Source organism: Punica granatum, chromosome 4 (genome assembly GCF_007655135.1).
Source record: "Punica granatum isolate Tunisia-2019 chromosome 4, ASM765513v2, whole genome shotgun sequence".
Classification (NCBI taxonomy): Eukaryota; Viridiplantae; Streptophyta; class Magnoliopsida; order Myrtales; family Lythraceae; genus Punica; species Punica granatum.
In genome coordinates this window covers 18,401,702-18,545,880 of record NC_045130.1, presented here as the reverse complement: position 1 = coordinate 18,545,880, position 144,179 = coordinate 18,401,702, and the positions used below count along the sequence as shown (strand labels likewise).

Sequence of the window (144,179 nt, the reverse complement as noted above, 5' to 3'; positions counted from 1 at the left end):
ATACTTTTAGTTTCAGAAAAGATTAAAAATAATTTTGAAAATTCCAAAAAAAGAAAAAGAAAAAGAGGAAGACATGTGAGGTTTCCCTCGATGTAGAGAAAGGAGCCGTCCTAACTAGCCGGCCGTCGTCCCCACCGAGAAGGTCCCCAACGCGTTAGAGGTAGTCGGCAATCTCTCTGGTTGGGGGTTGTGGTCGGTTGAGATGCCCCAGACCCCAAGAATGAGAGGGATCTCGAAACAGGGATGTCATTCCTTGGGTGTAGGGCTTGCCCGTTGGCCACCACTAGCGTCAACAAACGAGCACATTTGTATCCTTTTCTTTAATTTCAATAAAATTTATTTATCGTGTAATTTATTTATATATTACATAGTTTCATTTACCACATTAATTCTGGTTTAACAGTTTTCCCTTGACAAAAAAATCTGGCTTTGTCCCTTGCCTTAAACCTCTTGCTTCTGATCAAACATGATCTTACTGGACATTTTTTTGTAAAATTTTTATTGATTTCCTAGAATACATGTCTAGTTAGTACTTGATTGTTTTCTATTACCCGCGAGTATTTTATTGTATAATTTAGATACAGTTGTTACCTATAGCAGTCTTTTTCAAATTATTTTAAGTCTATAAATGTGTGGAGAAGGATTTTTAGTGGATATCCGCTAGATTAGTTGGAAGTATTTATGAATTTTCCCTCAAAATCTTAATTGATTTGAGACGTGTTTGGAGGCTTGTTACACAGTTTGCATCTAGGAGAAATCGAGCCATTCCAGATCCATCCCATGATCATATATCACGTATGATATACCTGAATGAAATAAAATGAATATCCCCTCCTTCGGCTCTATCATCATATGTGGTGTCACTTCTATCAATTTGGAAGAGCATTCCATCATGTGGAAATTTTGTCTTCAATCTGATGGTTTGAACTTTCCTTCAAGAAACTTTAATTCATCTTCATCATTCCATTTCAACTAATTTTTATGTAAATATAATATATACATATATATATATATATAAAAGGAAATTTATATTTCAAAATATATATAGATTGATGTCATGGTAAATAAACACATCTTTTAATTATGCTCATTCATTTTGCAAATTCGACCAAAAATCACTAATTTTCTCTCCATGTAATTACATTTCATTATATGAAATTTATTCAATTTTATTCAACTTTCTTGTCAAAATTTTATGAAGATTTTACTTGAATTCACTTTGTTCACTATAGTTGACCCAGAATATCCCTCGGAAACATGCAAAACCACGTCAATCAAGCCCATTTAATGGAATTATGAGAGCCATTCGGTAAAGAGCTTCAACTTTGTAAATTGGTGGAGACGATACAACGTCTTTCTAGATAAGTGCTGAGGACGGTGCAGTGGACACACCCTCCCCATCACGCCATTCCAGCCCAGCATCTTCCTCCCTTCGGTGGTGGCTTCTGGTCTTCGGTAACTCCGCCGCCCATCTCAGCGATAGCTTCCCCGCATCACTAATATGATTGAATTTTCTATCGGCCTGATCTTCATCCCACCATTTCAAATCAACTTTTTGTAGTTTGCTTTTTGTTGTTCATCTAAACTGGTTTGTTTCCCTGTTGATGATCGCTGGTTTAAACTGATCGAAGGAACTCTAGCTCGCTCACTCCTCTAGTTACTTAGGTTTGATTGTCTTGGGATTGGATAATTAGGGTTTTGTTGATTAAGATCGATTGACTGTCGCTGGTTTGAACAGATCTAGGTGCTCTAGCTGCTTAGTTGCTCTTAGCTCCTTAGGTTTGATTGTCTATGAATCGTGATTTGTGGTGAGATCTTGCGCTCGGATACCGGAAGACACCCTATCTGTTCCACTTTTCTGTGAAAGTGGAATTTAATTATGGATGATGGGCAGGGCTGAGGATCCCCATCCTGGTGTACACTAGTGTTTATGGTAAAATGCTACAGACACGCCTTAATCGGAATTAACGGTTTCAAGATGGCAATCTTCAATTGTACTTGTATTCATCTTTGTTGTGTTTTTCCATAATATTTTTCCTTTGTAGATTGCTTGGTGGATAAACCGTTCTATCCCCCTCCTGTAATTTCGGTTGGACATTTTCCCCTTGTACCCATTTTTGTAGTGAATATATGATGGATCCTCATGATAGTTTCAATAAAAAACTTTGTAAATCCATAAAATAATTTTCAGTAACTACTTTCTACTTCCTTTCCTCTCTCCATTTTTTCTTCTCCTTCTTGTGAAAAGAGGAAGCTTGTAAGCTTACTTTGATTGATCACTAATAACCGATACATATAGTGGAATGTCATGAAAGAAAAATAGGAAAAACTGCTAAGATTTCTAATTGCCTATTATACATGAATCTAATTAGGCTAGCTACGATAATATACAAAAATGATTATGCTAATCTTGGAGTATGAGGATCTCATAATTATTCCCGTAATAGTCCCCCTCAAGTTGGAGCATGAGGATCTCGAATGCCCAACTTGCCCAAGAGAAAGCAGAACCGGTCTCGCCCTAAAGCTTTCGTAAAGATATCTGCAAGTTGCAGCCTTGTCGGAACGTGAGAAGTCTTGATCACGCGAGATCGAATATGTTCACGAACGAAGTGGCAATCTATCTCTATGTGCTTCGTTCGCTCGTGAAACATTGGATTAGCTGCGATATGTAAAGCAGCCTGATTGTCACAAAATAGTCGAGTAGGCGCAGAATGATTGATTCCAAGAGAATGAAGTAAACTCCGGAGCCATAAGACTTCGCTAACTGCCCCAGCCATAGCTCGATATTCCGCTTCTGCCGAAGAACGAGACACTGTTGGTTGTTTCTTTGTCTTCCAGGAGATGGGGCATCCTCCTAATGTTACAAAATATCCCGTGACTGAACGACGTGTCATAGGACAACTGGCCCAATCCGAATCACAATATACTTCAAGTTCCTATGAGCTTGGCTGAAGAAAGATTCCCTGCCCTGGCGATTGTTTCAAATAACGAAGTACCCGCATCGCGGCATCCCAATGGTCCTGACGTGGATCCTGCATGAACTGTGACAGAATATGAACCGGGTAACAGAGTTTCGGTTGTGTAATCGTCAAATAAATCAAACGACCAACTAGTCGTCTATACCTACTGGGATCATTAAAGGGAGTTCCCGAATCCGCTGTCAACCGATGATGTTGTTCCATCGGAAACATGGATGGTCGCGCACCAAGCATCCCGCATTCTTGGAGTATATCAAGCACATACTTCCTCTGATTAAGGAATAACCCAAACTCCATTCTGGTCACCTCAATCCCAAGGAAATAACTGACTGGTCCCAGATCTTTTATGCGGAAACACCGATTGAGATATCGCTTGAAACATGTACACTGCTCTCGATTATTCCCAACCACAAGAATGTCATCAACATATACTAAGGCTGCAAGGAAGACATTGCCGCGATTAAATATGAATAGAGAATGATCCGCTCCTGACTGCCGGAACCCATAATGTCGCATCGCATCTGCAAGCTTGGCATACCAGTTACGTGAAGCCTGTCTTAACCCATAAAGGGACTTCCTGAGACGACAAACCACACCTGATCTCTGAGAAGAATATCCAGGTGGTAGGCGCATGTAAACTTCTTCGTCAAGATCTCCATGCAAAAATGCATTATTAACATCCATCTGGTGTATCTCCCACCCCTTTACGACAGCCACAGCTAGAAGACATCTTACCGTGACTAATTTTGCTACAGGTGCAAATGTCTCATTAAAATCCACTCCTTCTACCTGAGTGAACCCCTTCGCAACAAGTCGCGCCTTGTATCTTTCTACGCTCCCATCTGCCCATCGTTTAATCTTGTACACCATTTGCAATCGATCGGTCGTTTTCCCAGAGGCAAATATTCAATAGTCCACGTCTCATTGGACTCCAGTGCTGCAATCTCTTTTGCCATAGCTTGCCTCCATCGTGAATTGGCTGCTGCATCATGATAAGACGAGGGCTCTACCTCCGAATCCAAAGCATTTACATACGCAAGATACTTATTAGAGGCAGCAGAATAAGATAAATATTGCTTTATAGAATGTCCTGTACCTGAGGATTTCGATGGAGCAGATGAGCTGAGGGGGGTGTGTAAAGTGGTGTGAATATGCACTTCAAAATCCTCCAAATATTTCGGTGCAGATTTATGTCCATCGGAACGCCGTAATACTCGTTCATCATTCTCCATCTCAATATGAGGTGCCTCAGGCTCACCTATGTCTACTGCGTCTCGTTCATCAGGAGAATCCTCTCTCAGAGCATTATTAGATTCTGTCTGATCTAATCCTCTTCCTATTCCCTCTTGATTTCCCATCGAACTGTCAAATCTCAACTCCCCCTGACTCCTCGCCCGATGAGTAGGTCTTTCAGTATCAAAAAAACGAATGCAACTGGTATCCTTTCTGCCCGAATCATCCATCTGCTCAGAAAATGGAAATTCCCTCTCGCAAAATCGTACATCTCGAGACACAAATATTTCATTTTTCTCGAGATCATAAACTCTTCAAGCCTTCTTACCATAGGGATAACCAATGAATATACATCGGCATGATCGAGGCTTGAACTTATCTTTATCTCTCGGCCTATCATGAGCATAGCACAAGCACCCAAAAACTCTCAAATTCGAATAATTCGGCGGTCTGTCAAATAATACCTCATATGGACTCTTACCTCCCAGAATTGGTGTGGGAGTTATGTTAATCAGATGCGCCACTGTAGTATGACATTCTCCCCAAAATTCAGTTGAAAGCCCTGCCTGAAACATTAAAGCTCGCGCTACGTTTAATATGTGCCTGTGCTTCCGCTTGACACACCCATTTTGTTGAGGCGTGTCTATGAAAGAGGTTTTGGTGAATGATTCCTTCAGTAGAAAAGTAATTCTGCAAATCCCGAGAAACAAACTCCTTTCCGTTATCGCTTCGCACTATTTTTACTGTGTGATTAAATTGATTCCTCACCAACTTGCAAAAATTGGTGAGATGGCGCTGTGTCTCCGATTTTTCCCGCATCAAATATAACCATATAGCTCGACTATAATCATCAATAATCGTCAAGAAATAACGAGCCCCAGAGATAGACGTCACCTTATAAGGCCCCCACAAATCACAGTGAATCAATTGGAAAGGAAAAGCAGCTTTATTCATACTTAGATCAAAACTTGATCGAGTTTGTTTAGCTCGAAGACAGATATCACACTCTTTATTTATAGCTGCATGTGATTCCAGGCTAGTACCATTGAGCGTAATCCGTCGTGATGGATGTCCAAGTCGCATGTGCCACAAATCATCTGTCTCGTCACTGATGACTCTATTAGCCTGCTCCCGAATAGCCACACGCCGTAGATGGTACACATCCCCTTGGAGCTCACCCACTCCAATCGTCTTCCTCGTGGTGCGGTCCTGTATCAAGCAAAAATCCGTGTAAAATATCACGCAACAATCCAAATCCTTAGATAATTGGGACGCGGAAATGAGATTGCAATTAAATTCTGGGACCAATAAAACATCCGAGAGAGTAAGAGAGCCTATATGAACTCGTCCACTTCTGCAGGCATTAAGAATTCCTCCATCAGGTATATGTATCTTCGGCTTCTTGACAAATACTTGTGCTTCAAGAAGAAAATCCGCACGCTCGGTCATGTGTCTCGAAGCTCCACTATCAATTATCCAGTCATGCGCATAATTCAGTGAAATAAAATTTTTACCGCTATTAGGAGGCATGTTGTCATCATCGGGACCGAGGAAATCGAGTAATTTCTGAAATGCTGACTCCCAAAGGCATGACAGCCTGTTCAGTCCGCTGCTGGATGGCCCAATTTGGGCCTGGTGGGCATGTAAGCCTGCATATTTGGACGGCCCAATCTGGGCCTGGTGGGCCTGTAAGCCTGTATATCTGTGTTGTTCGTCACTGGACTGTCCCAGTTGGGCTTGGTGGGCCTGCAACCCATTATACTGACCTAGCCCATTATATTGGCCCGAATTTTGGCCCGGCCCGCGGTGTCCCCCTGCTAGTCCCGTTCCTCCTCTTCTTCTTCCCGATGCCAAACCCTTCCCGGTTCCTCCTCCTCTCTCAATCACCGGCTTCGATTCCAGATTCGCCGGAAAGCCGTGCAGCAGCCAGCACGAGCTCTTGATGTGACCAGCGCGGCCACAGTGGAAGCAGGTTTTGCTCGTCACTCTCGAGCCTCTTCCGCCTCCCTGTCCACTGTAAGTCTATCCGCCGCCGCTCCCCTGTTTCCCTGTTAACCTGCTTAAGAATACCGCTCCATCTGGTGCAGCGGTCTCGTGAGATTGAGTCACGATATTCTGTCTTTCTTCGTGCAGAATTAGGGCATAAACTTTGTTCAGGGAGTGCGGCGGCTCATGGCTGAGGATATTAGACCTCACAGTCGCGAATTCCGACCCTAGACCCATCAGAAATTGGTGGGTCTTCTCCCTTTCTCTTTGTGCTGTGTACAACTTGGTGGCAGAGCAAGTGCACACCGGTATCTCCAGGTAATTATCCAATTCGTCCCAAAGTGTTTTGAGTCGTGAGTAATACTTCGTCACAGACATCCCTTCTTGCTTCAAATTGCCAATTTCTGCTTTCAATTGGTAAATCCTTGTTTCAAATTGCATACATCCCATTTCGCCTTGTTTGGATCATTCTCCGGTGGCCTTGGCACCGTGCCATCAATCATCCCAACTTTGTTCTTTGCCGTCAATGCAGTGACCATAGCCCTCGACCAGGTAAGATAATTTGAGCCATTTAGCTTGTAATTGATCAAGCTCGTACCTGTGTAGTCTGATGGATTGACAGTATACACTGAAAATGAATCCTGTTCGACACCCTTTCCTGACATCTCTACTCCTTTTTGGATAGTTGCTGTCTCTCACAACCCTAAAGCATATTAGGTTTCACGGTCCCAATTCAGCTTTGATACCATGTGAAAAGAGGAAGCTTGTAAGCTTACTTTGATTGATCACTAATAACCGATACATATAGTGGAATGTCATGAAAGAAAAATAGGAAAGACTGCTAAGATTTCTAATTGCCTATTATACATGAATCTAATTAGGCTAGCTATGATAATATACAAAAATGATTATGCTAATCTTGGAGTATGAGGATCTCATAATTATTCCCGTAATACTTCTCCATAACTCCTCTCTCACACCTCAATGTGTTTTTGATAAAATTGTATCTTAATTGGTACAAGCAATTATGAAATGAATCTACATAAATCACTTGAAAAACAAGTAACGCCATACGCAGTGCGAGAACAACTCTAGTTTTACACGAATTAATTGTGCAATGCGTATAGAAAACCTAGTATGCAGATTTCATTTGACCAAAAATGGAGTTGGCACATATTCTCATTTGGAATCCTGAATTTCAAGATTTGATTATTATTGGTTGGAGTTTTCTTAATTTTATTTAGTTTTCCATTTTCCTTTACCAGACTATGAATCTCGTTTGTAACCGAGAAAAAAAATGCATTTCATGGATAAATTAATGCAATTGATGACTAATGATTTCATAAGACATGGTCTTAGTCGAACTTTCATTTAATATGATTATAAAGTTAGTTTGAGGAATATTGAACCAGAAGAGTATATTATTGTTATCAGTAGTATTTTTATCATTATATTATTGATAGAAATTTCAGTCAATAGAATTGAAAGTTCTTTTAAATAACAACTGAAAATAAGGCATTATCTGGTATAGAGCAAAATTACCTTTCGAAGTGGGTTACTTTAAATCCTTTGACCAAGGAAAAAAAATCAAATTTCAGAAGAATCAATTTGATAGCGTTTTCTAGCAAATAATAAGCCCAAATAAATTATATAAAACAATTAACGTGATTAAAATCTCTAGTTTTATGATACCTACAGAGGTGGTGGGGAGGCAGGAAATGGGGCCAATGTTCTAACAGGAGTACCGGTCTTGGGTAAATTTAACAGACTCGTCTTTGGTTCTAATTCAAGTGTCAACGTTTCTAATTATGTAAAAAGGAAAAAAGTCAAACTTTCTATTCTACTCCTCTTGGATAGGATCTCATTCATTTATCGACCATATGTTGCAATTCGTCCCCTCTATATATAATTGTTGAGAAAAGTTTTCCAGGCACTCCTGTACATCATTTTGTTATACATATAGTATTGGTTTGATCTGATTCAAGGGGAAAAAAGATTAACAAAAATTTTAAGAAAAGAAAATATGCAGGCTATCAAGGACAAGATCAATGACATGACCTCCATGCGGAAGGCGAAGTCTGATGCAAGGGCCGAAGAGAAGGTACATCAATCAATCTATTAGAGCAACATTGACATATACATATATATATATATCATTTGGGTAGCATAGCAAGAAAAAAAAATTCTATGTTATATTAATTGATACATACATGCCTTTTCAACTACATATAATTCTTCACAAGGTAGATTATTGCACATAATACTCTATTAATATAGTACTTTATTAATATACATATGCAGTTGAATCAGTCGATGCTGCCATATATATTTTGATTTTCATTACTAGGAAATTCCAAATCTAAGTTAGTTAATCGTTTTCGACATATATATAAAAAAAAAAAGAGCATCGTTCAGTTTCAATTTGCGAACTGTTTCTTTTGTGCCAACCAAATGATATTTTGAAAACTTTATCCTTTTTCTTTTGTCTGTGGAAAAGATTTCTCTTCAAGGATTAAGAAAATCGCAAATCACAAGCTTTAGCTCAAATAGCAAGGAAATGAACCTATTACCTTGCAGTCTCGAGTTCTAATAGTTTTGGATTGTCACATGAATTAATTTTCATGATCCCGGGTTCACACGGATCTACGTATAGATAGCATGATATTCTTACAAATTTTTTATGTATTTGCATACAACTAATAAGTTGGGGGTACTTTTTGTACTTATGAAGAATTGAAGATTCACTTATTAAAAAAGAAAAAAAAAAGAATTGAAGATTCAAATTGGAAATCTAAAGGCAACTCATTGTTTTAATTACTTATGTTAAATGGGTATTTGATAATATTTGATAATGAGATGATTCATATACAACGATTTCAAAATATGAAACGACATAAAGTAATATTAAAAATATTTTAATATTTTCAATTGTTATTGATATTTCAAATTGTTAAGTTATCATTTTGATTTTTAATATTGTAATCTATTAATATTGAAATAATTATCATTTCAATTTTATGTGTTAATATGAAATTAGCTAGGCGCATTATTTAAATAATATGTTAATAAGCTCATAAAAGAATATCATATGCATTTACTAACCACTGGATATAAGATCTGCTACTGCCTAGATTAGATAACTTGGACGGTTAATGTTGGGGGGATGGAATTGGAGTTCTCGGCTTAAACTTCCTATTACACTAGAAACTAAAGTAGGATTTACGAAAGCAAGCTAAACTAAAGTATGTAAGCTTAGCTTCGACACTTTTCTTTTAGTGCTTTTGTATTCCCTAATAATCAAAAGGTGATATATATTTGTGTGTGTGTGAATTCCTTCAATATGAATGTGTGTATGTGTGTTTGTGCAGGCAGAGAAGGATCTAGCAAAAGCAAGGATGGGGATAGCGCATGAGGTAAGGTTGGCAAAAGAAGCAGAAGCAGCCATGGACTTGCATGTAGCTAAAGCCGACGAATTGGCTAAACGGGAAATGGAGAAGCAGTCTGCTTATGCCGATCCTCATCATGAAAATGCCGTTGATCTTAATGAACATCCCCACTCTCAGCGTAATTAGCTACCAAATAATTAATTACTCACTCTTAAGGGCATTTGAGAGGGTCGTGAGAACACCTCCAATATCCAGACACATGTATAACACGTTCGTGTATATCTAGCCAGTTTCAATTAATATTTATGTGTTTATGATACTTCTATAATCTCTGTGTTAAGTGTTCTTTTCCTTTTCTTTCGAAGAGGAAGGGGTCGAATCCAGAATATATACTTTTCATGAGTTGCGATAAGGAATAGTACTGGCTCTTCTTATGTAGGCTAAATTCCAGGAATTATTGTGTCAATTTCTTTATTCCTCTTCCTTTTATTCTTTGAATGTCACTTTCTTCACATGTAACAAATATCTTAATAAGTTTTTTTTTCCAATTAAATGTAATCCTTTCCATATAATTATAGGAACTTGTTGACATCAAATTATCGAAATTTTCAAAAATTATAATACCAGAGAAAATGATATATATGATTGAGAAATATCGTTGTATATCCGCTCGATTTCATGAATTCACGCCCATTTTATGCAAGTACTGATTGACTTGATTTCTAGAGGCCCATGAATTAGTCCAATAATTTGGAGGCAAATGTTTTCAAAATCAATTTAAGAAACAAAACCCAAAATCAAACTCCTTATCTTTTCAGTACTGCTTGAAATTATGAACTAATCTGGATGGTCTAGAAGTGGAAAATGTAAAGAGTTTTTTTAAATGTAGAATTGGAAATATTACTATATGAGCAATTAAGCTGATATATAAATGGACAATTTAATCAATGTCCATATCTTAGAAATACAGCAAAAGGAAGGAGGCTGAAATACACCACGCATTCATGTAAAAGCTGGAAAGATGCTATATTATCATTAAATTGAAAAAATTAGAATTTATTATGTCAAAAGGTGCACTATTGCAAGAGGAGGGGAAAAAAGAATAATGTAACTGAATATAATAAGAAAGAATAGAATGACAATAATAAATAATAAGTCAAATAAAAATTTATAAAAAGTTTTGAAAATAAATGCAGAAAAATAGAAATGAAAAAAAAAAACCTCTGAGTACCCTGGTTCACATAAGATGGGACCAATTTTCCATATTACAAAAAAAATAATCATGAATTATAGCCACTTAAGAAATTTACTTTTATTGATGATAGATAATCAATGCAATTATCTATATTAATTAAAGTTGCCTCTTATTTTTGGGGATTTTTAGTTTCTAACAGTTTTCATGCTAAAAGTAATTCGATTGTAAGCAATCCCACTCATTCAACTGATCTGCATCCTTTATTTTGGATGAGACCACATTGTATCCTCAACCTATTTGAAGAGAGTAATCTCATTTAATTGTCATCCTTTTTTTTCTTTTTGAGTCTCGTTATGAAAGTCTTATGCATATATATATATGTCGGTTTAGTCTAATTAATTTTTGTAATTTTGAGAAAATCAAATATATTATTTGCTATAACTATTCACATGCATTAATTGTAGAATTTTAGCTTGTTTCCATCATTTAAGGTCATCCTAGAATATAATCAAATATAAGAAAGGAGTTAACTGGTCATATATGAAGATCAAGGAGAAGATTAGAGTGATTAAAAAGATTAACATGGAAATAAGTGGCCATTCTAAAGGTTGAGTAGTGAATAATATAGCGACCTAGACTAGTTTCAAAGCACGCTTTTAAGTCTAAAAATAAGAAACACACAAGAATGGTAATCTGTTCTATACAAAATGAAACATACCACTCGTTTGCAAAGATAAAAGGATCCCATATAATCAAAGATGGTGTAGCGCAATGATGCACGCTCTCGCCAGAGAACCAAGAGGTCCCAGGGTCGATCCTCGTTGTAGGACTACCCATGCCCCCTTTATTAGGATGTTATAATTTTTATTTCATTGTACTAAGTTCATGGGTATCCCTTATAATAAAGAATAAAAGGATCCAAGTTAATTTATTTAGTAATTTAAATAAATTTATGAAATTTTTAATTATATTAAGTTGGTGCTACTTAAAATACAAGAATACTTAATTAGATATTATGATTGTCGGAAAAGAGAAGATAAAATTTCAATAAGTGGAAAAGTGTGAATAGTATGACAAGTAAAAAAGCACTGTTGAAGTAAAACTTTTGTTAATAGGGTTTTGTCAAAAATAAATTTAAAATGAACAAAATGCGAAAATGTGAAAAAATATAATTTACTAATAATATATTTAATTAATTTATTATCATTTTATACTCTGCTGACAGCAAATGAGTGATGATTTGAATTAGATGAAGAAATAGATATTGATCAAAATTACACTACATTTCTATGATAACAAAAAAAAAACCAGAAAATTATCATATTTATTTAATACAATCTAATAGTAAATTGCAAGACCTGACATTTTTTCTGTAAAAGCTCATAGGTCATTTTTCCAGTAAATACTAAATGAGACTCACAAAAAGTAACTCTTGATCACTTGTGCCAGAGCATTATGTCCACTACAAAACTAATATATATTTTCATCGAGGTTGTTTAAGTATAAAAATTTGAAATTGTTCTGACTGAAATGATGATGATTCTACACAGATTGTTAGCAATAACAAAGTCTCTTCACTCTCTAACTTCTTTTTTATTTTATAATAAAGGATTAATATTAACTTAGAAGACCATGGTCACCACATTAGAGTGGTTAATACAAACTGAACGGGTGTTAGTTGCCCCAATAAGGTTAGAATAAAAGATTCGAAAGTCCACTAGGGGGGACATCAAAATAGACGGAGTCCCGAGTACTATGCTGCTCATCCCTGGCCAAGTCCACTCCCTAACTTCTAACATATGTACTTTTCACTTTCAGATGCACGACAAATGGTGAATATATGCTAAACGAAAAGATTATTCAAGTATAAACTAGAAGGCTTGAGATAAACAGATAGGAAGCTTTTCAGCTCTTGACCAGCGAGACCCATCCTACTTTTTTTTTTCCGATTCCTTTTTAAATTTTAACATTTTTTAATTAATTAAAATTACTTCTTTTCTACTAAAAAATTTACTTGTTCTCCCGATTTACACCTGCTCCGAATTCGACCATAAAATCCCGCTAATTCATATTCAAGTCGGGTTAGGCAGCATTTTTAACTATCAATAAAATCATTTGTCTTTGATCATATGTTTTCAACGACGTATGTACTTTTTAAATTCATGAACATATAAGAGAATGTATAAGAAAAGATCGATGACTTCAGTTAGTATCCTATATGGATTGACGCTATACTAGATTATTTGTTAACTGGGAGTTGCAAAAAGTAATTCTATTCATTACTATTTAGTGGCCCAATCCAAGCCACTCTTCTACGCTTGTAACATTATTTTCTATCTTTTTACTTCTGCAGTTTGACCACATGGACTGAGGGTCATGTCACTTTGACTCTAATTAGACTTGTAACCCATGTGTTGCACATGCATTTGCTATTTTTATTTGTGGTTAATATTTTGTAAAATAAATTTTTGAAAATTTATCGAATGCAAATTTAATAGCGACAATGGAGTGTGCAGGTGATTTGGTGGGGCATTATTTCTATATTACAAAGTTTTGATAATAACAAAACTTTTAATCAATTGACATGACAGAGATGAAATTCGTAATTAAGTTTGAGATTAGTGAGTCATAACTTAACTTGATCTACAACCGATCTATACTGTATTGCTTGCATAAAAATAAATCCATAAGAAACAAATTTTATTATCAATTAAGTGAATACCAAACAGAAGAAAAAGTCCTCCATTTCAGTCAAAATGTTATATTAATTTTGAGTTATGTATCGTGTTTGAAAAGGGGAAGATTTTAGAGCTACCGAATTCATCATTCTTTTCACCAAAAATTAAAATTGTCAATTATTATTCATGTATTACGTTAAAGTAGGTGAGGTGAAGATACGACGAACTACAACTGAGAAAATAGTTGAAAATCCTATATGGAATGCTCCCGTCACACAAGCGAGGCTTCTCATTGCACGAAAGCGTGGAGCCTATTTTAATAACCTTTATATAGATATATAGTTAGATTTTTTTTCCCTCTAAATCCTTTTTAGTATTCCATTTTCTTTGACTTCTTTGAGCAGACGATTATGGTAATTTCAAATTTCATACTTTTCAATAGAATACTAGGTGTAAAGTTATAGTGATGAGCTTACAATGAATATATTCTAAATTAAACAAAAAATGGGTAATCTTTTTATCATGACATTATTTGGATATTATAAGTTTTTTTAGGTAACTGCTGCTCCTTTTATTCATCCTTCCAGAAAGTATATACAAAGTCCAAACTAAACAAAATTAAGACTGCACAACATAAAACTGTCAGCCATTACAAAAGACTAAGCTGTACAGCAGAAAACTGCCCAGCCCTTACAAACTCACCTAACCAGCCATTACGAAAACTCTCTCAACTTAAAAGAATGTACAAGAGAACACTGGGCAATCTTCAAAGAGACATTAGGCAGCGAAGCAACTTTAAACCTCACCATCTCCACAATCTGTCTAAACACACCATTCTTTGCCTTGAAAGATTCTTTGATTTCGTTCCCACTAAACAAAATAGCTGTAGGAGGTCCATGAAAGTTTCCTGACAGTTGTTTCTGGCTTCTTCCCCTTCCATTTAACAGCACAGCCGAGTTCCATCTCCCAAATCCACAGGTCTCCTGATATCTGACAAAGATAAAATCTTCTTCCAGACCTTCCTTGTATACGGACAAGTAGAAACAAGAGATCTATTGTTTCCCCCTCAACTCCACAGAAAATACATGAGCTGTTAGAGTCTAAACAGCCCCATTTCCTTAATCTATCTTTGGTAGATAACCTCTTCACTACACACAACCATCCAATGAAAGATACTTTAGGAATATGGCCCGGGAACCATATCAAGTTATGCCATTCAACTTTTGGCCTGCAAGGTCTCATATCTTTCCACATGTTGAAAAGTAATTTGCAATTAGGATATAATTACTTCATGGTGAAGAAAACTTAAAATAGAAGCCTTGCACCTCCATCAAAAAGAGAAATTGAATTTGAACTCTAAAGTGCAAGTTGTTATCCAAGTAGAACAAGTTGGCATCCTAATGAATAAGATGAGAAATCCAATTTGAATACTCAAAGTTGTTAGTTGTCATCTTAGAGGAATGAAGACAAACCCAAATTGGATTGGTTATGCTAGTTGTCAACATGCAAGAGACAACTAATACCTTATCCATTCCACCTCCATAGAAAGTCCATATATATGGGTATTATTTGCTTGTTAAGAGATGCTGAAGGATGATATAGATGCTCGATAATCCTAGAAATTACTAGTGTGTGTATGTAATTCCCATGTAAATGTTAGTGATATGCCCTAGAGCCTGATTTATGTATTTGAATAATTCATTTTATGCCAATAAAGTTTATTCTATTATTCGTATATTGTCTATGTTTATTAGAATAAAGTCCTTAACATATTTTGAATGCTTCATTCTTAAGAGTTAAGAATATGAGTGACGAAATAATTCGGTAAGAATATCTTTAAATTATTCACGATCGTAGGAGACTTAACTAGACATTATTTCTCCAGATAGATCGTCACTTCTGTCTGTTTCCATGATTAGTATACATACACTAATGAAGATGGAGTAGCGGGTCTCATGCTATCTGATAACTGTTATCAGGACAGACATATGGATACTTATATGAAAAGTAGTCGAACGTGACATGCAGATAATATTCATACGGTAAGTTACTCATGTCAATGAATGTTATATGGATCATATTAGTGCATATAGTCCTTAGATCTGAGATGGAACGCTATCTTAGGTATAGGTGATTAGGATTTGCTATTGCTAATGTATTTGTGCTTAGCATGAGTATTCGGCAGATAGTGGTTCTAGTTAGTTATACTTGGAGTTAGGTGTCTAATCAAGACGGGATTCGCTAACTTGAGTAAACAAGGAAAATGTCCTATGGATATGAGTTTTGTTCTAGATCGAGAAATCCTTGGCCAGGGTAGATAGACTCAAATAGAAAGGAGTTTATGTTCAAGTTCTACAGATCTAAGAATGAAATTAGAGAATCCATATGATCAGGTATAGAGTTTGGCATTTACTGTAACTCTGGCTAGATCGAGATCTTGTAGTGAAGGGATTCAGTACATGGCATATACGATCAGAGGTTCATCAGAATGTTTCAATTATATATTCGTCATCATTTGGATTGTCACGATATGCTGCTAGGTGTCACTCGTGAACTTTGGGAGCCAATGGCATTTTGGGAATTATACTTTTGGTTACAAAAAGAGTTTATGGTAATGTCAAATGAGTTGATACTATAATCCCATTGCCATTTGATGATGAATCTAGTTAGTCACACACATTGAGCGTGTCTAAACCGAGAAAATAATTAATTCTAATTAAAAAGTTAATTAGGAATTAATTATGGAACGAGGCTTGCAATGTGGTTGCAAGGGCGTTAGCACATCCTGAAGCCGAGTTCAATATCAAGGATAAATCTAATTAAGGAAATACAATAGTTTCCTTATTTGGAGAGTTTCTATAAATAGATTGTCTATTGATGGAAACTCGTGTCAAACACTTGTTTGATCTTTCTTTCTAACTATAAGGGCAAGTCATTGGATGACTTAACTTGTGATGACTCATTTGTGATTTATTAATTCATGTGGATTAATTAATAATTACATTTTAGTCCCTATAGTAAAGATATATATAGATATGTTCTTACAAATAACTCTAGAGCGCAATCTATCGATAAGACCTGATATTAGAGAGAAAGGAAGAGGATAGTCGGCTGAACAGTACAGCCGTGAGCTTCCCAAGGCTGATCGGAGTTCTTCTTGGCTCTAGTTCGACGTTTCGGTGGTTGTTCTTGACGTCCTTGAAGAGATCATTTCATTCCGTGACGATTCTGTTCAATACCGATGACCTATATCGGAGTGTACGAGTAGAGAGGAACTCAATCTCGGTGGAGACGTGCTCATGTGGACGAGCTAGAGACCGGACACTTGGACGGTTAGTTTAATCGACTCGAATCAACAAGGTTAGTATAAAAATCTAAACTTTTCTTGTAGATTCGATATGTGATGTTATCTATTCGTTTAGAAGGCGATTCTTATGTCAAGATGTGATCTTGAAGTTTTGACTAAACGAGCACGCGATAAAAATTTGATTTTTACCGTATTTAACTTTTCCGCTGTGCATGTGCTCAGTTTTTTAACAGTGGTATCAATGCCAACCCTGTAATCGTTTAGATACATGTTTTGTACCTAATTTGGTGGTTGATTGTGATTTATTAAAGTGTTTGATAAATTGGTATCGGATCGGGTACGAGAAATCGTTTCTTGTAACCAGATTTAGATCAACGAACCGGTGATCTCTCTTAGCTAAAAGGTCAGCCGCGAGATGGCCTTTACGTGGCCAGGAATAACCACAGCAGGTGGCTACTGGACGGCCACAGAGGCTATAAAGGTTGCGGTAATCACTGATGTCCTCGCGCATGACTAGTCGCGACTGGGTGCGCGACTGGTCGCGACTGGGCGCGGCAGTGAAGCGCAATATTAGACATGGTTGTCCAAAACCGGTGCTCGTCGTGTAACGAGTAAATTTCGATATTTTCGAAAATAAGATTTTCGAAACAATTAATTACCAAAATTGTTTTTTCGTAAAATTTGATATTTGGTATCCTATTCTAATGAGATTAGAGATTTGATATTTGATATCAAAAGAGATTTTGGAAGATACACTAGATATACGATATCTTATATATTTTTCAAAATTGGAAATTTCCTAATATTTGATATTTGGATATTTTGTAAAGAGTTACAAAATTGGCATGATTTATTTTCCTTTTATGTTATTAGTTTCCTTTCATAAATTTCGAGCAGGGTGGGTGATTATGGATTTTAGGAAATTTTGCTTAATTCTTGTGGCTCTAGGATTAAGGTAATAGTAAGTCCATGATCATGCTTTTATCGATTCCGAATATATATTTATGCATATGATGCGTGAATATGGATAATGTGCAAAGTAAAACCAAATAGTAATTACGTCACCAAAATAGAAAATCTTCCAAATTAAAATATTAAGTCGGGAATGGCATGAGGTTGCGAATCTCTGTCATGGCTCTCCACCAAAGCATTCTCTAGAGAGTTTTAATTTGTTTTATGTCGGTAGTGGACACACAGGGGCACGAGACAGACTAAGAGATCCTTCAGCATGAATGTTAAAACATGTGATGTTTTAGATCGTTGGTTGCCAATAACGGCAGGCACCCGAGGTAGCTGACATCTAGGGTTTGGTGGGTCAGACTTAACTATGTATGATGGACCAATAATGGCAAGCACCTGAGGTCCAGAGTACTCGGAGCCGAATTGATTGAGCCGTACATAGAGATGTACTAAACAAGGAGTTGTTCACTTGTAGAGTGCTTGTATCCAATAATGGCAGGTACCTGAGGAAATTAGTATTCTATTAGAATTCAATCACCTGCTAGGAATCTTTCCAAATTAGGATTCCCGTTTCCTATTTTGGAAGTGTAGGATTCAAAAAGATAATGGGAGACCATTTTGATTGAAAGTCCATGGTCATTATGGTTATATATACATAAATTCATTAATTTAATCTTGTTATTTTTTGCAGTCATGATAAATATGAAATCTATGAATCCTCTCTCGTGCATACTGAATGATAATAGGCTCACTGGGCCTAAGTTTTCGGACTGGCTTCGTAACCTGAACATTGTCCTGAACATGAAGGCTTTGCGATACATTCTGAAGACTCAGGAGATTGAACTCCCTGGCGGGGATGATATGAGTGATCAGCAGGACGCATATGATCAGTGGTATGTTGATGACACGAAGGTCCGCTGCTATATGCTTGCTTCCATGAGCAATGAGTTGCAGAAGCAACATGAGAACATGAAGAGTTCTCGTGAGATCTTGAAGAATCTCAAGGAGCCATATGGGGAGAATAGCATGACCGCACGATATGAGATATCGAAGGAATTGTTTCGTGCAAGAATGCAGGAGGGAACTGAAGTCGCAACTCATGTGCAGAAGATGATCAGGCTGATTCAGTAGCTTGAGAAACTTGAGTTCCAGATGGATAAAGAACTCCATATGGATTTAGTTCTTCAGTCTCTCCCAGATTCTTTCTCAGGGTTCATTGTGAATTTTCACATGAACAAGTTATCATGTTCGTTGTCTGAGCTGCTGAACATGTTGGTCACTGCACAAAATGCAATGAACAACAAAAGGAAGGATAAGAAATTCATTCTTGTGGCTAGTACTTCTTCTAGTAAGACTGGGAAGAAGAAAAAGAAGTCCAAGAAAGGCTCTGTTCCTCAGTAGCCAGTAGGGGTGACCAAGAAAAAGGGCAAGGCAAAGGTTGCTGTGGATAAGGGAACTTGTTTCCACTGTGGTAAGGATGGACATTGGAAGAGGAACTGTTCCTAGTACCTCGCCTCGTTGAAGGCAAACAAGGGAAAGAAACCTTCAGAAGGTATGTCTATCTCTTGTTATGTTAGTTCCAATGGTTCATATAGTTCATCTATAGCTTGGGTTCTTGATGCTGGTGCGAGCTCACATGTTTGTACCTCTATGTAGGAACTAGCAAGCAGTAGAGTCCTCAGAAGGAACGAGGTTTGCCTTAAGATATGCAATGGAGCAAGTGTTGCGGCCAAAGCGGTGGGGTCGACTTCGTTACATCTAGATGGACATGTTTTATTTCTAGATCATGTTTTAGTTTTACCAAATATCTATCGGAACATTATTTCTGTTTCTAGTTTGACTAGGAGTGGATATTTGTTTGATTTCAAGCATGATGTTTGTGACATTTATTATGGTAATAAACTTATTGGCGTTGGTTATTTACACGATGGCATTTATTATCTTAGAGCTAGAAATGAAATGCTTCCGTATATGATTGAGATTAATACCGTGTCTGAATCTACTCCAAGTATAAAGCAACTTTGGCATCTTAGATTAGGGCATGTTGCAAATGATAGGATAAGTAAGTTAGAGAAGATGAGACTTACAGTTCCATTGGGTTAAGAACCCAATCTGAGTTGCGAGTCTTGTCTTCAAGGAAAAATGACTAGGACTCCATTTGTAGGACAAATGAAGAGAGCTGAAGAAGTTTTAGAACTCATACATAGCGATGTATGTGGTCCATTTAATGAAGTGGCTCGGGGTGAATATCCTACTTCATCACCTTTACCGATGATTATTCTCGTTTTGGGTATGTTTATCTTATGAAGTACAAACATGAATCCTTTGAAAAGTTCAAGGAATTCAAGGCTGAAGTAGAGAAGCAGAAAGGAAAGAACATCAAGACTCTTCGATCTGATCGGGGAGGAGAGTACATGAGTACTGAGTGTGGTGATTTCCTGAAGGGACACAGTATTGTTTCTCAATTCACTCCACCAGGAACACCGCAATTGAATGGAGTTTCTAAAAGGAGGAACCGTACTCTGTTGGACATGGTTTGGTCGATGATGAGCTATACAGATCTCCCCATTTCGATGTGGGGATATGCGTTGCAGACCGCGTGTTAGTTGTTTAACATGATTCCTAGCAAGTCGGTCTCTACCACTCCATATGAGATAAGGAATGGTAGGATATCTAGTCTTAAGCACGTTAAGATTTGGGGTTGTCCTGCATTCATTAAGAAGCAGAAGACCGATAAGCTGGAAACCCGGTCCGAGAAAGGCAGGTTTGTTGGTTATCCAAGTGAGAGCCTTGGATACTATTTCTACTTCCCTACTGAGCAAAGGGTTGTTGACGTAGCGAAACCTAAATTGTGATCTGTTGATTCGCTCACGAATACCAGACAACAACCTTCTATCACCTGTTGATTCTACGAATACTAGGAATAGGCATCAAACTCGAAAACAAATCTGAGATTGGAAGAAAGAGCGCGGTAGCTCCACAACTTTATTGATAAATCCGAAATTCAACCGTCTCAACCCTGGAGTTGTACAAAGCTTAAATAGGTCTTAAAAACGCTTAAATTGCACAAAACATAAACTTTCCTAAAATTATAAAAACGTCCTAAATAACATAAATTGCCTGTTTGAGGCCCTAAACAATGGAATTTGCCTTAAATATCGAAAAATCATGGCGAAGCAGGGTGAATTTACTCCGGAGGCCGTTTCCTTCGAAATAGGGTCGTCAGAACCTATTTTTCTCCAGGTACCAACTTGCCACCTCTTCGATCGCATCATTCTCCCCTGGGTGGAGAGAATTCGCCCTCGAATTGTCCTCGTCCGAGCTGTCATCCATGTAAGGAATCAGGTGCTTCATATTAAACACATCAGCAGTACGAATGTGGCTATGAAGCTTAAGCCGATATGCATTCGAATTGATCTTCTCTATAACCTGTACCGGCCCAATCTTCCTTGCTGAAAGCTTGTTGTACTCCCCAGCTGGATATCGATCCTTAGTAAGAATTGCCCACACATAATCACCCACTTCAAATTCCACCGAACGACGCTTCTTATCTGCAGCTTGCTTATACTTGGCATTAGCTGCTGTCAAATGTTCAAACACTGCTTGATGAATCTCTCGCAAGCTATCCACAAAATCTGCTGCCTTACCATGAACTTTAGATCTGTTAGGTAAAGGAATTAAACCCAGAGGACCCTCGGGAACAGCAACATACACAACTTGGAAAGGACTAAAACCCGTGCTACGATTGACTGCATGATTATGGGCAAACTCAACTTGGCACAACTTGAGATCCCAACTCTTCACATGCTCCCCCACCAGACTTCGCAGCAAGTTTCCCAACGACCGATTCACGACCTCAGTTTGCCCATCGGTTTGGGGATGATAAGCACTGCTGAATTGCAGCTGTGTATCCACCATCTTCCATAAACTACGCCAAAAGTGGATAAGGAACCGGGTATCCCGATCAGAAACAGTGGACTTTGGTAATTCATGAAGACGATACACCTCACGAAAGTACAACTGAGCCACTCGAATAGCATCTGTCGTCTTCTTACAAGGAATAAAATGCACCATCTTAGAGAATCAATCGACAACAACATAGATGGAATTATTACCAAGCTGTGTTCGTGGTAGACTCAGCACAAAGTTCATGCTGACATCCTCCCAAGGTCGCGATAGAACCGGTAATGGCATATATAACCCGGCATTGGTAGCTGTCCCTTTGGACATGTTGCAGACCCGACACCTCTGCACGTACTTTTCCACCTCCTTACGAATGGTCGGCCAAAAATACGAGCCTTGCACTAGCTGTAACGTCCGATCTCGCCCAACATGCCCTTCTCCATGCAACTCCTTAATAATTTGCAAACGGAGGCTGCAATCTGGAATACACAACTGGTTGCCCTTGAACAGAAATCCATCATGCAGCAAAAATTCTAACTTCTCCCCAACACGAACTTTCCCCAAAACATTAGAGAAATATGGATCAATCTCAAGCAAATCACAAAGACAGTCAAAGCAAGGTACCTCAATACGCAGATTAACCAATAGATTGTTCCTGCGGCTCAACGCATAAGCCACCCGATTCGTCATCCCCAACTTGTGTTTCACCACGAAGGTAAAACGCTGCAAATAAGCAATCCACGAAGCATGTCGTGGGGACACCTTATCTTGGCGGTGAAGGTGTTTTAATGCCTCATGATCAGTATAAAGCATGAACTCCCGATGAAACAAATAATGCCGCCAATGTTTGATTGCTTGTACCACTGCATAGAACTCTACATCATAGGTGTTGTACTTTAACTTAGCCCCAGACAGCTTTTCACTGAAATATGCAACAGGCCTGTTGTTCTGGCTCAAAATTGCACCAATGCCCACTTTAGAAGCATCACAATGTAACTCAAAGGGTTGAACAAAATCATGCAAGACTATTATTGGGGCAGTCGTAAGACGCATCTTGATAAGCTGAAATGCCTTCTCCGCTTCTTCCGTCCACGCAAACTTTCCACCCTTGATGCAATCTGTTAAAGGCGCTATAATTGTACTGAAGTGAGGGATGAAACGCCTATAAAAGGACGCAAGTCCATGGAAGCTGTGAACTTCAGTAAGTGTCCTCGGTTGCGGCCATTGCCTCACCACTTCGATTTTGGACTCATCTACCTTCAGTCCTTCCCCGGAGACCACATACCCAAGGAATAAAACCTTCGATGCCATGAATACACACTTCTTCACGGCAACATAGAATTTCTCCCTGCGAAGCACACACAAAACTGCCTGCAAGTGCTGGAGATGCTCTATTTGGTTAGCACTATAAATCAGAATATCATCGAAATAAACAACAACGCACTTGCCAATGAATGGTCGCAAGGCCTTATTCATCACACGCATAAAGGTGATCGGTGCGTTAGACTGCCCAAAAGGCATCACCATCCACTCATACAATCCCTCGCGTGTTTTGAAAGCTGTTTTCCGCTCGTTGCCGGGCCTTATGCGAATATGATGGTATCCACTCTTCAAATCCAGCTTCGTAAACATTGTTGCACCGCTGACCTAATCTAGCAAATCATCCAATCGAGGAATTGGAAATATGTATCGCACCGTAATTCTATTAATGGCTCGACTATCCATACACATGCGCCACGAGCCATCCTTCTTGGGTGTAAGCAAGGCTGGAACTGCACAGGGACTCAAGCTTTCATGGATATGTCCCCTGGCCAGCAACTCCTCAACTTGCCTCCGCAACTCCTCATGTTCCTCAGGATTCATCCTGTAGTGGGGTCTATTTGGTAGTGTCGCTCCTGGCTCCAAGTCAATTCGGTGCTGAATATCCCTCAAGGGTGGCAAACCATCGAGAAGCTCATCAGGAAAGACATCCATATACTCAGCCACTATAGGTGCGGCTGCAATTGGAATTGACGCTTCACCGGCCACTTCTTTTCCGATTAGCACATAAATTAACTACGATTCGTCCACCTCTTCTTCGAACCTCGCCAATGACAAAAGCTTCATTTCTCCACCCATAGAGGTTGGTTTCTCCATCTCTCTGCTGGGCACTAACACAATCTTCACATTTTCAAACATAAAACTGTATGAGTTAGTCCGCCCCTCATGAATCACTGGACGGTCATACTGCCACGGCCTACCCAATAGTAAATGACATGCATCCATTGCCACCACATCACACCACACAGCATCTTTGTATTTCAAGCCAATGGAAAAAGAAACCCATGCACGTTCTGACACATTAACCTCGCCTCCCTTTTTCAACCAAGCCAGTTTATAAGGCTTAGGATGTTTCTCTGTCTTGAGGCCCAATTTCTTCACTACCTCCGCAGAGACAATATTCTCGCAGCTACCAGCGTCGATAACAAAACGACACACCTTACCGAGAACAGTGCACGTGGACTGAAAAATATTATGCCTCAGCCAATTGTCGTCTGCAACCTTAGGCGTCAAGCATGAACGCCTAACAACCAGTGTTGTTCCTGTGTCTCTAGTCACGACTTCTTCTTCGATGACCTCCTCACTATCAAATTCAGGATATTCGGCTTCCTCCACATCCTCATCTTCGCCCTCCTCCGTGTCAACGAAGAATGTCTTTTTGCCAGCGGTCTTCCGAAGCTTAGACTGCCTGTGACCAACCTCGCCACATCCGAAGCACTTCATCCCAGTACCTGTTGGTCTATTTGGCTGGTTTGTGTTGGTAGTATTTCTGTTGGCTCCTCCTCCAGGGCGGTTCACCCCTCTACTGCCACCACCGCTACCATCAGGACGACTTGCACCACTATTGCTTCCTATACTGGAGGAATTCCCGAAATTACTGTTGCGTCGAGACTATTTTTCAACTTGTAGAGCCCTTTGATGTGCTGTCGAGACACTGGGTGGATCAAACATATTGACAGTGTCTTGAATTTGCACCCGCAATCCTTCGATATACCTCGCCACTAATTGATCTTTAGTTTCGTGTACCTCATTCCGGACTATAAGTTGGAAAAACTCGGTAGTATATTCATCCACCGTTCGAGTTCCCTGCTGTAAATTCTGCAATCGTTGATACATCAATCTTTGAAAATTATATGGCAGAAAACTGGCTTGCAAGTGTTTCTTCATCTTCTCCCATGTCACAACTTTTGACTTGCCCAATCTGCTTCTGGTCAATTTGAGCTGCTGCCACCAAGCCGTAGCTCTGTCTCGCAACCTAATTGCCACCAAAGGTACACGTTTGTCTTCGGGCACTCCTTTAAATTCCAAAATCTCCTCAACTGTAGCCAGCCAATCAAGAAACTCCTCAGGGTTAAGGCTGCCATGAAATTTTGGAATTTCAGTCCGCATCCCCGACTCCCAACGCCTCTTGTCTTCCTCGAATGGTCGCCTCCTGTCATGCTCGACAGCGCCCCTTTGCTGTCTTCGTGGAATATCAGCAAAATAATTCTCTCCTTCCGACTCCTCTTCGGTTTCCTCTCAATCAGGGTCAGAATTCGGATTAGGGTTTCTCCGATTCTGGTTCTTCATAAGTGCAGCCATCTGTTGTGTGAACTGCTCCATCATACGATCCATCCTCTGTTCTAGTTGTCTCAGGTTGTCACGCTCAAGAACATCGTCCACACGATCCCTTCTCCTGGGCGGCATGGCTGTTCCAGATCAAACCGTAGGCTTTGATACCAACTGACGTAGCGAAACCTAAATTGCGATCTGTTGATTCGCGCACGAATACTAGAAAACAACCTTCTATCACTTGTTGATTCTACGAATACCAGGAATAGACATCAAACTCGAAATCAAATCCGAGATTAGAAGAAAGAGCACGGTAGCTCCATAACTTTATTGATAAATTCGAAATTCAACTGTCTCAACCTTAGGGTTGTACAAAGCTTAAATAGGTCTTTAAAACGCTTAAATTGCACAAAACAACATAAACTTTCCTAAAATTATAAAAACGTCCTAAATAACATAAATTGCCTGTTTGTGGCCCTAAACGATGGAATTTGCCTTAAATATTGAAAAATCACGGCAAAGTGGTGAGTTTTGCTTCGGAGGCCATTTCCTTCGAAAGAGGGTTGTCAGAACCTATTTTTCTCCAGGTACCGACTTACCGCCTCTTTGACCGCATCAGTTGTTATTAGTAGAGATGCGATCTTTTTGGAGAAACAATTTGTCCAAGAAGGTGGCATGGGAAGGCAGATAGTACTTGATGAGGAGTCTTCAGTGCCACAGACTGATCAGACGCCTATTTCAGTGGACACTAATAAACCAGTTGAGACACCTATTCAGATTGAGAATGTCACAGAATCTCGAAAGTCTGGTAGGGTAACTCGTACTCCCGCGAGATACCTTAATCTTCATGAGAATGTACAAGAGTTGTTCGTTGATGGAGATAATGATCATAGGGATGATCCTACCACTTATGAGGAAGCTATATGAGATATAGATTCTTCTAAATGGCTAGAGGCCATGAAGTCCGAGATGGACTCCATGAGTAAGAACCAAGTCTGGGATCTTGTTGACCCTCCTGAAGGTATAATACCTATAGGGAACAAATGGGTTTTCAAGAGGATGGTGCTGATGGAAAGGTAGAGACTTATAAAGCTAGGTTAGTGGCGAAGGGTTATCGCCAGAAGTAGAAAGTCGACTATGAGGAGACTTTCTCGCCTGTAGCCATACTGAAGTCCATCAGAATAATGCTAGTTGTTGCTGCGCACTATGATTATGAGGTTTGGCAGATGGATATCAAGACCGTCTTCCTCAACGGATACATTGAGGAAGACATATTCATGGACCAACCCAAGGGTTTTGAATCCAAGGATAAGTCCAAGGTGTGCAAGCTTAAGAGATCCATTTATGGTCTTAAGCAGGCTTCGAGGAGCTGGAATCGAGGTTTTGATGAGGTTGTAAAGTCCTTTGGCTTCATCAAGAACGAAGATGAACCATGTGTGTATAAGAAGGCTAGTGGGAGCATGATCACCTTTCTTGGATTATACGTGGATGACATTCTGTTGATGGGTAATGATGTTGGTATGCTCACTTCTGTAAAGGTCTGGTTGTCTAATACTTTCTCCATGAAGGATTTGGGAGAAGCGACCTATATTCTGGGTATTCTGATCTATATAGATAGATAGAAAAGATTGATAGGTCTATCCCAAGCCCTGTATCTAGATAAGGTGTTGGAGATGTTCAACATGTAAGATTCCAGAAGATGATTGCTCCCTGTGAGACACGGTATCCATCTCTTTAAAGCGATGCCTCCAAAGACTCTTGAGGAGAAAGAAAAGATGGCACAAGTGCCTTATGCTTCGACTATAGGTAACTTGATGTATGCTATGTTGTGTACAAGGCCGGATATCATGTATGTTGTTAGTGTGACTAACAGGTATCAATCCAACCCAAGACCTGATCATTGGACTGCTGTCAAGAATATCCTTAAGTACTTGAGAAGAACTAAGGATATGATTCTGGTATATGGAGGAGGTGAGTTGAGACTAGACGGGTTTACAAATTCTGATTTTCAGTTAGATGTGGATGATAGAAAGTCTATCTCCGATTACATATTCACCTGTAATGGAGGTGCATTTAGCTGAAAGAGTTCTAAGCAAGAGACGACTGCAGATTCCACTACAGAGGCTGAGTATATTGCTGCATCTGATGCAGCAAATGAGGCAGTTTGGATTCAGAAGTTTGTGACTGAACTCGGTGTTGTTCCCTCCATATTGTCACCAATAGAGCTGTACTGTGATAATACTGGAGCGATTGCTCAGGCAAAGGAACCGAGGTCACATCAGAAGTCCAAACACATTGAGAGGAGATATCATATTATCAGGGAGATTATCGGGAGACACGATATAGCCGTGTAGAAAGTAGTTTCAGCGGATAATATCGATGATCTACTCACAAAGGCCATGACACAGCAGCAGCTAGAGAAACATCTTGAGAAGATGGGTCTTAGATACTGTACTGAGTGGCTCTAGTGCAAGTGGGAGATTATTAGTGATATGCCCTAGAGTCTGATTTATGTATTTGAATAATTCCTTTTGTGGCAATAAAGTTTATTCTATTATTCGTATATTGTCTATGTTTATGAAAATAAAATCCTTAAGATATTTTCAATGCTTCATTCTTAAGAGTTAAAACTATGAGTGACAAAGTAATTCGGTAAGAATATATTTAAACTATTCAAGATCGTGGAAGACTTAACTAGACATTATTTTTCCAAATAGATCATCACATCTGTCTGTTTCCATGATTAGTATACATATATTAATGAAGATGGAGTAGTGAGTCTCATGTTATCTGATAACTGTTATCAGGACAGACATGTGAATACTTATATGAAAAGTAGTCAAACGTGACGTGCAGATAATATTCATACGGTAACTTACTCATGTCAATGAATGTTATATGGATCCTATTAGTGCATATAGTCCTTAGACCTGAGATGGAACGCTATCTCAGGTATAGGTGATTAGGATTTGCTACTGTTAATGTATTTGTGCTTAGCATGAGTATTCGGCAGATAGTGATCCTAGTTAGTTAAACTTGGAGCTAGGTGTCCAATCAAGATGGGATTCGCTAACTTGAGTAAACAAGGAAAATGTCCTATGGATATGAGTTTTGTTCTAGATCGAGAAATTCTCGGCCGGGGTAGATAGACTCAAATAGAAAGAAGTTTATATTCAAGTTCTACAGATTTAAGAATGAAATCGGAGAATCCATATGATCGGCTATAGAGTTTGGCATTTATCGTAACTCATCGGGATCTTGTAGTGAAGGGATTTAGTGCATGGCATATACGATTAGAGGTTCATCAGAATGTTTCAATTATACATTCGTCATCATTTGGATTGTCACGATATGCAGTTAGATGTCACTCGAGAACTTTGGGAGCCAATTGCATTTTGGGAATTATACTTTTGGTTACAGAAGGAGTTTATGGTAATATCAAATGAGTTGATACTATAATCCCATTGCCATTTGATGATGAACCTAGTTAGTCACACACATTGAGCGTGTCTAAACCGAGTAAAGAATTAATTCTAATTAAGAAAGTTAATTAGGAATTAATTATGGAACGAGGCTTACAATGTGGTTGCAAGGGTGCTAGTACATCCTGAAGCCGAGTTCAATATCAAGGATAAATCTAATTAAGGTGATACGATAGTTTCCTTATTTGGAGAGTTTCTATAAATAGATTGTCTATTGATGGAAACTCGTGTCATGGACTTGTTTGATCTTTCTTTCTAACTATAAGTGCAAGTCATTGGATGACTTAACTTGTGAGGATTCATTTGTGATTTATTAATTAATGTGGATTAATTGATAATTACATTTTAGTCCCTATGGTAAAGATATATATATATGTTCTTACAGATAACCCTAGAACGCAATCTATCGATAAGACCTGATATTAGAGAGAAAGGAAGAGGAGAGTCGGCTGAACAGTACAGCCGTGAGCTTCCCAAGGCTGATCAGAGTTCTTCTTGGCTCTGGTTCGATGTTTCAGTGGTTGTTCTTGATGGCCTTGAAGAGATCCTTTCATTTTGTGACGATTTCGTTCGAGACCGGTGACCTAGATCAGAGTATACGGGTAGAAAGGAACTCAATCTCGGTTGAGACGCGCTCGTGTGGACGAGCTAGGGACCGAACCCTTAGACGGTTAATTTAATCTACTCGAATCGACAAGGTTAGTATAAAAATCTAAACTTTTCTTGTAGATTCGATATGTGATGTTATCTATTCGTTTAGAAGGCGATTCTTATGTCAAGATGTGATCTTGAAGTTTTGACTAAACGTGCACGTGATAAAAATTTGATTTTTACCGTAATTAACTTTTCCGCTGCGCACGTGCTCGGTTTTCTAGCAGTAAATGCATACATGTGGATGTTCTTATGAAAGAATACAATTATACTTAATTCTTTCCTCCAAATATTTCCCAATTGCCTCCATCAATTCAATAAACCCACCACCTACTAGCATCAAAGCACTCAATCTCCAACATCTTGGTACCAGCGCTAGGTTCCCCCTTCAAAAGCTCCAACAGCTTCCATCACCATGGCCTCGACAAGCAACCACATGGCTTTCAACTACTCTCAGCAAGGTATCCTAATCTTCGTTGGAGAGAAGTACGCGATATGGAGCATCCTCATGAAGACATTATTCAGCTCCCAAGACCTTTTAGATTATTGTGGAGAATTCCTATGAAACTGTGAGTGCATTTGGAGGAAATAGCAGCTCTGTCTACATAGCAACAAAAGCAAACACACAGAAAATCGAATGAAAGATGCAAAAGCATTGTCTTTCATCCACCAGGGGGTAAGCAAATCTATTCTTCCTAAACTCATGGGTGTAACTACATCAACAACAGCATGGGAAATTATGAAAAAACAATTTGGAGGCTATGATGTGGTGTTCTCCATCAAACTGTAGAATTTATGGGGAGAGTTAGATAACTTAGCCATGAAGCAAAGTGAAGATGTGCAGGAATTCTCTTCGAGAGTTTTTGTTATCGTCATTCAAATTAGACGCTAAGGAGATACCATTGAGGATAAGAAAATAGTACAAAAAGTTTGAAGGAGCTTGCTAGCTAGATTCAAGCACATAGTTGCTGCAATCGAAGTATCAAAGGATTTGTCAACATTCTCCATGGATGAGTTGATGAGTTCTCTTGAAGCAGACGAGGAGAATTAGCGAATTCTCAACGCAAAACTTGGAGCAAGCCTTCCAATCAAAGATAAATATTAGCAAACAAAAATCTCTAGATGATGATGCAAATAAAGCAAGCAAACTTTTCCCAGAAATACTCATCACGTGGCCGAGGACATGGTAGAAGTCAATATAGAGGACGAGGAAGAAAGGACAATTTCCTCGAAAGAAACTCCGACAACTATAATAATCCAACATGCAGAATATGCAGAAAAGCAGGACATGAAGCCAAAGATTGTCGCTTCAAGAGTAAAAGATGTAGAAATCTAACCCACTCAGAAAGAAAACATGTTTACAACTGCATGAATACTCAACAAGATCCATAAAATATTTGATACATCGATAGTGGTCGCAACAATCACATGACTAGAACCGAAAGCATGCTCACAAAGCTAAATGAAAATCTCAACTCCAAAGTCAAGCTTGGAGATGAAAATGACATGGAAGGAAACCAAAGCTAGATTTTCTCAAAGTCTTTGGGTGTATTACATATTCATTTATCCCATCACAACAAAGGGAGAAGTCTGATGAGAAAGGCGAAAAATATGTCTTTCTCAATTATCGTGACAAATCAAAAGGATATCGTCTCTTCAACCCAATGACGAAAAAGCTTATATTAGCTTGTGTTCTTAATCTTCGATGAAGAAGTTTCATGGGATTTCACGAAAAGTTGTTGAAAAAGGAAAAGCCATATGTTCTCCAAGGCACGAAATGAATGAAAAAAGAGATGATTTCTAACCAAGCACGACCATGAGCACAAGCACAAGCAAAAGAAGTTTGATCTCAAGTTCGTCATCGTCGAGTTCAAACTTGCAATCAACAAACTCTGAATCTCCTACAAGAAAATTTCGCCAAGTAAGTGAACTATATGGAACATGCGATTTAACATTTTATGCTTGTGAGGCCCAAAGTTTCAAGGGCGCAGTCAAAGAAGAAGTTTGGACAAAAGATATGGATGAAGTAATTGTAATTATAGAGAAGAATCACACATGGGAGCCGTGGATCTTCTCGATTAAAATGATGTTATTGGTCTAAAATGAGTTTATAAGACCGAATACAAGGAAGATGGCTCAATTCAGAGGCAAAAGGCCCAATTAGTAGCCAAAGGGTATTCTCAACAACGAGGATTGACTTCAATGAAACTTTTGCGCCAGTTGCTCTCATGGAGACAATCAGACTTGTCCTTCCCCTATCTGCTCAACTATAATTGCAGATTTATCAACTTGATGTCAAATTAGCATTCCTTAATGGTGAACTCGAAGATGAAGTCTATGTGGAACAACTTGAAGGATATGTTATCAAGGACAAAGAAGATAAAGTTTACAGCCTTCGGAAAGCTTTCTATGGGCTAAAAGCAAGCACCGCAAGCATGGAATAGCAAAACCGATGCATATTTTCAGAAGAATGGTTTTACTCGAAGTCAAAGTGAACCATCACTTTACATAGAGAAAGTAGCTAACAAAAATTTTCTTATTGTTTGTCTTTACGTTGATGATCTGATATACACAGGAACCAATCCTGTGATGGTGCAATAATTCAAGAAAGCAATGATGAACGAGTACGAGATGACAGATTTAGGCCTCATGAAGTCTTTTCTTGGAATTCAAGTTCAACAATCCAAAAGTGAGATACTTATCTCCCAAGAGAAATAAGTAGAAGATTTGTTGAAAAGATTTCAGATGAACAACTGCAAACCAATTGCAACTCCACTTGCAGCGAATGACAAATTGTATCTGAATGATGGCACTCCAAAATCTGATGCCTCAAATTATCGAAATTTATTGGGTTCATTGCTTTATCTAACAAATACAAGGCCAGATATTACGTATCCTATCAGCCTGATTTCAAGATTTATGCAAGAACAAAGCAAGGTAACACTATTCAGTAGCAAAGTGGATTCTCTGCCACTTACAAGGAACGAAGAGATTTGGTATTCACTATATGAAGGAAAAGAAGAACAAGCTCGTAAGCTATACAGACAGTGATTGGGCACGTTCAATTGATGATCGGAAAAAAAAAATCAGGATATATTCTCTGCATTGGATCAAAAGTAATTTCATGGTCTTCGAAAAAGAAAAAGACCGTGTCACTTACTTCTGCAGAGGCAGAGTGTATCACAACAACATATGAAACATGTGAAGCAATTTGGTTACGAAAAGTTCTATGAGATTTACTGCAGATGCAAGAAAATCCAACAATTGTCTATTGTGATAACATGTCCATAGTAGCTATGACCAAAAATCCAATATTTCATGGTAGGACCAAGCATATCGCGTTGCGACATTACTTTATAAGAAATCAAGTACAACAAGGCAAAATCCAACTCGAGTTTATTAGCACCAAAGACCAACTTGCAGATATATTCACAAAGGAAGTCATAGCGGAAAAGCTTGAGCAATTTCGAAAGATTGCAGGTTTTGCAAATTAAAAGGGGGTGTTAAAAAGGAATTTGCAATTAGGATATAATTACTTCATGGTTAAGACAACTTAAAATAGACGCCTTGCACCTCCATTAAGAAGAGAAGATCAATTTGAACTCTAAAGTGCAAGTTGTTATCCAAGTGGACCAAGTTGGCATCCTAATGGAGAAGATGACAAATCCAATTTGAATACTCAAGATTGTTAGTTGTCATCTTAGATGAATGAAGACAAACCCAAATTATTGGTTATGCTAGTTGTCAACATGCATGAGACAACTAATACCTTATCATTTCACCTCCATAGAAAGTCTATATATAGTGTGTGTTATTTTCTTGTTAAGAGATCTAGAGGATGATATAGATGCTAGATAATCCTAGAGATTACTAGTGTGTGCGTGCTGCAAAAACGAACAAAAGTTTCAGTACCACTGTGGATATTTACTGCTTGCACATCTCTACTTCGTGGCCATATCCAAGCACCTTCTTTCAACGCATAACTCAGTATTTGGTTTGCAGTGATAGTTGGGAAGAATGAAGCCCATTTGTGCGCAGTTCAATCAAAGGTCCCCCCTGCACACCATCTGTCATACCAAAAGGAAATGCCACTTCCATCTTCTACTTTGTAACTCTCCTTTGGTTGAGCAATGACTCTCAGTTTTTAGTAGTTTGCGCCAGCACCATGAGCTATTGCTTTGAGGCTTAACAGTCCATATGTTCCTACCTTTTAAGCATATAGCACTTAATCCATGCAACCCATAAAGAAACCGCATTAGTTAAGACTTGCCAAAGATTCCTCATCACACAAACCTTATTCCACTGTTCGAGCTCCGTATTACAGAGTCCACCTTCACTTTTAGGAATGCAAACATCCTCCCATTTCACCTTCGCTCCCTTCGTAGTACCTTTAACACCTTTCCAAAGGAAAACACTACATTGTTGCCGCACCATTTTCATCACTCTCTTGGGTAAGATAAAGACAGAACACCGAAAACTTGCCAAGCTGAAAAAACAGAATCTATTAGCTGCAACCCCCCTGTGTATGACAGATATCGAGTTGTTCAGCAATTAATTATAGCAGTAATCCTCTCAGTAAGGTCTGAACAGTCCTTAGCTGAAAGGCTGCCAGATATGAGAGGAAGACCCAAGTATCGAACTGGAAGTTGGCCAAGTTGAAAACCAGTAAACTCTAGGATATTATGAATATGCTCCTCAGAGCAACCAACAACAAATATTTATGCTTATTCTGCATTAAGTCTCAGACCAGATAACCTGTAGAATTTATTTGGAACCTCCATCACAACTTGAACAGTGCTCATTTGCCCATAAGTGAAAAATCATTAAGTCATCGGCAATACAGAGAAGTGTTAACGGGATACCTTTACATCTGGAATGATATGCTATTTTACCCTCCGTTGCTACTTCATCTAATAATTGCGAGAGAATCTCCATAGCCAAAGCAAACGAGTGAGGTGACATTGGACCACCTTGTTTCCCACCCTGGCACCTTTGAAATACCCAGCAAGAGAACCGTTAACTGCAATAGAAAACCATGAGGAAGTCACACAACTAACAATCCACTTCACCTTTTTTACAGGAAACCCAACAGCGTTTTCAATAAAACACCAATTCGACGAATCGAAGGCCTTCATCAGATCTATCTTGATGGCACATATTGAACTAATCCCCTTAATATGATATTCTGTAAAAAGCTCATGTGCAAGGAGAATGTTATCTGATATCCTCCTTCCTTTCATAAATGCATTTTGATTCTTGCTTATTAGAGAAGGAAGCACCATTTTGATCTTATTAGCCATAATCTTGGCAATGCATTTATACAAAGTATTGCAACAAGATATGGGTCGAAAAAACTTTATATGATCAGCATTCAACCTCTTGGGAACATGGGTTATGATGGTTGAATTAATCAGTCTCAATAGCCGACCAATAGAGAAGAATTTCTGAATAGCGTCAATAAGAGAACTCCCTGTGATAGTCCAAGTATCCTGAAAGAATTCTGCTGTAAACCCATCTGGGCCTGGAGCTTTATTCTTTAGTAGAGAAAAAACCACCCCCTTTATCTCCTCACAAGTAATACCTGCATCAAGCATCTGCTTTTGAGATTCAGACAACTTAAACTTCAGAATTTTAGAAAGCTGAGCAATTGTTGAATTCACTGCAGGATTAGAACTTCCATAGAGCTTCTTATAGAAATAATTAATTAATCATTTTTAAGAGAATCATAAAACCTTTTGTGCTTCTTCTACAAGAATAAACTAACTCTGAGTAAAATTCTTCTTCTATCTATCATTCTTTTAACTTAAATTGTGAGTTAACTAAATTAGAAAATGCCTTTTTCTGAAAATAATAATATGCATTGAAGAAATTAACTTCAATTAAAGCACTTGAACAAATTTGAATTTTGACAATTTATATAACTTGATATAATATTTTAATTTTTTTCCGTGTGAGGACCAAATTAACGTAAATCCTTGTTAGTCATTGTTTTATCTAAATTTACCCAAAAAAATGTTGTATCTAAGTTTTATTTTTCTATATTACTCTTTTTCACTCAATTATCAATTTCTATATGATTATTGGGTGAAATTCTTTTTCTTGTTTTTTTTGTATCTTTATTTGTTATCAATTTTATATGAGGAAATTGAAAATAAATATATCGGAGGAGCCTATGCTATGAATAAATGATAATAAGAAAATTAATAAAATTGAACGATTTCAAATACATTGCAAATCAAATTGTGAGATTTGTAGCGTTCTAATTCTTATATGAAATTATATCGTGGTAACATCCAGATTGCTTTCATTAAACGAGCACTTGGAAGTCCACTTTCATAAGCATTTGTTTGCCATGTTTGAAAGCCAAGCAGACACTCTTGGGCTCTTTGTATAGCATTTCCCAATTTGATTCACCTAAGAATAATGAGGCTCGACCAATTTCTTAATATACTAAGTCATCTTCTTACACCGAGTCACATGTTTTACATCAAATCCCAAATACACTTAACCATTTATGTTGTGCTTGTAGTTTGTATTTGTGGCTCTCAGTAATCTTCTAATTTTGATTGCCCCGCTTTTATACACAAAGAACCAGTTTAATCTGCGCATTTGGTTTAACAGTTTCTTTTGTTGATTCCTATATTTATTTCATTTATTCAAATAGGATCCTTGTGCATCCGACATTGATGCAATCGCAGAGCAAATTCCTCGACAATCAGAGGCAGCTGTATTTTGATAACTTTTCTGCTTTTCAGATAGCATCCTAATATCCAACATTTATGAGGGATTATGCGTTATCATTCATATACATGTCATTTAATTCTGCTAAAAACTTATCTATGATTTCTAGCAAAAAAAATATTATCTCTAGTTACCGTTTTTGTTATAATTTTTAATATAGACATAAATTAGTTCTTTTGCCTCTTTGTTTTGCGTCAGAGTTGAATTGTGCACAGGTTGGACTTTTTATCCTCTACAATTAATCACTTCACTTTTATGAGAAATCAAGTTGTCTGATTTGCTAATTATTTTATTACCATTAAATTAATTACAACACCAAATTTTCTTAATTACTTACTAAAATGTGCCATATTAAACCTGCCAAATTTCCTATGCCCTATTTGACATCCTTGCTTAAATGTGTGATTTCTGGTAAGTTCGGCTTTCTTATTTACTTGTGCCATCAACAACCATTGATGTCAATATTTTGGTATTTAAGACTTCATTTTTTACATTTCTAAATCCGATAGTTGACTCCGACAATTCCGTGTTCCGGTCATGCAATGTTCCGTGCGTATCAATCTAACAAATTGAACCTTATCCCTTGCCGCATTGGTAAAGAACCCAACATAATGTCCAAATCTTAACAAATTCTTGACAGGTCAGCATGTAAGGTACATTGTAAAAGCATATGAATCAAAGTTTAAATGTCCATTTAAGAGAATGCTGCCTAATCATGGATTTCCCTATCTGCCAACCTGCCCTACCATACAATCACAAATGGGAAGCAAAATCCTCTCCATTAAGAGTAATAAATCCTTGGCACTATATAATTCATGCCTTAGGGGGATTCTTGAGCTCAACAAGTCCTCCATCTATCTCCCTCATTTGTTTCCCGTAACCATGACCAGGAAGAAGGTGAATCTTGCTTATATCGCGAATGACTCCGCAAGGAAGGCCACTTTCAAAAAGAGGAAGAAGGGGCTGATGAAGAAAGTGAGCGAACTCAGCACGCTGTGTGGGATCGAGGCATGTGCTATTATTTACAGCCCTTACGATACCGAGCCAGAGGTGTGGCCTTCTGCCATGGGAGCACGTCGTGCCATTGCGAGGTTCAGGTTTGTTGAGAAGTAATCTTTCGTATTATCTTCATTGACTTTATCTTCCAAGTGTTCGTGGGGCTTATCAGAATGTTTCTGAAAACATGTGAAAATTGCTCCTGCTGAGACAATCCATGAAGTAGAGGATTTGGAAAAGCATTTTCGATCCATCAATACATTTTCTTCACTTTTTTTATTTTTTATTTTTTCGGACTAGTAAACTAAGGGAAGCTCTATAATACATGTATATAAGCTTTGTAATACATGTATATAAGCTCTGTAATACATGTATTTATCATGTGCCATCAATTTTTTAAGATGATAATGGGACCCCACCCATATATATATTCTAATAAAAAAAGATTTAATGTGATCCGAGCGCGTGTCTATAAGAATTTTTCCGTGAAGGAAAAGTCTTTCTGAATGTATGTGCTAGTGTACACTATATAGCCCATCACGCTTTAATTGTTTGAGAATAATATTTGTGATAGGAATATGTCGGAGATGGACCAGAGCAAGCGGATGGTGAACCAACAGGCTTTCCTCAGACAAAGGATCGGGAAAGCGGAGGAGCAGCTGAAGAAGCAGCAAAGAGACAACCGGGAGAAGGAGGTGACCCAAGCAATGTACCAGGCCCTGACCGGGCCAGGTTTGAATCTCCAGGGACTGAGCCTCCTGGACCTGAACGATCTCGGCTGGGTAGTGGACGAGACTATCAAGGAGATCGACGCCAAAGTGAAATCACTGGAGAAGAGCCCACCTGCACCACCTTCGAACACCAACACCACCACTACTAACACCAACAACAAAAGCAACAGTAACAATCAATCTTCCCAGTCGTCTCACCAGAGCTTTATGGGTAATACCGACCAGAAGTCAAATGAAAAGAATAATGACAACAAGGCTTTGGACCAGAGCGACGAGGCCGTGAAGAGCATCAACAATTCCCTCGAGGTTGGTATGGATGGCGTGCAAAGCCAGCCATGGTACATGGATTTACTGAAGCCAAGTACTGAGGGTTTGATGGGCTTTAGCAGGTTCAATAGCAATAATCACACCAATAACAATGACTTGGTGATGCCTCCTCCCCCTCCTCCTCTTCCTCCATATCCATGTCCAGGTCAAAATGTTGCTTCATGGTCAAATTTCTTTTTCCCTTGAAATCAAGAGAAGGAGTTGCATTGGTGTGAGACACTAAAGGGGAATGTATTATTTAGAAATTAATAAAAAAGAGTGTTCTTAAAGTTCCTTTCTTTCATAGTTAAAATATTGTGTCATTTAATTAATGTTTGTATGAAATTATATCTTTATCAACTCATTACGTTTTTGGATTTGGTCATTTTAGTTTTCAATAGTTTGTTATACTGAGCAGTCGTGTTTCATTTTTCAGTTCAATTAGTTTTTTTTTAATTGATCTTTGGAACTACATAATCATCATCACATTATTTCCTTGGAGATGATAACAATAATCTAATAAAACTTTGGGTAAAATATGGGCGAATTTTCCGTCCATGCCCGAGATAATTTATATAGATGATAAGAAAATGAGGAATTTGTTTTAATCTTGATCACTGCGGTAACCTCTTATTGTTAAGAAATGGGAAGACCACACTAGTCGTCATTGCCCTTTTCGGTAATCGGCTTATTGAAGAAAATTTTCACGGCAGAATATCAACAGCTAAACATATATATGGTTTCTTCACAGAAAAAATATATGGTTTGAGATTTGAATAGCAAAACACAATGCCTGAAAGATATAAAAAATGTAAATGTTTAAAGCAGTCTCAAGCAGATACACGATATTCCGTTGATTGTCTTTCTGATGGAAGAGGCACGCTAGCGAACTGGCGTTGTAAATGAAGCCAAATCTGCACATTCATGAAAGAAAATATGGTGTGAAATCAATTATGATCGTTCTCAATCTAAGCTGCCAGTGTCTAACAAAACAAGGTGCTATGGTTTTGTTTCATAGTTTTGTATGAGCAAAAGTAGCTGCGGTTTTCTTTCACAGCAGTCTTCATACTGAATGAGGGAGACTAGCGAGTGTCCTTGTTCGTTCCCAATATGTCGAGGCAGACTTTCACAACAGAGTGGTAACACTTCCCCCCGGGTGAAATATAGCAAAATTTGAGAATGTCTCCTTTGTCTACCCTAAACTCGACCTTCCAGCCAAGATACAGAAGGTGCTTTCGAACATCTTCTACAAGAGAATGGTTGTACTTTGTGCCTTTACCCCCAGTGTACAATGTAATAGCATTGGGACAGGGCCCTGCCCCAGGAACCATGTCAGGCCCCACAGGTCGCCAATCATATTTTCCGTGAATTGGCTCTTTGGCCTGTGCATCCATCTCCACAGGAAGTCTAGAAGGGCCTCCTGCAGAAAAGACTACGGAAGGGCATTGAGAACTCTGATTCGCAATCAATGGCTGTGAAATCGGCAACCTTGGATCCGTCCAGAAAGTTTTGCTTGATCTATCACAAGCCATGCTAGATTCGATACTGTCAACATCTTCCTCTTCAATCAATGGGTCTGAAATAGGTAATGTTTGGAGTCTTTGGACAAGCTGATCAAAACCACCCTTGCTTCGATTGTTATTAGGCAACCCGATAGCTTCGCTCATTCTGGAATATCTCGTAACAGACTTGTCAAATTTGAACGGGAGCCAACACAACCCTCATTTACTATCTCCGCTTCTGGATCACGATCCATATCGGGTATGTCTGGAAGTCCATAGCTTTCTCCTAGGTTTCTTGACATCACTAAATGGGGCAAAGCATCCTGTAAAGCCACCATAAGGTTGTTCGAGATAGTCTGCAGAATCAGATCTTGCCACAGTGCTCTATCGATGGAAGTCCACTCCTTGATCTTTATAAAATCATCCCTATCTCTCAGATCATACCAGATTTGTTCCACAGATACAGGTAGTGGCCACTCGTGCTCGTATTCCTCAATCACCTCAAGGAACAACCAATGTCCACGTCGGTGCCAATGTTCAGTAGCCTCATTCCAAGTCATAGTAATTCTTATATTGCATAGTTTGGCCAACATCTCGTCACCAATATCAGGAAAAAAGACAGTCCTCTCTTCAGCACCGTCGTTGTGGTCGAAGATCACTCCTTCCCACCAGGCCTCCTTGTGATACACATCCACACACACCCCATAAGGTAGGTTCCAAGGAACGATTACAACGTAAGGAGGCAGTTGCCTAATAGATCCGCGATAGTAGTGGCACTGCTGAACTTCATCATAATTGACGCCATCCACAACAGGTGGGACCTCCACGTGCTCTATCATACTCTCCGAGCCGTCGTCGACGAGAATGTGATCATACTTGATACAACGCGTCCGATGTCCACAGGCTATGACGATTCCCTGGTGCCATGAGCCACAAAGACCATCTTCATGGCTTCTTACCTGCATGCGAGAATTTGTTCCGTGAATTTCCATTAAACAACAGTCAGTAATACCAAAATTAAGAACCAATCTATCTACGAGCTGCTGCCCTCTCAAAGACAGACTGTTGTGAGTACCTATATGGCATTAACAAGCCAATTACAGCACGATATATAGCAGCTTAAGGATTGAAAATGAATGACTTAAGGACACAATATATATAAAATGGTGTTGATCAGCTGCAACAAACGCAAGAAAATAGAGCTAGTTTGCTGGCTCTAGTGGGAATTGAAGGAATCAACCGCGCAGACAGTTAGCATTACACCGGTGACGACAAAGATCATATATATGTACTTCTCTACACCGGCAATGATGAAGATCATATAAGGGGACCCAATTAAAAGGGCACTGAAAACTGCACCTCAACCCTCTCATTGACGCGGAGCTTCTTCTTGGGGCGGCATCTCTGGCGCCATTTCGTGGTGGGAGGAGAGCCCCCTCCAGCAACCCCTGGACCCATATTGATAGATTGGCTGTGACTGTGACTGTGACTGTGAGTTGAAGAGCTTGGCTGCGGTGATGGGTTCTTGGTGGCTGGTTGTCACGAGATCTGATCAAGTCGTTGGTGTTTCGTTTCGTTTATAAGAGGGGAGAAGAAGATTTGTTCAAATCTCTTGAGAGGAGGAGCAGAAGACTTATTCAAGTGGATTATTTTCTTTTCCTTTTTTAAATTATAATTAACAAAAATAAAGGGTAAAAAAGAAAAACACCAAAACTAAACATTACCCTAATCTTCAAAGTTTGGACAAAATATATGTACGATGGACTGACTTGGCCAGAGCGTATTGTTAGCAAGCCATGCCGTTTTCTATGCGTTTTTCTAATAAAATATCATTCTAAATCTACTTTTCCAATAAAATAATATAAATACATATAGGTGGAAGAACAGCCCCGAGTCTGGAATGTTTCTTTTTGTCCCTGGGAGTGGCTTGTAAACCTCAGTTCAGCAGCTGCCGGGAATCCATAACAAATGACTATCGATGATGTCTGCGATCTTCTTGGCACAACCGATGAAGCCGTGCAGGTTTTTGATGCTGTTGAGAGGTAATAATTTTTTCGATGATTGTAAATCTAACACTACTTGAGGTAACTCTAGCATAGCGCGTGGTTTTAATTGTCATTCTCTCTAGGTGGGATATCAATGCTGTTAGAACCCTTCCGGATTATATGAAGCTACCAGATGAGTACTAGTGGATTACATGGGAACTGACAAATAAATCTGTTAACTATTTTCGAGGAGAAAAATGTTATAAATCCATGGGCCTAGAGAATATGACTCATTTAAATGTCTCTATTTTTTTGCCCAAAAAATGTCCTTTTTTTTCAACTTTGTGTATTTGATATCCTCATTTAATTTCATTTTTTTACCTCATTTAACTTAGTATATATTTTCATTGAAGAAAAAATTTTATATAGAGAGAGTTCAATATCAATTAGCTAGGTATTTAAGTAGATGAATTTTTGTTTAAATTCCCGTTTTGTTACCTCGTGTATATGATACTATTTAAACTGATTTTGTTTTATTGATGCAAATTAATTTTGCAACTATTACGAAAATTAGAAGATATATCCTCATATAAACATCTCTCAACTACATATATTCATATATTGATAAATAAAATTGACATAATTAAAAAGAAAATACATGCTTGCATAAACATCTCTCAATTATATATATTCAAAATGATTTACGTATATTGTAGAATTATTTATCAAATAGAACTTTCTTAAAATAGACGATTGATATATTTAAGATATCTTGTAAAAAATGTCTCGAATATAATAATAGTAGAAACTCTATCTTATAGGAAACTATATATTGAAATTATATCATTAAAAATTCTTAAAAAGTTTTAAAATATAAGATGCTGATATGGAGGCATAAGAGGGCTTAGAATTCCAATGACGTGGAAGCATGAGAGAAGCTAGTTTTATTTTTGTGAGGTGGCAGCATAATATGCCAGCTCGAGTTATTATTTATATATATTGATGCTCCATGGCTCTGTACAACACAATGAATGAGATGCCTTATGAAACTCTCGAGAAGCATGGAGAAAACGCAATTCCATGCCTGAAAAATGCGGTAGTTCCGTAAGAACAAGGCTAATAGTTTCTTTGAACAAATTACACTCTCAATATTAGGTTGGTGTCCCAAACATGGGAGTCGCACGAGAAAAACATGCACTCCCCTGTACGTCAATTGCAAACGCAACTACGTACTTATATGATTTTGTTGGGGACGCTAGTTTTCTCAACTACCAATTAATACAGATGTATTATTATCAAATGGCACCACCGGAGCCGAGATGACAAAATTCCCCGAGATTATAAGAGAGTTTGCTCCTCTCCTTACAACCTCTAGAGCAAATCTTGTTTAGAGGCATTAAGAATTGATGCTATAGCGGTAAGTTCTAAACCTTGATCTGATAATTAATGTTACACTGGGCTGATATCTGCAAAGTATTTCTCCAAGAAGCAAGATCGACCCCACAATTTGCTGAATACATGAACAACGGGTTCAAATCAGCAGTCCTCCTCACCCATGTCTGCTTCCTATGCAACCGAAACATCACAAACGAGGCGCACAATTCTTTGGAGAAGTTCCTCATCTCTTGCGCTGGCCTTCTCTGAGTTTCCGACTCATCAATCAACGATTTGGCCACATCCTTGGTATGCTAGAAGACTCTCAACGTCCATTCTCATACTAGAATTCTATTTTTCAGACAGTATGCTAGTAGCTTACCATGTATACATATGCATGTATATAAGAAATCTCCTTAAATGGTCTGATCCATTCAGTTCGTCCTCAATCATTTATAATTTTGTATCAGGCTGAATTGGCAAGTGGAGAGATGGCAAACTCTATCTTTTGTCACATGTTGGAAACTGGGGCTTCCGAGGAACCCTTGCAAGCACACTTGTGAAGGACTTGGCTTGAAGAACATGAGCAAGTCCGCAGTTCATTGCTCGATATTCGAGAAATCATTCATAGAAATGGCGTTACCTTGGAGATTCGGTTGGAGCCCCCGACAATAGGGCAAAGGAGCAAGTCTGCTAGTTACAGATCCAGCCAATTCCTATCACTCTGAGAACTGATTGATCACCGATTGCTATATAGGAAACCAGATAATGTGTGTAAGAAAATACGATGGGCTTCAGTTTTCTGAAGATTCAGACCAAACTTTTAAGTATTGTGCAGAAATTGGAGCAGCTAAAATCAATTGAATAAAAAGGTTAAGGGACATCGAAGGTCAGCTGGGTTTAGTAATGCCAATAGACTGAGGACACTTTGTATAATTTCACCGGGAAAGAAAAAAAGGAGCTTGCGAACGTTGCAGAGTGACACTTCCTCCGCTCTACCAAACTTCCTTTTACTGGTAAAACACTCTACCAAACTTTCACTACAGCAGAAAGAGCCTTTTGGGATAGAACCTTCATCGCGGTTTTCAGAAACCGCAGCCCAAAGTATTGTAAACCAGCGGTTTCTGCAGCTGCAGCCCTAAAGGCCGGTGGTTCACAATAAACCGTATCTCTTTAATATGTTTAGCTGACTGTTTATAGAACCGCCAAACCAAAACCGCATCCTAAAGTCCAGGCTCCAGCAGGATATTTTTCATTGAGAACTTTCGTGCTGAGAGCACTCGAGGTTTACTGCAAAAGAGTGGTCATGAGGGAACCAAAACTAAAACTCTATATGAAGGATCATTATCCAATTGATTCTTAATCTTTTCAAAGAAATATAAGCATGCATTTGTTTCAACTTAGTCAAATAAACACTTAAAAAAATTAGTTACAAAATTAGTTACATGGGAAAATGAATGGAAGAAAGAAGGGAATATGAGAGATGAAGTCTCAACTACTTAATCATTAAGCCAAAAACCACTTAATGAGTAAGTAAAAACACTTGTTGCTCATCTTTGTAAGCTTAGTAGATTCTAAGTTCACAATTTTGAGGGACTCTGAATGGTAATTGCTTGGAAGTATAACTATTCATCAGCTCACTTTTTCTTCACGATAATGGGATCAATTAGTTACTTTGTTGGGTATCCCCATATACATTCAACGTTCCAGATGAGTGACTAATTATTTTTGGTTTTTTTAAAACTAAACAATGTGAGTTTCCCTTGTTGAGATCTTTGCCATTTGCGTTTGCTGTGTAGTTTGAGCTGCATCGTCAGTGAATATCATGACTCTGGAATGAGGATGCTTTGGAAGTGCTTAATGTGGGCGAGGTCAGTAGTTGGTTTTTGATTTACTGGATGACAACGACTTGATGCGGATGTGGATTTCTTGTGTTCATGCGTTTCATTGTTATTGTTAACACCGTTTATGCGTGGCATTCAGAAGTACAGGAAAACAATTGTCTTTGTTAATAATGACTCTTATGAGGATTATACTTTATTTACAGAATATTATATTAATTTTTTGCACTAGTTTAGTTTCATATTTTGATTTTATTGGTCATCCAAACTAACAGGTGTTGATCTTGATTTCTTGAGGTACAGAAGTCATTTCTATCTTCTGAAATGATTATGTTTGTTGCTTCTTTACTATTTGCAGGTCCTTAATCAGCGGAGTATTAAGAGATCATTCGGGCTATGTAGTCTGCCTATGTTCGCCTCCCCTTTGGGCATTATGGACTCAAATCTAGCTCAGTTGCTTGCCATAAGGAAAGCTCTTCAACTATTTGCTTCTGATCCTTCGCTTTTCGGCTCCTCACTCATCATTGAATCCAACTCCGCAAATGTCATCTCTTGGATCAACGAATCATCTCGTCCGCTGTTGAAACATCGAAGTGTTGTCATTGACATCCAGCTCTCTTTCCTCTATTTTGCACAACTTCATTACTGTTGGAGAAAATTGGAGGTGTAGGAACAAAAGAAATCCCACACCGGTTAAAAGAGGAAAAATGGGGAAGTTTATAAGAGACAAAATCCCAAACCCGTTAATTTAAGTTTTTGGATTGCAGACGGACTCAAATCCGAGTGTAGACTCATTTTATTTTAAAATTTATCCAATTGGTATCAAAGCCCGTGGCTACAATGCTGGCCATGTAGAGCTGCCTTCGTTTGGTGTAGTGCACATTACAATCCTGGGCGTGTAGGGCCGCCTCCGTGCAGTGTAGTGTGCATAACGTGCGCGTATGAGCAGGTCCGTATGACCCATAGGCTCGAGAGTGTAAGCGGAGCGTGCACCTCGAGCAGGTAGACGACACGATACCAAGTGAGGGCGGGTTGTTGGAGAAAATTGGAGGTGTAGGGACAAAAGAAACCCCACACCAGTTAGAAGAGAAAAAATTGGGAAGTTTATAAGAGACAAAAGCCCAGAAATTCATTAAGTTAAACTTTTAAGTTGCAGATTGACTCAAATTCGAATGTAGGCTCATTTTATTTTAAAATTTATTCAACAGGTACTAGCATTCTCTTAGAGAGTCCAATGCCTTTGCGGACTGTTTGGTCAAATCGGGAGTTGGTATAGCTGGAGATTTTGTTGCCTGTTCGTGATGTTTTACCTCTGCTCATTAGCATTCGGTTTGTTCTTTCCCATTGTCCTCATGGTTTTAACTTTTCTTGGTGATGCTTTGTCTATTGGGATCTAATGATCTCTGCTTTCTTCCTTAATTACTCTTCTTTAATGATATTTCTTATGAGTTAAAAAGAAAAAAAAACAGCTTAGCAGTTGGAGAATTATTTCTGGAGTAGCTTTTGTTTTTTATTTGTTGAGACATGATACTATGTATACTGAACCATAGAGGGATAACAATGGTTTTTTTTTTGGCACATGGTTTATTTCGGATTATACCTTGTAATTACTCTACAATTTTATGTTATTAGTTTATAATTGAAATTTCCGTCATTTAAGTTATTTAGCTTGTCACGACCCGAAATTTCATTAGAATTTCCCCTAAATTTTATCGATATTCATTATCACATAAGCTATTCATGTAAAACTTACTTTCCATAAACTCCTAAAATATATATATAACCAAGCCAACAAGTTTTCACACACACACACGCACATATATATATATACACACATTCTAAGAGAGCCATATCACTAAACCAACTAAATAAAAATTTTAGGTCATAACATATTCAAATACATTTTCCGAGCTGATCCCTAATGTTCAAAAAGTTCTCCTGTGCAGCTAGAAGCTTATCTGGAAAAATATATGTATGGTGTGAGCTGCATCTTAATGAGCACAAAATTCCAGAGTGAAATGAACTATTATTAACTCTATATATATATATATATATATATATTTAAATGAACAAAGATAATATATTTTTTAATAACCAAACATTCATATAGATAATACTAGCATACCCAAGTCCGTCATTTAATTCACCAATACATCATATTATACCATACATACAAATAATTACTAAAATTTATTCGTAAACAATCAATTATCTTTATAACCATATAATAACATTAGAATTAATCATTAACTCAGCACCACCTAACAATCATACACTGACTAAATCAAACTTTAGTAAACAACACGGCTTTCACAGAACAATTTCAGATAGTCTCAACAATCATCTCATTTACAGCAATCAAACCAGACAAACAATATACAACACAACTAATCAATATAGTCATAGGGTTGCGTTTCCTAGCAACAGAGTTGTGACGGTACCGTGACCCCGCATATCTCAAATAATTGATTCGCATGTCCTCATAAGCATATCTCATAAGCGAGGGCCGCTTATTAACCTCTAGCGGTAAGAGTTGACCTCAATTTATATTCTGCTGGGTCCAGCGGCCGATCATGCCCTTATTTATATTCCGCCGAGTCCAACGGTCGATATGGCCCCTTTTTTTATTTTGCCGGGTCCAGCGGCCGATCATGCCCTTATTTATATTCCGCCGAGTCCAGCGGCCGATCAGACCCATATTTATATTTCGCCAGGTCCAGCGGCCGATCATGCCCCTATTTATATTCCGCCAAGTGCAGCGGCTCCATGACTATAGTTAAACAACAATACAAGGATAATCAATTACAATCATGCCATCTCACCTCATATATCATCATACACAACCACAATTCCAATCATATTATAATGGCATCATGTTATCATAACATATCTCATACACAATCAGCATACACAATTACATTGCATATCTCAAATCAAAATGAAACATAAAAGGACAATATCTCTCAAATTAATTCACACAACCTAGCAAGACTGATTTTTTAATCTTTAACTATCACAATATTTTTCTTAAATAATTTATATAATTATAATACATCATTTTACAAGAGAATAGAGTTAACATATATATCTATATATATCATTTCACAATGGAATGAAGTACTCACTGATAACTTTCAAAAATAAATCACCAAGTTCAAGTCTTCGAGATACATGGCTTTGGTATACTTCATCCCTGACATATATTAAATTTAACAAGAAACCAATTTATAAGCATATATCACACTATCAAATAACTAATCATACTCTTTGACAGTACGTTTATTCCCCCTAAAAATTATAGATGAGATTGCAAACTAGTTCTCCATTTCAATATGACTTAGAATAATTTTCTTGAAAAAGCAATCCAATATTAGTCTCTAGTATGCTTACCTAGCACTTAAAATAATGAAAGTAGCATCCATTAACCCCCATGATCTCTTTATAATTTTATTTTAGATAAATCTACAGAATAATGTTTCATGGAATGATGCAAGTTAGTACCCAACCTTTCCTATTACTCAATTCACCCTTTAATGTCCTCACAATTAATTCAAAAATCTGAAAATATTCCCAAACAAAACCAATTACTCCCATAACATTTTAAACAGTAAAATGAGCAAATTCATAACTAAAATGTTAATAATCTTTTTCACCACTCACTTAATCTCCATTGAAAACCCATTATCAAGTATAAATAAGTACATGCTTATATATTTCCAACTTAATATATCCATAGATTTCTCATGATAAAATTCACAAAGATAATTTACACCGCACAACTTCCCCTCCTTGCATTCTCACATATCATGTTTTATATATAATGTAGATGGAAATGTATAAGATGCATGATGTTCGCATAATAATCATCAATTCACACTAATGGCTAGCCATTTAATTCTCCCGAATTTTCAAATTAAATAATTGCCTAAATCCTAACGAAGAGGACCAGCAATATGTAACACCTAACACACCAATAATTAAATTGAATTCAAGCTCAACTCTTGTCTTAAGCATGGGTAACTATAAAGGAATCAAAACAAATAGAAGCTGAATTTAATCAAGTCTAGACTCAGCTAATTTCCCACGAAAATTGGCCGAGGAGAAGAAACAAATTAAAGAACTGATTATCGAAAAAAAAAATCATCCACTATTGTTATTCATCTAGACCCGAACCAACAACGTACTCTCCCTTAAGCCTCACCCCGAGCTTTTATTGCACTCTCTCACTTCCTCCTGCTGCATATTCTCCCTTCCCTTTTGATGTCCTGTTCTCGTTCATCTCTGTTCAATTCTTCAATCTCTCACCTTACACTTTCTTTTCCACCAACTCCAACCTCTATTATCTTCTTTAAGTTTCCTTAACTTGAGCTATTGAATATTCCTTATTCCCAACTCATCAAAGGAAGGATGCAACAAAGTACATAAACTCAACACAAAATTAAATTAAAACATCTTCAACACATACCCTAGCAATAGTCACCCAATAGGCCTAAATCTTCATGTAGTCCCTGCTCTGAATATACCTTCTTTCGAACTAGGCTCAAAGCTCATTCACTCTTTTATCTCCTTCTCTTTCTCTCGCATGTTCTTTCTCTCCCTCCCTCTCTCTAGTGCTCTGTTTCATCTTGTTTTTCCCCGCACAGAACAGAAGAAGAAAGAAAAAGAGGGAAGTCAATGGTGGTGGGTTTGCTGGGGGAAGGGAGGAAGGCCACGTGGGGCCCTTTCTACCCCTCTCTTTTTTTTTTTTCAGCCACAAAAATTTAGGTATGCATGTTTCAAAATGCCGGATCTCACATAGCTGTAACTGCAAGCAAAACCACAGGGAAAAACGTGTGCTCCGGCCAGAACCGCCGGGAAAGGTGTGAAAAAAACAGTCTGGACATAAGAACTCTGTTGTAGTGTTTCTATTAGGCATGTGCACGGATACCGGGTATACCTTGAACCGATTGAAACCTACCTGTTAAGATAGAATTCGGGCAACTCGTATTGAAAATAGGGTAGAGTTCGGGTATTAAAATAAGGAATCGGTGAAAATCGATTCCTATTCCGAGTATTGCATGTAGAATATCCGGAACCAGAATCGATACCCAGACCCAGATTCACTAATTTAAAAAAAAAATATTGAGTTGTATTACGATTCTTGAATTATCTAGAATATTCTGAGTATCTTGTGTCATTATGTATATAACCATATTTTAGGCTAGTTACTTATAGTTTCCTAGTTGATAGCAGATTTTGTGGGATTTCTTTTTGGTGCTTGGCCTATATGTACACGTTCTATTCAGTAATGCAAATTGACAGAGTATTGTCCATTGATCTCTTCTTCGCAAAGTTATTATGGTATCAGAGCTCCTGGCCTAAGGGCAAGCTCATCACGTTTCAATTATATTCTCAATATCATGTCTGGTGATCAGACCCTTGCACCCCCTGCAGCCAACGGAAGGAATCAACACAGATGGCTGCACTACTTTCTCCCTACACCGTCACATCCTCTGATGGCACCGAGATTCAGTTGATTAATTGTAAGTTAAACGGTGACAATTATCTCACATGGTCCCGATTGATGCGGATAGCTCTTCGCGCGAAAAACAAAATAGGATTCATTGATGGAACCCTCCCTGAACCAATAGAAGGAGACCCGAACAGGGCCTTATGGGTGATGGCAAATTCCACAGTCGTTACGTGGATTGCAAACACGTTGGAGAAAGATCTTCAACCTAGCATTGCTTGCATCGAGAATGCAAGAATTCTCTGGGACGACCTGAAATAACGATTTTCCCAAGGTAACGAAACCCGTATATATCAATTGAAGTGTCAAATTTGTCTCTTTGAAACCAAAACGAGTGACCCACCCCATCATTCTCTTCTCTATGTCTGAGACATTCCCGATTTCGCCTGTTCTCTGTCAATAACCCACCCCATTGTTGTGTGAGATCATATTACGGATGTTTAGTTTTGTGGATGAATTGATGAGACATATTATTTTTTATTGTAAATGTATTATGGATTAATCTAAATCTATGTCGACATTCTGTTTTGCATGATTACTGATTATGGATGAGACATTTTTGATTATTTAGTGAGGAAAAAAAAACTTACAAGTTCCAATAAGGTACCCGAAATCTGTGGTATAATACAGGTTCCAGATAGGTTTCGATTCCAAGATTCAACAGGGTAAGATCCGGTTCCAAAATTTTGGAACACCCCTAGTTTCTGTTATAGATTTCTATCCTGACCTGTGCTATTGATTCTATTAAACGCACCCAATCTCCTACAAGTTTATATTCTTATTACGATTTCATGATTCTGCTGGGGTGACCCTACGCTCAATTCTACCCGAATTTGAACTACTCTTTATCAAGACATTACCGGAATTTGAAGTATTCATGTTCAAGCTTGAGCCCAGATTTCAATTTTAGCGGATGTCGAGCTTTGAGCAATTTAATAGAGCTTATGTTACAGTGCAGTACTTAGTACAGAAACTTCATCAGAAATTATGAAACTTGGTTGAATATGCGAAATATGTGTTTATCCAGCAAGTAGAACCAAATTAAATGCTGAAAATTTTGACTTTCAATATTTGATTATCAAGCACCACCTCAGTCTGACGTTTACCATATATTATATATAATTGGTAAGTCTGTGTCAAACTAATATTGGATGGCCTCACCATGAGTTACGTGCGCATATACTTACATGGATTCGAGCTGCCGAACCATCAGACATCGGTCATCCTAAAAGAGATCTGACATCTTACCAAAGACTAGGTTCAGATAGGATCCCTTCAACACGTCGGACTTACGTATGATATTAAGCCATTGATATATGTGCCGACTTCCTTATGGAATGTTTTCGCCTCCAAGGAAGTTCACGTGCACAATTACACATCCATCTTGGAGAAGAAATTTCCTCACCTAATTAAAAGACCAACCATATTACTGCTTCTCTTCATTGTTCTTGTTTACGCTAATATAATCCGACTCAACTACTTCCGAAGTTAGATACATTTTTTTCAATTAATTTTAGAGTAGACTACCACTGTCGCCCTCTATTTATTCATTAGTAATCGTTTTTGCCTCTGACATATTTTTGCCACCAATTAGCCCTAAACGTTGACATTCCGTCTACCATTTATACCATTCCGTAACGGAAAAGTGACGGAAAAGGTAATGCCATTCATGAATTTTCCGTCACGGAACTTAACGGAAGGATATAAATGGTAAACGGAATGCCAACATTTGGGAATAATTGGTGGTAAAAATATGTCGGGGATAAAAACGATTGCTAATGAATAAATGGAAGGCGACAGTGATATTTTACTCATAATTTTAAGTGCAGAATTTTTATAGTGTTCCATGAAATAAGTACTTAATCAATTAAATTAATTTTATTTGGTGGATTGAGCCTCGAAAATTAAAAGCTATTTAATGTATATTACTTGATAGCTCCATGAAAGTGGCGACTTTGCCATCGCAGTAAAACATTGTGCACCGCAGTAAAATACCATCCTCACGCAGGCCTTCTCAAGAGGTGAAAAGGCATGGTTGAGATCACCAATGGAGGTTTTGTGATTCCCACATACTTAAAAAAAATAAAAATAAAAAAAATAAAAAAAATAAAAAAAAAAAAAAAAAAAAAACACACACACACACACACACACAATTGTTCATTATCAAGTGAGTAGATTGACTGGACTTTTATCCATACATAACACACCAGCAAGGGATTAGACACAAGAAAATGTTAGAATACTGATCACTGGATTAGTTCATTTCTCGAAATAGCATGGTTCAAATTTGAATCTTTTACAGATGTGGAAATTGATAAATTGGGAGTAAGAGAACTGCATCCATACATGGCTCACAGGAATATGTTCTCCCCTCAACAGGTCAAGCAGCACGGCTCCACAACTGTAGATTACGCCCTCTGATATAACTCTGCCTGTAAAATTTATCATTTATCCAAACAATGATTTGTTACCTGAATTTCAAAGAGGGAAAATTGAAGAAAAAGCACTCAACATATAAGGGCAGAAAATCATGTGGGCTTGTCAGGCCCCTATCTATCACTTGTACTTCCCCAACCTCGTCCCTCTCTCTTGTATGTTGGAATCAGGTGCAGCGTCTTAGGGAAAAAATCTAGTCAAATACTAGCAATTGTATTTTCCATCTTTTATAAGCTAAGCATCAAATACTGCATAATTCTTCTCAATCTGTATGTGCATCTTTAGAACCAATATAACTGTTAGCATTATCCTGGAAGAAAACAAACAACTTGGCTTTAATCAATGTTTTGAAGTCTTAAAAACTATTTCCAGAAACTTGATTATATATTTCAGAAGACACATTTCAACAGCGATTGAGACTACTCGGCTTTAGCCAGGAGCTCATTATTCTAATTTCATTCTTTTAAGAGAAATCCTGAATTCCAGTGTCCTCAATATTTCGTAATTACCCATCCACAAACTGCACCAAAAGTATAGGCCAAGGCCACTTGATCCAAGTCAGACACTGCCCACCCAGACTAGGTCACCGTTGCAGCATACCTTGCAGGCAACCTGGTCTGTGGCCAAGATAGCCGAGAGAGAGCCACCTCAGCCCAGTTATATGACTGATAGGCAAGAAGGATTTCAATTAAAAATACTAGGCGAAAACTTTTTGTGTTTATTAGCAAGCAATGTTATGACTAATTATGTATATTGTGGAGAAATATTGTTTGTCGAAAGTGGAATAACTATGTTATGAAACTGATCATTATTTTAATTGGCTTCTTAGCATGTGTAGAGAAATTTACAGTCCGTTTGGTTTTACAATTCTTTTTAAACTTTACTCCACTTCACTCTACTTAACTACAATTATCTTCAATTCAAAAACACAATTATACTTTTCCCTTTTTCTTCAATTTTTTTAATCATTCAATTCAATTTTTAATATTAAATTATCTCAACTATTCATTACCTTTTACACAATTCAACAACACAATCATTACTTTCTCTCAACTATTCATTAACTTTTTCCACAATTCAACAACGCAATCATTACTTTCTATCAACTATTTATTACTTTTTCACACTTTTTCTCATAATTTAGCAACACAATCATTACAAACTAATTAAAATCAAAACTTAACTCTACTCAACTCTAAAACCAAACACAACATTAATGTTTTAATTGCTTTTTCTTGTAGAATGCAATATTCAGGTCATAGTGATGGAGTGCATGATGATAACAAATTAAAAAGAAAATAAATAAATAGATTTGAGTCAGGAAGAGATATCTATAATTTATTCATAAGCACACAGACTATAAATTTGTTGAGAGGAAATTAAGACGTCTGGATTCATGAGATGAGATAGCAATAGTTGAAATTACTATTTTGAGATATGAATAATAATATATATGTAGAGAAAGCAAAGGTAAAGACCTATTTGAAAGCAAAGGTGAAGACCTAGATGCAGGAACAATTAAGCTAAGAAGGTTATCTTCCAACTCACCTCATTTTCTGCCCCCTCTTGATCTTCATAACCACTTAAGTAAGATATTATGCTCTGCAGTTTGATCACGCAGGCCATCCCAAGGTCAAATTCTTACAATGTAGGAACCTGCTTTTGGTCCACTTGCTCCCCATTTCTCTGCACACTGCAGTGATCAAGATGACAAATATTTTCATTCGTGTTGTCCACCACTACCTGCCCCTCATTCAGCTTATTTTGACCTAGCTTCAACAAGACAATTTATATTAATAAATATACCCAAATGGGGATAAACTGAAACCTCCAGTGAACGACAGTTCATTGACTAATATTAATGGATTTAACCAACAACTCATATAAGCATGGGACAAATAGAACTTCTAGCATTTATGACCCTAAAGGCTAGATGTAATTTCTTTCTCCTGAAATAACATATTGTAGATGAAGTAAATTAGGTTCCATTCATTACAGCCATATACGAACATGAGCATATAAAAATGGATAAAGTGAGTGAAAAAGTAAAATGAAAATGGGTACCTGCGTCTGGTTTAGGCTGGAACTTAGAGGGGGTTCTCCTTGAAGAGGAATCGAGACAGCAGGTCTTAAATTGAATATATCCAACAAATAAGTAATTTCATAGGCACATAGAGAAACCCCGACTTCTTATAACTCAATGGGGGAGATAGAGATTCTGATGGTTATAAAAAATGTGATGAGACCACAATTGACATGAGTTGACCACGGAAAATCCTCCTGCTTCAGGATGTAACTCAAGCCATCAAATATTCACAGATGCAACTTGCACCATTCCTTCCTTAGGCGTTTTGATGGGACTACTTGCACTAACATCAATTCCATTCAAATTTCCATCTAGAAAGTCATTTAGGCCTGTGGAGACTGGAAGCAACCCAAGCTTGACCATATTCTCCAGTACTTTTTCTGCATTCACCACATTTCCTGCTTTGACAAAACTACGGATCATTGTGCTATATGTAGCTGCATTCAGCACTGTCCTGTTTTCAGCTATTTCATTAAGCATCTCAAGGGTTTCTGCAAGTGGCTTTCCTGATAATGCAGACATGAGGGAATCATAGACATGTTCACTTAAGATCAAGCGCTTCACCAGCATTTCGTCCACCATCTCGATAACCTTTATAACGTTATCTTCGCTGCAGTATGCATCAATGATTATCTCATAAGCAATCTCATCAGGCTCAATTCCCCTCCTCACCATCTCCTCAAAAAGAGTAAAAATTTTGACTTTATTTCCTGTCCTCTTCTGACCATTCATTAGAGCAGTGTAAGTCAAAAGATTTGGTGCAAGATTCCGCTTCTGCATACACTCAAAGAGTTTTTCTGCTTCACAAACCATCCCTCCCTTGCATAAATAATCAATGAGAATTGTGTAGGTCACATGATTAGGTTCAATATGCTTGTTGCTCATGAAATCCAACAACTTGTCAGCTTCAATAGAATGGCCAGACTTACAGAGCCCATCAATTAAAGAATTGAAAGCAGAAGTGGAAGCAAGGCCCTTGCTCACCATTTCATTAAATAAAGAAAAAGCCTTCTCTATGTTGCCTTCTTTGAAGCACCCACTGACAAGGGCACAATAGACAAAGCTATCAGGTGGAACTCCCTTCAACAACATCTCATCCATCAGACCGAATGCCTCTACCAGTTTGCCAGATTTGCAATATCCGTCTATCATTGTCGCATATGTCACGTTGTTGCAAGCCAAACCCTTAGCTGAGATTCCATTGAAGAGCCCCCTAGCTCTCTCCATGTCTCCGGATTTGCACAGGCCATTGATTAAGGCATTGTAAGTGATAATGTTGGGATCAACACCTTTCTGACTCATCTCTTCCAGGAGTTGGAAAGCATCTCCAGTCTGACCCAGCTTACAGAAGCCAGAAATCAGAGAGCTGTATGTGTAAACATCAGCCACATGTCCCTTCCCCTGCAGTTCGGAAAAGAGCTGCATTGCTTCTTGCATATTTCCATACTTCAAGAGACCCTGAATCAACATCCCATATGCCGGCACGATTGGGACTAGACCTTGTTCAAGAATGCATCTGAATGTTGAGAAGGCTTCCGCACCGTTCCCTTCTCTGCAGTAGCCATCAATCATTGCTCTGCATATAACATCACTGGGAGGGATTCCATTCCCTATCATCTCCTTTAAGTATCTCTTGGCTTCCTTCATATTACCTAACTTACTACAAGTAGTAATGAAGGGTCCATAAGTATATACATTTGGCTTCAGTCCCCGCTCTATCATTTCAGCCATGGAAATATTAGCTTCTTCCATCATGTTGGCTTTGCATTGGCCAATTATGAGCGAATTATAGCAAAAGACATCGGGCAGCACCCCTACCTGTTGCATTTTCCTTAAAACGTTCCTCGCATCTTCAAACATCCCTTTCTGAACAAGGCCTTTAATTATGGTTGTATAGATAACATTGTTTGGTCTTAAACCCCTGGAGGTCATCTCCTCCAAAAGACTATTAGCATGATGGACCTCCCCACTTGAGCACAAACCGTTGATAATAATACCATAGGTAAAATGTGTGGGCTGTAAGTTTAGCTGTTTCATCTCAGCCAGCAGCTGCTTGGTCGCACAGAATTTTTGTTTTCGGCAGTAACCTTCGATGAGTGAATTGAACGTCTGGGTGTCAGGATTTGTTCCCATCTCAATCATCTCCTTCAACAAATTATTGGCCCGCTCAACATCCCCAATCTTGGATAGCCCGCAGATAAGTGCATTGTATGTTATAACATTCAACTTTATTCCATGGGCAAGCATCACATCTTTCATTTTAAAAGCCTCTACTATGTTACCTTCTTTGATGAACCCATCAATCAATGCCGTATAAGTGATCAGATTAGGACTTAAACCAGCACGATACATCTTGTCCAGCAACAGTTTTGCTTCTGCAGATCTCTTTTGCTTACAGAATCCGTCAACAAGTATGTTGTAGGTAAAGGTATCTGGAAAGAACCCCTGCTCAGTCATTCGGCTCACAAGGGCCATAGCATCATCTAGATCTCCAGCTCTACAAAGCCCTCCTATCAGAACATTGAAAGTGACCATATTGGGCTGACAACCATTCTTTGCCATCTCAGAAAAAACCTGCTTAGCAGCAGCAACATTCCCCACCTTACAGTGGGCACTAATCAAGCTGGTGTGAGTGTAAATATCAGGGACAATCCCAGCTTCCAACATGTGGCCATGCACCTTCCAAAAGAGTTCAACCCTATCAGATTTCAACAAGTCCCTCAGCAGTGAATTGCAGCAAATCAAACCAAGCACAAAGCCCTCACTCTGAGCACCCACAAAGACAGTAAAGGCCTCATCCAATAGGCCTCTCCTCTTATAAACGCTGATAAGAACCTCAAAAACCGTCAAATCATTCCCCTTAAAGTCCCTGTAACTCGTAACAACAGCATCCAATAATTCAGGAACTGGCCTACACGTGTTGATCATTCGCTCAATTATGTTGTCAGCTAAAGCGAAGAGCTTAGCATTACAGAGAATAATCGCCAAGGTGGAGAAAGAATGCAAGCTATGGGGCATGGACATAACAGAACCAGACCAGTAGAAGAAACTGAGAAGGCGTTTCGGGTCGCAGACCTTGTTTTCATAGAGCACAGAGCGCACGAGTTCGGGCCCAAGCTTGTTGGGTATATCAGAAGATTCCAAGGCATGTTGCCAGTCATTGCTGTTGGTGAGAATGGTGGTGATCTCTTGGACTGTATTTTCAGAGACATATGAGCAGACCGATCTGCTGCTGCATTTAAGATTGAGAAGCCCAAATCTAAATCTCGTACCCGGCAACACTGCAGCCGATACTACATAGTCTAAATGCATTTCACTGTATAGCAGAAAAGAACATACAGATACAGTCAATAACTACTTCAATGGAGAACAGACAACACAACAGCAATTTATCACAAATCCTGAACAATATATCACAAGCACATATCGGATTCGAAAATATATCAAGCAGATCAAGCAACCAATTTCAGAAACAGATCAAGCAAGAGCTCAAGAGTCTATAATCCGATTTACCTAGAAGTAAGGCAACTCGAGGTCAGACGGCGAGGACTTGAACTGGAAAAGAAGAAGATAAGGGAGCTCGAGGTTAGACACTCCCAGAATTGCGTTCCAACTCAGAGAAGGTGGGAAGTTGATTACCGTGAAGTGGCGAAGAAGGAAGTGGTCGCCGGCAATATGGAGGAAATCGTTCACCGGGAAGTTGGAGAAATGGTGAGGCCGGTGACTGATAGGGCGCCACGAGGATGCCGGCGAAGTGGACCGTGAGTCAGGGCAGCGCCGGGGGGCAGTCTATATCCCTCCGCAGCCGAGCTCGAGAAATGCAGTAAGCTTTTTCTTTTTCCCCCGGGTGGATAGACAAGGCGGGCGTTCTGTTCTTTGGTAAAGGAGAAAGAAAAAGAGGAAAAATTCCTTTCTCCCCCAAACTATTCATGTGGTGCATTTTTACCCCTAAACTATTTTCTATTGAAAATTTTACCCCTCAACTGTGACCAAGAGCAAATATCCCCTACCGTCACATCTGCTGTTAAATCCGCAGTTCTCTAAGATATGTTAAAGTTGTTTTTGGCAGATCCATGACTAGCAAAACCTACAGAGATTATTATGGTAAATGTGGGAAAAAAAAATTGGACTTTAGTTTTTGAAAATGACTCTTAACCAAGCTCGAGTATAAGTTTTGATTCTAGGACCTGTGAGCTGGATTGAGCATAAGCTAGCTTGTTACTCAAGTTGAGCTCATTGATACAACAAAATTTCCAACGCAAAGCAAACAAGCAACTTAATATATCTCGACGACAGAATATTAGGAGAATTCCAAACATATGGAGCATGTAAAGTAGCATCACTTGTAAAAAGAACTCTATGAAGGAATGTAAGTTCAGAGATCAAAGGAAGCCAAGGCAGAGGCAGAATCAGAACTTTTTGATCCTCTCCATTCGTTAAGTTCTCAAGGCAGAGCCAATGTAACTATCGAATTTTCTGATGATTGTGGATAGGAAAACCAGGATTAGTCTGGATCTAATTAATCATGTCTCTGCCCTATCGGAATCTGCCATCCTCTCAACTCAACTTTCAAACTTCATATATTTTACGGGATGACAGTTCTGAATCATTCGAGTTCTCAGGCAAGGAACTTGAGATGGCAACGAAGGATGGCCGAGTCACCCCTTCTGGAACCTCCTCATTTTGTCCTGATGTAGTATCGATCAAACAATGAGACTTCTGCATTCTGCATCATGATATCTATCAAGGCAAGGAACTAGACATAGCGATGAGAGATTCCAAGTCTCCTCCTTGTTGGGTCTAAACGCAGCCTCCATCAAAAGGCGCACTGTGGACCCAGTGAGCATCACATTAGATATTACCATGTACACATGACACAATGAACGGTAGAGACCAGTGAAAAAGAATCCGCGAACTTTGTGTTATTAGCAGCACCAAAGAAAAAGATAAGACGGTATTGTTTAGGTATGGATTGTGCAAGGAAGTGTAAGTGAGGGAGAGATCAGGAAAAAGAAAGCAGTCTGAATGTAAATAATTTGTTGATGTATCGACAACCCGGGAAGATTTCTTTTTTCTATGAAACTTTATATTAGACTTGCCTCACTTTTTAAGAAATTTTTAGATTTTATTTTGTTATTTTCTGGATTTAAAAATTTTCTTACTTCATGCAAGAAAAAAATGGAGAGAATAACGAATTTCATGCATGTGCTCGTATAAATTCAAGGAAAATATATACCACTAATCTTTTAAAAGGACATGTGTCATTTCTGGTCGAAGGGAAGGGAGATGGGGACAGAAAATGGGGACGAGGATTTACATCCTAAAAAATTGGTGGCCCGCCATTTCTAATTTTTACTATCAATTATGAAGTCGATCACGTTTGATCACAAATAATAATAATAATAATAATAATAATAATAATAATAATAATAATAGTAGTAGTAGTAGTAATAACATTAATAATAATAAGAGCTAATTACCCCTAAAATATATACTTTGCCTCTTTTAAAATTTTGGCATGAACTTTTTTTTGCAAATAAAATCATGATAACTTTTATCATTTATTTGTCAAGTTTATCATTCATTAATAATTCCATTAACTTTGTTGACGTGGCAGGCAAATGAAAGCATCAAAGTAATTTAAAATAATCAAAACAATGTAAAAATAAAGAAAATTAAAAAATATATAAGAAACCTTTTAAAGAAATTCTCGGATAAGTTGTCATGTCGATGACCCCCGTAGGTAGGTGGGCTTCTGGTGGTGATGCCCCCACCCTGCAATTTCGAACAACTTTGTGCGAAGTTCTTTTGGGGCGATCAAGCCACTACAAGAGAAGGTCTTGGGGCGACCCCTTTTTGGGTTTCTCTAGGTCTCCCGACCCATCTCCCTACCCATTCAAAAGGGTTGCATAAAGTACAGTCATTTTAGACTTAGTGACCCACTCCCAAATTGGTTGCTATAGACCCAACCAAAAGCGACCCAAAATGATAGGTCAACTAAAGTGATGATCGGCCCATGCAATGTTTGAGACAACCTAAAATTTTAGGTTGCCCAAGGTGAATCTAAGCCTACCCAATTTGGGTCGACAAAGCTATGGTCAGGGCCGACCCAAAATTTTGGGTCGCCTAAAGCTAACCTGGACTGACCCAATTTGGGTTGAGAAAGCCTTGCTTTGGCCGACCCAATGTTTTGGGTCGGGAAAACTTTGTTTTTGCCTACACCATTTTTTAGGTTCGTCCTCTGGCAGCAGGCTAATAGCCTAGTGTCAGTCCATGAGGAAAAATAACGGGTGCCACTATCGACACGTTACTAGCTTGTTATTAGTTTGTTCTTCGCTTATTGACAAGTTGTTTGCCAATTGCAATATAGACGAATATAAATTACATTTGAATCAAATTTATAATCCAAATAATAATGTCCATAGTCATAATAATTTAAGACTTCTACAATTACAAGTCCCGATAAAGCCAAATACTATGAAACAAATTTACACTTATTATGCAGCAACTTCAATTCGAAGCTTTGAGATCGGGACAATTTCTCCTTCAATGGTTGTTCCTCTTCTTTAACGTGAGCCCCGATGATCTTCAATATCACTTCGTTATCCTTTTGAATCTTCACTTGAAACCTAGGGCAAAAAGCCGCATCACTTCGGGCAACTGCATAACAAATGACAAACGACGGAAGTAACTATCGATCATGTTTTGTTGTTTCTTCAAAGGAGGAACAACTTACCAAGCCATATGATGTCGCATAATTTGGCATGTCATCAGATTGGAACTGCATATTATCGGGAATCAGCTGAAGGATAACAAAATCATGGTTAAGCAAATACTAAAATCAATAGTGAAATCATGGAAGACAACATAACACAAATAAAGCAACACGAAATTGATGGGACTATCTCTCATTGTTTTGAAAAAAAAAATCAACTTATACTATAAAGTCCTTTGGCTTCACTTATCAAAGAACGAGAAATGATCATCGTAACTGGAAGTCACAATCAAATTGACTCGACTGCCAGCAACAAGAAGCAACACAATCAAATGCCTCTTTCCTATCCATTTTCCCCAACCTTTACCTCAGCAGATGAGTGGAGAGAGAGAGAGAGAAAGAAAGGGGGTTACAAGTGCTCAATGACGATAGCTCTCTCCTTCTTCTTCTTTTCCTCTACAGAGATGAATGGCTAAGCATTTCTCCATTCATTGATTTCACTCTTCGAAGACTAAAACCCATCTTTCCCTTCCATCTCCACCACAACCTGAGTTGAAAAAGATGAGAGCTTGTCGGGGAGGGAGTTACTGCCATCAAGAAGGGAGGATGCTGCTCTACTCGTCATTGGTTAGAGGTGGCTCGAAGCGGAGCTAGGATTGATAGGACTAAGAGGTTGAGATGAGTTTGTCTAGGAGGAGCAGAGCTAAGAGGTAGCGGACAAGGAAGAGGAAGGTGGAGAAGGGGTTTGTGCAGGGCCGGAAATGGTGGTGGTGGAAGGTGAAGGAGCTTGGGCATTGGGGAAGGCCTAGACATGAAGAAGAAGAAGAAGAAGAAGAAGAAGAAGAAGAAGAAGAAGAAGAAGAAGAAGAAGAAGAAGAAGAAGAAGAAGAAGACGGCGAGGAGGAGGAGGAGGGGATGGCTGGGCATGAAGAAGAAGGGGGTAAGTAAAAAGAGGTTAATAGCCAAAATTTAAGTGAAAATTTTGAAATTTTAAAACCATGGGCGGGAAAGTGAAAAATCATAATAGATAGTGCCTGGGGTGACTAATTTGTGCCGACCTTAATTATTGGGTCGCGAGAAATCATATCTATGACAATCATTTTCTATGGGTCGGCATAGGTTGTCAGACCACTGTCATTTTTTACCAACCCATCCAAAATGGTCGGCCAAAGCCCTATCTTGGGCAATCCAAGTTTATGGGTCGGCACAAGCTGGCATATCACGACCATTTTTTGCCAATCCATCCAAAATGGTCGACCAAAGCCCTATCTTGGACGACCTAGTTTTAAGGGTTGGCATAGGCTGGCACATCAAGACCATTTGGGTTGCTCCAAACCCAATTTAGGGGACTTCTAGCGACCCATTTTGATGGGTCAACAAAAAATGGTTGTCAAAAGTATCTTTGTTGTAGTGAGTGGTGGGTGGCTGCCAAGGATGAACCCATGGCCCCAATTCAAGGGATCTCTATTCAACGAGATCTCCCGAATTGAGCTTGGATGGTGTAGAAAGGACCGTGTATTGGCTGAATACACACTTACTGTGTGAGGTGAATTCATTAGAATAAATAGTGATGTACAGAGTTCTAAGTATGTAAACTATCTATACATGACTAAAATATATAAACTATACATGGTAAGTAATAATGAAAAATATTCATGCTAATCTTCTCTATTACTCCCCCGCAAGCCGAACGGGGACTGTGCCACGTGAAGCTTGGAGCGGATGTCAACAAAATGAGAAGAAGATAAGCCTTTGGTGAGTGCATCAGCTAGTTGGTCATCGGAGGAAATGAAGCGAATGGATAGTTGCTTGTGCATGAAACGCTCCCACACAAAGTGATAGTCAATCTCAATGTGCTTGGTCCGAGCATGAAAGATGGGATTCGCAGTAAGATAAATTGCAGAGATATTATCACACTAAAGAGTCGGAGGGTGATGCTGTGAAACACCAAGTTCCTAAAGTAGGGACTGGAGCCATAGAATCTATGCAGTGGCATTAGCGAGACTCTTGTACTCAGATTCAGTGCTCGACCGGGCAACTGTCCTCTGCTTTTTAGAGCTCCAAGAGATGGGATTGGAGCCAAGAAAAACAATGAAACCACTGACAGAATGACGATCATCGGGATTACTCGCCCAATCAACATTCGAAAAACCATGAATAGATGAGATAGGGCCTGGACGAATATGAAGGCCGTATGTGATTGTACCCTTGAGATATCGTAGGATACGTTTCACCGCCATCCAGTGAACAGTAGTTGGACAGTGCATAAACTGACAGACCTGATTTACCGCATAGGTAATGTCAGGTCTGGTGAGCGAGAGATACTGGAGACTACCGACTGTACTCCTGTAGAGAAAATGATCTGGAAAAGAATCTCCATTATGAAGAGAAAGCCGAGATCCTGATGAGACCAGAGAGCTGATAAGCTTGCATTCCAGCATAGAAGTGCGAGCTAAGATATCATGAATGTACTTGGACTGTGTGAGGTAGTGTCCAGTACCATCAGTGCGTGCCTCCATTCTAAGAAAATAGTGAAGAGGACCGAGATCCTTCATGGCAAATTCTTGTTGTAAGGCAGTAATTATGGAGTTAAAAGGTGCACTTGGGGTTCTCGTCAAGATGATATCATCAACATAGACGAGAAGATAGACAAGAAAATTAGATCCTCGGAGGATAAACAGCGAGGGATCAGCTTTGGAATCCGAAAGCCCAAGTCTCTGAAGGTAGGTATTGAGTCGCTGGAACCAGGCCCGGGGGGCTTGCTTGAGGCCGTAAAGAGATCGGCGAAGTCGACAGACATGATTAGGACAAGAGGCATCGATGAAACCGGGAGGTTGAGACATATAAACCTCCTCAGCGAGATGCCCAATAATGAATGCATTCTTCACGTCCAGTTGTCGAATCTGCCACTGGGATGAGACAGCAATAGAGAGAACTGTTCGAATGGTAACCGGCTTGATGACTGGACTAAACGTCTCTGAATAGTCTACTCCTTCTCTCTGATTAAAGCCCTTTGCCACCAATCGAGCCTTATAGCGATCAATAGTGCCATCAGCCTTCTTTTTAATGCGATAAACCCATTTGCAGCCGACCACGTTCTGCACAGAAGATGGTGGGACAAGATCCCAGGTATGATTCTGAAGTAATGCCAGATATTCCTCCTTCATTGCTTCCCGCCAAGCACAGTGTTTACAAGCCTGTGCAAAGGTCTGAGGTTCCTGCAAGGCAGTGGAAACAGAAAAAGCAGAAGGATGGCAAGATATGGTGAATCGAGGAGGAGGCAAAGTACAATCCTTAGACCTTGTCACCATCTTGTGAGTGTTCTGAGTAGCAGGTGCAACATCATTACCCACAACATCCCCAACCGGAATTCCAGACTCAATGAACTAGTCATGAATCTCAGAAGCTGGAACATGCAACTCAAAAGGTAAGGTGGCAGGACTACGGGGCTCATGAAAAGGCATAGAAACAGATGAATGAATGGGAATATAAGTAGAATTGTTACTTGAAGATGAGGGAATAGACATACCAGTAGCAAGTGCGGGACCAGAAGAGGACCGACTAGCATCCACCGAGATAGGCGCACCTGTCCTGAAAGGAAATGAATGCTCATCGAAAACAACTTGAGTGGATAGGAAGATGCGACCAGTGATAGGATTTAGACATCGATGTCCCTGATAATGGTAAGGATATCCAAGGAAGACACATGTATGAGATCGATGTTCTAATTTATGATGTATATAAGGTCGTAAGTAAGGATAACAAAGACACCCAAAAATCCGTAAATTAGAGTAATCCGGTAGACTACCATGAAGTACCTCGAAATGAGATTTGAAACCAAGGGATTTTGTAGGTAACCTGTTAATAAGGTACACTGCTATTTTGAAGGCAAAATCCCAAAATTTCGATGGAACAGAAGAATGAGAGAGTAATGTGAGACCCATGTCAACAATATGATGGTGTTTACGTTCAGCAGAGCCGTTCTGTTGAGGAACATGAGGACAAGAGATACGATGGAAGATACCATTGTTCTGCAATTCAGACTGAAAATCTGCAGAGAAAAACTCTTTTGCACCATCTGATTGAAAATACTTAATTCGACGTCCATGGAGATTCTCAATTTGAAGACGAAATGCTCGAAAAATACAAAGTGCATCAAATCGAGATTTAAGAACATAAAACCAGGAGTATGTACTATAATCATCAAGAAAGTGAATGTAATAATGATGACCAGTATGAGAAGTGATTGGTGCAGGACCCTAAATATCAGTATGGACAAGCTCAAAAGGAGATGTACTTGTATGAAGAGTTGGTGGGAAAAAGTTATTGAGTGATTTTCCTTCTTGATAAGCAGAACAAATATGACCAACATGATCATTATTAAGAAAACGTAAAGCACGACAAACTATGGGAAAAGAGGAGTGCCCAAGGCGTTGATGCCATAAGATACTGGACCCGGACATAGAGAAATGAGCTTGAGGACGGTTGATGCGACTGCCTCTCGAGTGAAAACAGTAGAGTCCATCTTTAACTGGGCCACGCATAAGCTCCTGGCGTGTACGACGATCCTTCACAATGAAACAATTTGGGTGAAGCTCAAAGAAACAAGCATTATCTTTGGCAAATTTGGAAATGGAAATGAGATTTTTGGAAATATTAGGAGCATAAAGGATGTGATTCAGATGTAAAGGTCGTGAAGGAAGTTTAATGGTAGAAGAACCAGAGGCTAAAACCGGGAGAGATTTACCATCACCAACAAAAAGATTATCAGAACTTTGATTATCATCACGAATACTGAGGTTAGAAATATCTGAAGTCACATGGTGTGTAGCTCCCGAGTCCATATACCAGTCTGGATCATAGAGTGCCAGCGAGGATCCATAGGCCAGATGAGCTTGAGCTCCAGAGAACTGACAGAATGGCGCAATGTGACCAGCCCGATTGCAAATCTGACAGACAACAGAAAAACTGGGCCTGGAGTGTTGTATTGGACCATGCTGTTGATTCAGCCCAAGAAGAAAGGACCCACGGGCGGAGGAAGTGATTGGATTGGGCCGACCACCGAAATAAGGCCAATAGTTGATCGAGCCAAGGCGCGGGTCGACACGCTGGTAGGCTTGACCCGAACTGACATTACCCGACCCGCTCAGCTTGTCTTCTCCACCCGATCCCTGATTAGGGATTTTCTTCCCACTGCCGCGATCAGACGAAACACCGAAGGAACCCGAGCGATCACCGGAACCTCCTGCTTTTCCGTTTCCTTTTCCTCCCTTACCTTTACCCTTGTTGCGGCCGTTCAAAATGTTTCGGCCATCAACGTAGTGAGCTTCAGTCGGAGGAGCACCGAGTATTCTGGAGAGAGAAGCGCCAACGGAGGAAACCGATTGCATTGCCTGATCTCCATGGGTGGCTACATACAGATGCCGCTCTTCGTGCCTGACGAGCAACGATTGAAGCTCATCCATGCTAATGGTAAGCATTCGTTCGGATTGGGCAAGTACAATGGGTTCTCATTCGGGATCGAGCCCAGTGTAAATCCAGCGATTAATCTCAGCCGTGGTCTTGGGCTTCCCGATTTGGGCATACCTTAGAGCATGTTCCTTTATAGAATTGATAAATGCAGCCATCAATTTGGAACCTTTCTTCAAATCGCGCCACTGTTGATCAAGCAAATCTTCCTGTGCAACTATCTGATTAACAAAAGCCCGTTCCAGAGAAGTCCATGCCTCGTGAGATGTTTTGGCAGTGAGGATAGTCACCCCAATTGCCTCAGTGACTCCTAGCATGACACAGGTGAGGGCGAAATTGTCCCTAGATTCCCATCTTAGGCAGTCAGGATTTGTGACTTGGACACCATCTGCTCCAGCAATTGTCTTGCTCGGAACGGTAGCCCGACCCTCAACATGGTCTAGCAGACCGTAAGTGGCCAGTAAAGGTGTCATGACACCTCTCCAGTATAGGTAATTCTGGCCATTGAGTTTGACTGTGATTGTTGGAATAGTGGTTGGCGTTTGAATAACGGGGGGTGAAGATGAAGAAGTGGTATTAGCCATGGTCACTAATTGGAGAAGAAGAAGAAAAGAGAAAGAGCTAAAGCAGATGAGCTAATCGGAGTTATCCGTATTAGAGCTCTGATACCATGTAGAAAGGACCGTGTATTGGCTGAACACACACTTACTGTGTGAGGTGAATTTATTAGAATAAATAGTGATGTACAGAGTTCTAAGTATGTAAACTATCTATACATGACTAAAATACATGAACTATACATGGTAAGCAATAATGAAAAATATTCATGCTAATCTTCTCTATTAGATGGAAACTTCTTTTACCCGTTTCTCTTGATAATCTATTGCTAACAACTTCTTCCCAACTCTTTTCACTGTATAGGAAAAAGAAAAAAGAATACAATGTTCTCTATTTACAACTTTTCTCAAACGAGAGAAAACCACAGAAAGAACACCAACCCTTCTCCAATTCAGGTTTTCTTTTCTTAATTTGGCCCTTGATTTTTTGGTGGAAGTAATTGTTATCTCATCTTTGCTTTTTGTGAAAAAATAGCCCCTCTCTATTGGATCTGTCTGTTATGGAGTACCTTATTTTCAATTTATTTATTTTAAATGTGGATCCCAGAATATTACAGGTGGCTAAAATTGTTTGCCATGGATGACAGATTTGATCAAGAAAAGATAGTTTGTGATTTTATTGGTAAAATAAATTCATCGCAAATTGAATAAAGGGGGCAGGGTTCATGATTTTTGAAGTAATTTTCCCTAATGATGGTGATGATCAAGAAATGATAGTTCATGATCTTATTTGTAAAAAACAAATATTGAATAAAGGGGCAAAGTTCATGATTTTTGAAGTAATTTTTCCTGATGATGATGATAAAAAGGTTGGAACTATTTCCACTCCCTATTTGGCTAATACAATCCATTTATTGTTTGTTGTACCAAATTACCTTCAATTGCACCTTTATGACCTTTATACATATGGAAAAATCAGAAATCACTCTCCCAAATAATTTCCTAACTTATTGTCATTTGGTAATCACCTAATCCCTTTTTTATAACTAACAAATATGGTTAGACCTTCTAATCACTCTCTTAAATAGTTAAATCCATCTTTTCCTTTCTTAATTCACGCAAATTTTACCATTTGTAGAAGCTCTTATCTTTTTCCCTTTTGAAAAAACTAGAAAATTGATACTTAACCAATATTATTTAAAAATGTATCTTAAATCGTCATATAATAGAAAAAAAGTTCTCAAAAATATCCTTTAAAGATCTCAATGCCAAAATATAAAAAGGAGGCAAAATCTGTACTATACTCTAATGAAATAGCTTTCGTTCAGCAAAACAAAAATAAAATATCTTTCACTTAAAAGTAATAGATCACTATATTAATGAGAAAATCTTAAATTCTGGGAACCATATATAAATTAATGGTTTACATTAAGCTAGTCAAATTATATAAAAACTTTATGTATTATTGCATCTAAAATAACACAAGAAGTTCATTTATTTCATAATTTTTTATTTTTTCCTGTTGATGTTTTGTTGATATTGTAAAATAAATTGGGATTAACATGGGCTATGTGCATAAAATTATGCTATTTAATTACCAAATGACTGGGTGTATTTTTTTTTTTGGCTGGAGGTATTATGTGTATTTTGATAGAATATATAACAAATGGGGTGTATTAACCAAATAGGGGTGAAAATAGCCCCAACCTAATAAAGATAATGCATTTATATTTTTCATAAACATAGATGGGGAATATTAGGCCATATTTATATTGAGAAATTTTTCTAACTGTTTGGAAAAGTTTTATAAAAATGCAAAACTATAATTTATATATGTTTACCTACCTAAAATGAAAAATTGTTTTTTTCAAGAGAAGTTGAATATTTTAATTTCCCAAATTCAAAGCAATTAGAGAAGTACTTTTTAGTGACTTTTCAAGTCTCTTCCCTTTAATTGGAAGGATTTCTATCTTTTTTTTGTTTTTTAAATTATTATATCAAATCAATTCTCCTCCCTTTAATTGAAAAGTTTCTAATTGTTGGACACTAAATATAAAAGGCTTGGTTATGGAGTGCTGTTGCTGATGAAAAAGTATTTGAATAAAATTGCTGAAAAATAATTGCTTATTTTATAAATTATTGAGATATTTGGCATACTATTTTTTAAATCAGCTAAAATAACTGGTGAAAAGTTAAAATGACCGATATGTACATAAATAGAAGAATAAAATTTATTTCATTAACAAATAAATTCCTATCGCTGTAATAAATGAGACAGATTAGACAATAGTTCTATTAGAACTATCAAAAAAAATGCGAGCCTCCTTTGTTTAAATTATGTATATGTATATGTATATGTATATATGTGTGTGTGTGTGTGTGTAATATAGATGAGACGGAGAGGTGAGGGCAGACATGGAATTATGCAGAAAAGGAATGGAGTAGTTTGGAAGTTACAAGAGTTAAAGCCGTGGGAAAGAAACATATGAGACACTGAACGCTAGAATGCGTTTGGATTTTGAGTTGAGTTGAGTTGAATTTTAGTTTTAATTGGTTTATAATGATTATATTGTTGAATTATAAGAAAAAGTGTGAAAAAGTAATGAATAGTTGAGAAAAAGTAATGATTAAGTAATGATTGTGTTATTGAATTGTGAAAAAGTAATGAATAGTTGAGAGAATTTAATATTAAAAATTAAATTAAATGATTAAAAAAATTAAAATTAAAAATAAGTAATAATTGTATTGTTGAATTGAAGATAAATGGAATTGAGTTGAGTTGAGTTGAAAATTTTTTAAAAAACAAACACACCAAAATCACGTTTCCACAGCAAGAATGAGTCAACCACTTGTGGAAGAAAGAAACACCAAATGCTAGGCCTTGTTTGGTTTTAGGATGTAATTTTAGAATCATAATTCTAACTTAACTCTACCCACTACAAAACAAAATAACTCATACAAAGTCAAAGAGTGGGCCCCATTTATACTACTTTTTTCCACAATAAAACAACATAACTCATACAAAATCAAAGGGTGAGCCCCATTTATACCACTCTTTTTCAAAATCAAAATCTGATTTTAAAATCCTACTATGAAACCAAACGCAACCTAATTATTTGAAAATTGAAGTTGAAAACGCAGGTTTGGGAGCCTCATCGCACTCCCCGAACTCACCCTAAGTCAATATTGATATGTAACTACCATACTAAAATAATAGACATTTAAAGGCCCGTTTGGATTGAGAGTTAAAAAACTTTAACTTTAACTCAACATACTGCATAACAAAAACACATATTTCCCAAGTAAAAAATTTTAACTTTAACTTTAACTTAACGCACTATACAACAAAAACACACGTTTCCCAAGTTAAATTTATAATCACATCTCATTTGTCCTTTTCCACAATCAAAATCAAAATCAAAATCAAAATTACTTTAACTCTGAAACCAAACGCACTCTTATAATCTTATATTTGCTCACATGCATCAAAACTTTCTTATGCTATTATGCAACGAAGTTTTTGTTTAAACTAGTTTTTTTGGCTCTATCATAAATAAGATAAATGGCAACATATGTTAACTAAGTACACATGTTATTCAAGTGCGAAATTCTATTCAAAAATTCAATTTTGAGTTTGCTAAAATCATTTCGCAACTTTTTCTAGAGAAATAATTTAAGAAAAGGAGAAAAAAACTGAAAAAGAAAAATAAAGACTTTTCTAAAATTAAACCCTATATATAAGTAAAATTAACATAAGTGCATAATCAATTAGCATGGGTGCATAATTTATTAGCTTGGGTGCATAATAAATGTAATAAAATGTATGTAAATCTCTTATTAGCTACAATTAAAAGAAAATAACTTGGGCGCATAATAAATGCAATAAATGCACACAAATCTCTTACAAACTAAAATTAAAAGAAAAACTTTAAAAAATAAAGAATAAAATTTAAAAACAAAGAATAAAATTAAAATGTATAAAACGTAAAAAATTGCATGAGAACCGATTTCCAAATTACAATTGGAACAAAAAATCTACTTTAGTATATAGCCAAAGAAGCTATGCTAATTCCCCAAAAAATTGTCATAGCCAATAATTTATATTGACTTATAATAATAAATAAAAAAATTTGTACATGTGACAGTCGGTATTATAAACTTATGGCAATAAATAGGATAAAAAATAATATTTAAAATAAAGATTTCATAAATACTATTTTAAAAGGACAAAAAAATCCTGTTGTTATTTCTAAATTATATATAACTGATAAATGTATATAAAGAATTAACTTAATGTGATGCATATTAATTAAATAGATTTGTAGCAAATTATCATCAAACTATTTTGATTATTATACTTTATGACAAAAATTATAGAAGATTATTATTTAATGTTTGCAATTAACAATAGAAAAATATTATTTTGTTTAATAAGAAAATTGATATTTTAAATTACAAATAATTACAAATAAGAAATGATATAGAAATATATAATATGTCCACTACTTGAGGAAGACAATCACAATCTTCTAGAACTTATGGTCATATATGAAAAGAAAACAATAATTCAATACATGGATATCATAAAACCATTTTGCTGGAAAAATTATTGTCTAAATATCCATGATAAATTTGCAAAAACAATTAAATAAATATATGATGCATATTAAATTAAGATGGTTAGTTGCAAAATTATTTTTAAACTATTTAAAATTACTCTAATTTTATTGAATATTTTTATTTATTTGAAATTTGAAATTAATTATTTAAAAAGTATTATTATTACTATTAAGAAAATCGGTCTCATAACCAATGAAAATCTTAATATTATTTAAGAAAAAGCTTCCTTACAATTCAATAACACATTTAACTAGTAAAAAAATAAATAAATTATCATGCGTAAAAACATGTGTATCATGCGGAATGAAAACTAAATGATCTAATAAATAAGCATGAACATAGATATTATAAGAATATTTATACTCGAAAATGATGAATTAAGCATATATATAAATTAGTAATAACTAATTAGATATATGTGCTAGCATATTAAAAACTAAAATTTTACACGTTAAAAATAATGATCCTGAATCAAGAAAATGACTAATTACCCTTCTAAACAAAAAAAAAAAAAGATCAATGAAGTGACTACTTTTTAATAGCTTTTATCAACAAATGCAATATTTTTTCGAAAACAATAAATTATCTAATAAACAAATTTGAAAATAGATATTAGAATAATTTATATTTGAAGATAACTATGTAAGCATATATATAAATTATCACAAAACACTAACTACAAAAGTTTAGGAGCATATCGAAATATAAAATTTAATGTGTGAAAGCAAAGAATATGACTAGAACTATTCCAAAAAATGTGTAAAATCCATTTACATACATGTGCAAGGTATCTTTAACATGTCATCATATTAACTATCAAATAAAAAAATAACTACTTAACTCTAGACAACATTTCTAAAAAAAAAAGTACCACGTGACTAATTTTATGAAATTAGGATTGCAAAAAAAGTAAAAATTTCATAAATGAAAGTAAGGATATAGCATGACATAATTTTCAAAAACAAAATTCAAAATCAAGTTTGTATACTTGCATTTTATATATTTGTATTGGATCTACATAATGTTAATGATTTAATAAATATGCAACACAAATGAGGGAATTAGTAGCAAAATTGGTAATAAAGTATATGAAATTAGTCTAATTAGCATTATTATTCGAAATTTTTAGTTACTATTGAAATTTTTAATTTTTAATTTTTGTTGTTTAAAATAATATGATAGAACATGGAATTTTAAGGTTGAGAAAGGAAAGAACAAAATGGGAGAATGACACGTGGGAGAAAATAGAGAGGAGAAAATAATAGTAAGTGGACAATATCGTCCTTCAATGCATCTCTTTTATTTTAAATCATATCATATCTAAACTAAGAATAAAGGATACTTTTGACATTTTTCATTTTAAAAAATCGATATCAAGTTTGTATAGTTGCATTTAATATTTTTATTGGATCTATATAATGTTAATGATTTGATGCATATGCAACACAAATGAGTGAATTAGTAGCAAAATTAGCAATAAAGTATTTGAAGTTAGTCTAATTAGCATTATTATTTGAAATTTTTAGTTACTGTTGAAATTTTAAATTTTAAATTTTGAACTTTTGTTGTTTAAAATAATATGATAGAACATGGAATATTGAGGTTGAGAAAGGAATAGCAAAATAAAGAGAGATTGACACGTGGGAGAAAATAGAGAGGATAAATAATCTTAAGTGGACAACATTGTCCTTCAATTCATCTCTTCTATTTTAAATCATATCATAACTAAACTAAAGATAAAGGATACTTTTGGCATTTCAACCAAATACTAAAAATAAGGAGGTAGTTACGAAATCGAATTTTCGCTTAAACAATAGCATTAGAAATTATTATAGTTATTCTACGAAGTTATAATAATATAAACTCAAAATATTTGAAATAAGGATGTAATAATATATTAAATTTAAAAAACGTATAGCTAAATTTGTTGGAGTATCTATAAAAAAATATACCTAATATATAAATAATCAAATAAATATGTCATGCATACTAATTAATAGAGTTAGTTACAAGATCTTTATCGAACTATTCTAAAATTCATTTAATGTCATTAATTATTCGAGATATTTTATTATATAAAGAAACCATATGTTTCCCAAATATCAGAATATAAGTATTATAAAAACTGAAATATAAATGCATTAAAAATACAACGCGAAGGATGCAGTACTAAGGAAATAATTTATTGATCACACATATAATTTCCATGTAAAAAAATAGAAGCTATAAATTTTTTGATTTTATGGTCATATAGGAGGAAAAAACTTTATGCACAATATATGTACTTATGCTCATCAATAAAAAAAATATAAAAGAAAACACATGGATATCATAAAAATTGTTTTCAAAATAAAGTTGATAAATATATTTTCTACTGCAATTTCATAATTAAAGTACATGTGATAAATTTGAATCAATATTTAACTTAAATTGATTATACATATTAAGTGAGACAGTTAATTGCAAAATTACCGTTAAACTAATTAACTTTCTATAGTTTTTAATAAAAAGTTATGAAAAATTATTATCTGAAACTTTAATAAATGTAATTAAAAATATTATTGATCTTAATAAAAAAAATTAGTCTTTCAAAGAAATAATTACATTCTAAGAAAGAATATATCTACATATACACATATATGAAAGTAGGATCAATGTGGGACTGGCCAGATGGCCCCATAATACTCCGTTTATAAACGAAATTTTCTCGGTTTTTTGAGTTTTTTTTCTAAAAAAGTAAGATTTTAACTTTTAAAAAATATATGGGACTATTCATTATTTTCTCAATTTTTTGAGTTTTCTTTATTTTGAATTTTTTAAATTTTAAACTTTTAAAATAAATAAATATAGATTTGTGGGATTAATCATTATTTTTTGAAATTTTTTATTTTTTTTAGAAAAACGAATTTCAATTTTATTTTTAAAACATGTAGATATAGATTTATGGGATGGATTGTTATTTTCTCAGATTTTGAGCTTTTCTTATAAACGAATTTTAAATTTTTTAAAACATATAGATACAGATTTATTTTTATAGATATGATGTGTTGTATATTTGTTCTTCAAAATGTAAATCAGATCATATTTTTTATAGATAAAGATGTGATGTACTATTTGATATTTTATCATGGATGATACACTATAAATAGTCGAGGTACCACACATAAACCGTGATCGATCTACTCTAAAAAATATTGCTACCGTTATATTTCTTCAATTTTTTGCATGCCCGCAGTTTATTTTAGGTACTTCCACAGTTAGATATTTTTACATAAGTTCTTCAACTTTTTGTTTTTTCTCACACAAACTTTTGTAGAATTTTAGGGTTCTTCAGTTTTGTTTATGTGGTTTGGGTGTTAAATTTTGATAATGTTGAAGATAAAAAATTCATCATGCCATGGTTGGAACATTTCTTTTCAATATTTTACGCATAATATTGACAACGTTGGATTTTTCAAGACTTATATTGAGTTATCCTCTCTTATGTAAATTTTTCCCCCATCTTATTCATGAAATTAAATTATCATTAGTATTATATGTCTAATAATATACTATTATTGATTGTAAATTAATATTTTTAAAAATTATTGCACACATTTATATAATAAAATGAGCGGAAATAACAATCACATTTAATCACGTAAAATGCATGTGCTCGATAATTAGTATATATATATATATATAAATGAACCCATGCAACCCATGGGCAAAAGCTTAGCACCAATAATGGACTTACAATTAATGTCTTGAAACCGCCCCTGCAACCGCATAGATCATCGCCACCATCAAAGCTTTTTGCGACACAAGTCCAATACCTGCGATACTAGGTGATTGTGCATCTGCCTCTTTTCTGTATATGATTTTATTGGTTATCGATGAGACCTGCATGACCATTTTCCGAAAATTAGTCCCACTTCTAGACTTCTAGTATAAACAATCTCTGTTTCTTGCAATGATTTCTTGCTTTGTTTTTGTTAGGATCAACATCAAACGAGCTGATGCTTCTGGTGAGAAGGCCAAATGAGGGAGAAATCTATAGGTATACAGTGAAATACATTAAGAAAATATATAGAGGGTGAGCATCACCATACTATACTCCCTTCTCGAGTAGATCATCCTTTGGTTTAGATCACTTCATAAGCCGATCAGTCGAACATAGTCCATATTTCAAATGCATATCGAGGGGGACCATATAATTCATCTCCACCACATACCAAACCTGACACATCTCAAATCTAAGGTAAGATAGGTTAACGTTCTAGAGCTATGGCACTACACGCTCATGCTGCCTGTGTTCAACTGTCTAACTCAACACAATCAACTTTGCCTTAGATTCCAAAAGAGGAGCTATCTTATCTGTCGCGCAATTTCAATATACACTTCATGTTCTTCTGGCAAGTACAAATTTCTCGAGAAGCTTAAATATGCCTCGAACTTAAGAATCCTTTCCTTCACGAATGAGGAAAAAGGAAGGCCAGAGGAAGAAACCGCTTTTAACTGCGCCAACTGTTCTGCTTCTTAGCTTCGAAGGAGGCACCATCATTGAGCATGTCCTGTGCATCAGTTTCCATCCCAAGCTTGGAGAGGGCGAGGGCCTGCATGTAGAAGGCAGTGGGCCACTCAGGCAGGCAGACCTGGGCCTGCATTGCATCCCTCAAGGCCAGCTCGGGCTGCTCGATCATCAAGCAGGAAAGTGCCCTCCTCACGAACACGGTGCCCGATGGAACCGACATCATTGACACCAACTGTTTTCATCACCATGTTTTCCCAAAATCAGTGACATCTTTCTAGAGATCCGTGGTTCAAAAGTTTCACTAAGGTTCAAACAAAACCAGTTGAATTTGCAGAAATAAAATAAGTCAAAAGTACAGATTTACTAAGTAAATGCAGATCGGGTCAAATTGAGGACCAGCACGACTGACCAGTTAAGAAGAACATGCTGGCGCAATGGATTTTTGTGAAGATACGGTTCCCTAAGACGGGACCACCAGGGGTCTGGTCCCAGTGGGACTAGTGTGAATGAAATTCGAGAGTACAGCAAAGTAGAATTGCACGGGAGGGTTGGTCATGAAGTACTATAGAGCATTTTCCAAGATTAGTCCTGCTCGATATTGAAAAATGTACCTTTGAGTAGTATTCAATAGCATTCTTGAAATCCTTGTCCCGAAAGGCAATATCCCCAAACTTCTTTGTATTCAACATGTCTTGAACTTGCTGTGTCCACTCTTGGAATGAGAGCTTCACAACAAAATGATTCATCAAGAAAAGAAACATACCATACACGTTAAAGAACAAACCGACAAATAATTTCTAGACTTTTAAGGTTAATCTTATGCCCTAATCCTCTTTATGTTTGAAAAAATCCTTCACATAACCCCCATCTTACATAGTTCCCAGTGCATTTGTGTTTATTAATCATGTTAGCACATAGAAGGGAATAAATCAAAGCATGTACTTTCAACAACTATTAAGACTACTAAGACCGAATACGGTTTTAAGGATGACTTAACTTTTGTCATTTCACTTTTTTTCTTTTTTCTTTTTTCAAGAAGCTGCTAAATTCGAGAAAAACTTATTGGTGTCTTTCATAATAACCCATTCAGAAACTTCTCGCAAATCTAGGCCCGGTTGGCTCAATTCCAGCGGTCTCCGTCAAGACCAGGTCATCAAATGTGCCTATGCAGGCGACCTGGTTTTTGGCTGAGATAGACAATATCAAGCGAACCCAGCCCCATAAATCGGATGATGATGAAGGGTTTTTCATGAAAAGTATTAGAAAGGTCTTTTTCATTTTGCAATTTCAACGTATTTTGAAATGGCTTAGAGAGATGACCAGCGCTAAGCTGGGAAACCCAAATCAAGGCTAGAACCGACCATTAAGTGTTGGACAATTAAGCCAGGAAAGTTATCTTGTCCATGCAACTGACCTCATTCTCTGCCCCCTCTTCATCTTTGTAACCGGTTTTAAGTAAAATATCATGCACCGCAGTAAGATCCATCCTAGCGCAAGCCTTCCCAAGAGGTGAAAGCAACGTTGGGATGACCACTGGAGTTTTTGTGATTCCCATAAGAACATGAGATGCCACCTATAATCAGATAAAATTGGACAAAGAAGACGGTTCGATGCATGTCAGGAAGAGAACAAGCCGAATTTTGCATTGAGCAATATCACATGTTTGGTGAAGAAGCTGGGAGATAAGTAAAATTGATGTTAGAAAGTACTCGGGGATTCTTTGTACCTCTTGTTGCTTCTGAAGGGGAGCTACCGCCGAAAGAAGGAACTTAATATCAGGCCGATCTCTAGCCTCATACTGCAGGCATTTCGAGGCCAATTCAACCAGAGCACTTGCATCTTCATTGGCATATTGTCCTTCTAAGGAGGAATCCATTAGTAAAAGCGAATTTTTGCCCCGGATCAGATCTAATGCCTGAAAAAGAAAATAGAAAAGATTATTGTTTATTATCAAGTATTAGAGTACTTGGACTTTTAATTGTTCATGGTACACCCAGCAAAGGACTAGACATGATTAAAGTGTTAGAATCCTGGTACTTTGATTAGTTGATAAAAGGAAGGGAAAAAAATTAGAAGTAAAGGCACGAGTTTATCAACAGCTGCAGGAAACATAATTTCGAACCTGCTGTCTTGACACACACATGGCAACTATAAATGGCTAAACACTAGATTGTAACTGTATAACTAAACCATGTTTAGAATGTGAATCTTTTGTGGAAGTGGCAATTGATAAATGTGGAAGAAAGAGAGTGGCATCCATACATGGCTCGGAGGAATGTGTTTTCCACTCAACAGGTCAAGCAGCACAGTTCCATAACTGTAGATCACGCTCTCTGGGATGACTCTTCCTGTAAAATTTGCGATTTATTTAAACAATGATTTGCTATCTTAACTTCAAGAGGGAAATTTTGAAGGGGAAGAACACAATTTATAAGGTAGAAAATCATGTCGGCTTGTACATCTACTATTTCTATTTCCCCAATCCACTCACTTTTATATGGCACGAATCAGCTACAGTGTCTTAGGAACAATACAGTCAAACACCACCAATTATAATCTCTCGATGATTTTGAATCGACTCTTCTATCTTTATCAGCAAAAAAAGGTTCTACATGCTAAGCATCAAATATTGCATATTTATTCTCAATCTGCAGATATGCTTGCATCGAAACAATATTAGCACTATTCAGGAAGAAAAAAAACTTCATGGGCCTCTAATTAATATCTTGAAGTGTCCTCAAAACTGTTTTATAGCTTGTTTGGGAATAAAAGAAAAAATACAACTCCTGTGTAACCACCGGTTGCTGCAGACATCTATGATCACCAGTCATTGGTACTGGATTGCCAGCTCCCAGCCACTAATTCTCCAAAACATTTTAGGAGCACATTGCCAAACTTATTATGCTTCGAAGAAACTTGAAGATAATTCTGAAAAATAGGTTCTGACAGAAAAAGTGTAAAAAACACTTAAATGGACCATTCTTTCCAAATGTCAGGCAACTCATTTAAAAAGCCAACTCTTGAAAACTGCCCCTACGAAAACTTATTTTGATTTGTAGCCCACTGATGGAGATAAGTTTCTGATTTCTGGTCTGCTATGCTCCAAAAAATGTTATGTTTCTCCAGGCAATTAATATGCTACAACCAATTTAATCCCAAATATAAAATATAAAATAAGCTAATTTTACATGATCAAACCAAAATATATTGGCACAAAATAAAAACAAATTATGATTCAGTGTTTACTGTAAGAATTCTTTGTCCAATATGCATTATACCTGTCCGTAAAAACTCTGGAGGTGTGTAAGCCAAGTTAGTGCTGTAGCTTTTTCCATCATGGCTATTCTTCATAAGGCCAAAGCTCGATAATCGGGGGTCACCTTCCTGGGAAAAAAAATAAACAGTACATTTAAAGTAAAAAGGTAATAGGTAACCCTTTTGATTCATATTCCAGAGCACGTAAAGAGCATAATTGTGGTAATGAATATGTGAATTCATTTATGTCCATGTTTTCATGAAAAATAAAGGCATATCGCTCTCTCAAGACCTCTTCTTAGAGTAGATTAGTTTTCTCAGCCAAGCAGACCACCAAAAGTCCCTGAAGGACTTTTGAAAAGGATGAAAACATTGAGTGTGTACAACTCTTACAGCTGACTAAAATGGGACAAAGACCACAATGCACAATCCGATGATTCCTGTGCCTATATTACTCTCAGACAACTATTCATAGATTTTCCAGAATAAATCAATTTGCAAAAGTACCAACAAAAAAAGCTTTCTTAAGATGTCCCAGCAGAAAGGACAAGTCCAAAAAATCTAACATTGAAGTATATAGTTTTCTGATCCATAGAGTGAATTTAAAATACATACCTCGTCAAACAGAACTCTATATGCATTCAGGTCATGATAGATCTTCCGGTTCTCTGAACTGCAATGGTCAAGTGCTTGAGCAATATAGTATGCAACTCTCACGCGCATTTCCCATGGCAAAGGCTGTTTTTCCCCTACAAGGAATTTTCACAAGAACCAAGATACATTAGCAAACACAGGGATCAAGGTCAAATCACAGGTCCAAAACTTATTTTGGCCAATATACAGGTCCAAACTGAAACACATTAAGCACATACAGAGATTTAAAGATATTCGAAAAAGTCAAAAGAGGAGGAAACACATACAGTGAAATAGGTGCTTGGAGAGTGTATCATTTGGCATGTATTCTGCCACCAAAAGACGCTCATCTCCCTCAGCACAGCACCCAATCAGGTTTACCAATTTTTTGTGTCTAACCTTTCCAACACCAGAGGCTTCTTTCTGCCACATATCAATGAGAATAACTTATAACCAATATATGAAATGAAAACAAAGAGCCTGATCACCCAAAGGAAAGGAAAGAAAAAGAAAAAGAAAAACAACACAAAAGAATATACAACCTCAGAATGCTAAAGGTGTCTCAAAGGAATGCGAAATACAGGCGAACCAGAAAATCTATTTGTATGCATATCGTAAACATCCGATAATGTTTAGGAAAATGAAGAATGATACTACTTTTCCAGAATATGAAATATCTGCATTTATACCAAATTCTGCCACTCCAATGAGCAGTGAGATTAACAAGCAGAAAACTAAGTAGCAAGCATAAAACTTAGTTGCCACATTTCATATCTTCACCCATATTCTCGAATTTGATTACTAGAATCTGTCTGAAGCTAGTAATCATCCAATAACAAAAATCAAGACAGACAAGCAAATTGAAATCACAGATATATATTACCATTAAAAGCAGATTATACAAAAATTATCCGCCTACGCATTTGATTTTCTTTAGCCAATGGTTGTATTCTATTTGATCATGCCCGAAGAAGTTATCCAGAAATCCAAACATAGGACCCAGTCAAGCCCACACACCCCAGTTTCATTAGCTTTCCAACCATAACACCCAGAAGCAAAAATTAAGGATTCACTATAACACCACATTAACATACCGACAGATAGAGACCAAAGCGGAAAGAGGAATCTCAGATTATACCACAAACTGCTGTGGGTCAGGCCAAGACTGTTTGGAGAACCGTTTAATGGCAATGAATCTGTTGTTCCTCAACTTCCCTTTGTAGACAACATTGGGGGCTTTCTCCCCACTCTCTGAAACAATCAGCTCACTGCTAAATCCATTAGTAGCAGCTCGGAGCTCCGAGAGGCCAAACTCTTTGAATGCAGGAACTAGGTCTTGGTCCACTTGCTCACCATTCGCTACACACCACAGAGAGTTGCAACAATCAAAAAGACAAAAAATTTCATGCGTATAATAGTCAACAAAGACTAACTGATTCCAGAATAGCTTCAACAAGACTTAAATAGATTGATTTGTTTAGTTATACCCAAATGGGTTTAAACTAAGACCTCGATTGACCAATAAAACATTTGACCAGATTTCCAGATTAACTATATTAACGAAGACCTCCATATCTATCTGCCGGAACCCATATGAGCAAGAGACAAACAAAACAAGTTCCTTAAACTAAGGGGGAAAATAAAAAAAGACCCAGTAACTAAGAAGAGGCCTAATCTAGATCAGGTGGACCAAGAGAAGAACACTCAAGATACAGATATGAAGAGAGAAAAAAAAAAAGACATGCAAATGGAAAACAAGGAATGGGGGAGATGGGTACCTGGATCTGGTTTAGGGTCAGGTGTTATAGGGGGGTCTTGGTCAGGAGAAGGGAGATGGGAGGTTTTGGACTGAATACAGCCCATGATTGCTCTGCTTCTTTACATATATTGACACAAACACCCAACACAATCTCCCCAGCTTCTTCTTATAATACTTCGAGGGGATAGGGAGAGAGAGAAAGTTCGCTACTGTGTAATGTAGACTCTGGTGTGAGCTCTGGGGAGGACGGGAAGAGCTGTGTTTGAATAGTTGCAGAGAGGGAGTGAGTTGCGTGTGAGGGAGCGAGTTAGCTAGTGAAAGCTGATGGCCGAGTTGAAAAGGATGCGTATGAAAATGGGGGAAGAGAGAGAGAGAGAGAGAGAGAAAGAGAGAGAGAGAGAGAGAGAAGTCAAAGGAGTAGTCAGTGATTGGGAGAGATGGTCACATGCTTAGCAGAAGCTCAGCACGTGAAGCAGGGGATTGGGTCATTCCCCCTCCCCTTCCCCATCCTCCATCAGCCTCAGCGAGACAGAGAGAGAGATAGACAGAGACAGAGACAGAGACAGAGAGGAACACAGAGGAAGAGTGTGGAGACCGTAAAAGTTGGAAGGAGAAGAGTGAATTGAATATTCTTATAATTGTGCTCTGTATATGTTGTGTGATAATAAATGACAGCGTGTCTTTGTCGTGATAAAATCGATCCTAATCTCAGTTGATGGGTCGTGCCACTTGACACGCCGGCTAATACAAGAGCCCCCTTGGCAGATCTTATTAGGACATCTGATGGTGTTAACAAGATAAGTAAATTGGTGACAATAAGTCAATTCAGATATGACCTCACTAGCCAATAGTCTTGCATAATCTAACTAGTTATTTATTAAGTTGTATGATATAACCAACCCGGAAAGATGAGTGTCAACGCACAGTTAATGTGAGGCACCTTAGTTTATTGTAAGATAGTTTAGATCGTTTAAGAGAAAATTCATTTGAATTGTTATTCACATTAATTCTCAAATTATAGATAAAATTACTACTATTTGTGAGAAACTCTTCGATAATTCTATATCACCACATGACATGAGAAAGAGCCAATCAAAATGCATAAGCTCATACATGGAGTGTTAATTATATATCAATTGCCATAATTATTACTAACTGTAATAATCTTATTAGTTTTTTTCACAACATTTTTTTAAAATAAGAATATCTAAGAACTTCTCATTATCAGTAATTTCATCAATTTCTTTTCTTATTAAGAGATAATACTCTTCATAGAGTAATGAATCAAGGTCCTTACATATTGAATTCCATCAAGATAATCTCCAATTTTCATTTTCACCTGAAAAAAGCTCAAGAACTTTTCTGGAAACTAAATCTACTCTTTAAAAGTGCAGGTATGTGCAATTATGAAAAGTGGTTGAAGAAGTGGATTTAGATGGTAAGAGTCTGACCTTTTCCCCGTAAAGCCGTGCCAGGAAAAAGGGGGTTTGAGTTGATCAGCTTTATAGAGGATTGATGAGGGTGGAGCCCCCTTCGACTGTCCCACCCATCGTTTCCAAAAGGATTTGGGCGAAGAAAAAGATAATTCATGAAGGGCCAATCATTGACTCCTTTGCCTCAACCAGATGGATTGGACGTATCCAACTTTTGCCTAATTTCATCCGGAAACAAATTCACTAGGACGAAAATGATAGCTAAAGTTTAGGTTTGAGAACGTCCAGGGGGTGTTCATTTCATAGGAGAGGGCTAGGACTGTGCGCACCCGAATTTCGTCTCGTCGGGGCACGCATGCGCGCGCCTAAACAACGCGGCTTGGGAGTATCCACCTTCCCGGGGACGCGCGACGGACGCACGTGAGAAGGAGTCGCCACTTGCCATTTTACGACCCGAAGGTCGAGGGCCGGCAAGTTACCCGGGTCTAGGGGTACGGGGTACACCTAAGATGCTAAGGCAATGGTCTGTACGGAACCGAAAATTTCGAATTCGAGGGTTCTATTACGTGTGGGCTTATATCCCACACGCCCTTTCGGTACTCTAACTTGTCTAGGCTTGCCATTTTAATTTAATTACCGCTTTATTAAGTTCCGCTCATCTTATGCGTTTTGACACCGTAAATTCGAAGAAACACTCTGACCGTCCACTCTCTGACCGGGATTTTACATGAATATATGTATAATATAAAACCTTACATTGTTCTCTCAAATAAACAAAAGACAACTACAATGACTAAATCCCAGTCGGTTCGCATTCGGCCATGATTTCACTCATGCTTACCGTATAGTTTGAAAAAGACCAAAAATTAAATTAAATTAAATGCGCACTCGGTGTATGGGGTATTGGATCCCGTGATCGACGGTTATGGGCGTTGGACCCAGTGTGAATCGAGTCCTAAAGGATTGGGCTCGATCCGCATAACAATCAAGTGCAAAATATGTAACAAGCAAGTTCAAATAAACGAACAATGGGGGTTTTGTTATCGCCGAATTTACGTGAATTAACTGATTATTACCCGAGATATCTTGGCACACAAATCCTACCTTAAAACAAGCAAAAAGGGGTGATGGATAGGGTATGTAGCATTCGGCATTATTTAAAACGGACCCGATAGACATGACGTCTGTAGCCGAGTCTCAAAGGTGTGGGTTATTTTTAGATTATTCTGTATCGTGGCAATATGGCTTTTACAGATTTAAAGTATTTTCACCTAAAAACCCGAAACCTAACCCTCTATCCGACTATTGCCCATGTTTGATTTAAGCCGAGTTTGTGATTAATTTGTTTTCCCATATTTTGACCAATTCTATGCACAAACCTACGCTAGGATCACGGCAGAACAAGAACCGGTAATCATGCCCTTGAATCGGTAAATATGTGTGTGCATGTAAAACAAGATTACGCTGTACGTATCTCGGTGCTTTTGAAATTGTGAATTTTGAAAAGGGCATGATTAACAGTTCTTGAACTGTCGACGCGATTACAAATTATTAATCAATTCGTGCAATCCAATTAAAGAAATCAAGTGATTTAATTTAGCCAAATTTAACGTCCCGATTATCCCGTATGTAGAATTTTAAGTTAATTAAAAATTTGCCGAATGCTTTAATCTACGGATTTCGAGCCGTCGAGATAGCCATTAGTTGACCGCCCGATAAACCCTAATTTCCGACATGGTCACATAATTACAAAAATGAAATATTTAAATGGGCACATACATTGTCGGTGGGTGATCCAAGTAAAAAAAAAGGCTGGATATTTTTAGAAAATGTCCAGGGGACTGAATTGAACGATTTTAAAAGAGCAAGGACTGATTTGAAAATTTTGAAAAAAATTGGGGACTGATTTGAAAATTCTAAAAGTCGGGGGACTGATCTGAAAATTCTAAAAAATGGGGACTGTGTAAAAATTTACTGAAAATGTTCTAGGACTTATTTGACATGAATTTAAAAATCGGGACTGATCTGAAAATAAAAAATGGACCCAGGACTAAACTGAAACAACTTGAAAAGTTCCTAGGGATTCTTGAAAAATTCTGAAAATTCCCGGACTGATTGGAAAATAGTAAAATGACTGGGACTTGATTGAAAAGAAATTTTGAAATTCGGGGCAGATCTGAAAAGGGTGAAAAATGGCCCAGGGACTAAACTGAAACAACTTGGAAAGTCCTTTGGGATGCTTGAGAAATTCTGAAAAAATCCAAGGACTGATTGGAAAATAGTAAAATGACCGGGACTTGGTTGAAGATAAATTTTAGAGTTCGGGGCATATCTGAAAAAAATAAAATGAGTCCTCTGGACTGAAATGTGACAAAATGGAAAGTTCATAAAATCGAGTTCGGGACAAATCCGATCACCCACGCGACCCAAGAACACTCATTTCATATTATATCCATCAAGCAAGCAATAATATTCATGAAAGGAACCCTAATCATGCCACTAAGTCGAGAATTTACCTAGTTTGGAAAGTTGAGGGGCTTCTCTGTAAAAAGTAAAAAAATCGCCGGATGAAATCGGGTCGGATCGGATCGCCCGCCCGAAGGAGAACTCGGACGGAAGAGCGCTGGGCCGGACTGGAGCGCGTTGGGCCTGGCTGGGCTTGGGCTGGGCCTGCGAAAAAAAAGAACTGGGCCGAGGCCCGTTAACCGGAGGCGGTCGGGATCGGGGGGAAGCGGCGGCGACGGTGCCGCGGGAGGCGGTTCTCGCCCCTGGACGCCGCGGTGAGGGCCGGAATGGACGCCGGTGACGGTTCTGGACACCGCCGACGCTTCGCCGAGGTCGATATGGGCATCACCGGAGTTAAGACGGTCGGGATCGGGGAGAATTTTGGGGTTTTCCGGCGAGGGTTTTCGAGCTCAATCGATCTTCAAATCCGCCGAAACGAGAGCAAATTGTTCGATTCCTTTTACTGGGTCCTGTTCCTCCTCTCCCCAATTAACTTTCTGTTCATTTAATCTCAATTCCATCCCATTTTCCGTTAAGATTTCGGCCGATTTGGCCGAAAATCACGGAAATCCGATTCGGGGCTTCCTGGGCTGGCGGGGATCGCGGGTAGCCGGCGAGCGCTGCCCGGCCCCTGCCCGGCCTGCCCGAATCTCTCTTTTTTTTTTTAATTAAATGGCCGGCGGGTCACGGGCAGCCGGTCAACGCTGCCCGGCCCCTGCCCGGGATTTGAATTTTTTTTTAAAATTTTATTTTATTTATGATACATATATATATATAATTTAATTTAAATCAATTAATTAATTAATTAATTAAATTATTTTTTTTTTAGAAAAGGTAATAAATTGGAAAAATGACGATTTTGCCCCTTGGAGCCGATGGACCGAAATGGGGTGCTGACAAGGACCATTGAAAATCTTTGAGGCAAAGCATAAAGGTACCATTTTATACTACGTCGATTCCCTTTTTTTTTTAAATAATTGTCAATCCTTAACTTATCGACTGAAATTATTCTTATTCAAGCAGTTGATAATCACCACGAGGTGCGTCAAGTGAGTTTCAAGAATCTTCCACGTGCATGTAATGTTCATGTACTATTCCATATCGTCGTGGTTAGTAAGATATAGACTATACTTATTCTCATTTAGTAAATATTTATTCCTACAATTTTATATAAACTGAATCCCTAGCTAGCTATTAAATTTTGTGTAACACAGATAGCATACTTTGTCATTTACCAGTCGTTAACACTCTGAATTGGTGCTGTGCAACATTAGTTATTTGTTTCAGAACATATTTGCTATTAAGTGACTCTTAGAATTGTTGATTTATTTCTATTTTTAATTATCATTATTGGCGATTCAAAATTAAGTGTCTATGGGTAGTTATTTGTAGAAAGACATGACTCTTGGATTATTCGAAGTAAGTCTTCTTATTGTAAAGAGTCGTGTACTTTAATTAAAGGGATGTGTTAATTCATTTTAAAAATGAATATATCTATTTATTGAAAAGACAAGATGGTGATGTTTCACTAATATAAATACCCATTTTCTCTTACTTTTACAACACCTTCAAGAACTTTGTTGTCTTCCAACAATTCTCTCTCTCTCCCCTATCTCCCAAAGTTCTTACAAAATACTTGGAGATCCAAAACCTCCTTTCTGTCCTAAATTTTTCAAGAGCAGTAGCGAGATTTTTGAATTCTTCAGATTTTCGATTTGAGTGCACATTAGAAGATCTCGAGTGGTTCGTTGTATCTTGAGAGTAAGTCGTTATCATGCTATTGCATCGAGGTAGTGGCGGAAATCTACTCTGAAGTCAACACCTTCCATAGCATGCCTCAAACCAATTCTACATACAAAACTCTTTCTCCTTTTTCTCAATTGTTGATTGTGCGTGCTCTTCGTATAGTGTTTTTTTTTTTGTGAATAGAGTTTCCAACAAGAACTAAGATTGGGAATCAATGAACTTGGGACTTCATTTTCAGATATTTTTATGAATAGGATTTCTAGGAATCATTCACTGCTTCATGATGCATATAATAATCTAAGTATATCTTTTCCTATTTTAAGTCTCTAAAACATAGTATGTTATGGTTGCGAAATTTTCCTGATCATAATAATATTTTCCAGATATCTATCATATAGATCACATTTCCTTTGAATGTGTAAAGAAATAAATCATACTGTATTTTTTTCTTTTTTTCTAAATCAAGAATCTTAGGTAATATTTGATTCGAGCATTGTTGGATTATTAGAAAAGTAGGTCCGAGAATGTTAGATTTATGTGAATATTATACTACCATGTATTGTATTTCTTGAAAAGTACATGATATAATGTAATATTATGGTGTTAATGGGAAAGATGTGTACTTTTACAATATTTGCCTTATTATATAATGTTTTAGATGATAAAATAATCCCAATTAAAATTGAAAAGAACATATTTATATCTATTTTTCAAAATCTTAATTTAATAAGAAATTAATATATTTATTCATCTATATTCATCTCTATATCCACATCTATACTATATGTAAAAGTACGATGTGTTTCTCTAACTTTTCTTTCATTTTGTCCTCACTTAATAATAATATTACAATTCTTTTGCATAACTAACTCTTGTAATTATCATACATTTTAGTTAGTATCATTTCACTCAAACAAGACAAGTGAAAGTAACTATTCAAGAGGCTGTTACACCTATGTGCATTTCCATGTTAATAAACTCACCATTTGGAAAAAAAAAACTATCGAAACCTCTCCTAAAATTCTATAAATCTATACTATATATAAAAGTATGACCCATATTAAAGTGTTTCTCCAACTTTTATTCTCATTTTACTCTCACTTTGTTGTATAAATTTCATTATTTAATATTTACTACTAATATTTCAAATTATTTATTAATCACTTGATCAATTTTATAATTTAATTTGTTGACTCTCTTCATTTTTTATTCTATCCAATTTACCGTTGTAAAATAAATTACGTATTTTAAAGTTGCTTCGACAGTTGCATTTTGTCTTTAACTATTGCATTCAATGTGAAATATATATATATATATATATATGTGTGTGTGTGTGTGTGTGTGATAAGCCCGTAGGAGTATTATGATGAGCGTCCTTATCACATAAGCTATTTTATATTTTTCAAATTCGATTCTAGTGAGGGAATGTTATGTTTACAGCCACGGCTTTTCCTCGTGGGCATTGTATTGAAACTGCATTGTAATATTACGGGGAATTATCTATCTTTAAGAGAGTTTCCTGAAAATGCTTTACCTACTAATCGTTTCTCAATTCTTTTTATATTTCGTTAAATTATGTCTCTCGTTTTAATGTGGTATACAAGTTAATTTCGTTGCACTTGATATCACATAATATTAAAATTATTTTGTATCAAAATTCATTTGTTTAGTATTAGTAATATTTTTCTCAACATCTCGAAATTTTTCACAATAATTTGAGAATAGATAGCTTTCACCAAAATATTAATTTATATTGTTCAAGATGAAAACATATTTGAGATATGTTATGAATTTCACTTTTTGAATTTCAATTTTGTGTGTGATCATTAAATAATTTTCACCGAGAAGTTCTTCTCCATAATTTCCTAATGTTTTTCTTACATTGCTTGGGATATGGGTTAATTGGATAAACTGCTTTTAAAGAAATACAAGATTTATTTTGGCGAATCATGTATTTTGTAGTTGATTCATGGTTAGGATTAAATAATATTTTCAAAATTGAGAACAAGTTCCCTCTGTTTCACTTGCTTCCTTTATTTCTATTAAAAATAATTTTTTAATCGAAGAAACAAAGGTTGTTTGATGTGACTGGCTTGGTCAGTATGTGATGAGCAGAGACATGGATTCAATCTTATAACAAGAGCAAAGATCATAAAGCAGTGGAGGGGTGATTTTCAGAAATGTCCACCATTAGTATGCAGCTAGTCAAAAGCCATGGAATTTTGGGATCAACTTTATTAATGCCCATGACATCTCAGTAGCCCATGTAAATTGACGATGAGTCATCCAAAATGGTGAATGAAAAATGTTGGCTAATTTCATCTCTTCTATGAGTAATCGAATTTCTTTTGGTTGGTTTAGTGTTTATGATGCATGTCGATGCACGTTTAAAGCTTATCTGCGTAAAGTTAATTTGGTGAAATGTCCACAGTTTGGCTAAATTATGTTTCATGAGTTGTTATGTTAAGACAAGTCCCACATTGACCAAGAATGAAAATAACATTGGGTATATATGTGGCTTGGGTTTCACTACTTATTAGTTTGAATTTTTAAGTGGAAATGGGCTTGAATCCGTCTAAGTCCAATTGAAATTTAATATGTTATCAGAGTTACGGTTCAACGAATCCATGCGCACTGTCACCACACCAAGCCCAGTATGTCCGAGAGCAACCAAAAAGGATGCCTCGCGAAGTCCTGCTTCACCTGAACACGAAAGAAGAAGCCTAGCTCGATATTAGTTGTTAAGAGCATGTATTTAAGGGCACGTGACAACGTGTAGGTAGAAAAAGACTACACGTTTCACATGAGGGTGGGTGTTAAGACTCAATATATAGAAAGCATTAAGTCCGACATCGGCCAAGAATGAAAATAACATTGGGTATATATGTAGCTTGGATTCCACTACTTATCAGCTTAAGCTTTTAAGTAGAATGGGTCCGAATCCGGGTAAGCCCGGTTGAAATTTAATATGAAGAAACTTCAACATTTGATCAAATCTAACAATAAAAGCGACTCCTTGACATGATGACAATAAGTATGAATTGACATGGGGAAAAGATTGACATGGGTCTTTTCCCATAATAAATTATCGTCTTGAGCATCTTGGCTTCAGAGGTTAAAGAAATATCAGACTTGAGGCATATTACCTTCAGAGGTCAAATAAATGGCTTGAGCATTTTGGCTTTAGAGGCCGAAATAAATTGACTCGAGCCTTGTTGGCTTTAGAGGTCCGATGTTATCATCAACAGGTCCCACCATCTTGCTATGATACCATGAAGAAATTAAATATAGGAGAGAGACATTAGAGATATCGAATCATGGTGGCCACAAGCCAAACTACGGTGTCAGCGACTCAACGAAGTATGTGAAATAACTCGCTTACTTATAGGCTCGGTGAAGTAATGAAACTAGAAAAATAAATGATATCCAAATATCAACATAATATCAAATCGAATATTGAAAATCATATCAAATAACCTAATATATTGATACAATCTTATTCTAGAATATTTTATTTCCTAACTAACCATAATAAATCTATAATATGTTAAGGATGGCAGATTTGGTGATTCATTATTCGTGTAATTTTTGTACATTAATTAGAATTTTGCTCAATAGTTTTTGGACATAAAAAAGGGTTCGTTTGGATTGTTTGATTATGAAAATCTTATTTGAGAAGTCGTAATTGGATGTCACAAGCCAAAAAGAAATGAAAAAGGCATTTATAACAAAAACTGTGAAGCAATATATCTTTGAAACTTGATACAGAGTCTACTCTAGTGTGATTGATCTTTGAGGTTATATATGATGAGTGTCTTCCCAATTTTTTAATTGGTATGAACAAACTATACTAACCAAGATTTTCACTCTATTAATAAATTTGGAGATCCCAACTACTAAAGATATATTCTTGATTCTGCATATATATTAAACTTATCATTTTGAAGGAATAGATGTTTTTTGATTTTATAAATGGACTGTGTGGTTGTTTTCTATTGTTATGATAAAGGTCATCAAATGATTTTATGAGCTTGATTTGGTGTGACATAACTAAGCTGAAATTTTCAGCAAGTATACATATGGATGTCTGCAATTCAGTCATATTGAACATTTGGATGAACTAATAAATTGGATTATGTGTAATACATAATTGTGACACCTTGTACTATATATAAAATACATGTTATTGAGATACTTCTGAATTATTCTGGTAATTTCATACTAAAAATACCATATTAAATGTGAATACAAGTCCTTCTATTGGAGAAATGAATATGTTAAATATGTGTATTTAAAGAAGAATAAGAGCTGAGCTTCTTATATAATATATGAGGTAAAGTTTCTCTAATCTAAAACTATAACAAGAATTATTTGTGGAGGAATTTTAATATGATTTGATTTCTATTACTAAAGCCCAATTGATCATGTGATTAATATCTTAACATGGCTAATATCATCTTTATTTATTTGATGCATGTGGACTATGAGCTTTTTCTTGGAAATCAAGTGCTCTTAATGGACTCAAAAGTCGCACTCGGATACTACATGGATGAGAAATATTGCGAACAATTGAGGATAAGATTCTCTACAAGAACTTTGTGACAAGATGCGTATGGGAAGAGTACGCAATAAAGAGGTACGAGAAAATTTTTGGTGATAATTGAAGATAATTGAAAACCATGTGAGATATATATGAGACTATTACCAGACGAATGGATTTAGTTTGTGTGAATTTCTTCCCTCTTACATCGTCACCATTAAGTGGGAGAATTGACACCATGAACGGAAATTGGGTTTTCATTGTTGCCACATAAGCTCACACCACGCCGTCCTAAAGTCGACAATAGCCAAAAAGTGCAACTCGTGTTAGTCTCTTCTCGCTCGAGCATGGAAAAAGAGTCTAGCTCGAGGTCAATTATTGAGGGCAAGTATTTACGACACGTGGCGACATGTAGGCAAGTAAAAGCAAAAAAGCCACACGTTGTACATGAGGGCTGGTGCCGCGAAATAAAAAGCAATCCCACATCGAGCAAATCAAGAGAAAGAATTGGGTTTATATAAAGCTTATGTACCACCACTTACTAGCTTGAGTTTTTAAGTGGAAATGGGTCCGAGCTTATGAGCCCAATAAAATTAAATAGAATGTAATATATATAATTAGATCAAATAAGTTTCACTTGTTCATTGGGTCTGGTACACAACAAGTTTCGATTTTGAAATAAGACAAGAAATTTATGTGACAAATTTTTAATTTGATTAAGTTTAATGAGCTACAATCTCTAATTCAACTCTTGTAAATACAAGAAAAATCTTCTGGTTCTCCTTGTTTTTCCTAAATGCCGCTAAGAGGCTCTTTGTGATTTGATCTCGAAACTCCGCGATTAGGCTTCGGTTTAATGTGTTCGTGTTAATGGATCACCATGCTAAGCACTTGTTCAGACATGCTCCTTTAATCACGAACATCCATTAATTTATTTTGTCGCTTCAATAAGTCATTGGACTTGACACTTGTTTGAATATCCATTAACTTGTTTAATCATGTCAATGAGCCTCTGGGCTTTGCACTTGTTTGAAAACTTTCCTTTAAGTATGAAAACCTTTTAAAAATTATTCATGCGCATGTGCTTGATCTAGTCGATTGTGAAGTTTGTTGGGGTTGGCGTGACTTTATCCACCATTCTTCATATTCTTTTCATTTTTCGTGTTCTTCCTTTGAATGGGAAGCTTTCTTGAGATCTTTAGATCTTTGTTCTTCTTGCAATTTGTTAACTTGTAGAGCACTTGTTCTTCTCCTCAAGTCTCTCTGTAACTTCTACTCTCCAAAAAAAGCCCCTGTGTGAAAAATGAGAGCTCCTATTTATAGATGTGAAGGAGGAAGCCATCAATCCTTGTGCTTGCGCCTCATTAGTTGAACCAAAATTTCTTACTTAATGTTGACCGTCGCATTGCCTCTGGGAAGATATTTCCAAATTTCTTGAGAGAATATTCTCTCAATATCTCAAGATTACCACACATGTTTTTTTTTTACTTATTTGATTTCCATATATACTTTCATCTTGACAATTTTAGATGCACAAAATATTATCCCATTATTTTTAGAAAATACTTTATTATTTGACTACTAAAGTAGATAATTTTTAAATAGGCAAATCCTTTATTAATTAATAAAAGGATCAAGGTGGCACTTTATCATTGGCAGTAATTTTTTTGTAGCTACAAATTTCCTGCGCACGACTTGATTTGGTTGAGTGTAAAGTGGGCATGTCCCAACTCTTTTTTTTTTTTGTGAAATATTGTACCTTAGTGATTTTAACTAAGACTCTTACCTTTTCGAGGGATCAAGTCATCACGTATTTCTGATTTTTTTTTTTTTTTTTGTTTGGTTGAGTAAACCTTAGTCTCTTTAACTAAGGCTGGCTATGTACCTTCGAGAAGGATCAAGTCATAATGTAGTTCATTTGGAAAGATCCTTCTTTTTTTTCTTTTGTGTGTAATTCTCCTTCACTTACAAGATCAAATTGAGGGCTACACAGCTTGTTCTCAGCCAAGAGATGTTTGTTGATCATCAGTGCTTGTGGGCTTGATTCAGTGTTGGGTCTCGAGTAAGGGCTTAAGTAGCTTGTTCTCGATCGGTAGATGTTTGTTTGCACTAGGGCCTTTAGGCTTAGTCCGATGCGATGTTTGAAGCGAGGGCTATTCTCATCGAGGAGTGTCCATTGATCATCAGGGCTTTCGAGCTTAATCATATGCGGGTCTCAAGGGATGGCTGATAGAGGTTACTCTTGTCGAGCGAGTTTTTGTGAAACCATCAAGGCCTTCAGGCTTGAATCTGATGTGTCCTTCTTGGAGTCCTTTAGAGTCTTTGGTTCGATAGAGTTTCAAGTGAAATTGGGATTCTCAACTTATATAGAGCTTCTCTAGATCTTGTACCTCCTTTGATATTATAACTGGATTGGCATTTACCGCCAAGACTTGCTCATTTTCAATTTCAATAGCAGGTTTGCCTTTTTCATTAGATTCTTGATAATTATTCATATCCTAATGCTCCTAAACTAACAATCATTATGACTCGCTGGTTTCGAAACTCAGTTTCATGTCATGTGCACGTGTCATCAATTCCTCGAAGGCACATAGTTTGAGTCATTACATGATGTAACATAAACCCTAATGCATTCCTTCAATACACATGCAGATTGTCGAGGCCTCTGACAAACAATCCTTAACTATTCCCAACTGTCAATTGACCCATGTTGGAGATCAATATACTAGTCAAAAGCATTCTCCTTTAACGAACGAACAAATAATTTGACAAGTAGATCCCCTTTAGTTCTAGCTTTCCTCCATGTCTCCACAAAATGGGCCACTATGTCTCCAGTTGCCTTTTTCTGTCAAACTGTTAAAAGTTTGATTTTTGGTAATTTACTAGCATCCTCGGAAGTTCAATTCTTTGTGTGTATATTTTCTCATAGGTTTCTAGAGTTGAAGCACTTGCTTCCACCTGACTTCTTAGGATTTCCTTAATGATTTCCTACAATTGGTCTACATGGATAGACCCATCAATAGTGACCTGTATAGTCTTTGTTGGAATGGGCACTGTTGGATCAACAACAACTGTCTCAGTCGACTCTCCTTGGCTAGCAGAGACCTGTGATGTCCTTATAGTTGCAAATACTCGTGTCTATGGGAACATCCTATGAAGTACTTACTCGTCTTAGAGTATTGTTGACTTGGTTTGACTCTCCCAACTTCCAATCCTTATTCATCATGTCGGCTATTTTGGCGTCCCAATCCTATACAATTTTCATGAAACCTTCAAGAATTTAGGCAATAATCAAGACTTGCTCCTCTAGTAATGACGTGTTTGTCACCATAACAGGCATGACTCCAGGGTTAAAGCAACTTTCCTCATGTTTGCCAACTTCAAGGGCTGGCCCATTTTATTGAGAGCTGAGAGTTGAATTGACAGTGTCTATGTTTCTTGCCTAAAGATTTTTTTTTCTTCTACAAAGAGGGATGAAAGGTAGAGATTTTCCCAACAGGCTTGTTGGAAATTTGTACACAGCAATCGAATCTAAAATAACACGAGAAATTTACATGATAAATTTTCACTTTTTTTTTTGCTAAATAATGTAATTTATTAATAAGTAGTTGCGTTTACATAGGTGCCTATACTTAAGTTTGGATACCTTTCAAAAGTACATAGTGAGTGAAAATTTGATAATGAACCAAATTAGCCCAAGTCATGAGCAAGGAAATTGTCCGTCGTAGGGATCTAGGAACATAACCAATCTGAAAAAAGTTTGAGAGTAATAATTATATTCGAAACTATGCTTTTAGTCTCCCACGGCAAATTTTGTGGGTGCAAAATGGCGTCTACTAATAACAAAGCATCGCAGCGAAGCCAGATCTTTTTCATTCATCTTTCTGCAGCTATGGTTAAGGCGGGGAGGGCTGCGGCCTCTACTTGAAGTGGTTTGTCTTCATACGAGATTTGGAACCATGATAGTAATGGTGGGCTGTTCAGATGTTGTAGAACTCCTGAAAGGCATGATCTATTGTTATTCCAGGATGCATCTGTACTGACGGTGATCCATTCAGGTCCTGTGGGCTCCTGTGATGCTTGGAGTTGTAGGGATGGCATGTGTGGGCTTTCTTCTTGTTGCACCTTGTTGCGTCCACTCCTATTGTACTTCCTGAATTACCTTTTAATTCTTTTTATAGTTTCATGGAGATCTGTTGTTTTTCCTGCATGCAAGACATCATTACGTGAGTTTCACAGTTGGTAAAGAGTGATTGCTGCATACAGAGAGAACATGGTCTTATCAGAGATGTTTGCTAATAAATTATATGAAGGGCAAGCAACAAAATTTATCAAGTCCTTCAGACTGGTACACGGGACAAAAATTGATTTAATATCCTAGGGTGATTCCTTCCAAGCAACACAACAAAAGATACAACCACCATAGAGATGATCTAGTTTATCAGAGCTAGTTTGGTAAAGAGGACAGGGGGTGTTTTCTTCACTAAACTAGGGGAAGCTTTCACTGCATATTCTCCAAAGATGGAGCTTGAAACATTCATGAATTTTTAGATTCCAAATGGCTTTCCACACTACTCCACTCTAGTTTTAGAATCTATGTTGTTGGTCTATGAGGTAGAAGGATTTGACTGAATGCTTCCCTGATGTGTTTGGAGCCCAAACTGTTGAGTCTTCATGATCTTCTTGGGCAGGAACATCTTGATTATGCTTTCCACTGTTCTTTGCTCGAAGAGATTTATGAGTAGCAGAGTGTTCCATTTCATTGGGTGAAGTAGCATCAGATCACGTACCTTTAGCTCCGAGTTTGGAGCTACATTTATCGTAGGGGACGGTTTGTGATCATTCATACTTGGGATCCATGGGTCTAGCCAAGCTGAAATTGTTGAGTCATCACCTACGGAGAAGCAAGTACTTATTTGGATAGTGTCATTGCACCATTGAAGACTTTGCCATATTGGTGAGGGAGAGGAGCGATTGGAAGAGTTTAGAAAGTTACTATACTTTGCCTTAACAGCCCTGACCGCAAGGCTAACATTTATTTTTGTTAGTGTCCAAGCTGTTTTAGAGAGCATTGCTTTGGTCGAGTCTTCCGCTCTTCGGAAGTCTAAACCTCTCTTTGTTCTCGATTGACAAATGGTGTCCCAACTCATTGGTGCATAGTAGCTGCCCTCCTCCTTGCTTGTGCTCTACTAGAATCTTCTTGTCACTTTATTAATAGTATTTAATGTGGATTTTGGTAATCGGAACAGTGACATAGTGTAAATTGGGATACTGTTGATCACTGAGTTGATCAAGGTGGCTCTACCCACCCAGAAGAGTGCTTTTGCCTTCCATGACGCAAGTTTGCTCTTTATTTTGTCAATAAGGAATTGGAAGGATTCCTTCTTTCTTCTTTTGATGAACAATGGGTTACCCAGGTATTTTGTATTTTCCTTTAGTTTTCTCATACCAAGGATGGCTTTAGCATTTCTCTTCGTGTCTGCATTGGCGTTCTTGGAGAAAAAAATGCTTGATTTAGAGCAATTAACTTCTTGACTTGACCAAGAGCAAAATTTTTCGAGGATGCTCTTTATACTTCTAATGTTTGCTTCAGTTGCTTTTGAGAGAATGAGAAGATCATCGACAAACATTAGATGTGAGATTTGTGGTCCTCATCTGCTTATCTGAGTACCCTTGATATCACCATTGACTTCTGCCCTGTAAAAGAATCGATACAATATTTCCATTGAAATTACAAATAGATAGGATGAGATAGGGTCTCCTTATCTTATACCTCTGGATGGAGAGAAGTGTCCGTGAGGCGAGCCATTAAGTAAGACAAAGAGGTGGATGTTGAGATGCACTAGTAGATCCATGATATGAAAGTTCAGTGGAATCCTAATTTTTCCAGGATTTTAATAATGAAGCTCAATTCGAGCTTATTGAAAGCTTTCATAAAGTCTCTTTTCATTCCTATCCATCCCCTGTGCGCCTTCGTTTTCCTCATCGTGTACAAGATCTCTTGGGCAAGTAGTCCATTCTCATTTATCCATATTCCTTCGATAAAAGCTGTTTGGTTTGGGGAGATGATCTTATGGAGCAGTAGTTTGAGTCTATTTGCAATGATTTTTTAGATGACTTTGTAACTAACATTGCATAGATTGATGAGTCTTAAGTCTTTGAAAGTGGAGGCTCCTTGCCGTTTTGGTATGAGGCAAATGAATGTATTGTTCTACTCCTTGAGTATATAGCTCAAGCTGAAGAAGTTTTTTTACTGTAGATAGAAAAAGTGGCTTTACTGTTTCTTCAAAATGTTTGTAGAACGGGGAAGGAATTCCATCTGGTCCTAGTGCTTTCAGGTTTGGGATTGAGTTTAAGGCCATAAGGATTTCCTTGTCGTCTGGGATTTGGGTTAGGCTTTCATTTTTAGATTCCGTTATGATGGTGTTGATCAGGCCTTTCATGTCTTCTGGTATAATTGGGTGGAAGGTGTTGAAGAGCTCTTGGAAGCTTCTAAGGAAATAGTTGCCTATTCCTTCATGATCTTGCCTCCATTCCCTATCATTGTCCTTAATGGTTGCAATGTGGTTTGATTTGCATCGAATGACAGTTGAAAGATGGAAGAATTTAGAGTTTCTGTCTCCTTCTTTCAGCCAGAGTTCCCTCGATTTCTGACGTCATATAAGGTCTTTCCGGATGAGGTTTTTTTCAAGTTCTGCAGTGAGTTTTTCTTCTTGCTCATTGATCTCTGCTGTGGGATGCTTTCCTTGAATCTCCCCAAGTTTTTCCATGATTTCTGCAATGTTAGTGACACAATATCCAAACACCTCTTTGTTCCACTTCCTAAGATCTTTCTTTAACGTTTTAATTTTGAAAGAGAATTGGTACTCCTTTGAGCCATGCACTATTTTATTCCAGGCATTCTTAATAATCTCCTTACTAGTTTGACCTTGGGTCCAAGCTTCCTCAAAACGAAAGGATCTAGGTTTGAGCGAAGAGTCCATCCACAGTTTTAAAATAATAGGATTATGGTCGGATCGTATTTGTGGAAGGTGGAAAACTCCTGCTCTTAGAAATGTAGTTCTCCATTCATTATTAGCAATTGTTCTATATAATCTTTATTTTATGAAAGCTAGGCCCAATCTCTTATTTCGCTAAGTAAAGGGGTTACTAGTAAAACCAAGATCAACACATCTTGACTGATTACGAAATGTATCAAGGAAGGATCATGAAGATGAAACATAATTACGACCTCTTATCTTATCAGATGCAACACAAATTTCGTTAAAACCTCCCACAATCAACTATGGTTGATCAATAGCATTTGCAAGATCAATTAGTTCAGCCCTGAATAGTGATTTTTCATGCATTTATAAGGTGGTTCATATAAAGCAGTAAGTATCCAAGGAGTAGGCAAGAGATGATGCTCAATAATAGCATGGATATAGTATGGAGAAGATTTGAGAATGGTTACCTTTATCTCAGTGTTCCAAAGTAAGCACAGACCACCTATTGCATTTGAGGAGTCAACCAAGAAAATGTCATCGAGGTTGTAACGCTTTGCTATTTTATTGCAATGGCTGGAGCTAGCTTTGGTTTTGGAGATAAAGATCATACTAGGTCTACGCTTCCATACGAGGAGACATAGAGCTCGAACTGTCAGTTATCCTCTTATACCCCGACAGTTCCATGCCAGTGGACTCATGGCTGATCTGGGGGCTTGATAAGGCCCGCCTCCTTGGCCATTTGGACATCATCGGTGTTGGATTCATGTTCCATGTTCTCCTCATGATAATCGATCATCGATTGTGACGGGTTCAGACGTTGGCATAACGTTTAGCTGAGGCTCCATCATCCACTGGTGAATTTCATATGGTACTGCCTGCCAGTAATTATTATGGCTACTTCTATCCCCGGGGTTAATTGTTTGCATGGGATTCCAGTCTCCTTCAGTTGCTTCTCCGAATGTCTTTGCCATCTTGTTGAGGTTTCTAAAGTAAGGAACCGAGAACTTGAGGATATCTTCTATCGTCATCTCGAATTTTCTTTTCCTCTTTGGAAAGGTGATCACAATTTCCTCAGTAGACATGTCATTGGGTGTGCTTGGCAGGGAGTTTTGCTTGCTGAAACTGAATGCGGTGGGCCGGGTTGCTTGTGGGCTTAGGCCTTGGTATGGGCTGGATGTTTATTGAAGATGGGCTTCCTCACTGTCTTCCTCCTGGGAGAGTAGGTGTCCGAATTGGCCCTATGCAGGAAATCTAATTCAATGGCAGTGGCGAATTCCTCTTTCGAGCTCCCAACAGTCAAAAGGTTCGGCGCTTGGTCAGGGCACATTCCATCTATAGCATTAATTGGGGGCATGTTGTCACTTCCGTCTGTCAGAGTAGTCACAGGTGGGTCGAAGATGTCCTTGTTCCTTGTCTCTTGGGGAATCGCATTGCGGTGGTAAAATGGGGAGGGGGTTCTAGATCCTGAGAGGTCGGTAGCCGAGCTTGGCTCTAATGACAATGAGGTTGTAGTAGGGTCTACGATGGTTTGTGGTGGTAGGAGGTCGGCCTGGGTGTCGAATCATAACCACAGGCCGTACAGGTTTAAGGCCGCTGGAGCCTTTGATGTGCAGTGGCCCTAGTCATGTCCAAGGATCCCGCAATCGTAGCAGAACGACTTCAAGTGTTCATATTTGAATAAAACCCAAGTTACCACTCCGTTCTTCTTGTTGATTAAGTGCTCGGAGCATAGCGGCTTTGTGACCGGAACCTTGACTAGAGCTCTCAGCATGACATACCACTTCGAGAATGACGGTTGTCAGCACCCAATTTTGGTCCACCGGCTTCAAAGGGGCAGAATCGTCGTTTTTGCCACCCGTGAGGGAAGTACTTCCGATTAATTACTCGAGTACTCACGACTTTGCGGAGATAGCACATTTTCCTAATCTAGCATCGATTTTATGATTTTTTCAAAATAATACTATTTGGGACGTTTTCGAATTTCGCGTACATCGACGTCAATTTTCAAAAATTCGAGATAAAATTCGAGATTTGAAAATAATTTATCGCAAAATATTGATTGGCGAATTTTTCTAAGCACGATGGCGGTCTCGAATTATTTTTTCAACGTTCGATTAAGAAGAGAGGAATTGTCGATATTTACGCGCGTCAAAAAAAAAAAAAAAAAAAAACCCGGTCAGAAGTCAGACTGCTGACTTCTGACCATGGTTTTCCCTCTTTCCTCTTTATTTTTCCCCAGCCTTCGTCCTTTCCCTTCTTCTTCTTCTTCTGACTTCTTTCTTTTTTCCTTTCTTTTCTTTCCTTTTCCATTTCCGTTCCAGCTGTTCCTCTGCACCCGCCGAAGTCTGCCGCAACCCACTCATGGCTACTCCTCTGCCCGAGGCCGGCTCGTCCTATCACCTCCCTCTCGGCTATGTTTCTTCCTCTGCACACGCTAACTTCGGCTTGGACGGCAACGACCGATCGGCTCGGCCCCTCCTCAAAAAAACCCGCGGCTCTCTCTCTCTCTCTCTCGATTCCGGAACAAAACCGGCAGCTCACGAAAAAAATCGGGGGGGGGGGGGACTCAGACGCGAAAAAAATTCACACAGCTCACGCTCTCCCTCAGCTCACCCGGATTTTTCCCCTACAGCTCACGGACGAAAAAAACCTTAGCTCGCCCCCCCAGCTCACCCGTCGCCCTCAGCTTCCACGGTCCGGACACCCATAGCTCGGAACCGACTTTTCTTTCTTTCCTCGCCGTACCCCCAGCTCCCTGGCCGAATCCCCAACTCCCTCACCGAACTCCCGACTCTCTCTCTTCCTCCTCTCGCACTCGACTCGTCCCGACGCCCACAGCTCGCCCGATCCGGACACTCCCTCGGACCTCCCTTCTCCCTCTGTGCTTCGGGTTTGACTAATCGGGTCGATTCTTTTTCGATTGCACAGACAACGCCCGTGAACGGCCAGAACGGCGTGCGGTGGCCCAGCCCCGTCCTCCAGCAGCTCAGCCCAGTTCAGCAGAGATCCAGCCCGGCCCAGTCCGCCCCCTCATCGGCCCAGTCCAGTAGCAGACCATTCGGCCCAGCGAACAGCCCGCTCGATGCAATAGCCCAGTTCGGCCCACTCGGCCCATTCCGGCCCAGTCTTGCCCCAGCAGCCCAATCCGTCCGGCGTTTTTTTATTTTTTTTATTTTTTTATTTTACAAAACCACCCCTCAACTTCCCGAATTAGGTAAATCCTTGACTTAGTGGCATGATTAGGGCTCTATTTCTAAATATTAATGCTTACTTGGATGAATATGATGCAAAATGAATGTTATTGGGCTGTGCGTGTGATCGGATTTGTCTCAAACTCGATTTTACGAACTTTTCGTTTTGTCTCATTTCAGTACAGAGGGCGCAATTTTTATTTTTCAGATCTGCCCTGAATTTTAAAATTGTTTCCAGTCAAGTCCCGGTTATTTTAATATCTTCAGATCAGTCCTGAACTTTTCGAAATTTTTAAATCAGTCCCTGAACTTTTCGGAATCTTCAGATCAGTCCTAAACTTTTCGGAATTTTTAAAATCAGTCCCTAAATTTTTTGCAATTTTCAAATCAGTCCTGAATTTTTCTGAATTTTCACATTAGTCCCTGAACCTTTCGAATTTTCACATCAGTCCCTGAGCTTTTCGGAATTTGCAAATCAGCCCCTTAACTTTTTGGAATTTTCAAATCAGTCCTGAACATTTTCCAAAGACATCCAGCCCTTTCCTACTTGGATCACCGACCGACAGCGTGTGTGCCATGTTTAAATATTTTATTCTTGTAATTATATGTATACGGCATGACAACGTGTGTACTTTGCATGATTTTCCGCTTTCCATGAATCGGTGCCGTTTTATCGATTTCGTTGATATCGTGTTTGCGTGTATGTTTGTATGTGTTTATCATGATCATGGCGGCACCGATTATGTAAATTTGTATGTTCGTCGTGCTTGATGTTGTAATATGCCATTGATCCGTGCTTAAATGCTTTACTCTCGTTTTAATCGAAACCTCACATGAATCGGCTTAATCATGCAAACTCGACCTAAAATTAATTTTTAAAATCCTAAGGCGATCGGGAATTAGGATTCGCATCGGACTGTCCATCAATGATCGGCTCGACGGTCCGAAACCCGAATATTTAGAGTATTTGGCAAAACATTAATTAATTTAATCAATAATTTCACTAACGGGGTAATCGGACGTTCACACGATTAATTAATTCACTTGGCCCTAATAATTTTGTACGAATTGGTAATAAACCGGTAACACGCGTCGATAGGTTGCAAACATGCGTTGGTGCCCTTCTCAAAACTTGCAAATTTTATAAAACTCGAGACACGTAGTTCGATGTGACATGGATGTCTAGGAAGGACTTGCGCGTCTTGACTCGAGGCCTCACCTGATTTCAGGAAACTCAGGTCGGGACGTGGAAGTTCTTCTTAGATCACTTCCGGATAGATTAACCGATCTTTTCGCTCTTTTAGGGTTCTTGACAACCCTGGAAGGTCCAGGGGATCGGTTAGCGCCGGTCACAGGCCAAGGTGGCCCGCACCGTGTAATCTCTCTTTCCCGAAAACAATTTTTATCTCAAGGGCAAAATCGTCTATTTGCAACCTAGCGACACCCCCCTAGGGTTAGAATAAGAGAAACATGCGGTATCAGGGCAGGGATGGGCTACCTATCTAGGCGCAGGTTCATCTGCATAGCCCGCCCTATCCGACCGATGAGTTTTTGTTATTCTAGCATAGTCTCGGGTAGTTAGTTCGGGTGGATTGGCTCAAAATACAAATACCGGATTAATTGTATACTTGGCTAAGACAAAATGGACAATAGTGGGATAGGCACTAGGTTTTTAGGATGTACAGGCGGAATCAATGTTCGGTAATAACCTGTAACAACCGTAGTGTCACAACATAGAACAATTCTAAAAACAACCCACAAACACAAGATTTGACAACAGACGTCACGTACGTCAAGTCCTTGAAAATAATGCCAAGTGCGAAATACCTTCCCGAGGCGATCCTTGATCGATTCACACCTTGTACCTACTTTGTTTGCTTTAGGATAGGATTTGTATGCCAAGATACACCGGTTAATAATTGGTTAATTCACGTAAATTCGACAATAACAAGATCCCATTGTTTGTTTATTTATGTCCGCTTGTTAACATTCTTGCACTTGTTTGTTATGCGGATCGAGCCCGATCCTTTAAGGCACGATTCATAGGGGGTCCAACGCCCCAATCGTAGATCACGGGGTTCAATTCCCCTAACACTGAGCGTGCATCTTAATTTCAATTTCGGTCTTTTCAAACCACACGGTGAGCACGAGTGGAATAATAACCGAATGCAATTCGACCGGGATTCAGTTGTTGTAACTTGTATTTTATTTATTTGAGAGGACAATGTAAGGATTTATATTGTACATTCATTCATGTAAGAATCCCGGTCGGAGAGTGGACGGTCGGAGTGTTCCTTCGAATTTACGGTGTCAAAACGCGTAAGATGAGCGGAATTTAATTAAGCGGTAATTAAATTAAAATGGCAAGCCTAGACAAACTAGAGTACCGATAGGGCATGCGAGATATAGGCTCGCATGTAACAGAACCCCCGAATTCGGAACCTTGGGTTTCGTAGACCATATGCCTTAGCAATTAGGTGTACCTTGTACCCCTAAACCCGGGTAACTTGCCGGCCCTCGACCTTCGGGTCGTAAAATGGCATGTGGCGACTCCTTCTCACGTGCGTCCGTCGCGCGTCCCCGGGAAGGTGGACACTCCCAAGCCGCGTTGCATAGGCGCGCGCACGCGTGCCCCGACGAGATGAAATTCGGGTGCGCACAGCTTGGCGACTCCACTGGGGATCCCTAGTCTGCGCAGTGTGCGAGAGCCTAGAGTGACTGTTTTGTTTATCTCTCGTTTTACTCTCCTTTTGCTACGGTTACCCACCTCGGGGCCGTACCTCTCAACCTAATGGGGATTAGCTCTCCTTTTGCCACGACTGCCCGCCTCGGAATTTTCAGTTGTGCCTCTCCTTGCCCTAGCTTTTGCCTAGGTCGCCCTGAGGGGTTTTCGACCTAGCGGGCTCGATTCTTTTGTCTCTCGAGTTTGCAAGGGCGAAAGATTCGAAAGATTCGATCTCCGAGTGCATTGTGTTCTGTCTCCGTCGAGGAGTTGCTCTGCTGCTCCCCTTTTTGTCGGGGTTTGTTGATTTCTTTCTTCGCATTGGCGGTGCTGGAGTTTTATATCTCGGCGATGACTTGTTTTGTTCATTGGCGGGTTTTTCCCGCGTCTTTTCTCTCTCTCTTCCTTGGCGTTTTTTTTTCCGCTTCTTTTCGCTCGGTGAGTCTTTCAAGTCGATTTCCAATACCTGTCCTGCTCTTTGAGCTAGCTTTGTGATGTTTTCTTCGAAAAGCATTTCTGGTAGAATGCCTCTTATTTGGATCCAGAAGGAGACAATGTCAAATTTGATCTCCTCCAGTGAAAATCCCTTGTCCCAGCGTGCTATCATCATATGGGCACCCTGGACCAACCAAGCTCGATCCTTTTCAACATACAGCATGTCAGGTTTGTCCCTGTAGAGGCATCTCAGGATGTCATCAGTGTATTTCTTTGGTGTGATAGTGACTCCCTTTTTTGTATTCCAAGCTTATAATAGTCGGGGTATAACTTCTTTTGGAGGTGGGGGTTTGAAGCCGCAAGGCTTGATAAGGAGGGTTAGTGGTATTGAGTCTTGTGTTTTCTCTTCATTGGTCACAAAGTCTAGAATGTCTTGGCTGTGGGCAACAGAAACTTGTGAGCAGAACATTTCAAAGAGGGAGCTTTCAATATATGTTGGGTCCATTGGTAGTGGGGTATCTTGTGGTTGCAGGGAAAGTTTGGGAATGGTTGATGGGCAGAGCTTTCGGTTGTGTTTGTTTTCCTGTGTTGGCAGAATGGAGGGATGATCATGAGTGAGGTAAGTGCCATTAAAAACTAGGACAAGAAGTTGGGTGTGGAAGTAATGGTGGGGTGGTTTGATCATTGCCGGTAGTTGAAGAGCTGAAAGGAGTGGAGAGGAGACAGTTGGGAGTAATGAATGTTGCAGATTTCATGACGTAGACTTGATTTTTTTTTTCTTGTGTTGAATGTTGCAATTTTGATTGTGTAGACTTGATGATCTTTCCTTGTGTTGAATGTTGCAGATTAGAAGTTGAATATCTGTTGATGCGTCTGAGGAGAAGAGGAGCAGAAGAAGAAGAAAGCTTCCAATTAAAGGAAAAGTAGAGAGAGAAGCTCTCAACTAGGAGAGAAAATGCCTTTGTTGGGTGTGCGCACCCGAATTTCGTCTCGTCGGGGCACGCATGCGCGCGCCTAAATACAACGCGGCTTGGGAGTGTCCACCTTCCCGGGGACGCGCGACGAACGCACGTGAGAAGGAGTCGCCACTTGCCATTTTACGACCCCAAAGGTCGAGGGCCGGCAAGTTACCCAGGTCTAGGGGTACGGGGTACACCTAAAATGCTAAGGCAATGGTCTGTACGGAACCGAAAATTCCGAATTTGGGGGTTCTATTACGTGTGGGCCTATATCCCATACGCCCTTTCGGTACTCTAGCTTGTCTAGGCTTGCCATTTTAATTTAATTACCACTTAATTAAGTTCCGCTCATCTTATGCGTTTTGACACCGTAAATTCGAAGAAGTACTATGACCGTCCACTCTCCGACCAGGATTTTACATGAATGTATGTATAATATAAAACCTCACATTGTTCTCTCAAATAAATAAAAGAAAAGCTACAATGACTAAATCCCGGTCGGTTCGCATTCGGCCATGATTTCACTCATGCTCACCGTATATTTTTGGAAAAAAACCGAAAATTAAATTAAATGCGCACTCAGTGTATGGGGGCCCTGGACCCCGTGATCGACGGTTCTAGGCGTTGGACCTAGTGTGAATCGAGTCCTAAGGAATCGGGCTCGACCCGCATAACAAATAGGTGCAAAAATGTAACAAGCAGGCTCAAATAAACAAACAATAGGGTTTTTTTGTTATCGCCGAATTTACGTGAATTACCTGATTATTAGCCGAGGTATCTTGGCATACAAATCCTACCCTAAACAAACAAAAGGGATGATGAATAGGGTATGTGGCATTCGGCATTATTTTAACGGACTCGACAAACATGATGTTTGTAGTCAAGTCTCGAATGTGTGGGTTGTTTTTAGATTATTTTATATCGTGACAATATGGTTTTTACAGATTAAAAGTATTTTCACCTAAAACCCAAAAAACCTAACCCTCTAATTGACTATTGCCCATGTTTGATTTAAGCCGAGTTTGTGATTAATTTGTTTTCCCATGTTTTGACCAATTCTATGCACAAACCTACTCTAGGATTACGGCAGGACAAGAACCGGTAATCATGCCCTTCAATCGGTAAATATGTGTGTGCATGAAAATCAAGATTACGTTGTACGTATCTCGGTACTTTTGAAATTGTGAATTTTAAAAGGGCATGACTAACAGTTCTTGAAATGTCGACGCGATTACAAATTATTAATCAATTCGTACAATCCATTTAAAGAAGTCAAGTGATTTAATTTAGTCAAATTTAACGTTCCGATTATCCCGTATGTAGAATCTTAGGTTAATTAGAAATTTGCCGAATGCTTTAATCTACGGATTTCGAGCCGTCGAGATAGCCATTAGTTGACCGCCCGATAAACTCTAATTTCCGACATGGTCACATAATTACAAAAATGAAATATTTAAATGGGCACATACATTGTCGGTGGGTGGTCCAAGTAAAAAAAAAAAGGCCGGATATTTTTAGAAAATGTCCAGGGGACTGAATTGAACAATTTTAAAAGAGCATGGACTGATTTGAAAATTCTAAGAAATTGGGAACTGATCCGAAAATTCTTAAAAAATGGGGACTGTGTAAAAAATTTACTAAAAATGTCCTAGGACTTATTTGAAATGAAGTTGAAAATCGGGACTGATCGGAAGACAAAAAAAATGGCCCCAGGACTGAACTGAAACAACTTGGAAAGTTCCTTGGGATGCTTGAAAAAAATTCTGAAAAATTCAAGGACTGATTGGAAAATAGTAAAATGACCGGGACTTGATTGAAAATAACTTTAGAGTTCAGGGCTGATCTGAAAATAATAAAATGCGTCCTCTGGACTGAAATGTGACAAAACGGAAAGTTCGTAAAATCGAGTTCGGGACAAATCCGATCACCCACGCGACCCAAGAACACTCATTTCACATTATATCCATCAAGCAAGCATTAATATTCAGGAATAGAGTCCTAATCATGCCACTAAGTAGAGAATTTACCTAGTTCGGGAAGTTGATGGGTGATTCTGTAAAAAAAAAATAAATAAATAAAATGCTGGACGAGTTGGGCCGGGCCGTGACGAGCTGGGCCTGGCCGTTGCTGGACTGGCGCGCTGGATCCGGATCGGGTTGTACCTGCGTTGGCCTGGGGAGGAGTTGACCCGATTAGCAGAAAAAAGAAACCGAAATAAAAGGAGGGAGAGATCCGGTTCGGGGGCGGCGAGAGACTCGGGAGGTGAGGGGCGGCGATGATTGAGCTGGAGGCCGGATGAAGAATCAAGGGATCCGAGGGTTGCAGGTCTGCCCGCGTGGAGGAAAAGCCGAGACGAGGAATCCGGTCCCGGATTCGGTCTTCGAGCTTGGGGTATCGCGGGAACTGGGATTGGGCCGTTGGCGAGCAGAGGATTCTGTCATGGGCGAGCTGAGGGGAAGTCGGTGTGGGAGCCGAGGTTTGCAGGTGAGCTAGGGGTTCGGGAGAGCTGAGAGTTCCGGGCGTTAGTTGCGAGCCGGGGGTCCGAGATTTTTTTCAAAATTTCTTGCAAAGAAATGGAGCTGTGGGTTTTTGGATTTTCGGGAGCGTCCCGTGAGAGAGAGAACGAGAGAGAGCCTCTAGGTTTTTTTTTTCTTCCTGCCCAGTTCCGCCCCCCCCCCTGAGGTGAAGATTTCTTTTTGTTTTAGAGAATCGGCGAGCCCCTGAGATTTTTTCGTTCGTCCGTTTTCCAAATCCCGAGCCACGGTTTTTTGTTCCGAAAAAATCGAGAGAGAGAGAGAGAGTCGGTGTGCACGAAATTCGTTGGCGTGTGCAGAGGTTAGCGTGTGGCGGGCTCGGGAGGAGGCGCGGCCGCGGTCACGGGCTCGGTCGTCCCTGCAAGGAGGAAGAAAAAGAGAAAAGAAAGAAAAAAAAAGCTGAGAGGAAAGGAGGAAGAAGAAGAACAGGAACCTGGGGGCTTCGAGTCAACGGTCAGAAGTCAACTGACTTCTGACCGGTTTTGACTTTTTTTTTTTTCGAATTCGAATTCGAATTCGACGCGCTTACAAAATTGAAAATTCAGTCTTCTTGATCGGACGTCGGAAAAATGATTCGAGACAGCCATCGTACTCAGAAAAATTCGCTGATCGATATTATGCAATAAAATTATTTTCAATCTCGAATTTTGTTCCAAATTTTGAAAATTGACGTCAATGTACGCGAAATTCGAAAACGTCTCAAATAGCATTATCTTTGAATTATCATAAAATTGGTGTTAAATTAGGGAAATTTGATGTTTTCAAAAAAAAATTGCGAATACTCAAGTAATTAATCGGAAATACTTCCCTTACGGGTGGCAAAAATGACGATTTTGCCCCTCTGGAGCTGGTGGACCAAAATTGGGTGTTGACAGCTTGCCCCTCTTTGGTTGCGTTCTCGAATAGAGGATGCAGCAAAAGACTATGAGAAGCACCTCGTTTGGTCCTGGCGATCGTCTAGCCTATTGCAAAATAGTACAAACCATAAATTAGTAAATGTAGACGCATACTTGAAGGACATTAAATGCGGACACGAAGTCCGAGAAGAAGCAAATAAGGACACGAAGTCCGAAAAGCAATATATGTGGACACGAAGTCCGGAAAGCCGTAAATGTGGACACGAAATCCAAAAAAGTTGTAAATGCGGACACGAAGTCCGGAAAGCAGTAGATGCGGACACGAAGTCCGGAAAGCAGTAAATGAGGACACGAAGTCCGAAATGCAGTAGATGCGGACACGAAGTCCGGAAAGCAGTAAATGAGGACACGAAGTCCGAAATGCAGTAGATGCGGACACAAAGTCCGGAAAGAAGTAAATGAATGCGGACACGAAGTCCGGAAAGCAGTACATGCGGACACGAAGTCCGGAATGCAGTGAATGCGGACACGAAGTCCGGAAAGCAGTAAATGAGGACACAAAGTCCGAAAAGCAGTAAATGAGGACGCGAAGTCCGAAGAACAGTGAATGCGGACACGAAGTCCTAAATGCAGTAGATGGGGACACAAAGTCCGAAAAGCAGTGAATGCGGACACGAAGTCCGAAGTGCAGTAAATGCGGATACGAAGTCCGGAATACAGTGAATGTGGACACGAAGTCCGAAATGCAGTAAATGCGGACATGAAGTCCGGAATGCAGTGAATGCGGACACGAAGTCCGGAAAGTAGTAAATGAAGACACGAAGTCAGGAATGCAGTAGACACGGACACGAAGTCCGAAATGCAATGAATATCGACACGAAGTCCGAAATGCAATAGATGTGGACGCGAAGTCCAAAATGCAGTGAATGCAGACACGAAATCTTGAAAGCAGTAGACTCGGACACGAAGTCCGGAATGCAATGAATGTGGACACGAAGTCCAAAATGCAATAGATGCGGACGCGAAGTCCAAAATGCAGGGAATACGGACACGAAGTTCGAAAAGCTGTAAATGAGGACCTGAAGTCCGGAATACAGTAGATACGGTCACGAAGTCCGGAATGCAATGAATGTGGACACAAAGTCCAAAATCCAGTAAAGATTGACACGGGGTCCTGGACACGAAGTCCGAAAAGCAGTAAAGATGGACACGAAGTCCGAAAAGCGGTAAAGATGGACACGAAGTCCTGGACGCGAAGTCCGAAAAGCGGTAAAGATGGACACGAAGTCCTGGACGCGAAGTTCGAAAAGCGGTAAAGATGGACACGAAGTCCTGGACGCGAAGTCCGAAAAGCGGTAAAGATGGACACGAAGTCCTGGACGTGAAGTCCGAAAAGCGGTAAAGATGGACGCGAAGTCCGAAAAGCAGTAGAGATGGACACGAAGTCTAGAAAAGCAGTAAAGGTGGGCATGTTGCGAAAATGCAAGGAATGTAAAAGCAACGACTAGTGTTAGGGAATGGCGCGGGGCGCCGAAGAGGGGCGCTTGGCATTGGGTCGTGGCTTTGTTGGGATAGTGTAGTGGTAGGCGTGGCTTGCATTGCCGTCGGGGTGGTTGTGCTTTGTTGGAGGCCCACTTTGCCCCTCGGGCGGTTGTGCGTCTGATCCGTCAAAAGCCGACCCTTCGTTGGATCGATTGTTTGTTACTCTTGCTGGCAGCTGGTCTCGCCGCTGAAGCGATTGCTTGCTGGGAATGTCCTGGTCTCGCCTATGGGATTTTTGCTTGCGAGGCGGTTGCTCGTTGCTTGTTTGGCGGTTGTTTATTTGCTAGGGACCGGCGTCTAGCGATGCGGGACTCGAGCTCTGAGAGCGCCTACGTACCCTCTTGGACCGGGGATCAGAGTCTGCCGTAGTTCTTGCGTTTGTTGTACCCGTGATCCTGACATCATTAGTAAGTCATGGGATTACTAGTGACTTGTAAGCACAAGTAAAATGATGTGTTTGCGACGCATGTTCTTCAGTTTCGAGTTGCTTGGGCGACTCGTATAGAGTTTTTGCTTTGGCGATGCGAATGAGATCCCATTTTCGAAGGCCTCAATGTGAGGCTTCCAAGGCTCCTGTTAGCCATGCACGAGCATATCGAGACATTCTCAATGATGCCCTAGCGGCTCTGTCGATTATTCGACGCGCCCGTCGGCTTAGGACCCTTCTCGTCAAGGTACCGTAGGGCGGCTGCGCTTGTGACCCGCGTGGGGATCTTTTTTTTTGCCCAGATTTGATCAGACTCGGTCTGACCATTTCCAGAATGCTATAACTAGACCTCAGAAAGGAATGTCTGGGATTTCGGCTTTGTGGTAGCCTGTTGAAGGGTGGCTGTGACCCATTCTGGAGTTATGCAAAGACAAACAGAAAAGAGAAAGCTTGGGGGGAACGCGTTGCCCCAGGTTAAAAGGATACACGAGTTCACGCCTGTAGCGAGATGTACCACTTTTCCTCTGTTCTTCTGTTGTGTAGGCTGTATCAAACTGCTTGGATAGCATGCCCGGTTTGCCCACTGTGCTTGAGGAGGAATCCGCGCTGGACGGTTGAGCTGTGTTGGAGGGCTGATCGAGGATCATGTTGGAGTAGATAATCTGGCCACTTCCGTTGAGAATCGCTAGTCCGCACGATGTGTGAGAGACTAGGGGGTCAATTTTATCCATCTCTCATTTTGCTCTCCTTTTGCTACGGTCACCCACCTCGAGGCCGCACCTCTCAACCTAAAGGGAATTAGCTCTCCTTTTGCCACGACTGCCAGCCTCGGGATTTTCAGTCGTGCCTCTCTCTTGCCCTAGCTTTTGCCTAGGTTGCCCCGATGGGTTTTCGACCTAGCGGGCTCGATTCTTTTGTCTCTCGAGCTTGCAAGGGCGAAGGGTTCAAAGGATTCGACCTCCGAGTGCGTTGTGTTCTGTCTCCGTCGAGGAGTTGGGTCTGCTGCTCTCCTTTTTGTCGGGGTTTGTTGATTTCTTCTTCGAATTGGCGGTGGCGGAGTTTTATATCTCGGCGGTGCCTTGTTTTGTTCATTGGCGTTTTTTTCCGCGTCTTTTCTCTCTCTCTTCATTGGCGGATTTTTTTCGCTTCTTTCCGCTCTGTTTTTCTCTTGTAGTTGGGGTTTGTTTTATGCCCCATGTCTTTGTTTGAAACTCCACGATTTTGCATTGCCGAGGCCACTTTGGTGTGCTTCGCCTCGTGGAGATTTGTTGTGTGTTGCTAGCCCTATTTTGTGAGGACTGGCTTTCTTGGAAGTTTGATTCTCGCGCACTCGGAAATCGAACTCCGTGTCATTTGCCCTTGCAAGCATTACATGTGAATTTCCCCTGTTGTCTAGGAAAAGAAAATGTCAAATTGCCCCATGTGGAATAGGGAACCGAGGTTGTCTCGGCGCGAATGTTGAACGGGGATGCCCCGATCTTCATTTGTTGAAGTGGCCCGTGGTAGGCGCCTAGTGTGATGTCTCCGATCATCTCTTGTTGTTCTTTACAGCGCATGCCTCTTGGAGGGTGCATGCTGTTGAAGCCACTGGATGTTCGAGGAAGACGGTTGCATCAATGCTAAATGATTCGCTCGATTGTCCTTGTTTTCAACTTCATAGGGGGGGACCTCATTGTCGGACACCTCCCTCGTCAAAGTATAAGGAGAGGGTCCGAGACAAGTTCTCAAGGAAGCGTGAATTCGTGCATCACTCTTCGCCTGTGGTCAATGTGCCCCTGTGAAGGATGACAAAGAAGACAATGCATTAGGCGATTATGCGGGGAATATGTGGTAAGAAATATGAGGTGGTCCCATAGGAAAATCCCTTTTTGTCCCGCGCGCGACCCATGGGGTGCCACGTGTAGGTGACATTTGTTTCTGGGAATCTAGTCATCACTGCTCTGGAGTGGTTAGACCGTGACTAAAGTCACATGAGCATATTTTGCGAGTAAGCATGCACAGTCGTCCTAGGGAAGGCTCGAGGAGTCGGGTCCCATGAGGACGGGCGAGTCGAACAGGTCCAACAGAACTAATAGGGCGTTGCAAAGACTGTCATAATGCTCCATTGAAGGATTTGTTCATGTCGAGAGCCTATTTGGGGGGATGCATTTAAATTAGAGCAAAAGAGAGTTTAAAGAAGACTGCGCATATTGCCCCCGCGTTCAATCGGCGACCACAACAGAGGTGGATGAGATCCATTCTTTGATCAGAGGCATGATCTTGCTGGTATCTCCTGCGATCGAGAGTTGGATCATGCTCTGCTTGTTGAGCTGTCACTTCCGGTCTTCGCAGCGAAAGGATTAGACTTGCTCCTCGGAGTATCGCTTGGATGAATTTGAATCCAAGTCGATTTTGGATTTCAGATGAGCTTGAAAGCAGTAAATGCGAGGTGTCAAAACCTGAATGTAGTAAATGCTGGGCTGGAGCCCAAAAGCAGTAAATGCTGGGCCGGGGCCCGAAAGCAGTAAATGCAGGACCGATGCCCGATATGGGGCCGAAGCTCAAAGGTGGGGCCAAAGCCCAAAAGTGGGGCCGAAGCCCGATGCGGGGCCAAAACCCAAAAGCGGGCTCGAATCCTGATGCAGTAAATGCGGGGCCGGAGCCCGATGCTGGGCCAAAGCCCAATGCAGTAAATGCATGCTCGATAAGACAGTGCAAGTGATGCAAAAGCAAAGGTCAATGCTGAGGAAAAATGCATGGCACTGTAAAGCGGTGACTCTAATTTTTCTTGCAATCTTGCTTTGTGAAGCAAGGATGGGGACTTAGTGTTGAAATCCCAAGGAGCTGAATGAGAGACGTTTATTGTCTCAATTGTGGTCGCTCAGTATTCAGGCTGTCTTCTTGTTGGGAATTTCCTGCAATGGGAAAAGAAAACAATGAAAGAGCATAAACTGTTCAGGATTTCAATGCAAGAGTGTAGGGAAGCGAACTGGCCTGGTGGGCGTCGTGCGAGCGTGCCAAGAGACATGCATTGATGTGTTGAGCATGCGTGTATGAGTTGATGTGAACATGCTTGGACATGTGTGAGGCGCACTTAGCCGTTAGTAGATGCGCAGGGTCTTGCGGAGAGATGTGCATCTGATCACGTGATGATACCCTCCGCGAAGAAGGTCTTCACTCACTTATATGGTGAGATGTTAGCTAGTATACAAAACAGTAAATGACTACGATGCATGCGATGCGTGAGTTTTCCAAAACTAATGCCGTCATTCATATTGACTCAAAAAGATCAAAGTACAATGTAAATTTTGAAATTGAAGTCCTAAGTCGATTTTCCAACGTGCCCGAGGTGCAAGCGACCGTCGCCATGGAAAGTCCTAGTTCGAGGGTCTGGCAGGGGTGTCTATCCTAGGATGTATATGTACCCCCGCGGGCCCTTTTCCTGGACCTCTCCAAAGCGGCGTTTGCTCGTGCCAATTCCTGATCGCGCCTCTATAGCTCGACACGAGTCTGGGCGAGCTCTCTCTGTAGTTGACGCTGATCAACAAGCTGCTCGTCCCTCTCTGCGACTTCTCGACGAAGACGATCTCTTTCGGCTCTGAGATGAGTGAGTTCGGCTTGGATGGCCATATTTGGAGTGGGAGTTGCGCCGGGTGACCCGCCATCTCCGACTCGCGGAGAGTTGACGAGATCCTCGTGTGCTGCTGGACCCCATCGGTAGAAGCGAACGATGTATTCTTCTGTAGCCTGGAAATCTCGCTCATCAAGGGTCAGATGCTCGGGGAAGTATAGAAGCTCGGTAATCACAGTTCGCCACTCATCCAGGATCTGTTCGACGTTACTTTGGCGATCTGGGGGTGCCTGATCCTCCCGCCAAGTATGTTCAAATCTAGTTCGTGCTGTATCCTCGGGGACCGTTTGTAAGCCACCGAGCTGCCTCACTACTCGCGCCGGAAAATAAGTGGTGGACCCCGCATGACTCATGAGTGGGACTCCATAAAAATCAGGACACCTAAGGGCCATGGGTCCGGGTGGCATCCACGCGGCACGCCACTTGAAGCCCCTAGGTGCTATTTCACCAAAAATTTTGATCCACTCAGAGACCTTGCGTTCTTCCACACGCAGGAGGGGTAGCAATCGAGAAATAATTGACTCTGGACCATTAAAATATATAATCGAGCGCATCAGACGCAGAGGGTTTGCATAACTTTGGAGCCAAATTTGTAAAAGCATAGGGGATCCTCTTATCCTTCGGTCGCATGTTCTCAAGACGCGGTCGAGGGACCGGATGGTCTCAGCCACGAGGGCTACCTCATAACAACGCCCTCCGACCACTTGGAGGACAACGCTGGCCAAGGCCGCATCGATGAGACTATGCGAGCGAGGGAATAAGAGGATCCCAAAAATTAGCAATAGAACAGCATGACATAAATCTTTTCGAAGAAAATCCCCCTGGACCCTATGCGCTCGGGACTCAATAAAAAAGAGGAGTTTCTTGATTGCAATCTCCGTGCTGCCGGAGTATGCGAGTTCAGCATTCAAACGAGTCGTGGGAACCCCGAGTAGGCGTGAGACTAGAGTTGATCGGGCGGTGTGGAAATTGGGTTCTATAATGCCGTGGACAATTGCGGTTCGACCGATGAGTGTTCGGTACTCCTCGATGGTTGGCGTGAGCTCAGTACCCTGTATGTCGAAGACGGCGTGACTTGGATTCTAGAATGCGATGGCGGCTTCGAGGAAATTCCAATCAACGTGCCGGGTAGCCAGCAAAGGGATATCCCCTACGAACGCAGAGATGTAACGGCAGTCGACTGGGCGTAATGCTCTTCATATACGGGTAATCTCCTCGAGCGGTGGTGTGACTCTGTCAAGGCGCGGGCAGGAGACCGGACATGACATCCCTTACCAAGATGAAAGAAAAATCAACTTAAAACTAGTCAATACAAATGACACCCTAATTTTGAAATTAGATGATGCATGCATGCAGAAAATAAAAAATGCCCACGGCTTAATGAATAGTATACATCGCACATCTCTCTCAAGAACAGAAAAGATTCAAATTGGCGCGCAGGCCGACTCAAGGACTATTGTTGGAGTCGGGTTGGAGGATGGCGTGGAGCTCCTGCAGAATGCATGGTTTTAGTACTACAGGGACCGTGCTACGTAAGGATGGGGGCTCCCGAGTCAAGGGTGTCAATTCCTTGAAATCGAGCGGGGATCTTTGGGGGCCTAATCGACGGTCCAACCGTGCGACGTACCCTTACTCGGAACCCCTATCTAACCTGCGTTTCCTAAAATCGGTCGTGGGACGCGACCCGTAAGTACCTGAATCTAGTATGATATGCAATGCGAATGCATAAATGAAAGTGCGTAAAGTAGATAAGCGGGAAATTACAGAAAGCGGTAAATAAACAAGCAAACAAAACAAGCGAGAACGAGCCCGAACCCTCTATGTGTCCCCAGTGGAGTCGCCAAGCTGTGCGCACCCGAATTTCGTCTCGTCGGGGCACGCATGCGCGCGCCTAAATGCAACGCGGCTTGGGAGTGTCCACCTTCCCGGGGATGCGCGACGAATGCACGTGAGAATGAGTCGCCACTTGCCATTTTACGACCCGAAGGTCGAGGGCCGGCAAGTTACCCAGGTCTAGGGGTACGGGGTACACCTAAAATGCTAAGGCAATGGTCTGTACGGAACCGAAAATTCCGAATTCGGGGATTCTATTACATGTGGGCCTATATCCCATACGCCCTTTCGGTACTCTAGCTTGTCTAGGCTTGCCATTTTAATTTAATTACCACTTAATTAAGTTCCGCTCATCTTATGCGTTTTAACACCGTAAATTCGAAGAAGTACTATGACCGTCCACTCTCCGACCGGAATTTTACATGAATGTATGTATAATATAAAACCTCACATTGTTCTCTCAAATAAATAAAAGAAAAGCTACAATGACTAAATCCCGGTCGGTTCGCATTCGGCCATGATTGTGTAGACTTGATGATCTTTCCTTGTGTTGAATGTTGCAGATTAGAAGTTGAATATCTGTTGATGCGTCTGAGGAGAAGAGGAGCAGAAGAAGAAGAAAGCTTCCAATTAAAGGAAAAGTAGAGAGAGAAGCTCTCAACTAGGAGAGAAAATGCCTTTGTTGGGAGTTCTGATAAATTTTCAGTTTGATTAACTTTAATGAGCTACAATCTCTTATTCATTTTTTGTAAATACAAGAAATCCTTTGATTATCTTTGCTTTTCCTAGACGCCATTAAGAGGGCCTTTGTGACTTGATCTCAAAACTATGCACGACTAGGCTTCAGTTTAATGTCTTGGCTTTAATGGATCTCCGGGCTAGGCGCTTGTCCAGAAATGCTCATTTAATCACGACCATCCGTTTAATTTATTTTGCCGCCTCAATAAGTCTCCAGACTTGATGCTTGTTCGGAGATCCGTTAATTTGTTTTCTGGTGTCAATGAGCCTCTGGGCTTTATTTGGAGACTTTCCTTTAAACATGACCACCTTGTAAAAATCGTTAGGGTGCGTGTTCTTGATCCGATCGATTGTGAAGTTTGGCGGGGTCGTTATGACTTTATCCGCCGTTCTTCGTGTTCTTTTTGTTGTATGTATTCTTCCTTTGAGTGCGAAACATTCTTGAGATGTTGAGGCCTTTCTTTCACTTCGTTAACTTGTAGAGCACTTAGTATTCTTCTCGAATCTCTGAGGAGGGAGCCCTCAATCCTCATGCTTGCATCCCGTTGGTCGAATCAAAATATCTTACTTAATTTGGACCATCAATATTACTTGTAGGTAGACATTTTCAAAGTTCGTGAGAGAATTTAAGTATATTATTTTATTTGTGGATTAATTTTCCTGCTTTACTTGGCTATTTCTTATAAAGCATAAATAAAAAGTTTTTCGTTGCTTCTCTACTTTTCGTCCATTTATTAACAACCTTTGTAATGCCAAAATTCACATTTTACAATTCGATCGCAGTACTGAGTATACAAGTTCTACCTGTCAAGCGTATTTAAAAGATAACGGTATTATTCATCGGGTATATTGTCCAGATACACAATCTCAAAATGCTATGAACCACTGTCTCGTTAGGTTGATGCCCTTCTTTACATCTATTTATACCATTAATCATTTTCCCTGTCCAGTTCTATCTATCTACTATTTCTCCATTCCAATGTCTCTTTGGTCACGCACTTCAATATAATTTTCTACGAGTGTTTGGTTGCTATGTTTTTCACATCTTTAAGCTCATGCTACCCATAACCTTGGTTCCCATTCACTACCACATGTATTCACAGGATATGCTCCAAATCAAAAAGGATATCGATGTTTAGATCAGGTCACGAATCGAGTCTATATTAGTCGACATGTTTGATTTTGTGAATAATTTTCCCCATTGGCAATGCTTCCTCAGAATTGGATTCGTCCTCGTCCTCCCAAAATTTCTCCATAATATTCATTGACATTCCAAGATGGTCGATCTTTTGCAGTTCCCTCTTCTCCTGGTCCGGTTTGTTCTAATTAAAGCTCATTGGGCTTAATTGAAAAAAGCCCAGTCCATCCACATCAGCCCATTCCAGCAGCATCTTGTCCAGCCCACTCCTACTTTTCTGTTGATATGTCTGATCCATCTCAGTTGCGTCTAGCCCAATTTGTTCATGCCAGTCCATTCAGGCCAGCTCAAATTAGGCCCAGCCCGTCCAACTCAGCTCAAACCAGTCTCTATCCATTTCTTCCTCTCCTTCGTGTCCTCAGTCATATTCTGTGCACCAACCCTCTTGCCGGTATATTCCCACCTCTCCCATGCACCCTGCTTCTTCAATACGGAACCTATCTTTGCATACTATGATTATAAGATCTAAATCCAGTATTTTGAATGCAATATTGCCTACTTGCTTTTCTTAAGACTGTTCTCAATTCCTGTTTGAAGGATGCCATGGCCGATGAGTTTAATGCTTTGGTCTCTAACCATATATGGGCTATTGTTCTGCCAAATCCATCTAAAAATTTGCCTAGATGTAAATGGGTTTATCGGGTGAAAATGAGATCTTATGGCACGATCGGGCATTTAACGCTCACCTTGTAGTTATGGGGTTTAACCAACAAGCTAGGATAGATTATGATGAGACTTTTCTGAAACCTGCTACAATTTTGTGTAATCTTAATTTTGGCTATTTTTGCTAACTGGCCTATTCGACAGCGAAGATTGCTTTTCTTCGTAGGGTACTTTCCAAGGAGGTCTACATGAAGCAGTCACCAGGTTTTGTTCACCCAGATTATCCTAATCATACTTGTTTCTTACGTAAGGCTATGTACGACCTGAAGCAGACGCCTCGTGCCTGGTTTGCTCAATTTAGTAGTTTCCTTCTCACTCTTGTGTTTCAAGCCAATAAAGCATATTCATCTCTCTTTTTGTTTCATGGTGGTGGTCATCGCGTCTATCTCTTACTGTACGTGGATTATTGTTACATGAGATTCTTTATCGGTTATTCAGTCACTTTTTGCTCGATTATCGCAGGAGTTTTCCAGAAGGACCTACATCCTTTAAATTACTTCTTGGGCATCAAGGTTTGCCCCCCATTCGGATAGGTTGCTCTTATTCTAAGCTTTTGCGGCGTTTTCAGTTAATTCAGGTGAAACTAATATCTACTCTACTTGCCATGAGTAAACTGGCAATTTCGTCCCTGACATATGTAAGTTGCTTCAATCGGATCCCTGAGAAAAATGTTATATCAATTCGGTCTTAGGTCACATCAATGTCGTCATTGGTCGCAACAAGATCGTTCTTGGCCACATCAATTTAGTCATTGGTCACATCAATTTCATCATTGGGCATATCAATTTCGTCCTTGGTCACATCAATTTAGTCACCCGCTTGGTCACATAAATTCAGTCATTGCTTGGTCCTGTCATTTGGGTCCTTGTCAACATCAATTCTTCACATCAAAAAGGTTTTATGGTCTCTCCCTCCTTTACTGTTATTGTCTCCGAGCTAATTTTGGAGCATTTGTTCTCATTGCTCAGACCTTCGATTCTCATGTCCTTAGCGGCTATAGAAAGCTTATACATAGCACTACTACTTAAGATCAAGTTTCGAGCCAAAAAACAAAGAAATAAGTTAGAAAAAATGCGATTGAAATTCGGTTTTCACTCACAAGGCAGAAATTTCGGAGAGTGATATCTTTCAAATCCATTATGAGCCGTCAAGTGCTGTAGCTTTCTTACGATATGAGGAATTTGTCCATATAAATTTTTTTTTATCAATATTGACTCTATAAGAATTGCCATTAATGACTCATAAAGTTTTTTTTACCTAAAACACGGGAACAAATTCTTATAGAGTCAATATTAATAAACAAAACTTATATAGACAGATTCCCATATCATAAGGAAGCTACAACACTTGACAGCTCGTAATTTCGTTGCACAATTTGAGAGATCGCTTTCCAAAGTTTCTGCAATGTGAGTGAAAATCAAATTTCAATCACATTTTCTAATTTGTTTCTTTGCTTTTTGGCTCGAAACTTGATCCTAAGTAGTAGTACTATGTATAAACTTTCTATAGCCACCAAGAACACAAGAATCGGAGGTCCAAGTAATGAGAACGAATGCTTTAAAGTTGGCTCGGAGACAATAGTAATAAAAATGAGGGAGAGATCAAAGGGACCTTTTTTATGTAAAGAATTGATATTGACAATAACCAAAATGATGTGACCAAGCAATTACTGAATTGATGTGACCAAGCGGAGGGATTAAATTGATGTGATCAAAGACCAAATTGATGTGCCCAAAAACTAAATTGATGTAATCAAGGATTAAATTGATGTAACCAAGGACGAAATCGATATGACTAGGAAGGAAATTGATGTGATCGGACACCGAATTGATGTAATATTTTTTTCAGGGACCCGATTGATGCAACTTGCATAAGTCAAGAACGAAATTGATCGAAGCATTTTTTGTCCTCTGAGATCGATAACATCCTTCCAAATGCCACTGAGTATAGGCAAATGGTCGGATCTCTTTAGTGTTTCTGTATGACTTGTCCGAACATTGTCTTTGCCGTCAGTGTTATTAATCAGTTCATGCATCAACCTCACACGACGCACTTGTTGTCAAGCGCATTTTCTGCTATTTAACTGGTGCAATTTCTCATGGTCTGTTGCTTGAGCGCTCTCTACTGCAGCTCTAACAGCCTATGCTGGTGTTGATTGAGCTGGTTGTTTTGAGACGTGCAGCTCTACTTTGGGTTTTCGCGTCTTTTTCGGATGTAATTTAATCTCTTGGCGCTCTAAGGAGCAACTTACCATGGCGCAGTCTAGTACTGAAGCAGAATATCGTGCTATTGCTCATTGTGTTGTTGAGACTATTTGGCTTGATCATCTGCTTCGTGAGATTGGAGTTGCTCTTTCCTCTCCTTGACAGTTCACTGTGATAATGTCTCTGCGACCTACTTGGCAGTCAATCCTATTTTTGATGCTCGTACAATGCACATCGAGCATCACTTTCATTTTGTCTGAGTAGCATGTTGCTTCTCTTGATCTTCGTGTTCGTTATATCTCCACACTGGATCAAGTTGTCGATATTTTCACCAAGAGTTTGCCTTCTCATCGCCATGCTCACTTGCAGACCAATCTCTCAGTGGTCTTTCGCACTTCCGATTGAGGGAGGTATTAGAGGATATTTAGGAATTATATTTGGATATTTTTCGATTCTTCAAGATTAAGAATATTTATGTAATCTTTCTAGGGATTCTAGTAATTCTCATCGTTAACATATATACAAAGCCTACTGACTGGTCGAGGTTGAGTGAGGCCAATTATTCCTCTCAAATTTCGTTGTTTTCATGATTAAAAAGAATCCTTTTTCAAAGTTTGATTTGTTGAAGTCCTCCTTTTCTTAGGAATGTACTCGAGCCTTTAGGAGTTTGTTGTTCCTACATTTATCTCAAATTGTCAGATACCTTCCCATTCAATTCACAACTCATAAGGGATTCTTAGATTGGTTTTTTCTTTTCCCCCAATTCAGAGACCACTACGTTCCTTGATACTCCCTCCCAAGCACTGACAAGGCTATTGGAAAACTGAAACAACAAAATCACAAGTAAAAAGTTTGGAAACAAACTAAAACCACGTGGTTTTTTACATAATGTACTAAAATTTATAATTAATTGAAAAATTACAAGTAGCTAGTGGATAATATTAATTAGGCGTTTTGCACCTTTAAGAATATGTCTGTTGTTCCTGAGCAAATTCTGCATGAACAACTGATAGCACTATAATCAATAAGCTCTTCTTGAGAAGATGAAGAACTTCCTCAAGTTTCACTGCTCAGGTACATCATAATTTACGGTACATACGCAATTCTCTTTCTTATTTAGTCACAGATGCTTCCTAGTACAATATTCTTGTGTAACGCACGTCATAAATCCTTAAACTCTGTGATCGGCGCAGTCCTGGTTGCTATCGTCCGGTTGCATGCTTTTCCTCTCAAACTCAATGTACTGATACCACCTCGCGCAGAGGACGTACACGACTAAATCAGCTGTTGTGAGAGCCGCTAAGAGGAAATAAAACCGATCTAGGTGACCTCTGTTTAGGTTCCGCGGAATCCAACCGGGCATGTCATCTGTCGCTGAGAACTTCATCACTATGCTCACCAGGAGGCTGCTCACATAGTTCCCGAGGGAAATCGAAGTCATGCAGAGGGCGCTCCCGAAGCTCTTTAGCCCATCGGGTGTCTGTGAGTTAAAGAACTCCAGTTGCCCGACATACATGAAAACCTCGGATGCCCCGATGAGCACATATTGGGGAACCTGCCAGAATATGCTCAGGGTGCTGGAGCTCTCACAGGTCGGGCACTCTTTTGTTGCGTACTTCAGCCTGAAGCATTCGACTGTACCAGCTGAGACCATTGCTAGGATGGCAATCACAAGGCCGATGCCCATCCTCTGAAGCTCAGTTAGCCCCTTGGGCTTTGTCCTCAGCCTCGCGACAACCGGGTCGAGGACACGCCTGTAGATGAAGATGAAGGCCGCCACGCTGAGGATGTCAAAGCTCGACATGCTCGCCGGGGGAATGTGGAAGCCGGAGACAGTGGACTGCATTGCAGCCCCTTGCTCGACGAAGAGTGATGCCATCTGGGTGAATACGACCGAGTAGAGGATCGTGCAGAGCCAAATGGGGAGGAGCCGCAAGACACACTTCACCTCCTCGACCTGAGTCACTGCGCACAGTCTCCACCGATTGATTTCGATGTTGTTTTGCTTCCCGCTCTGATATACGGAAAAATCGCTTGGGGTGACTGTTGCTGCTCTATCCAGGAACCTAACAAAAACAAAATGCCGCATTGAGTTATTTGTTAGTTGCATTAGAAGGGAAGATCCTATGGCAATGAAAAGGTAGGCCTTGATTTGTCTTAAAAGACAGGAACTCACTTGAATCCTTGAGTATGAAGAATCCTCCTGTCACCATTCGCCGAGCGATCCTGATCGTCCACTTCGAACAGTTCCTCCTCCCCCTCGACCTTGACCGTCCACTTCCTAGATGCAGCAGTAAGGACCTGGCAGAATCTGGACAGGGGGTTGCCCATGGGCCTAAAGTGCCGGTACCTTGGGGTGCCGCAGAGGAACAGCACGAGGGCCAGGGCTGCTGAAGCAGTGGAGGCCCAAAAACCCAAGGCCCATTGGCCCCCGTCCTCGAAGTAGCCCAAGACGGTGTTCGAGAAGAGGGAGCCCAGGTTGAGGGCCAAGTAGAAATAGCTGAAGAAGGCAACCTTGGAGTGCCCTTCCTTAGGGTCCTCCTCGTCAAACTGGTCCGCCCCAAATGTGGCTATGGTGGGCTGGTACCCTCCGTTCCCGAGGGCGACCATATAGATCGAGACGTAGAAGACGGCCATCTCGAAGGCCGAGTGGGACCCGCAGGGTTTCTGCTCATCCCCGCAGCCCTTGGGCTTTAGGAGGATTAGGTACGATGAGAGGGATAGTGATGCTAGCCCCTGCCATATAAGGAACATAACAACAGATTTGCGATTAACAATGAACTTTGATCCATCATTAGAGTAGGTAAAAAAATGATAGGAGTCGGTTGATTTCCAAGCACGACACGTGTAAAACAAGCTATGATAAACTATATTACATGACACAATTAGTGGATCCAATCCTTTATGATCCCACGTTGTATTGTATATGCTTATTAGCGATGGCAATTGGTGAAAAAACTTAGACAACAGTAAATTTGTACATTAGTAGCTAATTCCCATGACAGGGATATAAGTTTGACACCCTCTCGTGTGGCTTGGAAAGAGTCCAACTGTCTCAATCGGTGGTTAGGCTGTAACATGGCCAAGACTATCCCAACTCGATAAGTGGCCGCTGATAGTGATGGATAAAAGTGATCGATCGATCAAGTGGAAGAATCGAAATTTATGAGCAGTGGAACTATATGAGGAAAATATGAATTATTAGAGGGACTTACTAGGACAAAGATGGACTGGAAGATGGCACAAGTCTTGTACCTCCCCCAGTAGGAGTCGCTGAGGAAGGCACCCAACAGGGAGAAGATGTAGACAGTGCCCGTCCACTTGCTCACGTTGTTAGCTGCACTGGCGTTGTCTTGACCCACAACCCTCGTCAGGAACAGCACCAGGTTCACTCCCACCCCGAAGAATGCCAGCGTTGCCAATCCTTGATTCACTGCATCATCCAATCCATCCATGGGACATACATTTTACACTTCATAATTATCATTAATTAAATTAATTAAAGCATGCTAATAAGACTATTGTAGTTAATTAACTATATGTATTACCCAATATCAGAACTCCAGAAACCCAGTTTCCTGTTTTCCCCCGTACCGCCGGACGGCCATGCCGATCAACTGACCCATCTCCTGTGAGAATAAGCTCCTCTTCCTTGATCTTTCCAACTTCAGCATTTCTCTACATGCAAAACATCAATCAAGAGAATCAGTTATGTTCATAGGTGGAGTGTACATATTGTATTTGCCTCGTAACTATTTGTAAATATGGACATGGTTTACACGGAAGGCTCGAGTAAGCCAATTCGGATAATCTATATTACCATGTAAACTATCAAAAATGTTTGAATTACAACTAAAGTGGAGCTTCTCCTAAATGTATAAGTACATTGTTAAATGTTAATCCTTCTTGGTGGAAGTAAGAAGATAATTCCCAATAAAAGGGATCGATCGAGCACGGGAAAATAAAAGAGGAGAAATCAAGTTTCTCTTTCTCCTTGATTTTATTATTATCATGTCGGAACAACTTGGGAACGATAGAACGTAAGACCAACAGAGCCCCACGTGGCTTTTGTTTTAAAAAAAGAAAGCATGATAGATGGGATATGGATCCCTCTATAATATACTACAATCGCGTGTTCTTTTTTCTGTTTTTTTTTTCCTAACATGGGGTATTCAGGTTTCGTCCGACTAATCTCCGGCATTCTGTGAATCCCGGCGGAGCACAAAGCGGATAATCGCTCTGGTGGCCCCAAAGGAATTTAAGCCCGAGATCGGGACTAAACTTAGGCACACTTTAATAGTTAGGTCAAACTACTTGGGGTTGATCGCGTGTTCTATCTAATTCCTTTATGGTTTCTCTTTCAACCTAGATAAGTGGAACGCGATCTCAGCCTTCTCCTTTTCCTTTTCTTTTTCGTTGTGCACTATCTTATTAAAAAAAAATCAACGTGCCCTTTTTTTTTCTTTTTTTTTTCACTTTTTTTCTGTTCGCCGATCGTGATTTGCTAAGATCGGAAACTATTCCTCCAGAGCGTCATCTGATCTAAGCGAAAGGTGACTTGCGGACTATCGAACCGGACTAAGTGTACGAAGAGTTGTAGAGAATAATGCATGCACTCGTCTGATAATTAAGAAGCTTCAATTTCGATACTCGTGACAGGACTACTTATAAACCCTTTCTGTGCTATCATAATTTTTATTTTATTGTACTAGATCATTAGTTCCCTTATAATCGAAAAATTCAATGGGTCTCATCTATGAGCGGGTCAACTCACTGTAGCATAAAAAACTCTCCAAATCGTAAATATTTTTAATTTACAAGGTACAAATTCGAAACTTTGTTTAAAATAAGCAAATATTAAACCACCTGACAAACTCATATTGTATCTCAAGCTAATAACTGATAGAGTCGTTTGGATGGAAGGATTTGAGAGAAAAAGGAAAGGAAAAGAGGAGTATGAGGAAGTGCGTTATTGCTCAAGATTTTTTTTTTCCCCACTTGAATCGATAGTAAAGTGTCTTTTACATGGATAAAAGATTAATCTTCTCCCTCTATTTCCCTCTGCCAGAAAACGAACCTTAATGCTATCTTTGGTTTGCAAAAAAGGAGGGACAGTGAGGAAAGGATAGAGAAGGGATTCTTTTTCTCTTGTTTGAATGGGTTAATTTTAAGAAGGGGAGGGAAATGGGGGAAACAAAATTATTTCTTTCTCCTAGTCTTCTTAATTTTTTTTAGTAGGTAGTCTTTTTAAATTTTTAATTCTCCCAAATTGAGAGGATTTGAATGGAAAGTGTACCATTAATATATCAAGAATCTAAATAGATTAATTCACCCTCGTAAAGCAAAGTTATTTAATCCATGATGAAAGGGCATAATAGTCAATCACTAAAATGATTTTTCCTTCTATTCCCTCTCTCTATAATTATTTCTATGCAAACCATGGAAATTATTTTTACTAAATTCCCCACGTTCTCTTCCATCCCATTCCCTCTCTTCCACCCCTCCCTTTCCCTTCCTCAATGAAAACCAAACATAGTGTAAAGAAAAAGCTTAAGACTTTGCCTTAAAAAATAAAAACAAAAATTTATGAAAGAGAAGAGGTAACAGTTTTATGAGCTATCTCCCAATGAACTTCAAAACTTTATTTTTTACCAATGAAATATATCAAAATATTTTGACCTATTAGATGCCATGATTAATTTTAAGAGATATCTAGCTGATAAGAAGACTTGAACACTCATGGATGTTGCACCAAGCTAATATATATTCATGTACATAATATATATGGAGACATCATACATATATACACATTCATACATATATATATATATGTATATGTATATATGAGTGGAGGTTAATTAAATTTGCGAGAATAAACTCCTCGTGGTTATCAAGAAAAAAGAAAAAAGAAAGAAAATATGACCATCATTAGAGAAAAAATCCGGTGTGAAATGCTAGTGTATATATCTAGACAAACAAAAAGCATCAATTTGATTTGAGATTTGATACTACTTCTTATGGATAAACACTATACTGTCATAACGAGCTCCATCTCTATTCATGCTAGTTTGATTCTCCTATACAAGAACAATAATAATCATCTACCTACATCAATCAATTTCCTCGACATATTACACTTCAATATAATCGTGAGGAAGACCTCTGAACGAGGCTAGTGTTGCACAAAATGAATGCATAAAAATTAGACGTGGGTACGATAGCATGTACGCATGCATGTATGTATGTGAAGCACGCTTACTGACCTTGAAAAGGTTTGAACACTCCATAGCATGCAAGAGGTAGATTTGATAAAGCAAAAGAACACGAGAAGGTATAATCGCTGATCGGGAAGAGCGAGCACACAATGAGACGATCCGCTGGTATACCAGGCGGAGCAAGAAGTTGAAGAAAGTAGAAGAAATGTGTGGGTTGGAGATGGCATGGAAGGGAGGGACAGAGAGGTACTATATATAGGCAATGAGAAGATCCTATCCACGGCCGGTTTACAGTTCACGGGGAGAAGCAACTCGCAGAAGGCAGGGAGGGCCCACGTGTACAAAAAAAAATGTGAAAAGAGATAAAAGTAAACAGAGAAATCATAAATGACGACGCATGTAAAGAGAGAGGGAGGGGGAAAAAAAAAGAGAGGAAGAAGAGGTACTCCCATAAATGATAACAAAAATGATAATTATACATAAGATTTTTTTGGTGTACATTTTGCTATTCGAAAATTCGATAGAATCGATTAATTTAGTTCAAATCAGATCGATTTACTAATAGGTAAAATTCTCTCGGCGTAAATTAATTATACATAAGATTTTTTATGAATGATAATTGTACATACGACAATGCGACATGCAAACTAATTGCGCAGTTTGATTTCGCATATCATCTTCTTGACACTTTTTCCTTTACTTGATTACTTTCCTAATAGATCTAAGATTCCCGGTGCATTACAGTTACATTTTTCAAATATATCAACTATATAACATCTTAGAGCGATAAAATATTTGATCAGTAGTATCAACCAGGAAAAAAAAAAAGGTGTCCAGAACCCGTTGTTCTACGAATTAATGTTAGTCTAGCTATATATTGTTTTAATGGATAGATGATTTATGTAACTTATTTTAATTTTTTTGTATTAATGAGATTACTCTAAAGAACAACTGGAGATGGAGATGTTAATGCTTGTCCCGGAGAGAAAGGAAGCTATAGCTTAGCGTGAGTTGGATGCAGTCGTGAAACCTGCAGAGAAATGGGAGCAGCCATCGGCTCAGTGAGAGACTAGTTTTCCTAGGTTTGTCGCTTTCGATATAAGTTGTGATGAAGCTGTCTTCGATTTTGACATGTTTGAAGCGTTGATTTTTTTTTTTGTGAAATGAAGTATTCAATTTTAAACGGTATATATTAAAAAATTCACAAAATTTATTTATTTTTACATTTTATAATGAACTATATTATTTTGCCAAAAGATACATTAATTTTATATTTTTTTACGTTTTATCACAAACTATAACTTTTGGCTAAAAAATATACAAACTTTTATTTTTTCTTTGTCTCAATTAGCATATGTCTAAATTTCTGTCAGTTTTGTTGATGTGGCCGTTAACAAATGACATGTGGCAAATGGTCACTAACAGTGATTAATGTGACCAGTCACGTTATCAAAAAAATTAAAAGATTTGAAGTTTGGGTAACCGGAGGTAGGGAGGAACGCAGCGGCGGCTATAGCTGCAGCCCATGAAGTTTTATCGGAGAAGCCATTGAATCCTTTGTATGATGTCGCCCATAAAGCTTCATCAGAGAAGCCACCAAACCCTCGATCGAGCCCAATATGGCTTTAAGACTTGAGCCCTGTGCGGTTTTGATCGAATCCTAGAGGACTCGATTGAGAAGTTCCATTGAAACCTATGTTCTTTGATCAAAGCACATTGAGGGTTCGATGGCTTCTCCAATGAAGTTTTATGGGCAACAGCTATGGAGGTAGCCATCTACATCCTTACCTCTGATTGCCCAAGCTTCAATTTTTTTTAATATTTTATTGATAACGTGACTCGCCATATCAATCACCGTTAATAACTGTTTGTCACATGTTATCTATTAATGGTCAGGTCAGTAAAACTGATGAAAAATTGGACGGATGCTTAATGAGACGAAAAAATAAAAGTCCGTGTATTTCTTAACCAAAAAAATATAATTTGTGATAAAACAAAAAGAAAATGTAAAGTTCATTTATTTCTTAACTAAAAATAATAATTTGTGACAAAATATTAAAAAAAATGTAAAATTTGTGATTATTTTGGAGATTTATACGACTTTAAAATTTTAAAATACAAGCACACTATATATTTGTACTTATTTTTTTGTTGATACTGTAAAGGATATTTAACCTATTGCTCGAAACTTATTCTTGTTTGATCTTAAACATAAAGGGCTTCGAATGAGTTTAACACAGGCAAATTACGTTTGCAGACTAAGTTTAGTTTACTTCCGATTCACATTTAAGTGGCCCTCTTTATCATAGTTATCCATTAACAAAATTCACATTTTGGTCCCTGAATATTTTCTCTCTCTAAAACTTGGTCCTTGAAAGATTTTCTCTATATAATTTAGTTCTGCAATTTAATATGTTAGCACAATTTAGTCATTCCGTCTAGGTTTTGAGCAAGTCCCTGGCAGAAAATGTCAACGTGGCCCGTTGTCTCCTGATTTGGCACATTAAGTGCCATGTTGGCCAACTAGGACCCAAAAACGACGTTGCGGGGGGGGGGCCCGTTGTCTCCTGATTTGGCACATTAAGTGCCATGTTGGCCAACTAGGACCCAAAAACGACGTTGCGGGGGGGGGGGGGGGGGGGGGGTAGGGGGTGGCGGGTCACCTACCCTAAGCCCCTATTCAAAAAAATTATATATATTCACAAAAAATTAATTTTTAAAAATTATTAATTAAGGTTAAAAATAACGTCGTTTTTTTGGTACTATTTTGCTAGCATGGCAATTAATGTGACAAATAAGCATATAACAGATCACGTCAACGATTTCCATCAGGGACTTGCTCAAGACTTAGATGGAAGGACTAAATTGTGCAAATGTTTCAAATGATGGAGCTAAATTGCAGAGAGAAAATGTTTCAGGGACCAAGTTTAGAGAGAGAAACATTTCAAGGACCAAATTGTGAATTTTGTCGTTATTGTCCATTGGTGGTTTGACTATGATTTCATGAATCTCTCACATCCCATTAATGAACCTTTTTCTGATTAGGTTTGATTATGATTTCATCAATCTCTCCCCTCTATCTGATTAGGTTTGATTATGTTCATGAATCTCTCCCATTTGAACCTTTTCCGATTATTAGTTTGATTATGATTTCATAAATGATTTCATAATTCTCTCCCATTTCGACCCTTTCTTATTATTGATTTGATTATGATTTCATGAAACTTTTCTTCCTTTTCCTTGTCTCACTTGGAGATCATCAGCTTGGTGTTGGGTAGGGTTTGCTTAATTCAAGATGATAATCATATACATGGGATTACTTGTTATATTAAGCAACAAGTACATCTGACATATACAATTGGGTATGCATACTGAGGTTGTCGATCACGTTACATTAATTGGCCAACTACCATTGAGGCTCAATTTTTTCGAATTATATATAATTAATTTTTTTTTCCATCCACCGAAAAAAAAACTACCTCTTTTTCTCCTTGATAAATGAAAGACTTCTTGATCATTTAAACTTTATGAGGAGAGAAATAAAATAATTCGCATGACTTGGAATAAATTAATAACTCTCGATATTTTGTTTAACTTTTTTTGTTTAACATTCGCATGACTTCGATATTTTGTTTAACTACCAATTTCATACTTCTATAAATAATTCTCTCCCTCTCCTTTCTCTTCTCTCTCCTCGTGTTTCCCTGTACACTCTCCTTTACTAGTAAACCAACAAACCGTTCTCTTATGTTTTTCTTAATTGATTTTCAGAATTAATATTTTTAATGGACAATTTATTTTTATGAAAAATTAGACTATTACATTTTAAAATTACAAAAAATAAAGTTAATACAATGTTTTTTAAGAGATTCTAATTAAATATGCTTCTTAGACCAACGTAATTTATTTCAAGCAATTCGGTGTTTATTCCCTCAAATACGATCTCGTGTTCGAGTTTTATAAACGAAAAAATCCATGATATGAGCACTTTACCTCTTAGTATGTCGATCCGGTTCAAACTAAATTATTTGGGACCCATTGCGCTCTCGAATAGTAGAATGCATACCAATATATATATATATATATATATATATTTGCTCCTTAGGATTTTTTTGTAGTAATATGCCCTCGAGTTTTCTGTATTTGCAATGTTATCCTTAAAATATTTATTTTCAGCAGGCAGCTCATCATGGCTTGTGGGTTTTGCATCTTTCCCCTAAAGTTTCGTTGTTGGAAATCACCCTTCTCATCTTATTGAATTTTGGCAAACGACTCTCTCTTATGATAAATTTTCCCAGAAACCAATGACGAGAAATTAACATAAAACAATTTTCTAGAGTGATTTAATATCTCCTATCAAGCAATATAAGACCAATATTTTGTAACGAAGATCGAGCTGACATTCACTGTTGAATATTCGATTTGGATTTACATGTCACCAATAAAATCCACTTGAATTGTTTTATAAATCGTTGGGGTTATATGCTTGAGAAGAAATGTTGATTCCAGTAAAGGAATATTATTGGTTTTCACTTTTGGGATAAAATTTCTTTGAAAAAAGCCACTCATAATAGTCAGGAGAGGTGATGATTCTAGATAATCAGAAACATGATGTGCAATAATAAAGAAGACCTGACTCGAGGGTCAATTGAACTTTTAATATACAAGTTTTACATGTAATATAAGAACTCAAAATTCATTTATAGCACCTCATGGCTATTTATCCCCAACTTTTCTTTGGCCTAACAATGAGAGTCGACCATATGGATTGGCAGGAGAGGTATCATTGTAATTTATTCTTCCATAAAATGTTTTCTTCGTATATAGACACATTTATTGCAATAATTTAATGAAAGAATTTCATTTCAGTTGGTTTCCTCCCCTCATTTTTATAAGGAAAATTTTGAATTTTTGGAGCAATCTTTTTCTTCGAGGAAATTCAAAATGTTTTGCTTTCAAATTTAAAATTTAACGGGTTATTCTATAAGCATCATTAATTATTAGCATAAGTAATGATCATTCGAGTTATGGCATTGCCTTTTTTTTGGGGGGGGATTTAGTATTTAAGAATTTAAATACTAATTATTGCTACGAGTGAAATTGTTGAATATCATTTGGATTTTTCTGCTCCGTATATTGTCCTCACTTTTAAGGAATATAAACTTTTATTCTTTAAAATATATCAGTTTTATCAATTAGTATCTTCCAAATATTAGTAATGAAGGTCCATGAGCTGGTAAAGGGATTAAGAAAGTGAAATAATAATAATATGAGAAGTTTCACTATGAAAATTGAACTCAAAATATTTTAATTTTATATAATGTATACTCATATATTAGTGATGATTATTGAAACAATTGCCTCTTGGAATCTCAATTCTCACGGGTGGAGCCTCGCCAGCGGACAACAACCCCTCAATGATCAATCCAAGAGGCAACTGCAATGTCATCCTGAGGTGGTGGCCACCTGTGAGTTTCACATTTTTTTTTATTATATGGTGACAAATGGAGTATGATTTATTATGGAGTCCTTATTATTCGATATCCGTACCACATGGGCAATTTTGGTAACAAAAAATTGAGACGAAAGGGATTTTTCTGGCTTTATAATAACTAAATTATATGCAGCACATACGCACTAGCTGAACTATGGGTAAGAAAAATTAAATTACTAGTGTGAAACTCGTGGCTAGTGAATGGCCTAATAATTAGTATCCGAGTTTAGAAGTGAAAGTTCGGCTCGAAATCCTCCGCATAATCGAGAAGGGGGAGAATTATTGGGACAGTTTCTCTCCTATATGGAGAATGGTGAAGGTAGGTGTTGGAGGTAGTCCCATATGAAAAAATTAAGAAGAAATCTATAGGTTTATAAGAAATAATGATTTAGCAATTCATTAACTTAAACTTTTGAGTTATAGATGAACCCGATTACGAAGTAGACTCGTGGATTTTTCCTACCATGATTGACATCTTTACATGCTTTTTTTTTCCGCTTATTCGGTAACTTTTCTTCGTCGGTATTCACTTCTATTGACAGTATTCTACTGCCGTATTGTCAAAATTTTGATATTTTAAATTTTTGTTCTGTTATGTCAAAAAGTAGAATGGGTGGTTTCTTTTTTTCTGGGAAATGTTGTTACTTTTTATGGGGTGAATTTTCAGTGAAATAGTAGTTTTTTTTCCACAAAGTTTTTTTTTTTCAGATTTTGGTTAATTTTTTCATCTATTTGATTTTTATGAAATTATCAAAGGGTATTCTTACAAATTTACTTTCAAGGAAACATTTCTCTTTATTATAACATATATATATATATATATTAGATGACAGATAATAAATAATAGATATAGACATATTCTCGTAGATAAATATATATTTAAAAAAAAATTGGCATTAGCTTGCTGGAAGTAGTGAACCTCTTACCCAGATGCAGAAAATATGGAGGATGCAAAGCTTCGTCCATCCTAGACCGCAATTTTCTCATTATCACATTATATCAAAACAAATAACTTTTAAATCAGATTAAGATAGATGAAATGCAACTCTTTAAAATTGAAAAAAAAGAAGATATATTTGGTGCTATAAATTTGACATTCAATCAATTTTGATCTTATAAGAATTAAAACTACTGAATTAGTCATATATATTTGATCTGTAAGACAAATTCGGTCCTATAAGTTTTGAAAAAGACATTTCTAATAATATAAGTTTGCTTTCAATTAAAATATCGTCTTATAAGTTTTGAAAAAGAAAGATATTTTTTGTCTGTGAGTCAAGAAATGGATCAAAATTGCCTTATGAAGCAAACTGTTAGGACTAATTTAGCACTTTTAAAATTTAAAAAGTTCAAATTGATCGAATACTAAATTTATAAGACTAAAAATATCTTTTCCCTTTAAAATTATTAATGAACTGAAAAGGATATGCTAATACTTGATGTCATATATTGCACCATGAACTCCACTTTTGCGAGTTTGCTTTTTACAGCTGCTACTATACTAGGCTTACTAGCTGGGTAGACCATATCTGACTGAGGAATGATGAAGTTAATCACGCAACTCGTTCAATTAAATGACTTTCCACGTTGATTTTTTTTGTAAGATTGGGAAAATAATAATATGTCCCTTGTCCTTTTCGATTAGAAGGTTGAGGCTTATTATTCAAATTCTGACAAAAAAAATCGAAAATGAAATTGTACATATGTTCGAGGTGTGTTGTTCTCCACTGTCTACTTGGTCAATTCCAAGTCACTGCCACATTGGAGAGAGATTGATTGTCTAATCAGCTCTCTAACTGTTACGCATAAACTTATAAAGCCTTTACTCAGTGATAATTTAGAAATTAATTAACTATTAGAAGTAGACACGATGAATTCGTGCGAATCATAGGCAGGGAAAAAAAATGACCTTTGTTGGGATGATCAGGAATATTCGTAACTACAGCACATGATTTAATTTTATCTTCCAACCGACATCGATCGATTCCGCAAGTCTTCAGACAACACTTTACTGCATGCATGCATGAGGATACTTGTGTCCTTTTCGAAAACTTACGGTTGATGTCAGTATATAAGTAATGTTGTTGTCCTATATTTGAAATATGGGTGAACACTGTCATCTATGGAAACGGGGTTCAATTGGTTTGGAGTTAGAAATTTTATTCCAATCCGCTCCATTTTAATTAATAGGGGCAAAAGTATAAATTATATGTATAAAATATATGAATATTATTATTATTAAAAAAAGTAAATATAATAATAATTTTAAGAAAGTAGATATAAAAAATTATTATTAAATGAGAGAAAAAAATAAAAAATATATATGTAAAAGTATATGAAAAATTTATTATTAACAAATTAGTTGTAATAATGGTTATGAAAAAATATATGTTAGAATTTATTATTAAATTAGAGAAAAAAAATAAAAATGTAATAATTATGTTGTTGAGTTGAATGAAGAATGGAGTGGAGTGTAGTAGAATTTTTTTAAAAACCAAACGGTATGGTGTTTATGAAATTCACCCTGATTTTTTTAAGTTACAGATTCACCCTAATTTTTTTTAGATTACAAGAGAGGCTCATGTGCTGAGTACAATGAAATAGAAATCTTAATAACTAATAAAGGGACACGAGTAATTCCATTGAGTATCAAATCTTGGACATCTTAGCGTGTGCCACTTCGCTACACTTTTTTTATATTTCACCCTAATTTTAATCAAGGAATAGTTGTCCTTTTTTTGGGGCGAGAAAGGAAGTCGAGTCCCGGGTAAAATGCAAAACAGAAACTAGAGCGGGCAAAGATCAGGTATGAATATTCCTACTATATTGTCAAATCGAAATGGCTTGATGCTGTCAAAAAGAGGCAATATACATGAAAGTGAGAATTTAAGGGTATTATCACTAACCAACGAGTCATTCGAGTTGAAGTGACTTGGAATTTAAGGGTATTATTACTGACCAACGGGCCATTCCATCCGTACAAATATTACTCTCATCATAAATGTGCCAATGACCACAGTACTTTAAAAAAAAATAAAACTGTCAAATATATCATGAAAGATGAATTTTATATTAATCTTGCCTCGAATATTTTTTTATATATCAAAAAACCTTAATAGTTAGAAAGCGAACTTGAGGAGGCATTCTGTCTGGCTTCCATGAAGAAATAGATGCAATTGTGCAACGAGACATTATTTATTACTTTATGCTTTTTTTATTCTTTTTTACTCTCTTCCGTTCTTTTATTGTTTCCTTCTCCTTTTTAGTCTGCCTTTCTCTATCTTTAAATCTCTCTCTCTCTTGAAATTTATATAAAAAAAAAAGGTGAAAAGAAAAATACATTCAACAAATCAGACAAAATTGACGAGGTTGTATCAGGGAGATCAGCGATGGGGCAATCACGATGGTGACCCCGAAATAAATAGAGAAATTTTTGCATAGTGAGACAAACAAACAATAAAGGTAGAAGCGAGGAAAGCCAAAGATCAAAATTGGCAAGATAACTATATGTTAACTCAAGAACCCATTTCAGGGGATCAAGCTCGGAGAATGAATCTCGCACATTTCTATGTATTTCAAATTGCTTCAAAGAATCCCAATAATTTGATGAATCCAACATCAAATTCAACTGACTATTCTCTTCAATATTTCCACACGGGGTCGGAGCATTCGAGTTCGTATAAACAATCGTCCTTCGACCTAAATCTAAGGAAGCAGACCTCCTAACGTGGTAGAGCTCCTACCAGCAAGCAAACTCGACAAAAAGGATCCGACGGAGGAATTCTGAGATACCGAATCCTAGGGACTTCCGAGCCCCTCTGGCGCTTCTTCTCCTTCTCTCCCTCGTTGTCATCATTTTCATCGCCATCGACATTGGCTTCCTTAGGAAAGGGGAGGTTGATATGGGGACGAGTACGGATCTTGGTATGCTGGCGGGGGTTCTAGGACTGTTTGGACTGGGAAAGGGATGAGAAGAGTTTCAATGCCGTATTGGAAAGTTCGAAATCATCTCGTAGCTTCAATCTTGAATTGGGAAGCTCAGAATCATCTCGGAGCTTCAATCCCAAAGATGTCGCTGTGGCGAGGTACCTCCATCATCGATCTTCTCCCCCAAGCCCACCCCATCCGTCCTTTCTTGTAATTCTAAGCAAAGATGGTTTTTTTTTTTCAATTTTTTATGTTTTATTTTTTAATAAAGAAAGGAATTACAAGAAATGAAAGAAAAATAATAATTAAAAATTTAGGAAACGATTAAAAAATTTCACACAAGCATTTTCTGTTATTTCTTGATGGAAGACAGACAAAAGGGCTCCTCATGTGTGCTTTCTAATTGTCAAGGTTTTATGTGATGTAAAAAATAATTCGAGGGCACGCTTAATGTAAAATCCATCTTTCATGTTATATTTGACAGTTTTCTCTTTAAAAAAAGGCATAATAATCTTTGCTTGTTTATGGAGTATAATTTACTCTATGTAACTCTACTTTACTTTTTCTTCAATTCAATAAAATAATTAATGTTTTGTTTTAATCTTTTTTTTAATATAATAATAAGCTCATAACATATTTTTTCTTAATTACCAATACAATTATTTTTAATACAAATTCTTTCAATTATTAATTACTTTCTTTACAATTCAACAATACAATCATTACTTTTTATCTTTTTTCTTATTTTAATAATAAATTCTCATATATTTTTTAAATTATTATTACAACCTTACTTTAATATATATATATATATATATTTAGAGTGGAGTGGAACTCCGCTTCATTTCCAAACCCACTTACACATTTGCCATCTTTGGATTTTTCAAGACAAATACTCTTCGTCACTCCACAAATGGCATAATTTGAGGATAATGCCAAATTTGTCCTCGAAATTTTTCAGTTTAACTTTTGGCCACCAATGTTTGGGTTGATGATCGACTCTTTTCATTTGATCTGAAACAGTGAAATCATGCACTTTATTTTCACAAGGCGTAATATCATATTAGAGACAATGGTATTGCAGGAGGCAACATAACTACATTCAAAATATTTTTAAGTGAAGTTTATAATAGTTGACTCGGACCATGCCAGAAAAAGAATATTGACGTAGCAACATTAGATAAAAAAAATGAAAAATAGATAAAAAAAATGAAAAAGAAATTGTGTAGTTCCCTTAAAATTACAAAAACATAGAATATATAGTTTTCGATGTGTACCTTGGTATTTCGAAATCCAATGGACCCCGACTAATCCAGTTCTAACCAAGTCGTCCAATTAACTTTGTAAAGCTCTCCTAACAAGATTTTTCTCTATTCACAAAATTCGAAATTGAGATAGGAAAATAAGCGTCAGTCATTTGAATAAACCCATATCAGTTATAATGTATAGTTCAAAAAAATTTTCCCAGGCTTTTCTTTTTTAGAGTTTTTTTTCGTAGGAATTTGGGTACTAAAGGGGAAGGTTTTTAAGGAGAAAAAAATACATTGGATCACGTACATGGAAGATATCACAATTATAGAAATGTATAACATATGACAAGGAACAGATGCAGATGTAGGGGCAGTGGTCCCATTAATAAGTTAGAAAACAAGCATGGAATTGTTTCAAACAACTCATATTGGTTAGAATATATAGTTCAAAAAATGTTTTCACGGATTTTCTTCTTTTTTTTTAAAGAAGTTTTTTTTATAGGAATTTGGGTACTAAAGGAGAAAGTTTTTTAAGGTGAAAAAAAGATCGGATCACATACATGGAAGTAGGAGTGTAAACGAGTCAAGCCGAGCCCAAATATACAAAGCTCATCGAGCCTGAAAGCCTGAGTTTGAGCTTGGCTCATTAGAAAAATCAAAGGCTCGAGCTCGGCTCATTTAAGCTTGGCCAATGGGCCAAGTTCAGTAGAATAGTCGGGCTCAGCTCGGGTTTAGGCTTGAGTTCGGGCTCGTTTAGGCTAAAAAAAATTATAAACTAAATTATAAAACAACAATATCATACAAAATGTAATTCAAAAATACCAATTACAACTCAATAGTACTCAAATTCAAATTACACAGAGTTCAATTAAAATACTACGTTTGACAATATGAAAAGTTATTAGAGTTTCGTTCACAAAAGGATTAAAATCAATATCTTAAATTAAAAACAACAACAACAACAACAATAATAATAATAATAATAAGGGTAAATTACAAAAAAAAATCCAAGTTTTGTAAAATGTCTCAATTTTGTCCTAAATTTTGTTTTGTAACAAAAAAAACCATAAGTTTTCTAAAATGTCTCAAAAATGACCTCCGTTATAACTTTCGTCAATTTTTGCTACTGATGGTGGGTCCCTTTAACAGTCCACGTAGGTCACACGTAGGCTAGTGGGTCCCTTTAACAGTCCACGTATGTCACACGTAGGCAAAAATTGACGAAAGTTATAACGGAGGTCATTTTTGAGACATTTTAGAAAACTTATGGTTTTTTTTGTTACAAAACAAAATTTAGGACAAAACTGAGACATTTTACAAAATTTGGATTTTTTTTGTAATTTGCCCTAATAATAATAATATAAAAGCTCGTTTAGGGTCGCAAGTTTCGCGAGTCAAATACTATTAAGCTCGGCTCAACTAGTTTAATTGGAATGCTCGAGCTTAATAAGAGCTAGTTGAAATTGAGCTTTTGTCGAGCCGAGCCCGAACCATTCGCGAATAATCTCATCTCATTTTCACCCTTACAAGGAAGGTATTATGATTATATGAAAATATGGAGAAGGTCTTGTGTGTAACAAAGATATCAAGTAGGAATATGTTACAAAACACATAAAAAATATTATTTTTGACAATAATGGATTATTTTTTACAATAATTGATTTTTCCTATTTCTGTTTACATACTAAAAATCAAAATAATAAACCTTTATTAGCTGGTGAATTTGTCACGTAAAACTTCCATTACATATAAGACTTTCTCGAAAGTATAACATAAGACAAGGGACAGCTGCAGATGAGACGTAGGGGGCAGCCATCCCCTTTAAGTCAGGAAATAAATTATTAACTGTCGTAAATATCATGTTAATATCATAACAAGTTGAACCCCTTTTCTTTATGAAATTATATCATTTTCCAACCCCTTGGACGACCAAATTCCTAAATTCGTCACCTCGTTAATAATTAAGAGAAAATTGTGGTGTTGAAAGTGAAATTGATTTCTTTTAGATTTAATTTAATGAATGCTATCACGGTTAGTAGCGAAAACCATCACGATTGTTTTTTTAGTCTCAGATTCCCTTACGTAAGATCATGGTCGTACATGTATCGATAGTTTGACTATCGCTGATTTCGGCAACGCATCTTCTCTTCGACGCTCGATCTCGCCCATAAACAAGCTGAATCCTTTTCTATATTAAAAGGAACAAAAATTCATCAGTTCAATGAGAATTTTGATGTTGACAGCTTCATCGGGAACCCTTTATTGTGCGGAGGTCCCCTAATAGGTAAATGCCCGAAGTCGAAGGGGCAGTTGATTGTGGATATCATGTACTTGGGATATGCCTTACTAGGATTGGTCCTCATCAGTTTCATTGTGTATAAGATCTATCAGCGGAGGAAGAATGCTGGGATCGAGGGCGACCTAGGGAGTGTGCGAATATAATTTATTGAATGAGGTGTATCCCAGGTAGATTCTTGAGGGAGTGTACGATCGAGGGAGTCAATGAGCCGGGGTGACAAGATTGAATTTTTCTTTCAATTTTAGGGATTTGATGAGATTGAATTTGCCTTCAATTTGGAGATTTGATTCTTGTTCAATTAAGAATGTAGGAAAAAAAGATTGATTTTAGTGTTTGTTTGTTATTTCTTTTTTGAATTAATTAAGTTGTTTTTTATAATTGTATAAAGAACGTGTATTGTGCGGAGTCTGTAATTCATTCTTTAATTTTCTTGTACATTCATGAATGTAAACCTGATCTTATGATTAAATAACTCGATTTTAATTAATAAAAAGTATTAGACTATTAGGATTCTAGGAAGATACCAAAATGCCGAGTTATTGGTTTGCGGGCCTCTAATCTTGTAACAAAGCCTCCGAACTCATTTGTCTGGTTAGAAAGACCGAGTCAAACTTAAATACTTAGGCGGATTAGTATCCTAGCCCCGTATGTGACTTTAAGTGTCTCACTGTCAAATAAAACGATGTAGTAGCGATTCCAATCCCGAATTGGGTCTCATGTCACATAATAGAACACCCCGAAATCGGCGGCGAAGGCCTAAAAAATCACGCCCCAGCGACAGTTGCATGACAAAATTTTCTTGTGCGGAGTCTGTAATTCATTCTTTAATTTTCTTGTATATTCATGAATGTAAACTTGATCTTATGATTAAATAACTCAATTTTAATTAATAAAAAGTATTAGACTATTAGGATTCTAGGATGGTACCAAAATGACGAGTTATTGGTTTGCGGGCCTCTAATCTTGTAACAAAGCCTCCGAACTCATTTGTCTAGTTAGAAAGACCGAGTCAAACTTAAATACTTAGGCGGATTAGTATCCTAGCCCCGTATGTGACTTTAAGTGGCTCACTGTCAAATAAAACGATGTAGTAGCGATTCCAATCCCGAATTGGGTCTCATGTCACGTAATAAAACACCCCGAAATCGGCGGCGATGGCCTAAAAAATCACGCCCCACGACAGTTGCTTGACAAAATTTTGTATGCTAAATTAGTCATACAATTGGCTTTCGCGTCAAAAAGGTGTGGTAGCAGAAGTAATTCAGCTTCAACATGATCTCCAGAAATAATGTCAAACCCTTTGGAAGACTTATGAATTGGATAACATAATTAATGTGACCCAGAAAGTCATAAATTTAAGGTCCGGACCTAGGAAGTAGGAACCAGATGGTGAATAAACAAGGATAGGAAGATTTTATCAACTTATGATGTATAAAAGCTAATTCAAAAATCATTATTATAACCAACATGGATTGATTCAGGCGGTTCGATACTTGTTCCGCTTAAATAAGGTTTCGAGTTCAAGTAATTGTGAATGTAGAAAATTCACACTGAGAGAGTTTTACCCCTTAATGGGCCAACCCGACTCGAATGAATTAGTCAGGATCCAAGTGGATTTTCAGATACTAAGAATCACACCAAAAAATAAAACATTATTATAAGAGATTCAAATGAGAATGACTGAAAGTAGCCGGGGTAAGAATAGGAATAGGGATGTATTGAACTAGGATTTCAAATTTCCATGAAATTACAATATTCTATTCAAGTGTTTGGAGTATATTTAGATTCAAGATTAAAATATTAATTAAAGTGAAATGACGAACATATTTCTTAAAATATATATTTTAAATTTTGAAAACGGATATCAGTTTTGAAAAATAAAATTTTAATAAAAAATTTTAAAACACAAAAATAAAGAAAATGGAGCTTAAGTATGCCACAGAAGAAAATGAAGGGAGGTGTAATAGTGGCGGCCCACGTCAGCTCCTGCCTTGCCGGTGGTGTCAAAGCTTGCTGGTGAACTCGCTTGAGCTATGGTGGACAATTGCCTGGGATTTGGCTAAAATCTGAAGAGAAAGAGGGAGAAGCAATTGGGGCAGCAGTGGCCAAACGTCAACTACCCACTCCAATCGAGGTCGCTTATGACCTCAAGGTTCGTCAACGACCTCAACTGAAGTGGTGGTAGCCGGTTTCAGGTAACCACAACTTCGATTAGCTGAAGCCGGCTAATAGAGGAAATAGTAATCTACAATCCTAGCTTTCCTAGTATAGTTGTTGTATCATAATTATGTAATTATTCTACATTTATTTCTTTTATTTCTTTCCTCAAACATATCATGTACAGCTCTATATAATTCAATACAATTCACCTTAAATCTTAAGTTGAGGTTTCAGCCAAATTTCTCTAATCTTTATGGTATCAGAGCCTACGGTCTAGTAACACGGTCGACCTTAACTAGGCTAACCTATCTCTTTTTCTCTCTTTCCCGATCC

General features: G+C 38.3%; 5 protein-coding genes and 4 long non-coding RNA genes across 12 annotated transcripts; 4 read left to right on the top strand and 5 right to left on the bottom strand.

Annotated features, from left to right (window-relative positions):
• The first annotated feature begins 8,143 nt into the window (after positions 1-8,143).
• On the top strand, positions 8,144-10,057 carry LOC116205713 (late embryogenesis abundant protein 6-like). Its single transcript, XM_031538358.1, has 2 exons — positions 8,144-8,298; positions 9,566-10,057. The coding sequence occupies exons 1-2, from the start codon at positions 8,221-8,223 to the stop codon at positions 9,767-9,769; spliced, it is 282 nt and encodes a 93-aa protein (XP_031394218.1). The 5' UTR covers positions 8,144-8,220; the 3' UTR covers positions 9,770-10,057.
• An 8,369-nt stretch (positions 10,058-18,426) lies between these two features.
• Positions 18,427-19,646, top strand: LOC116206041. Its single transcript, XR_004156624.1, has 2 exons — positions 18,427-19,275; positions 19,380-19,646. It is a non-coding gene; the product is annotated as an uncharacterized LOC116206041 (long non-coding RNA).
• Positions 19,647-29,116: 9,470 nt separating this feature from the next.
• LOC116202612 lies at positions 29,117-33,532 on the top strand. Its single transcript, XR_004156099.1, has 2 exons — positions 29,117-29,397; positions 29,724-33,532. It is a non-coding gene; the product is annotated as an uncharacterized LOC116202612 (long non-coding RNA).
• Positions 29,514-35,210, bottom strand: LOC116202613. The gene is made up of 2 exons (XR_004156100.1): positions 31,156-35,210; positions 29,514-30,431 (listed from the first exon to the last, which is right to left on the bottom strand). It is a non-coding gene; the product is annotated as an uncharacterized LOC116202613 (long non-coding RNA).
• Positions 35,211-35,556: 346 nt separating this feature from the next.
• On the top strand, positions 35,557-38,509 carry LOC116202721 (agamous-like MADS-box protein AGL80). Of its 2 annotated transcripts, XM_031534330.1 has the most exons (3): positions 35,558-36,878; positions 36,982-37,188; positions 37,662-38,509. In XM_031534330.1, the coding sequence occupies exons 2-3, from the start codon at positions 37,058-37,060 to the stop codon at positions 38,329-38,331; spliced, it is 801 nt and encodes a 266-aa protein (XP_031390190.1). In that variant the 5' UTR covers positions 35,558-36,878; positions 36,982-37,057; the 3' UTR covers positions 38,332-38,509. The 2 variants fall into 2 exon arrangements, with proteins under 2 accessions (XP_031390189.1, XP_031390190.1); XM_031534329.1 differs by having other exon boundaries at positions 35,557-37,188.
• An 8,650-nt stretch (positions 38,510-47,159) lies between these two features.
• Positions 47,160-49,442, bottom strand: LOC116205784. Its single transcript, XR_004156578.1, has 2 exons — positions 49,292-49,442; positions 47,160-47,596 (listed from the first exon to the last, which is right to left on the bottom strand). It is a non-coding gene; the product is annotated as an uncharacterized LOC116205784 (long non-coding RNA).
• Positions 49,443-52,488: 3,046 nt separating this feature from the next.
• LOC116204061 (pentatricopeptide repeat-containing protein At5g61990, mitochondrial) lies at positions 52,489-58,717 on the bottom strand. Of its 3 annotated transcripts, none has more exons than XM_031536117.1 (5): positions 58,497-58,717; positions 58,371-58,412; positions 54,836-58,173; positions 54,320-54,544; positions 52,489-52,767 (listed from the first exon to the last, which is right to left on the bottom strand). In XM_031536117.1, the coding sequence occupies exon 3, from the start codon at positions 58,167-58,169 to the stop codon at positions 55,077-55,079; it is 3,093 nt and encodes a 1,030-aa protein (XP_031391977.1). In that variant the 5' UTR covers positions 58,170-58,173; positions 58,371-58,412; positions 58,497-58,717; the 3' UTR covers positions 52,489-52,767; positions 54,320-54,544; positions 54,836-55,076. The 3 variants fall into 3 exon arrangements, with proteins under 3 accessions (XP_031391977.1, XP_031391976.1, XP_031391978.1); XM_031536116.1 differs by having other exon boundaries at positions 54,320-54,540; XM_031536118.1 differs by having other exon boundaries at positions 54,320-54,464.
• A 17,604-nt stretch (positions 58,718-76,321) lies between these two features.
• LOC116205198 (serine/threonine-protein kinase BSK2) lies at positions 76,322-82,906 on the bottom strand. Its single transcript, XM_031537710.1, has 10 exons — positions 82,398-82,906; positions 81,758-81,978; positions 80,907-81,042; positions 80,602-80,735; positions 80,010-80,115; positions 78,994-79,079; positions 78,458-78,646; positions 78,146-78,304; positions 77,343-77,456; positions 76,322-76,963 (listed from the first exon to the last, which is right to left on the bottom strand). The coding sequence occupies exons 1-10, from the start codon at positions 82,480-82,482 to the stop codon at positions 76,712-76,714; spliced, it is 1,482 nt and encodes a 493-aa protein (XP_031393570.1). The 5' UTR covers positions 82,483-82,906; the 3' UTR covers positions 76,322-76,711.
• Positions 82,907-123,400: 40,494 nt separating this feature from the next.
• On the bottom strand, positions 123,401-128,954 carry LOC116205019 (protein NRT1/ PTR FAMILY 7.3-like). The gene is made up of 5 exons (XM_031537437.1): positions 128,765-128,954; positions 126,050-126,179; positions 125,717-125,934; positions 124,678-125,237; positions 123,401-124,567 (listed from the first exon to the last, which is right to left on the bottom strand). Exons 1-5 carry the CDS (start codon positions 128,786-128,788, stop codon positions 123,673-123,675), a joined length of 1,827 nt encoding a protein of 608 aa, XP_031393297.1. The 5' UTR covers positions 128,789-128,954; the 3' UTR covers positions 123,401-123,672.
• Between the last annotated feature and the right edge of the window lie 15,225 nt (positions 128,955-144,179).

Excerpts from the sequence above, each read along its gene's own strand:
- LOC116205713 (XM_031538358.1), top strand. The coding sequence starts at position 8,221 with ATGCAGGCTATCAAGGACAAGATCAATGACATGACCTCCATGCGGAAG. Across the intron at positions 8,299-9,565 it reads ATGCAAGGGCCGAAGAGAAG|GCAGAGAAGGATCTAGCAAA; the intron begins GTACATCAATCA and ends GTGTTTGTGCAG.
- LOC116202721 (XM_031534329.1), top strand. The coding sequence starts at position 36,794 with ATGCTGCCTAATCATGGATTTCCCTATCTGCCAACCTGCCCTACCATA. Across the intron at positions 37,189-37,661 it reads CGTGCCATTGCGAGGTTCAG|GAATATGTCGGAGATGGACC; the intron begins GTTTGTTGAGAA and ends TATTTGTGATAG.
- LOC116204061 (XM_031536117.1), bottom strand. The coding sequence starts at position 58,169 with ATGCATTTAGACTATGTAGTATCGGCTGCAGTGTTGCCGGGTACGAGA.
- LOC116205198 (XM_031537710.1), bottom strand. The coding sequence starts at position 82,482 with ATGGGCTGTATTCAGTCCAAAACCTCCCATCTCCCTTCTCCTGACCAA. Across the intron at positions 79,080-80,009 it reads TCCAGAGTTTTTACGGACAG|GAAGAGTCATCCCAGAGAGC; the intron begins GTATAATGCATA and ends CAAATTTTACAG. Across the intron at positions 78,305-78,457 it reads CCCTTCAGAAGCAACAAGAG|GTGGCATCTCATGTTCTTAT; the intron begins GTACAAAGAATC and ends ATCTGATTATAG.
- LOC116205019 (XM_031537437.1), bottom strand. The coding sequence starts at position 128,788 with ATGGAGTGTTCAAACCTTTTCAAG. Across the intron at positions 125,935-126,049 it reads TTCTGGAGTTCTGATATTGG|TGAATCAAGGATTGGCAACG; the intron begins GTAATACATATA and ends TGGATGATGCAG. Across the intron at positions 124,568-124,677 it reads CTTCATACTCAAGGATTCAA|GTTCCTGGATAGAGCAGCAA; the intron begins GTGAGTTCCTGT and ends TGTTTTTGTTAG.